The following is a 144,179-nucleotide window of genomic DNA, read 5'->3' as shown; positions in this document are numbered from 1 at the left end:
TTTGACACTCTCAAAGTCCTCAAGCAGAAAGTGGGGAGACCACCTCTGGCCTCGCCTCGAGTAGCAGAGAGCCCTGGAGGATTCAGGATGCCCCCCAGAGGTAGCCCTGCAGTCTTGCAGCAAGGGTAGGTGTGGGGGTGCACTGCAGGGGCGGGTAGAGGCAGGGGCAATGCCAACCACAGGCCTCCACAGAGTTAGCTGCTCTTCCTCTCCATAGCTAGACCTCTGGCTACGTCTGCACAGACACAGGACTCCAGAGAGGGCACCCCAACAATACTGACTCCCCCACACTTCCAAGTACAGGATCACATAAAGGTCACTGATGCCTCTACCATTCCCCAAGTTGGAGCACCCCCAAGCTACCACTTGAGCTGGCCTCCATTCAAGCTGGGGGCTCAAGTTCCCCCTCAGATTTGATTTTGGAAACTGCATCCCTGGACACAACCTATGGAAGCCCAGCTGCTGGCACTCAGGTCACTCCCTCTCCCCCAAATTCTCCCAGTGCAAACACCTACGACGTGGGCTTCAGGAAGGGTTTGTTCAGGGAGAGTCGCCCGTGTGGAGCAGCCCGCAGGCACAGACAAACTCAGCTTTCCAGAGAGGCAGGAACCCAAATTCCAACCGAGGCAAGCTTCTCCCCGTGACAGACCTCACACATCCCTGCGCCCACAGACCCACCACACGCATCTCGCCACAGTTACCTTCGAAAGGTGCCGGGGCCGGGTCCCAGAGCTCTGCGGCTTTGCAGGAACCCCACAGACAGCAGTGACCAGCAGCAGCGTGAGCAGCATCAGGCCTGGGGGGACCGGAAGCCTCATCTCCGTCAGTGCTCCGTGAGGGGCTCAGCGCCTCTGCAGTGCTCTCTGGGCCGTCAGAGTCCACATCTGGCCAGGAAATTGGCAGGTTCGTGCCAGGACCGGCAGGGTGGGGGCGCCAAGGCTCTCCACCCCCTCAGGCCACCACCTGACCCTGACACTTGACCCTACTGCTTGGGTCAAGTGCCCCAATCCCCCAGTATGCCCTCGGTCACCTCCAGTGCTGCAGACAGGTCCCGGCCTTGCGGCAGGCAGTTCCCTGGGAGCTGGGCGTCTGCCTCTGTCCCAGCACGTATCCACCGCACCTCAGCAAGTTCCTGGTCAGGGCCAGTGGCTGCCACCGCTCTGGGCTTCCAGCTGCCCTGCAGGCCCCAAGTGGCCAGGCCATCCCTCCAGCAAGACATTCCTGCTGGGTGCTCACGTGGCCACCACGCGGTCAGCAATGCGACTCTCAGTGTGGGGCCAGGGCCAGGCTCTGGGGCAGAGACCATCTAGGTGACCTGGGAGAGGTTGAGGGAAATAGGAGCTCAGGGACCAGGAAGGTCCATGCAGGCAGTGGAAGGCATCAGGGCGGGGCCCACCCTGGCCCAAACAAGCAGCCTGGGGCCGCTGGGCTTCCAGGCAGGGAAGCAGATCCCAGAGGTGCTGGGAGGCTGGTCGGAACATGGGCAGGGCCACCGTGAGATGTGGGCGACTGGGCATAGGTGGAAGCACAGGAGGGGCGCAGGCCTGAACCCCTCCCCATGGCCATAGCACAACCGGACATGCGGTTTTGCAGTGGTGCAGACCCAGTGGCCTCGGGACAGGGCTTCTGCCTCCGGGACACACTGAGGAGCTATGACTTGGAGCGTTCCTGGGCTCTGTTTGTCATCTGGAGGAGCGTGTGTGAGCTTATGAGTGAGTATGTGTGTGTGTGTGAGTGTGTGTGTGCACGTCCGTGTGTGAGGGTGTGTGTGCATGTGTGTGAGTGTATTATGTGAGTGTGTGCATTGTGTGCAAATGTGTCTCTGTGTGTCAGTGTGTTTCAATGTGTGTCAGTGTGTAAACGTGTGTGTGTCAATGTGCAAGTGTATATATGCCAGTTTGTATATGTCAGAGCGTTTGTGTGTGTGCATGTCTGTGTATATGCAAGTGTGTGTGTATTTGTGCCAGTGTTTGTCTGTGCATGTGAGTGTGTGTGCAGTAGCTTGTGTGTGCATGTGCGTGCAGGTGTGTGTCTGTGCAAGTGTGTGTGCTTGTGTGTGTGCATGTTCTTGCTCTCAGTGAGAGGAGCAACAAGAATCCGGTTTGAAGGACGAATATATATTAGGATGAACAGTGTTAGATCTACTTTATCTTAGTCTAAAGGGTCCATTACTGGGGTCAGAGAGAGAGCATGGTGGTAGCAAACTTGCCTTGCATGCAACTAACCTGGGTTCAACCCTCAGCATCCCATGCCCAACCCCCAAGACCTGGCAGCAGTGATTCCTGAATGTAGAACCAGAAGTAGTCTCTGAGTGCTGCTGGGAGTGACCCTCAAAGAATAAATAAAGGACTGGTCCTGCCTGGCATCGGAGAGGGGCCCAGAGGAGCCCCTGGCCTTGCCTGTGTGAGACTCTGGTTCCATCGCCAAAGCCACGAGCACAGAAGAACATCCCTCTCCCCGCCGGGCATATCTATGTGGCTCGATGTATTCAGGGGCCTGGTCCTGGTAAACCCTCCAGTGTTCACCAAAGGACCTGGGAAGGAGCACCTGGGACCCTGGGGGCTTTGACGAGACGTGACGAGTGCCATGGTAGCACTTTGCCTTGTGCTTATTGCTTTATTTGGTGAGATGTCTACAAATATTTTTTCTTGAAACACCATGGTTTATTATCTCATTCTTACTTTGGACAAACTGGCAGGCTACTGAATGTAGCCTGCCCACATGGTAGAGTCTGGCAAACTCCCTGTGGCGTACCCAATATGCCAAATACCAGTAACAATGATGGGTCTCAGTCTCCTAATCCTGAAAGAGCCTTGAATATGGCACTTTAAAAAAAAAATTTATTAGTGAAACACCATGAGGTACAGTTGTAGATTTACAAAGTTTTGTGCTTGGGTTTCGATTATACAATGATCAAATACCCATCCCTCCACCAGTGCCCATTTTCCACCACCATGGATCCCAGTATCCCTCCCACACCCATCCCCCCCATCCCACCCTGCCTCTGTGGCAGGGCACTCTCTTATGTTCTCTCTCTCCTTTTGGGTGTTGTGGTCTGCAAAAGAGGCATTGAGTGGCGATCATGTTCAGTCCCTAGTCTACTTTCAACATGCATCTCCCCTCCTGGGAGGATCCTCCAAACACCCTTTATTTGGAGCTCCCTTCTCTATCTGAGCTGCCCTTTCCCCTAGAATGCCCGGCTGGCCTCTAAGCTATGGAGTAATCCTCCTGGTACTGATCTCGGCTATTCTTGGGTATTAATCTCCTATTTTGTTACTTTAAGAATATGGCATTTTTTAAAAAATCTCAGGGCTAGGACAAAGGAGACGTTACTGGGGCCTGCTCAAGGCAATCGACGAACAACAGGATGGTCGTGATCGTGATCGTGATCGTGACCGTGGTTTACCAAGTTGTTCATCCTACAGTTGTTCCAGGCATTCAAAGTTCCAATGTCAATCCCACCTCCCCCATTGTCCTCATTTTCCTACCCACCCATTCCCCAGCTTACCCCCTAAGCAAGCACAAAATAATTTATTTTAGATTCCTTGTTATAACAAAACAGCTACTGGAATCATCAAAAAATACTTCAGTTGAAAGGAAATTTGTGAAAATTATCTCCCCATGGGGTCATTAAAATCATTGAGAGTTTACTGAGCTGTCTGCTGCCCATGGAGCCTTCTGTGCTGTTGTTTCTGTTTATTGCGCTGACTAGGCTTCTATGCCACTTTCCATCTCATTGGCTGTCCTCCTACTGGGCTGTCAGTACTGTGGGATTCAGAGGTCACAGGGGGCCTGAGCACAGGAAGTCAAGACCTCGACTTGCATCGCTTCCAAGATTAGCCCTGAAGCTGTGAGGCTGGCTCATTGCTTCCCTGGCAGAGGCTATGGGGTGTTGGTATGGCTGCAAGGGGGAGGGGGCTTTCAGCTGCATGTGGGTGGGAGAGGGCTGCCCACCCCTGTTATGAGGAGGTCCCAGAGTTTTTAGCCCCAAAACCAGTGTACCTGGAATTTTTCTTCTGGTGTCTCTGCAGAGATTAGCCATTAAATTGGGCCATTTGCATGGCTTGCATGATGATGTGGGGCATGGGAACAGCTGCCAGGACTTCTGCAGAGTGGGGGGATTTGGCCCACTCTTTCCCCAAGGACACCCCTGAGTTTTTTACCTCTGTACCCATGAGTCTTCTGGAAGGCTGGGTGGCAGCCATGAAATTGATTTACAAACATTTTCATGTCAACCTAATACCTTTTCTTTTTTTTTTTTCTTTTCTTTTTGGGCTACTCCTGGCTCTGTACTCAGGAATTACCCATGGCGGTGCTCAGGGGACCATATAGAATCGAACCTGGGTCTGCCGCGTGCAAGGCAAACGCCCTACCTGCTGTGCTATCACTCCAGCCCCAACACTTTGTCTTTTCATCAGACTCATTTGCATGGCGGATTTGCATGGAGGACAGAGGGCCTCCTCTTGTCCTCCCTTTGTTGCTGTAGTTGTTAATAGAAAACTATTAATTTTGTTCCTTTATTGAACTGAGAGAACGCCAAAGCTAAATCGAGCAGTACTCAGGGAACTCCATGAGTAATGGGATTGAATTCAGAGTGCCAGACATGCTGGCCATGTGCTCTGCCTGTCCCCCTGGCCCTGACAGTATTTTCTTTTCTGTTTATTTTTTGTGGGTGGGGAGTGAGCTGGATAGTAGGGGCTGGGGCTGGGGCTGGGGCTTCCTGTGGTGCGTGTCCGGTCTGGGACTCCAGCAGGCAAGCCCTGTGCCCTGCATGTGCAGCCGTCTCCAAGGATCTGCCCTGTTCCTCAGCAACAGCTTTGACATGAGGCCGTTTATGGAGTGGAGCAATAGCACAGGCAGACAGGGCACTTGCCTTGCATGCCGCCAACCAGGGTTTGATCCCCAGTACTACATATGGTCCCCAAGCCCTGCTAGGAATGATTCCTGAGCACAGAGTCTGGAGTAAGCCCTGAGCACCACTGGGTGTGTCCCCCACAGCCAAGATATACAAATAGGCAATTTTAGAGTGACACTTCAAATTGAAAGTCAAATTCCTCAGAAATCTCTGATTTCATATTTGGAAGTGAAGCATTGCTTTTCTCCTTCCCTGATGTCCTTTTGCATAATTTACTTTAGAGCAATGTCCTTTTGGTATAGGCACAGGTAGACAACTTTTGTAACTTGGGAGTTCATTGACTCTGAATAATATTTACTCCTGGGTATCTGTTTTCTCAACTTAAACCTCAGTTGCCCTTACGTCCTTAACACCCCAAAACCAGGGTCCCCACAAGAGATTGGATGGACCCAGGGCAAGCTGTGAGCTACCCTGGCATCAAAACAGGGCAGGTTCAGCACCATAATACTTAGCTATAAGCTAAGAGCATGGTCATGGACTAATTCTGTCATGATCCAAAGAGTAACAACAAGATTAGGACCCTGCTAGGGTTAGGAAAGATTAATCTGGCCTGGGTACTGTGGTCTGATTCTGTGGCGAGATGTCCCCAGGAGAGCCACCCTACAAGCTTAATGTATCTCTTACTGTGTTCACACAAATGACTAATATTAAGAAGTAGCATTAAGATGACTGTTTAAATGATTGTTGGACTAAGGGAAGGAGGAACACACCCCTTGGTGGTATTTAGATCTTTGTCTTATCTTAGAAGAGCCTCCCTCGCAAAGAAGGGCTCTCATACGTTGATTGTGCTACCTGACCTGGGTGTGGTTGCTACCACCAATGCTTGGAGGTTGGGGGCAAGGCCAAGGCTGTGAGACTGAGCTTGGAGAGACTAGCATGGGGGACAGGAGGAGACAGGAACGAGGGGCAGTGTGAGACTGAAATGGGGAGCTCAGTGAGAACTGGAACAGGTGCGCAGGGAGAATGGAATAAACAGTAACTGATCACCAACCAGCCTGGCTCCTGTTTTATCCTCCTTATACCCATCGATAGCACAACGGGTAGAGGGTTTGCCTTGCACGCGGCTGACCCAGGTTCGATTCCTCTGTCCCTCTCAGAGAGCCCAGCAAGCTATTGAGAGTATCCCGCCCGCACGGTAGAGCCTGGCAAGCTCCCCATGGCGTATTTAATATGCCAAAAACAGTAACAAGTCTCACAATGGAAATGTTACTGGTGCCTGCTCGAGCAAATCGATGAACAACGGGGCAACAGTCCTACAGTGCTACACCCATTGCTGTCAGCCATCCCGGGTAGAAAAATGGCCTAACCACTGAATACACGTGGAGAGAGAGTATGCCCCCTTTTTAAGGAAAGAAGAAAAGGAAGGAAGGAAGGAAGGAAGGAAGGAAGGAAGGAAGGAAGGAAGGAAGAGAAAGAAGAAAAGAAAAAAGAGGTTTAGGTGAGAGAGGGCCATTTGGTAGATTAAACTTAGTGTATTTCTGTGGTAAGGGGGTTTATATGAGAAATGGGGGAATTAGCAGTTTTCTGGTCAAACACTGAACTCTCGATCCTGTTACATCAGAGTTTCGGCCAGGCCAGGTGACAGCGCTCAAGGGGCAGACTCAGGCCATGCACTGGACAGGCCCTGAGGTCTGTCCTGGCCCATATACCCACAGCCCCACTGGGAGTGGCTGCTATGGAGAGTCTCCATAAAACCCTCCACAGTTTCCTCTGGATGAGGAGCCTGGCATGAGCCTCTGGGCAGCAGCGACTCCTCCTGCCCCCTTGCCCCAGTTCCCAACTCCTGACAAACATGAGGTCCTGCCTGACCCCTCCTGCCCGGCTGAGTGGGGGGGTCACGGGTCTTGGGCACCAAGCAGAGCTCTTGCGCCCCCTCCCTGGACCCACAGACTCCGTCAGACACAAGGTGAAGGAATAAGCTTTATTGGGGGGGTGTCAGAGGTTCAGCACCAGGGGCCTAGGGTTGATGCCTGACTGTGGGACTCTGTGACCGAGGATGGGGGGCACCTGAGCACTGCAGCCTTTAGCAGGCAGGGATGTGGGAGTAAGGAACACAAGGACGAGACAGGGAGGTTCTGGGAGAGGCAGGAACCTACTCTGAGGTTACCAGTTCCTGGTGCCTGTGGACCCCAGGGACCCCGCAGGCCAGGCTGGGCTCTAGCACTGAGCAATCTGGGCCCTTGCATGTCCACAACCCAGCCCTGGTACCCCGCACTCCCCCGGCAGCCTGTGAGGGATCTGGGGTAGGGGGTGGCATTCACACCACAGCAGGGCCCACAGACTCCTGGAAGCGGAGTGATCCCATCTCCCAGGGCTGGGTCAACACCTCCCAGCAGACAGGAGAGGGAGGACCCCACAGACATCTCCCCAGTGGCATGGGAACGGAGCTTCCCTCCTCACCCTGCATCCCCGTCACCCTGTCCCCAGCCCCACACGGACACCGAGGCTGCAGGGCTGAGTGGGGCTCAGAGGCAGTGTGCACAGGGGCCAGCCGGGCACACCCAGGCCAGTAAGGGGTGAGAGGACCTAGCATGTGGTTAGGTCCATGTTCCCCAGCCCTCCAGGCCATGCCCCTCGGGGGGGTGCTCCGGGCAGGACAGGCCATTGTCAGGGGGCAGCATGCCCTGGTAGCGGCTCCAGTCCCCCTTACACAGGATCCATGGCAGCCGGTCTATGGGGACATCCTGGTCAGGAGAGAAGCTGGGGCTGAAGAGTTCGGGGTAGCCGGCCTCCCGGCCCCGGGTGAACAGGACGCCCTTGGCGTCGTAGCAGCATTGCTGGGCGGCCAGGGTGGGGCTGTCCGCCGTCAGCACCGAGCGCAGGCAGAAGCGCGCCGCCGGCCGGTACACAGCCAGGAAGTCCTGGGGGCCACTGGCATCCTGCCACTCGAACTTGCGGCCCAGGCGCCAGTCATACAGATTCACCACCCCGTGCCGGGCATCCTCCGGGTAATCACACGGGCAGCTAGGCAGGCTCTGCAGCATCTGGTCCAGGTACTGGAGGAGGAGGTCGCTCCTGCAGCTCAGCAACTTGTCACAGAAGTCTGTATCTGGGGGAACAGACCGCCGGGTGGGTGGGGGCCAGTGAGGCAGGGAAGGCCCAGGCCCAGGGAGGAACCCGCCTACCAGGGAGCACCTGACGGATAAAGGTGCCTGAACCCCAGGACACTTGAACAGGACACCCTGGCAAGGCTGGGTGCAGGTGCCGCAGAGATGGTAGGTGGGCACCATCTACCCAGCTGGCAGCCTCCTTTTGGGGGGCAGCAGAGACTCAGAGACACAGATGCAGTATGCTGTGGGCGGGACAAAGTGCCCGTGGTCTCCAAGCGTGGGACCCCAGCAAGAGTCTTCCCAGCAGAAACAGCACTGAGCAAAATGGGAGAGGTCCTCGGGGCTCAGCTGCGGGTCCCCCCCCCCCCCGCGCTGGGAAGTCGGCCTTCCCCCCGAGTGCACTCCTGACCCCCAGGTGGAGGTGAGCTTCCAGCCCACACCCCCAACCCGAGGGAGGTGCTGTGGCCCCAGGGGCCCCCTGACCTGGTGGAGGAATGTTCAGAGCACTAGTGGATGTGAGTTGCCTTGAGTCCATGGCCTGGTCGTCGGAGTTCTTCGGGTTCTTGTCCTTAGTGCCTGTGGGGGACAAAATTAGAGTTGTCCCAGGCCACTCTGAGCTCTGAGGGGGCGATCTTCCTTTCTCTCAGGGCCCCAACGTCTGGGATCCCCCAGGTCAGGGTGCGACCCCCCCCACACTGGGGGTCCCGACCCTCACCACCCAGTCCAGCCCAGCCCAACACCAGTCCCACCCCCTGTGCCGGGACAGAGCCATCTTTCCTCACCGGGACAGGGCTTCAGCCTGCAGTCCTGGGTCTCACTGGTGACACAGGCATAGCCGCAGCTGCGAGTCCGGGACTGGGTTCCATTGCCGCAGCTCCCACTGCATGGAGACCAGGGCGTCCACACCATCAGGAAGTCCCAGTCTGGGCCAGAGAGAATCAGGGGTCAGCATGGGCCGGCACGCTGCCAACCCCGGCTCCAAACCGCCAGTAACCCCGAGACTGAGCACGATGGGGTGTAGTCCAAACTCCTTCCCTCCAAAGGGAATGAGAAATCAGAGGGGTGGAGGGCACCCTGCGCCTGGGGCAATGCACCCGAGACTCTCACCACCACATAGGAGGCCTCCAGGCTTGGCCCAGTCCCTCTGCGCTCCAATGGGAGTCCCCTTGCCCTGGAGAGCCCTGTGAGAGCCCAGGGTACTGAGCATAGAAGCACCACCTACAACCCTTGGACTTCAAAGCCATAGCGGGGTTACTGGTCAGAGGGTGACCCAGCTCACTGTCAGCCCTGAGTCTGTGCGTGATTCAAGACCAAGGGGGCATTAAAGACTGTCCAGTGCCACCTGCTGGTGAGGGACACCTGGGTGCCCAGCAGGGTGCAGGGACAGGTGGGGCTCACCACTGCTGACTGAGTGCCCGAGGGCTGGTCCTCGCTGCTCTCCTGACTCACTGACCTGCATGAGACAGATGACAAGAGACAGTGACAGGCTGGCAGCAGGCTGTGTACAGAGGCGGAGCCCAGAAAGGGAGCCCATTTTTCTTTTTCTTTTAAAATGTATTTTCTTTTTTATTGAATTACTATGCATTACACAAGTTTGTTCATGAGTGGGTTTCAGTCACACAATGTCCCGAGACCCATCTCTGCACTAGTGTACATTTCCCACCACCAATGTCCCCAGTTTCCCTCCCCAGCGCCCACCATCACAGTCTGCCTCCATGGTAGACACCCCATGCTTCTCTCTCTCTCTCTCTCTCTCTCTCTCTCTCTCTCTCTCTCTCTCTCTCTCTTTCTCTCTCTCTCTCTCGGGGCATTATGGTTTGCAATACAGGTACTGAAAGTTTATCTTGTATAGCCCTTTACTTACTTTCAGCACACATTTCTTATCCAGAGTGGTCATCTCCAACTATCATTGCCATAGTTATCCCCTCTCTATCCTGACGGCCTTCCCTCCTATTTCTTGTGGCAAGCGTTTAATCATGGACAAGTCCTCCTGACCCTTGTTTCTACTGTCCTTGGGTATTAGTCTCATACTATGTTTTTTTGTTTTGTTTTTGTTTTCTATTTTTTGCTTTTTTGTTTGTTTGTTTGTTTGTTTTGCTTTTTGGGTCACACCGGCGATGCACAGGGGTTACTCCTGGCTTTGCACTCAGGAATTATTCCTGGCAGTGCTCAGGGGACCATATAGGATGCTGGGAATCGAACCCAGGTCGGCCGCGTGCAAGGCAAACGCCCTACCCACTATACTATCGCTCCAGCTCCTCATACTATGTTTTTTATATCCCACAAATGATTGAGGGCTGGAGCGATAGCACAGAGGGTAGGGCGTTTGCCTTGCAAGCGGCCAACATGGCCGACCCGAGTTCGAGTCCTCCACCCCTCTCGGAGAGCCCGGCAAGCCACCAAGAGTATCTCGCCCTCATGACAAAGCCTGGCAAGCTACCCGTGATGTATTTGATATGCCAAACACAGTAACAACTGTCACAATGGAGACGTTACTGGGCCCGTTCGAGCAAATCGATGAACAACGAGAGGACAGTGACAGTGACAGTGACAGTGACAAATGACTGAGAGCATTCTGCCTGTCCCTCTCCCTCTAACTCATTTCACTCAGCACGGAAGTCTCCTTGTCCATCGTTTTATAAGCAACTTTCATGATTTCATCTTCCATCCATTGTGTAACTGTACCATAGTTTCTTTATCCAGTCCATACCACCTTTTCATTCAAATTAGCTCATTCTCTTCCCAGGAGACCTAGGGTCTCCATTTGGGATGTTTTGGAGTTCCCTGGAGGTTTGAGGCTCCCTTGCATATGCCAACATACACCTCACTACTCTGTGTGTGAAAACAGACAATCTCCAGTCTGATGTCCTAACGTCCCTCACACCTCTCCATTTTGTGCTCAAGCCAGAGCTAAAGTGGGGACCCTCTCCCTAACACCACCAGCCCATGCGTCACCCCTGATATGCCGACACCACCCAGGAAAGGGAAGGAGAAACTGATACCCAAATCCACTTAAATCCTGTGTGGCCAGGAAGAAGTGACTTCTCAAGCTGAGCACATTTGTCTCTGGCAGGAATTCAGGCCTGGGACCCCAACACAGCGCGTCCCGGCAGCTCCTGAGAACCACGAGGTGTTCCCAAGACCCACACTAAAGAAAAAAATGTCAAGGAAAAGCAATGGTTCACAAGACATGCTCCATGCATGAACTGTGGGCTGGGGACGGGCGTCTTAGCCCTGTGGCCTCTGCAGATGTCAGAGACCATGGGCCAAAGGTTCCCACTGTTCCCCTCCCAGCACACTCAGGACCTCTCCATGTCCTCATCCAGAAAATGGGGGGAACCAGCTCTGGCCCCGCCTGTCAAGCCCTGGGGGAGGCAGGACCCCATGCCTGCAGCGAGTAGGGGTGTCCCAAGGCATGCGGGGGGAGCAGGGGGTGCAAAGACACAGGGTTCAAAATTGAGCTCCCATTTGACCCAGCAATACCACTCCTGGGAATATATCCCAGAGAGGCAAAAATGTATAGTCGAAGTGACATCTGCACTTGTTTGTTCATTGCAGCCCTCTTTACAATAGCCAGAAACTGGAAGAAACCTGAATGCCCAAGAACAGATGACTGGTTAAAGAAACTTTGGTACATCTACACAATGGAGTACTATGTAGCTCTTAGAAAAGATGAAGTCATGAAATTTACATACAAGTGGTACAATATGGAAAGTATCATGCTAAGCGAAATGAGTCAGAAAGAGAGGGATAGACATAGAAAGATTGCATTCATCTGGGGGATATAAAGTAACAAAGTATGAGATTAATACCCAAGAATAGCTGAGATCAGCACCAGGAGGATTACTCCATAACTTAGAGGCCAGCCGGGTATCCTAGAGGAAAGGGCTATTCAGATAGAGAAGGGAGCACCAAATAAAGGATGTTTGGAGGATCCTCCCAGGAGGGGAGATGCATGTCGAAAGTAGACTATGGACTGAACATGTTTGCCACTCAATGCCTCTTTTGCAGACCACAACACCCAAAAGGAGAGAGAGAACACAGGGGATTGCCCTGCCACAGAGACGGGGGGATGGGGGGATGGGGGTGGGAGGGATATTATCCATGGTGGTGGAAAATGGGCACTGGTGGAGGGATGGGTATCTGATCATTGTATAATTGAAACCAAAGCACAAAAAATTGTAAATCTACAACTTTAAAAAAAATAAAATAAAATAAAGGGGGAAAAAAAAAAAGACACAGGGTTCAACTGTTCAATCACAGGGACCCCGGAGAGGGCGTCTACATGTCTGACTCTCCCCCTTCCTTAGTACAGGGTCATCTCCCCGTCCCTGCCCGACTCTCCTGCTCTCTGGGTTAGAGTTAACATTGCCCTGGTCTTTCCTCCACCCATCCTGGGGCTCCAGTCCCCTGCACCGTTGCTTGTAAATGGATGGACATGGAGAGTACCACACCGAGTGAAATGAGTGAGAGGGAGAGGGACAGACAGAATGCTCTCAATCATTTGTCAGATTAAAAAAACACAGTATGAGGGGCTGGAGAGATAGTACGGCAGGTAGGGCGTTTGCCTTGCATGCGGCTGACCCAGGTTCGATTCCCAGCATCCAATATGGTCCCCTGAGCACCGCCAGGAGTAATTCCTAAGTGCAAAGCCAGGAGTAACCCCTGTGCATCGCTAGTTTGGCCCAAAAGGCAAAACCTGGCTGACACTCAGGACAGCGTCCCCTGTTCCTGACTTCTGCAGCGTGAACCAGGCAACATGGGACCTAGGAAGTGTGCGTTCAAGGGCGAGCCTCCATTGCAGGAGCAGCTCACTGTCCCACACACAGAGCTGTGGCTGTCAACACCCGGAGCTATCTCCCTGGGGAGCTGCTTCTCCCGTCAACCCTCATGTATCCCCTTGTGTACCAGCCCTGAGCCCAGCTACTCACCTCGGCCTGCTTCAAAAGGTTCAAGGTCTGGATCCCGGGGTTCTGAGGCTTTGCGGGGACCCCGCAGACAGCAGTGACCAGCAGCAGCGTGAGCAGCATCACACCCAGGGGGACCGGAAGCCTCATCTCTGTCAGTGCTCCGCAGGGGGTGCTCAGTGCCTCTGCAGTGCTCTCTGGGTCATCAGAGTCCACGTCTGACCAAGAAATTGTCAGGTTCGTGCCAGGGCCGGGCAGGATGGGGGCGCCAAGGCTCTTCGCCCCCTCGGGCCACCACCTGACCCTGACACTTGACCCCACTGCTCGGGTCAAGTGCCCCGATCCCCCAGCATGCCCGCGGTCACCTCCAGTGCTGCAGACAGGTCCCGGCCTTACAGCGGTGGCTCCCTGGGAGCTGGACATCTGCCTCTGTCCCAGCACGTATCCACCGCACCTCAGCAAGTTCCTGGTCAGGGCCAGTGGCCGTCACTGCCCTGGGCTTCCAGCTGCCCTGCAGGCCCCAAGTGGCCAGGCCATCCCTCCAGCAAGACATTCCTGCTGGGTGCTCACGTGGCCACCACGTGGTCAGCAATGCGACTCTCAGTATGGGGCCAGGGCCAGGCTCTGGGGCAGAGACCATCTAGGTGGCCTGGGAGAGGCTGAGGGAAACAGGAGCTCAGTGACCCTGGAAGGTCAGTGCAGGCAGTGGAAGGCATCAGGGCAGGGCCCACCCTGGCCCAAACAAGGAGCCTGGGGCTGCTGGGCTTCAGGGCAGGGAAGCAGATCCCAGAGGTACTGGGAGGCTGGTCGGGACATGGGCAGGGCCACTGTGACATGTGGGGAACTGGAAATGCCTGCAAGTGTGTACAAGTGTGTGTGCAAAAGTGTGTATATGGCGCATATGCTGCCCAAGCCCATGTGCTGCTTGTGCACACGTGGCCGAGCCCGAGCACATGTGTCGCCCGCATCTCCTCTCTTGAGATGTGTACTTTCATGCTTTCATGTTTAATGCTAGGACGTGTGTAGGGGTTCTCCCCACCCGTGGAGAAGCCCGTGTTCTCTCTTGAGTACGTTACTCTCTCTCTCACTCTATCCCCCTCCACACTTTAAAAACACTCCAAATAAAGTAAAATCTTTATTCAAAAAAAAGTGTATGTGTGAGTGTGTGTGAGTGTGTGCATGTGTGCATTTGAGTGTGTGCATGTGTATGCAAGTGTGTGTGTGTGTGTGTGTGTGTGTGTGTGTGTGAGGAATTGTAAGAATCCGTGTTGAGGGTTCAAATTAAGGTGGACTGCGTTAGGGGACTTGATCGTGGTCAGGTGTCCATTCCCAGGCCCAGGAAGAGGGTCCGCCTGCTGGAACACACTTGCCTGGCACACGTGAGACCTGGAGTCTGTGGGTAAAACAAAGTGAGGTCACTGGCCACTCCCCCGAGCCTCTGGGTGGCAGCTGGCACTGGACTTGGGAGATTGCCCGGCTGGACCGCTCCCAGGGTTGAAACCAAATCCTGTCTGTTGGGCCTGGGATACCCTCCTCGTGCCCCTGTCGGTTCTCACACTGTGGCTGCTGGCTCTGCCTTCACCCTGTCTGCTAGAAGCCCCACCTTGAAGTCCTGCAGTCGCTGTGTTTGAACAGACTGGCTTGACTTGCTCATCTGATTGCACTGACTTGTGAGTCCCGCCAGCCACTAAGTGCACAGCGTCCGGCTGCTGACTGAGCGCTCTCCCAGGGCTGCTCAGTCTCTCAAGGCTCTGGGCACGTGCTGCCCCAGATCCCTGGCACCTCCACCCAAAGTAGGTGGTAATATTGTCAGTCCTGGACAGTCACCTGATTGCACTTGTGAAGGTACCTGGTCCCCGGTAAACCCTCAATGTTCACCTGCAGACCTGGGGCTGAGCACCCGCGGCCCCTAATGGCTCTGATGGCAAAGTCACTGCAGCTATTTGGGTTTCATTTGTTCTCTCTGATGATGGATAGAAAACAAAATTTTTTCTTTACAACCTAACACTTGGTCTTTTCATCAACTTCCCCCCCCCCCACCCCACCCTCTGGCGGTTGTTGGAATGACTGACGGACCCACAAGGGGTTGCCGGGAGCTGCATGTTTCTTTCTGATGCTCCTGACCCTTCTCCTGTATTCTTGCTGTGGTCACTAAGGAGCCAGCACCCAGATAGCACAGGTGCTAGGGCCAGGCTGGACACGTGGAGGATGCCAGGAATCACATTTATGACCTCCTGCTGGCAGAGCAGGTGCTTTAACCCTTGAGCCATCCCCGGGGGGCCGTCATCCTATTCGGCACCTTCCAGTGTATTCAGAGTCCAGACCTCATTGCACGCATCCCTGTCTGCGTGCTCTGGCTCTCTGGTGATCCAGAGATTCGGACTAGGTTGGACTGCATGTGTATGTGTGATCTCTGGATAGCTGAACTGCGCCCTGCCACATCCTCTCTTACTCTCTTTCCTCCCCAGTACCACTGGAGGCCTTTTCTTTTTCAAAGCAATCTCATGGGTGTGAGTTCCTGGAATAGATATCATTCCTCTTCCTTTCCTCTGTCCACACACAGATGTGGCACTAGCTGGTCCATGCTCCTGGAGTTGTAGGATTTCCTGCCCATGCTCTTGCCCGGCTGGTTGGTCATCCTCATCCATGGGGACCACACACCCATGGGTGCTCCCACATTGCAGTCTCTGAGACTTGCCCTCCTCAGGTTTACAGCACGTGCACATCTTTGTCAGTGCTTTGTGGGGGTCACACCTAGTCGCGGTGTGGCTGAAATTGCTTGAGTCCCAGTGATCAGGGTCAGCAGAGCTGTCAAGGTCCTGCTCCCTGCAGGGAGAGTACAGTGTTGTACTCACTGCTTCACATGGCCAGGGAAGCACTCCAGCCACTGAGTCATCTCCTGTCGCCCCCCCCTACACACATACACACACACACACCACACACCACACACAACTCATACACACAACACACAACTCACACACACCACACACATAACTCACACACACAATACGCACACAACTCACACACACAACACACACAATACACACACAACTCACACACACAACACACACAATACACACACAACTCACACACACATAACACACACACCAAATATTTTCATTGGACCATTCAATGCACATTAACAAACTTGTTTCGTTTTGTTTTGTGGTATTTTGGGTTTTGTTTTGGGGCTACCCCCAGCCAGTGCTCAGGGCTTGCTTGCTCCTGACTACACTTAGGGATCACTCCTGGTGGGACACGGAGTTGCTATACAAGGTGCTGGGGGTCAAACCCGGGTGGGCCACATGCAAGTTGCGACCTACTGTATTATCGCTTCAGCCCACAAATGTTTACATCTAGGTATCACCGGGGTGAGATCCAGGCAACCAGAACATCCATGATATAGAACCTTCCCATCACCCCTTCTGTGCTCTGCAGGGGAAGTCTGTTCTCTGCAGAAACCAATGTTTCTTTGGAGCCAAGAACTTCAGTTCTTCTTTGCCTTTGAATTAAGTAACAATTCTCAGGATTGGGCAGAATTAATGGGCTGGAGCCATAGCACTGCAGATAGGCCATTTGCCTTGCAAGTGGCCAACATGGCTGGCCCGAGTTCGATTCCTCCACCCCTCTCGAAGAGCCTGGCAAGCTACTGAGACAGTATCTCGCCCACACGGCAAAGCCTGGCAAGCTACCCGTGACATATTCGATATGCCAAACACAGTAACAAGAAGTCTCACGATGGAGATATTACTGGGCCTGCTCGAGCAAATCAATGAACAAGGGGAGGGCAATGACAATGACAGTGCAGAATTAATAGCAAGGCAGAGCAATTTTACCCCTAGAAATAGAAGTTTTGCCCTGTTTTGTTGAAATTCAACTGACCTTCCTCCCCCGAGTCTACAAGAAATCTATTTGCCTTTATTTGCGCATTCTTTTCAATTCTCCTGATCTAGAAATATAGCACTGTAGCACTCTCCTCCCATTGTTCATCGATTTGCTCGAGTGGGCACCAGTAACATCACACAACAAATTGTGAGATTTGTTGTTACTGTTTTTGGCATATCAAATATGTCACGGGTAGCTTGCCAGGCTTTGCCGTGTGGGCGAGATACTGTCTCAGTAGCTTGCCAGGCTCTTCGAGAGGGGTGGAGGAATCAAACCTGGGTCAGCTACATACAAGGCAAATGCCCTACCCACAGTGCTATCACTCCAGCCCAACTAGAAATGCAAATTTTAATATATCTTTTGAACTGGTGCGGCAGCCTCTCCAATTCCCTCATGCTACAAGGAGCCTTTATCTTTAGCTCTGGTTAACTTCTGTATCATCATGTCTGGGCTGGAGCAATAGGATAAGCGGGTAGGGCGTTTGCTTTATATGCGGCTGACCCAGGTTCAATCCACGGCATCCCGTATGGTCCTCCAAGCACTGCCAGGAGTAATTCCCGAGTGCAGAGCCAGGAGTAACTAATACCTGAGTATCATTGGGTGTGACCCAAAAAGAAAAAAAAATCATCATTTTTTAGGCCAGAGAGATAGTACGAGGGTAAATTATTTGCTTTGCATGCGACCAACTCAAGTTCAGTCCTTGGTACCCCATACGATCCCCCAAGCACTGCCAAGAATGGTTCCTGAGTGCAGAGCCAGGTTAAGTCCTGAGCATCGCCAAGTGTAAGCCAGGAGTAAGTCCTGAGCATCGACAAAACCAAAACCAAAACCAAATCATTATTTCCTGGGGATGCAGCTCAGTATCAGTATCAGAAGCCCCTCGCATGCCTGAGGCCTGGCTTCAATCCCGGAACTTGTTCCCAGTAATAATAAGACATAAAATAAATGTTGATAGATAATCATGATTTTGTCAAATAATCTTTCGTTGCTTAATTTTTGGTTTGGTTTTGGGGCCATACCCAGCAGTTAGCGGGGCCAACTCCCTGCATGGTGCTGTGGGACTGTGGGGTGCTTGGAAATGTGGGTTACTGTGGAAATTAAGGTGCTCGGAGAAATCTATGGGACTGTGGATCCATCATCAAAAAGAAGCAGGGGGAACCCTGCCAATGAATATCTTGGAACAGATTAAAACCATGATATGACGTAAGGATCACCAGCCTCAAACCCGCCCCATAGCATGAAGGCTGAACCCCTTTCACAGATACAGGGAACGGAGGCCCCGTAAGATCCAATTGGCACCAGTCCAGAGAAAGTTGGACCCTGCCTCAGGACAGGAGAAACTTCAGCAGAAACAGAAAGTCCTAAAAATAGGAATTTGAAAGACCTTCCACTAAGATTCAAAGTCCTTTCCCTAGATAACACCTTAGCAATAAGACTCTTAACCCCACAGACAGCCTCAAGAGGGTCAGTTTGGGAAAAATTCCTATAGAACCATCTTTGCGAAACCAACTTCCCCATTCTGGGGTCACCGACGTCTCAACTTAGGAAGCTGTAAACCTGAGGTAGGAAAATGACCAGTGTGAGTAGGATGCGAAATGACCTGAGTTACAAACGTCTATTTAGAAAACTTTCTGTTCAAGCAGGACCCTAGAGAAAGCCTTTCTAGGGTCTGTTGGCCATCTCCGCGTCCACAGTGCGATGGTCAATTCATTAGAAAGGAACACCTGGGCGGGGGGGGGGGGAGCTTTCGGGTCTGGGCGAGGCCTGGTGCTTGTGCGCGGACACAGGTGACCGTGGCGCGTGTGTCCCAGGCTGTGGTCAAAAGCCAACTTTGCAGGCTACAAGCGTGGTCTACGGAACCAGAGGGAGCACACGGCGCTGCTGAAAATCGAAGAAGTTTATGCTCTGGGATGAGACCGAGTTCTACCTGGGCAAGAGGTGTGCTTACATCTACAAGGTGAAGAACACCACAGTGACTCCTGGTGGCAAACCTAACAAAACCAGAGTGATCTGGGGAAAGGTGACCCGTGCCCATGGAAACAGTGGCATGGTTCGAGCTAAGTTCCGAAGTAACCTTCCTGCTAAGGCAATTGGTCACAGAATCCATGTGATGCTGTACCCCTCAAGGATATAAACTTACTGAAAAGTAAATAAATAAAGTCTAGATATTTTAAAAAAAAACTGTTTCTGGGCTGGAGTGATAGCACAGCGGGTAGGGCGTTTGCCTTGCACGCGGCCAACCTGGGTTTGATTCCCAGCATCCCATATGGTCCTCCGAGCACCACCAGGAATAATTCCTGAGTGAAGAGCCAGGAGTAACCCTTGTGCATCACCGGGTGTGACCCAAAAAGAAAAATAATAATAAATAAATAAATAAATAAATAACTGTTTCTTGGTAAATGAATGTTCTGGGTTTGAGAGACAGTAGAGAGTAAGGTCCTTGCCTTGCATGCAGCTGACCTGGGTTCAATCTCCAGCACCACATATGGTTCCCTGAATCCTGCCAGGAGCAATCCCTGAGCCTAGAGCTAGGAGCAAACCCTGAGCAGAGTCAGGTGTGGCCCAAAAACAAATGTTCTGATGCGAAGATAATCACTTCTTTGAAATGACACTTATTCTGTATATGAATCACATGATGTTTTTGTCGTGAGTATATTATTGATGTTAAATTACTCAAGAAGTGAGGACAATAAAGACCCAGCCTTGTGGTATACTGGTTGGAGCCGGTGGTGTCCAGGATGAAGAACCAGGTGACCAAAGAATGAATTCCAGTTTCTCTTAACATACATTTGCATAAGAAACATCGCACCCACCTGCTCCATGACCAAGTGTAGTCACAATCTGAAAATCCCCCCCCAGAGTTCTCCCCCTTCCCTGAAAAATCACAACTATTCCACTCCTATTCCTAAACTAATTGTGTATAAATCATGCTCCTCTCTCTCTCTCTCTCTCTCTCTCTCTCTCTCTCTCTCTCTCTCTCTGGAATATGCCCACTTTGACTCTTTGAGTATATACTATTTCAGTAAACTATTTTTCAGTAAATAATTGAGTAAGGTAAAGGTAAAGGTAAAGGCCCTCCCGTTGATCATCGATTTGCTCGAGCGGGCCCAGTAACGTCTCCATTGGAGACTTTGTTGTTACTGTGTTTGGCACATCGAATACTCTCGGTAGCTTGCCGGGCTCTAATTGAGTAACTGATTGATAAACAACTTTTCATATAAGTTTATAACTGGGGTCTTACTTAGCAATGGCTGCTCACTCTTCGGATACACCCCTGCTCTGGCTCGTTGAGTGTATAACAAAACAAAAACTGTCACTGTCCTCCCGTTGTTCATCGATTTTGCTCTAGCGGGCCCAGTAATGTCTCCATTTTGAGACTTGTTGTTACTGTGTTTGGCATATTGAATACATCACGGGTAGCTTGCCAGGCTTTGCCGTGTGGGCAAGATACTCCCGGGCTCTCCGAGAGGGGCAGAGGAATTGACCCCGGCTCAGCCCGGCTGGATGCGCGCAAGGCAAACGCCCTACCACTGTGCTATCACATTCCTGAGTAAATCCTTACTATTCTTTATTTCTCTGCTTCATGCTTGAATTTCTTCCTAGGCCTGGATTAGGACCAAACAGTCACTGTCCTGACTGCACACTTCTGCATCAGTTGCTTTCTTTTACTTTCTGCTCTCTCCCCTTTGAAGAAGCACATTCTCCCTTGAATGTATTGCATCCTTTCTCCCTCCCTCCTCCAATTTCCTAAATAAGACAATTTTACCTCATTATTCATCTTCTCCTGAAATGTTTGAATGCAAAGGTTGCTGGCAAAGCTGGGAAACCTGGGTCAAGGTCAGGACTGACTTTCCTTTTGATGCCAAGAGAATCACTTGCTGAGAGCCTGGGGCCATGGGTTCCTGCAAACTATGGTACCAGGAATCCGGACCACCCTGATGATCAAGTGAACCTCAGCGGCAGTTTGACTGGAGGTTCGTGGGGGTGGTGGGACCCTAGTGTCCATGCCATCAGGTGCCCCTGGCTGACTTCATGAGGCTGAACCATCCCAGGAACTTGCCCTGGAGACTTGGGGGGGAGGGGGCGGTAAGCCTTTGAGCAGTTAACAATCTAGTCCCTCCACATTTCCACGTCAGGCTTCAACAGCCTTTCAGGAGTGGCTCAGGGTACGTGCAAAGCATATGCTCCTGTCCTTTGAGCCATTTCCACAGCCTTTAAGTTATCATTTAACACCCTCACTGTACCGTTAATCCATACACCACCCCTCTGCCTCTCCGTCTCTGCTCCTGGGACCGCTGACAAACTGCCTTCATCGGTTAATTTTTTAAAAACATTTTTAATTGAATAACTGTGAGATAGACCCTTACAGAGCTGTTCATGATTAGGTTTCAGTCATACAGTGTTCCAACACCCATCCCGCCACCAGTGTTCATTTCCCACCACCAATGTCCCCATTTCACCCCTGAATTTTGGTCTCTTTGGATGCTGGATCAGAGATTCGTGCTTATGTGGTTTTCATTAGTGTGTCATCACATGGACACACCGCAACTCACTTGCCTGCCTCTGTGGTGGCCCTGGGGTGATTTCAAGTTTGGAGCTCTCATGAACAAAGCAACTATACATATTCAAGTGCAAGTCCATGTGTGGACCTTTTTAACTTCTCCTGGGTGAAATTGTTGCCTCCCAATTGCTATGTTGTGGGTGTGTATTGTGTGTGTGTGCGTGTGTATGCACACACATGTGCCCTGGGATAGAAGCCAGAGTGCATTACACATACAAGTGCATGACAAGCTTAGTAAACTGATGCTTCCCCCTCTCCGCTATCTGCGCACACATATTTACCTTTGATGCCCATCAGGGTTGGCTTCTCAGGTTGTTGCATTTACACACTTTGCCTCCCAGCTCGCTGCGTCTAGCCCTCCTTTTGTTTGGGGGCTTGCACTCTTGGATCAAGGCACACTTGTAGATTGGTGGAGCTCACACACAACTCAACAGAGCTGACACTGGCTGGCCCTGGTCACGGGGGCTGCTCCCCTTGGAGGCACTTACACATGCCTGGCTAGGGTGAGGCTGCAAAGTACTTCCAGTGCCAGGGATGAGGGGCTCATGCTTGGAATGTGTGGCACACCAGGGACGGGACCCCAAGACCATCGCTCACACGGCAAGTATTCTGACCCAGTGCTTTTTGATGTTGTGGGCATTCTCTGGGCCCCAGGGTACCCCAAAAGAGCTGCAGGTGGAAAAAAAAAAAGCACGTCTCAGTGGGGGGCCATGGCACCAAGAGGTGGAAAAATTGGGTCGGGGTGGGAAACAAGGTCCAAAGGAGGCCATGATCCAGGTAAGTTGGGAAACAATGTTCTAACCCTCTGTGCTACTCCTCCGAACCTTTTATTCCAGAATCTTAAACATTCTTTGTATGCTTTGGAATAGAGTATTGGTCACTGTTTAACCCCAGTTAGGAGGTTTTATATATTTTTTAATTGGTTTTTGAGCTACACTTAGATGTGCACAGGGATCATTCGAGGGACTATGTGATACTGTGGGTTCCTGCCTGCAAATGCCCAACCCCAAACTATAATTTCTCTAGCCCTACTGGGAGCTGCTTTTCAAGTCTTTTTTTTTTCAAGTCTTTTCTTCTATTATATATATTTTATTTTAATGAATCACTGTGAGATGGTCTTTTTAAGTTGTTTTTGTTGTTATTGTTCCTGTTATTGTTTTTTAATGAGACCTAGTTTATCAATTTGATTTGAGTCAGTCCCTTCGCATCTTAAGAAATCAATGCCTGGGTCTGAAGAGATAGTACAGCAGGTAGGGCGCTTGCCTTGAACATGCCTGAAGTTGTCCCCAGCATCCCATATTGGTCCTCCAGGTGTGTCAGGAGAGATCTCGGATACAGGCAGAAGCCCTGAGCACAGCATGGTGTGACCCAAAAACAAACAAACAAACAAAAAACATGGCTTAACCCAAAGTCACAGATTTTCATCTTTTTTTCTGTAAGTTGTGATGTGTAGATTTTTGTGCACTATATGAGCTTGGGGTTAGAGTTAATTTCCCTAGATTTTTCATGTGTTTCATCAATAACAGTAGTTGAAGTAACTCAACTTTCCCTATTAAATATACATGGTATTTTTGTTAAAAAATAAAACAATTAGGGATTTTATTTCTAGACCTTCATTTTATTGATTCCTACAAGTATCCCAATGCTAAGTGTAGTTTAATGACTACAGCTTTACAGGAAGTTTTGAAATCAGATGTGAGTTCTTCAAAGTGGTGTTGGCTGTTGGTCTAGGTAATTTATATTTTCATATAGACCCTGGCAGCTTGTTGGGGCCCGAGCAATAGACACTTGCCTATTGTTGCCAACCAGGCTCCGATCACTGGCACCCAGTCTCCTGAGCACCGCCAGGAGAGATCCCTAAGCTCAGACCCAGGAGTAAGCCTTGAGCACCACCAGGTGTGGCTCCAAACCAAAAACTAATGAATAAACTTCTTAAAATCCTATCAGTTTGTCAACATCTACAAAAGTGTGCTTGTGATTATTACCTTTTAATCCTCCAAAATTTTTCACTAGTTTTTACCAGTGACTAAGATGAACTAGTCACCACAAGGTTAGGGTTTGGGTTTGAGTCCATGACAGCCCCTCTTCCATCTCCTGCTACCACCCCTCCACCCCAAGACACACTTGGCTCACAAAACATCAACCATATTCCTTATTCCTACTACGAGTTTGTTTGTTTTAGTCACTCCCCTATGCTGCCTGGGGGGACCATGTGGTAGCAGGAATCAAGCCCAGTGCTCCTGTATGCCAAGGATGTGCTACAACGCTCTGAATCATCTCCCTGGTCACAATGTTCTTTAAAAAGAAGCCATGCACCCAGTGGCCATAGGGACAGTACAACAGTTCAGAGGCTTGCCTTGTATCCTAATCCTGATTCAAATTCCCAACGCCACATTTGGTCTCCTCTGCGCTACCTAGGATCAACATCTAGGGAATGTTCGAGGAAATATACCAGGTATGTGTTCAACCACTTATCTCCTCAAACCTTGGATTTTTCTGGTGATGCTAATGACCAAATGCGTAACTACTGAGCCACATTCCCTACTCCATAATACTAGCTTTATCAGGACCATCTACATCAGATGTTAGTTATAATCTTTCATCATGTATTTTTGCATTTTGTTATTTAGCCATTTGTAAAATAACAGACAGGGTCATGTGCTATTCTGCTTGCTAACAAGTTGGAACCACACTGCAGTTAACAGACATGTTCCATGGAGTGTGGGATGTAGACATGGCACTCGGCATTTATTGGTGGAATAAAAAACAAAAGGGAGACATAGCATTCTCAATATCTGATTGGGACAAAACAATTTATTTGTACGGGGGGATTCTTAAGACATCAAGTTCACGTTCTTGACATGTGCTCTCAAATCGGGTCCCATCTCTCCCCCCCCACGACTTGCGACGTCAGTCATCCAACAGAGTCAAAGTGACAAATCATTGTCTGGCAAAATTTTTTTTAAAAAAGAAAGAAAAGGACATATGAGGTAAGGAAGAAAGAGTGACATCTTAACACATTACTACAATTTTACAATTTTATTTACATGCCCCCTCTCTCTGACTTGGATTATGTGAGCATTACAGCAATGGAGAGGGGTTCTCACAGCACCTCTTGCAAATGAATTCTAGTTTACAGGTAAATTGGTCATTAGAGAATTACAGATCAACACAGGAAGAGCTCAGCTCCCCACACACAGTGACCCTATTTTGGTGCATCTCTTCCCCCTTCTCTTAGTATCGGCTACTTTTCACTGAGAGGGATCATCAAGAGCGTGTGGGAACAAGGCGATCTCACCCGTACCTGTGACGAACCATCCAGAATGGCTTTTATCATTCCAACCATTGGTCTCACATCACAGAGTGTCACGGTCTAATGTGAAGGATGAGGACGACTTAGCACTCGGCAGAGCCAGTGGCGTGTGCCACGTTCCCTCAGGAGGCAACCACGCTTCTCCCAAGATTCTTAGGAATTACAGGCAGCAGGGGTCGGGGGTGGGGGTGGGGGCTGCAGGCAGGCTGAGTTGGTGCAAGGCTCCTCATGCAAGCAAAACTCCACTCATCCAGGCAGATGGCAAAAAAAAGGGGGAGATGCTTAGCACAAAGCTAGACTCTGGCTATCCTTAAACCTTTCCTTAAACCCCTACCCCCTGCTACTCTAAATCAACAAAGTTTTGGGTATCCCGTCACTCAAAACAGTAACCGCAGGCTGAGTCGTAGCAGTCCCTGGGGTCAGTGAACTACAATTCATCACCCCCCCCACACACAAAAAATCACAATAGAGGTCAGTTACTCCTCCCAAATGCTCCACACTCAGGGGAGACCAAATGAAACACTCCAAACAAGGCACCGACACCTGCTTCCTCCCGAGAAACACTCCACTGAGAGCAAAGAAAATGCTTGGAAAACAATAGTTACTAGAAATGACGAAAGGGCCATGACTGTTTTTATACAACAAAAAGCAGAGGGGATAGCTCTGGGTAGATGTGTAAGGCCGAGCATGCGTGAGGCCCTGGGTTCCATTCCTGGCACTGCCAATTTCTTTTTAAAAAGGATGGGGTGGTGTCACTGGCTAGTCCTAGGATTTCTTCTGTGGAAAGATGCCAGTCTTCTAACCTGATACAGGGTAACATGACTCTCTGAGCGTAACAGGTTAAGAGAAAAGGGACATGCATTTCTCCACGGGAACATATCTTGACTTATGGGCCTACTGAGAGAAATTCTGCTGGGCCCACGCTCCCTCTTCCAGCCAGCAGCAGAGCTAGCGGTTCCGGGGTTTCACGGAAGTGAAGAGCAGCAGAATCTTCTCGGCTTACCTAATGCCCGCTTTACCACCCTTCTGGACCTCGCTCACTCTATGAGAAACGCTCATGCAAAAAACACACGGCTCTCTCCTTTTCTCTAGCCACATAGGTCAAAGCAAGCAGGGACTAAAACACGTTTTGTTCCTGGGGGACACTCCCACTGGCAGAGCATAGGTCAGCCCCTGGAGCTGAATCTATCTGGGCATACCCAAAACACCAGGAGAGGAGGACACCTGGGAAGGAGGTCACAGCAACTCTTCAGACAGGAGTGAGGACACAGTCAATGCACTTGACCTTCTGGAGGTGGCCTTGCAGCCTATAAATTCGTGCATGGTAAGGATTACCCAAATTCCTTCACTGCCTATGGGATACCTTGGGGCTAGAGATGCCCGGAAACCCTGGAAAGAGGGTGGCAAGTGAAATGAGGCAGTGATGGTGTTCTCGTTCCCCTTCTCTCCTCCCTGAAAAGCCAGATTTTGGCTCCACATAAGTTATTCCTCCCTCCTCTTGGTTTTCACGAACCAGCAGAGGGTAAGAGTGGATCCTAAGAACTGAGATGCAGCTACGCTCAAGCAAGGATGTCCCCTACCTCCTCCTGACACGTGAGACTGAGTGAAGGCAGAGAAGGAGTCTGCTCTTGCAGACAGCCCCGCACCAGATTCCACTAGAACCGGAGTTCTAAACATCAAGAGCTGAGACAGGAAGAAAGGCCAGACACAGCAGAGGCTGGGGACCTAAGAAAGAAGGGTCTGGAAGTGTCGGATGCACTCCTTGGCCACTACAACGCTAACTCTTGGGGGTTACAGGGATGTTTCCACTCACCACAGTGGCTGGTGAGCAAGAAGCTTGCTTTCACCACCTGAAACCCTTCACCTATCGTGGGAGTTTAAGGGAGCCACTCCAAGGCCACCGTTCTATGATGCTCTTTTTCAAACAAGCAAGCTGGAATCGGATTGGGGCAGTAGAAGAATCTTCTTTAAAGAGGAGAAATTTTTCAAAGCAGCAGACACAAATTTACTTAAAGTGTCTCACAGACCCTCCTCCAAACACTCCCTCTCAATGAAAACTTTCCAAGCAAAGCTGAGAGAAAAGATGGCCACTTTTCCTGGGCTGTTCTTGGTGGGATTTTGGGGTCTCCTGGCTATACTGGCTTCAGTTTCTGGTGTGGTCCGCCAGAACGGGGCATGGCTCGAGCAAAACTCAGTGAAAAAGGGAAGAGGAATGGGGGTGAGTCCCAGCATCAACTTTCAAGGTAATGGTCAGTTGACACCCCTGGGGAACCCAGTAGATTCTGGGGACAGGCCGTGTACAAAACTGCAGGAAGAGCACTTCTATGTCCAGGGCTTTTGCTCACTCCCAGGGGCTGTTATTTATCTGCACTTGTTTTTCACCACTTGCCTGGTTAAACAATGATCTATGGAACCCTGGGTCTTAGAACAGAGTTTCAGGAACACACACTGTGCACAGTGTTTTGTCCTCAAAAAGTAGAGTTCTTAAACAGATCAGAGAAGTTTTGGTTCTTCAAAATAAACTTAACTGGATTTATCCTGAAATAATTTTGCACCAGGAAAGTTTTATATATGTGTATATACATGTAAAAGTTTGTGACTTTGGCAAACCCACCAAAACAATAACTGCAGAGCAAAAGCTTCGGGAGTTCTGTGTCAAGAAGCGAGAGGTGCAAGAAGAGTTGGCAAAGCCTTTGTATTTTCTTATTAACTCGTTCCTTCTTATCACAATCTCTTTTTCACTTCAACTTGCGTGTGCTAAATACAGACGCTGCATCTTTATTTGGTTCTTTTATTAACTATTCTCTGGTCCTTAAAAGAAAAATATGATAAAATTTTGGAAAATCTCAAGGGCTTAAAGCTCTCAGGTGACCGAAGATAGCTTATTCTTGAGACCGTTTTTTAAAGAGTCACAAACAGAGACACAGCTTGCATCTTTAGTTGAAGACATTGCACAGACATACCAGCTGGTGACCACAGGCCAGGAAGAAGTTGGACTGGGAATCTTCACCAGCAAAAGAAGCCATTAAAAAGCAGAGACATGACAAACTCTCAGCACTCCTTTCTCCCATTCTGTTCCCAAACCCCCCCACCCCCATCACCCCAACAGCTACTAAAGGGTAAGCTGATCACAAACACGAGGGAATCAGCAGCTCTGTCTACCTACACTTTGGTCATCAGAGTGAAGTGAGAACTCCCACCTGGTCATGTCCGCATTTGCTCTTTGGTTAGGCAGTGAGTAGATAAAGCTTTCCGACAGAGATCCTCCTACCTGCTATCAAACAGACTCAAAGCAGAGGACCCCAGTTTAGCAAAGGGTTTACATGTGCAGAACTTGTCAAGGAAAAAAACAGAATGTCACAGATGGGCAGGGAGACCTAAGTTCCAGAGCCACGTCACCATGACCTCAGGACGTCAAGAACCAAGGGAACCAGTATTCCCAAGAGGGAGCATTTCAGCGGGGCCGGATTTTGCAAGGGAGAGTGACACCTTCGGTCCTTCAGAGAGACATGACAAAGCGGCTACCTGAGCAGAGCAGTCACCAGCCTTTCCAGTTCACTCCGAATGGGGACCCAGACTGGGCCGAGGCTGTCTGAACTGGAGGAGGACGTGCTGGACACCACCCTTTGGTCCCCCACCTGGCAGGGCGCCTGCCACTCTTCCGAGCCGGGGGAGGTCCCCCATCCCCACCCCACAGGGCGGCTGCCAGACAGGGCGTTTTCACCAGCCCCAGGGGAGGAGTGACCGTGAGCGGGGAAGAACCCAGAAGCGGGACGTCCCCTCGGAGGGTAGAAAGGACAGGTCGTGTGGAGGGGGCGGAGCGGGGACAAGACCCCGGCTCAGGAGGCGCCTGGCCAGGGAGAGCTATGGGGAGCCGCGCACTGCTGCTCCAAAAAGGCGAAACTGAAGAACACACAGCCCGTGACTACCTGGCGGGTGGGTAATGATCCCACGGCCGCCACCTCTGAGCGCCAGGGTGGCGGCCGGCGGAAGGCACTTGCTCCCGAGAGGCGGCCATGCCGGGGCCAGCAGGAGCTGTCCAGGGCCAAGTCTGCAAGGCGGCCGGGGGAGGGCGACAGCCTGGTGGCCCGAGCCAGAGGCAGGCCAGGGGCCGTGTGATTTCACAAGGGGAATAGTTATAAAATAAAACTTTTTAATGGACCAAAAAAAAAAAAATGCCAGTGAATTCACCTTTTTTTTTTTAAAAAAAAAAGGTGAAATGTAGCAAAGGAAGGAGGTGAAGTCATTTTCACTATTTACAAAATGCCACTGAGAGGGGAGGTGGCCACCGTCGGTAGCTGAGGAAGTGTCTTTCAGTGGAGACGGCCACGGAAGGGTGGCTCCTGGCACTGGCTCAGAAAGGCCACGCAGTGTCCGGAGTGAGGGCGAGTTCCTCTAGGGAGCACCAAAAAGGCTCAGTCTTCCGTCTCTTCATACGTTGTCTCGTCAAAGGGTCTGTCCAGGAGAGGAACCAACCGGTGCCGGGAATACTTGATCTGCAACAGGTCCCCAACTTCATCGATCTCCTTGAGCGCCTGAAAGGCAGAGGCAGGCAGGGTGACGTGGGGGGCGGACGCAGGCACGGCCGACGCTTCATTTTTCGACAGTCACGGTGAGGAGCTGCTGGGGTCTGGGGCGTGTCCATACCGACTAGCTGATCCCCGGGGAACAGCTGAGGCCAAAGCTGCCTTCCGAACCCACCGGGGAACAGCGCATGTGAACAGCAGGGATGCAGGATAAAGGGTGACAGGCCGGGAGGGAAAGGTGGCCACCACTCGGAACTGCCGCTGCCAGCGACAGTCCTTGCTCTCTCCTTCACCTTCCAACCCACACCAGAGAACAGGGGAGACTTGGGGGAGGGCCAAGGGGATGTAAGGCCAGGGAGGGGGCAAGGAAAGGGGAGAGGTGGGATCTGAATGCAGATCTGAGCCGAAACACCCAAACTAAGAGTGGAAGGATAATCTTGTCATCTACCCAGAACTCTACTCAACGTTCACCCTCCCTTCCCTTGGCTGCTGAAAGATGGAGACAGCGCGTTGGCTGGGTGCAGCCCCGGGCATGGGGTTCATGCACTCTATCTGTGGTGTTTCTGCATCCTGACGTGTGCCTGGGCTGTCATATCCTGCCATGGGGGTCCCAAGCAGCAGAACCCAGACCATGCTCACCACTTGTGGGCAGCTATGCACACTGAATGCTTGCAAGGCAGGCGCTTTCAGTCACTCAGCCAGCCTGGCCCCCAATGTAATGTTTTTTGTTTGTTTAGAGGCCATGTCCAGTGGTGCTCAGGGGTTACTCCCAGCTTGGTGCTCAGTGGTCACAGCAGGTACTGGTGCCAGGAATTGAACCCCAGCCAGCCTCCTGCACGCAAAGCGCATGCTTCAGTTGGGTGAGTGATCTCTCTGACCCTCAATATAACTTTGTTTCTGTAAAGCTTGCTCTTTTATCTTTCCAAAACAATAAGTTTTTGAAAAACAAACTTTATTAAATTAAATCAAATAAAAAAAATCAAAAAGTCGAGCAATAATCTCTTCTTCATGATCACGATCATCCTGTTGTTTCGTCGACTGCCTCGAGCAGGCACCAGTAACGTCTCCTTCGTCCTATCCCTGAGATTCTAAAAAGTGCCACATTCAAGGCTCTTTCAGGGTTAGGAGAATGAGACCCGTCATTGTTACTGGTATTTGGCATATTGGGTACGCCACGGGGAGTTTGCCAGACTTTGCCGTGTGGGCAGGTTACATTCAGTAGCCTGCCAGGTTGTCCAAAGCAAGAATGAGATAATAAGATCTCAATCTCTTCTTAAAAAAAAAAAAAAGTGGGTGGGGCACACCCAGCCACGCTCAGCATTTATCCTTCTCTTTGCACTCAGGAATGGGGTACCAGGAAGCTGAACCTGGTTCAGAAGTGTCCAACACAAGTGCCCTGCTCGTTGTACTACCACTCCAGCCACACGAAGCCTCTTCTAGACTGCGACTCTAGTCCTACCTGTAGGAACTAACCCGTGTACAACTACAGGATCTGGTTGATGTGTTACATTCATAGAGAAAAGAACGGACGTCACAGTTCAGAGATAACCTTTCCCCAAAATACCGAGCAAAAACAGAAAATTACAACCGAGAAAGGATTCATGTGTTCAGACATTCTCCGGGGGAAGAAAAAAATGGAAAGACCGAAAACTCTAAGCCCCCCAACAGCTTTCAGAGAAAGCCAAGGAAGAGAACAAGCACCAAACACACTGACTAACCCCTCCCCTAGTTTACGCCGTCCGAGGTGCATGAAGATCACCAGAGGCTCATACTGTCAAGCAGGAGGCATGCTTCTGCCGAGGTGAAAGGGCGACTTACTGTATCGAGCATTTCTTTGGTATGAGACGCTGACAGGCAAAACCTGGCTCTGGACTCAATGATGGGGGTCGCCGGGAATCCCACCACCACAACGCCAATGTTGCGCTTCAGCAACTCCCGTCCAAAGGCGCTGCAGAGGGAGACAGAGGAGGCCAAGAAGCCGGAGGTGAGTAAGCACACACTGCGAGGTCCCCCCGCCATGTGGGGTCTTGTGGCTGGGTGAGAGAGGCACTGAGCACTTCCACTCAGAGCTTCCTACGGGCTTCTTTCCCAGAGGGGAAAGGATCTGGGTCACGGAGCAGTTTTAAGGTTTGACTACGCTGGGTTTGGCTACTGTCATTTGCAACTGTTGTCTCAATACTGTCCCTGACATGGATCAGTAGGTCAGAGGCTTGAAAATACACTTGGCGGAGTCCTGCCAGAAATAAGCACTAAGCACTGTCGAGTGAAGCCCAAACACTGGCCCCCCTCAAAAAAGTTTTTTTTTTACCCGAGTGCCTGAGAACAGATGATTGGTTAAAGAAACTTTGGTACATCTACACAATGGACTACTATGCAGCTGTTAGAGAGGGGAAGTCATGAAATTTACATACAAGTGGTTCTACATGGAAAGTATCGTGCTAAGTGAAATAAGTCAGAAAGGAGGGACAGACATAGAAAGACTGCATTCATCTGGGGAATATAAAGTAACAGAATGGGTGAAGAACATCCAAGAATAGTTGAGATAAGTACCAGGAGGTCTGCTCCATGGCTTGGAAGCCGGCAGCACATGCTATGGAAAAAAGCAGCTCAGATAGAGAAGGGAACACCAAGTAAAGGGTGTTTGAAGGATTCGCTCGGGATTTGAAATGTGTGCTGAAAGTAGACTATAGACCAAACACAAAGGCCACTCAATACCTCTATTGCAAACCACAACACTGTAAAGGAAAGAGAGAGCAAAAGGGAATGCCACAGAGGCGGGGCAGGGTGGGGGGAATAGGTGGGGTGGTGGGAGGGCTACTGGGATCATTGGTGGTAGAGAATGGGCACTGGTGGAGGGATGGGTACTTGATCATTGTATAACTGAAACCCAAGCACAAAAGTTTGTAAGTCTACAACTGTACCTCACGGTGTTTCACTAATAAAAAATAAATTTTTTTTTAAAAAAAGTTGTTTTTGTATAAACTCTTTGAGGGCGGCCAGGGGGAGGCCCCAACGGCTCTTCCCCTAGCCACCCACATTCGCCCAGCTGGGGCAGCCTGGGACATGGGGAAGACAGTGGAGGAAATGAGGGCCAAGCCAGTTGATTGATCAGATGCCATTTATTCCATCCTTCCCATGCACCTGACCAGGTCTCCCTGAGCCTCCCATTCTAGTCTCTCACTGCCTCTCAGTCCTGTCTCCTCCTGTCTCTCCCGCTTATCTCTCCATGCTCCATCTAGAAGCCTGGGCTCGCTCTCTCTCTCTCTCTCTCTCCACGTGCCTGCTCCTGTATTCTTCTTCTACATCCTTCTCTCTCTGTGCCTCTTGCGAGTCCCTCTGCACTCCATCATGCTGCCCTGCTCTTTCTCTCACTCTCCAACTCTCTCGTCTCTCCAACTCCCCAGCACTCTGGGCTGACATGGCACCCAGTCAGGTAGCCAAATCAACATAAGACAGCCCTTCCTGAGGGTCCAGCAAGTTCAAAGGGAACACCACCTAAAAGGTATTCCAAAGTCTTTCCTGACTGCCTAAGGGCAAAATACCTAAGATGTTTTTCTCCTTTCCTCAGTCCAATAACTCTATCAACCTCTCAATACTAGTTATTTTTGTATGGAAACAGTAAGAGATAACACTGAGGCTTGTAGGACAGCTCTCCTGGGAACATCTTGCCACAGGCTCAGACTACAGCCCTCAGACCAGATTAATCATTCCTAACCCTAGAAGGGTCCAACTCTAGTTACTACTTTTTGGATCCTGACAGCATTTGTCCATGCCCAAGCTCTTATAGTTAAGCATTATGGCTCTTTGGCCAGGTCCATCTCGATGCCGGGGTAGCACATAGCTTACCGCTTGCCCTGGTTCCATTCAGTCCCTCATCGGGGACCCTGTTTTGGGGGATGCTAGGAAGTAAAGGCATCTGAGGCTTAGGTCAGAGAACAGATGCCCAGGAGGGAAATACCACTGAGAGTCACATTACAAAAGCATAGCATATACTGTCTTCTTGTGTCCATAGGAAAAGGACACTGCTCTGAATAAACTATGCAAAGGACATAGGGAGAAGAGAAAAACAGTATTTACAAGCCAACAGAGCACAAAGAAAGCAGCTACAAATAAACACAGAGAAATGGGAGCACTGTGATAGAAGCCACCCAATAGACCTAAACTACCTGAGGCTTTGCAGGAAGGACAAAACAGTGTTATCCTACAGTTTTTTTTTTAATGGAAGAGACGAATATGTAATAGGTAAGATAATTTACCCAATTTTTGCTGGCATGTACAGCATCAAAGGCACCACTGGGGAATCTTCATTGCCATAGATGATGAAGCCCATCTGTTTCAGACGTCGCCGGAAATACCTGGTGTTCTCCGCTAGCTGCTGCACACACTCTTTGCCTGGAAGATGACGAGGGAAACAAAAGAGCACTGAGAGGAACGTAATAGGGAAAAGATGCTGATCTCTTCTACCTACATCCCCTATATCCCAGCTCATCAGCCCAATGTCATTTTTCCCTCTCCAATACAACTATTTTTGCCTAGCGAATGCTACAGAATATAAATAAGTGCTTCTTGGAATGAAGCAACGATATAGCAGGTAGGGCACTTGCCTTGGATGTGGCTGACCCAGGTTTGATCCCTAGCACCCTATGTGGTCCCCGGTGCCCCGTCTGGAGTGATCCTTGGTCACAGAGCCAGAAGTAAGACCTGAGCACTGCCAGGTATGGCTTAAAAACCAAAATTACAAAAAACTGAAAATAATCGTCTCTTGCTTATAATAAACTAGGCATTGACAACAGATTTTTTTTTAAATCTTTTTGTTTTATTTTTGGGCCACACACACCCAGCAGTGCTCAGAGCTTACTCCTGGACCTGTGCCCAGATATTATTCCTGGCGATACTCGGGGACCAGAGTATATGTGGTGATAGGGATCAAATCTGGGTCGACAGTGTGCAAGGCATGTGCTTCACCAGCTTACTATTCGTCTGGCCTTTCCAATCCTTTAACAGAGGCCAATTTCATCTGTGAGAGGCGCTTTATAATTTTTATTTTCACTTCCCTAATAATGAGTGATAATTCCCTAACACACAGTCCCTAGACTATGGGTAGGATCTCTGATCACTCTATCAGTTAAGAGACTTTTACAAAGGTGGTGAGTAGCCTAACAGAGCTGGTAGTGGTGACAAAGCAGAGATTAGAATCCAGTTTTCTCAACTTAAATATTCATTCCAACTGAGCACAATCAATTACACAAGAAAAAGACCGGACACTGAGCTATTCAGAGCCCAAAGGCATCCTCATAAGAGTTTGACTTTTGAGTGACAGAGAGGATAGGATGGAGTTGAGGTGGTGCTGATGGCGCAGATCCCTGATACCCGGGGAATGGGTGCTCATGGGTCAAGCACTGAAATACATGCTAGCTGCCTGATCCTTGAAGAGAGACCAACTGCATTAGCAAGGGATGTAAAGTGGCCTTTCAGAGATGAGCATTATGCTGTGCGTACACACGCTGATTCACGATGCAGGGTGCCTGACACCACACGCTGCTGTCAGTCAATGTTTACTCCAATGAAAGGTTTTCAAATGTCACTTTAATATTCTACCACCGTGACTCAAAGACTATGCTGTTTCATGCTCATTTAAATTAACAGCATTCTCTTGCATTGAATTTAGGCAGTACAACAAAATCTAGTTAGGACAACTGATGAATCTCTTCTCAGCAGGAGGAATCTTGGGCTTATGCTGAGGAGAGGGTAGGTGTGCCTTAACGGTTGCTATTGCAACAGTTCCAAGAATTGTTAATAGTTTGCATTGGCAGAAAATCTTAGATGTAATCAAAATGGCACTTTCGTAAGAAACCACTGCACCTGGGCAAAGAAAAATTCAGATTCCTTTCATGCTAAATACTTAAACCATAACATTCACTGGTAACTTCTAAAATGAAGAACAGACTTAGTAAGCTTTGCTACCTCCTCCTTGTAGAAAAAGAGGTGACTTTAAAAGTAATTTCACCTGAGAGGATTCATTTCATTTCCATAACCAGGTGACAACACGAAGTGGAAGAAGCAGGATTTGAACTCCCTGGCTTCAAAGACTGTATTCTTCATCCCTATATACTAAGCCACTCTAGTTTGATTCAAGTCACAAGAACCAAAGGGAATGTCATGTTACATGAATGCACAAGGGGAGCAAAGGAGTTTTTTTTTTTTTAACTTACTGACACTTAAAACATTACACTCCGGGGTTTATAAAGGTTAGCTTTCCTACTGAAGGCCAGTTCTTGGTTTTCGTCGCCCTTGGGTGTCTGTTATTCCCCTGTTTCTTTTTTCTTTTTTAATTTTATTGAATCACCACGAGATAGTTATAAGCTTTCATGTTTGGGTTACAATCACACAATGATCAAATTCCCTTGTTTCTTAACAACACTCCTGCGAGAGACCATTCCGTCCTCTCCTTCTGGATAACTTTAACTGCCTGTCCAGCTCCTGAGAATTTCTGCTTCACACTACCTGCATGGCCCCCTGCAGAGCCCCCTCTCCCTCCGCCACACCTCCCTGCCTCTTCAGCTCTGCACATGTGCTCCCAGGGGCAGAAGGGGACCCCAGAAATCTGGTTTCACCCTGCACTCCCCTCTCCTATCTCCACCACAGGTTTCTGTACCCCTCCTGTCTTCTGAAGGAGGTACCCTGAAAAACTTCCCTGTATTCTAAGGACTGTCTTCATATTCTTCATAGTGTAGTTCAAAGAACCAAAGCTTTTCATTTAGGGGTCCAATTTATCTATTTTTTCCTTTGGTTTGCTTGTTTTCTGGAGTGTCATAACCAAGAAACCAATGACCTGAAGATTCATATCTATGCTTTCCTTTTTCCTGGTGGAGGAGGACATCCCAGTGTCTGGGAGTCTTTGGTGGCCCCTGCTGGTAATTCTCGACTTTGCCTGCAGTTCAATGTGAGGATCCAATGATGCAGAGTTGCTCAGGCCCTGTGGTGCCTGAGATCACCCAGGTCACCTGGCAGAGCTCAGAGACACACCTATATTGTCTGAAAGTTTAGATTTGGCTCTTTCTTTGGGGCATTTTATTTACTGTACTCTTCCTGGATATAATGTGAGGTAGGATTCAAATGTAGTTACAGAAGTGAGCAAATAATTTACAATTACTGAGTTGTAAAAGCTGTTTATTCATTCTGTTTGCCAGAAATCAAAATAGTGAATAGAAATCAAAATAGCAGAGAGAAATGAACTGGCAAGAGGCCCCAAATCGTCTATATCAAGACTCAGGTGGCTGTTATTGCTGTGTATTTTTTTTTTCAAATAAATTTATTTATGGAATCACCGTGAGAGCAGTTACAAAACTTTCGGGTTTAAGACTCGGTCGTACAATGATGAAATACCCGTCCCTTCACCAGTGCACATTTTCCACCACCAAAACCCCCAGTATATCCCAATCCCATGCCCTCTCCCTACCTGTGTGGCAGATGATTTCCACATTATTCTCTCTCTACTTTGATTACACTCAGTATTTCGACACCAGACCCACCATCACTATTTGGGATTTTACCCCAACACTCAGATCTGCCGAAAAGGCAGCATTAGACAATTTGCTTTCTATTCTTTTTTTTCTTTTTGGGTCACCCCCGGCAATGTTCAGGGCTTACTCCTGGCTCTTGCACTCAGGAATCACTCCTGGCGGTGCTCGGGGGACCATATGGGATGCTGGGAATCGAACCTGTGTCGGCCATATTTGCTGCGTGCAAGGCAAACGCCCTACCCGCTGTTCTATCGCTCCAGCCCCTTGTTTTCTATTCTTGATTGTAATTCTGAAGTTTTAATAATTAAATCTGGAGGGATTTCTGCCAAAAGCCACTAGGTTCCGAGATTTGTTTCTGAGTCTCTGGGATCATGGCCGTTAAGCAGCTTGATCGGTCTTATTGCTATGTATTTATTTGTTGAACTGCATGCCTAAGATTTGGGTACTTTACTGTATGAATGTCATTTACAATAAAAAAAAAAATCTAAAAAGAAATTTTAAATCAACCAGAGTTTAAAAAAAAATAATTAGGTTAAAATTCTGATTCCAGGTCTAGAGCCATAGCACAACAGGTAAGGCGTTTGCCTTGCATGCGGCCGACCCAGGTTCGATTCCCAGCATCCTATATGGTCCCCTGAGCACTGCCAGGAGTAATTCCTGAGTGCAAGAGCCAGGAGTAAGCCCTGTGCAATGCTGGGTCTGACCCCAAACACAAAACAAATAAGTAAAATTCTGATTCCTACATTTATAATCAAGTATGTCCAATTAGTATTTGATAACCACCCTTTATCTTTTGGGCAAGGTAATGGGGGGGCACACCTGGTGATGCTCAGGGGTTATTCCTGACTCTGCACTCAGGATTTACTCCTGGTGGTGCACATGGGACCATATGGGAAGCCGAGAATCAAATATGAGTTGGCAATGTGCAAGGCAAGCGCCCTCCCCACTGTACTATCTCTCCGCTCCTCATTTTCTTAAAACAAAGAAAAATAACAGCCACTTAGATATCATGGGGTGGGTCAAGCATTTTCCTCTTAGCTTTGCTGTTTAAGACAAGGTTGGAGAGTATGGTGCCACCCAGCAGGTTAACCTGTACCTGCAGGGTGAGTGCATCAGCAGCCTGATGGTGCCTTCAGGCTTCCTGATACCCCAAAATTGCCGCTGTGCCTCTGGCCATGCCCCAACAACGTGGGACCAAGTTTCCCGAGAAATTAAACAGCCAAAAGTTAGATATATGGGAGTCACACAAACAAATCACCTCCAGCTCCACTATACAAGCTCATTTATCGGCCTCATTTCAGAAACCCCTGGATAAATCTCAAAAGATATCAAACTCAGGCCATTTAAGCACATTAATGGCCATGATTCAGAGACTCGCAAATGAATCTCGGAAGAGAGCAGCACACCACAGAGATGCCTCCGGACACCAAATATTTTAAAAATTTTAGAATTCCAGGAGTGCTTGGCCACTTTCATGGCTGTATGACATCTCATACTATTCATAACAAGCAATACAAAACAAATTATTTAGCATCTGCCTATGGGGCAGGTTTGGGTGGTGGTGGGAAAATTTGAAATAATTGTGGTGGGAAGATGTAATGTGGTGGGATTGGTGTTGAAATGCTTAATGTAAATAATTACTGTGAACAACTTTATGAAAATAAAATTTTAAAACTTTTTAAAAAGTAATGTGGAGTTCACGCCTGCTTCAGTGGCTGAATAAATAGCAGTACTCCTACATTTAAAAAATAAAAAAAAAAAACTTGGAAGACTACTTCATTCTGATGCTAGGTGAGGAATTCCAAGCAGAGAGTGTTATCAGAACGGCATTCAGAGCCTGGAAAAAAACCAGTAGGGAGCAAGAGCTTCTCCTTGCAAGCCTGAGGCCCTCAGTCCCCAGTGTCTCCCACATGCTGAGGGCGACCCTTGCAGCTCTGCAAGTGCCAGCACAAGTGCACAAGAGACTTCCAGTGGCATCCCAGCTAGCCGTCAGCAAACTCCTAAAGGAGTATGATGTCCAGTGAGGGCCACAGGTTAAAAATAAATGTGCAGGCTCCACAGCGACCCCTGGTGGGTATAGCCAGAAACTTCTCTCTCAATGAAGTATGCACAAGCACGTCAGCCAGACATAAGAGCAGGAGGAGGAGGCGGAGGAGGATAGTGAAGATGATGAAGATGATGATGAAGATAAGGAAGAGTGGAAGAGGAAAAAAAAATTGCACTCGATCCTTAAAGGCCTTGTCCAATGGCAAGTATAAAAGGGCTCACATATCCTTTCCTCTGTTTTTCTTTTATAGGAGCAAAGTAAATTATTTTATTTGCGAAGACAAAGAGGAAGAGAAAAAAAGAAAGACAGTCTCACATGGAACAAAGGGGAATGGACCCACAATGGGGTCCACCTGCTCATTTCCCCTGTGAAATAGTTTTCTGAATGAACGCCCCCAATTCTCTAAGAGACATACCCAGAATCATGCGGGTTTTTTTTTTTTTTTGGCTTTTTAGGTCACACCCAGTGATGTTCAGGGGTTACTCATGGCTCTGCATTCAGGAATCACTCCTGGTGGTGCTCAGGGGACCATATGGGATGCCGAGAATTGAACCCAGGTCGGCCCCATGCAGGGCTAATTAGTACCCAGTGTACTATCGCTCCAGCCCCCCTGAATCATGTTTACCCAAATATCTGGCCACTGTGGGCCAGGCAAGTTGGCACATCAAGTTCATGACTATAGCACTTTTTTTATTCCCCAGTTGATTAAGCAGCTTCTTTCCCATACCTAAATCTGCATTCAAAGTTTTATAGCTTCCTGCCGCTTTCCTGAGCTGACAGTCTTAGAATCCTGCCACTTGCCTGAGATTGCACTCAAACCCTAATCGTAAAGCAGGACACCACAGGAGCCAAATGAGCAGGAAAGGAAGGCCTGACGAGCCTGGTGAAGGAGGAGATAGATGAGTTCAGTTCCCTGAGCAGCACCAGGTTTAGCACTGAGGCCCCTGGGAGCACTGTAGGCTGGAGCAGCACTCAACTGCCACTGGCTGGCCAAGAATCACCAGGTAGGACCTCAGGACCCCTGAGCACTTTTCGGGAGGCCCCAAGTAATAACAATAATAATAATTATTATAATAATAATAATTGTACATTTAATCATTTCGGTTGCTGCTTATTGGTATGAGGGTCAGAGCTGGCAGTGAACACCAGGGCCCTGCGGTGCTGGGGGTCAAACCTGGGGCCTCCAGGATGTGCTTGAGCACTAAGCCACAACCCCAGCTCCTTAATTCTTGAACCCCAAAAGTGAACAAGATGCGTCTAGTCCCTCTAATGCAGATGGTGCACTGACCAAGTTTCCAACAGGAGCTTAAGAGTTGACCTGGTCAGGTCTCCTGAATCTCACACCCCACCAACCAGTGAGGGTGATGAGATGCAAGTCACACTCAGGCACACCTCTGAGATGTCACAGGCTGGGCTCCAGGCCGCAGTAATAAAGCAAATGATGCAATACAGCCAGAGCTGTCATAAAGTGAGTAACACAAATATGGTTTCTCGGTGCATATAAAAATTATATATGAATTATACAAAGTCCACTGAGTCTGCAATCATGTTTGATCTACAAAAGAATTTATGCAACTTGGGGCGTCAGTGATAATACCGCAGGTAAGGGCACTGTGTGCCTTACACACCACCGACCTGAGCTCAATCCCCAGCACCCCATATGGCTCCCCGACCCCCACAGGAGTGATCCCTGAGTGTAGTCAGAACTCGGGGATCTGAGCACCACGGGGTACAGCCCCCAAAGAAAACCAAACAAAATAATTTCTATAACTCAATGAAAACATACCTGATTGCTAAAAATGCTAACCAACATCAGAAGCTCTGTGTTCAAAGTTCACTCCTGAAGATGCTGGGCGATCATACTGGGTGCCAGGGATCAAACCCGGGTCAGTTTTATGCAAGGCAAATGGCTTACCCATGGTACTATTACTCCAGCCCCCTGGACTCAAAAATTGAAAGAAGCAAATTCTTCCAGTAATGGCCTGCTGAGAAAGTAAAGAAAATTCTCTCCTATCTTGTCCTTCCCCTAGAAGCCTGCATAAGAAAGACAACAAAAGAAAGGCAGAACCCCTCACTAGAGTCTGTCTGTACGTATGTACGTATTCAGCTCTACCACACTCAGCTTTCGTAAGGCACATACTTTTATACATTACACAAGGAAATTCCTAAGCTAAGGGCCAGGCATGGGTCATAGCAGTAAAGGGTAACTTTGCATGCAGGAGACCTGGCTTCAATCCCCAGCACTAGGAGGAAAAAAAAAAAAAAAAAAACACTCCTAAGCCACCAACCTATGTCACCTGACCAACAAGTTTGGTGCTGCTACCCAGTAAGTCATAGTGCTAACTTGCTAACCCATTAACTGAAACTTCATTTTTGTGAGAAGTCTCCATTTCTTTGTAACACCGTTTTAATGATTTTTTTACATTTCATCCTTATCACAAAAAATCTTTGCTTAAGAAAAAGGGTCCCTTATTAAGGGCCAAGAAGAAAAACTATTAGAGGTAATATATGAATTCATGAGGAACCTAATCAGTCTCACAAGTGAATTCCAAATAAAACCTCCAAATTGATGGTCACCTATAGAATGCTAAAACTCCAGCCTAGTAATTTAGATAACCAGATTTAAGTTCATAATCTTTAACCCTTGGGTAATATGTGAAGCCATGTGACTGAAACACATATATGGTAGTATACAAACAAAACAAACAACATTCTAACTGCAATTTATTTAAAGCTGCTAGTCCTATGACTAATCCTTTGGATTAAAACTGCCCCTAGGGCTGGAGCAATTGCACAGTGGATAGGGAGTTTACCTTGCATGTGGCCAACCCAGGTTTGATTCCTCCATCCCTCTCAGAGAGCCCGGCAAGCTACCAAGAGTATCCCACCCTCACGGCACACCCTGGCAAGTTCCCTGTGGCGTATTCGATATGCCAAAAACAGTAACAAGAAGTCTCACAATGGAGACGTTACTGGTGCCCGCTGGAGCAAATCAATGAACAACGGGAGGACAGTGCTACAGATGCAAAAAATACCAAAAATTAAAATAAATTAACAAAGTAGAAAACAAAAATTACTTGTAGAAGAGCTGCTGACACTGAATTAATGCTTAAATTATACATAAAATTCTGTATTTTGATATGTAGTTTATTTTGTATATCATATATCTTTTAAATTTTTCATATATAATAATCTACTTCTCGTTCACCTAAATTACCACTTCTCTCTCCCCATACCAGACTCAAAATTACCCTTAAAAACTATGCTGTGGGGCTGGAGTGATAGCACAGCAGGTAGGGCATTTGCCTTGCATGCAGCCGACCCGGGTTTGATTACCAGCATCCGATATGGCCCCCTGAGCACCGCCAGGGGTAATTTCTGAATGCAGAGCCAGGAGTAACCCCTGTGCATCGCCAGGTGTGACCCAAAAAGAAAAAAAAAAACACCACAACTATGCAGTAACCCACCAACAACTTGTGTAAAGCATAAAGTGTGTATAGTTCTGGTTCCTAATCTTAAAGCCCTTGGGTGTGTATGAGAGCAGCACTCAGTGTAAACGACAGTTCTCATTGGTGCACTTATTTTCCTCAAGTGTCAGGGCTCCTACGTTTTCTTCAAACAGGAACTTTCTGCAGCCTCTCAGGCTCACCTGTTCTCTTCACAGTCTTTTCTGCCTGTCACGGGACATTTCCATTAGCAATGCAGGGAAGGTAAGAACCCAATTTACGCAATTTAAGTAGACGACAGACCTGGCTGTACTGGGAAGTTGCTGAAATAGGACTGAAGTACTCGCTGCAAATGTTGCCAGGTTCATACCCAAGTGAAAACATGTTTGGTGGTGTGCAAATGAGGGTTTACTATAGTAGGCTTTGATCTGAACAGTTTAGATCATAAGCCTTTTTATGAGACTCTATTATAGCATATGGACAGCGAGACTCCACACTGTGGATACAGATGCAGTAAAAGCATTTTCAGAACAATGGTTTTCCCAGAAAGGAGGACCAAAAAATGGAATCATTACAGGATATACCAAAGGGGCTACTAAGAGGGAGGGAGGGACTTTTGGGGTCCACTCAGCCATGCTTAGGGGTTGCTCCTGGCTCAGGAATTAGTCCTAGTGATGATCAGGGGACCATAAGGATGCCAGGGACCGAATCCGGGTCAGTATGCAAGGCAAATGCCCTTCCCACTGTACCATTACTTCTGTCCCCCAAAGGGGTCTTAAACATTTGGTTCTTGTTTGTTTTGTTTGGGGGCCACGCTCTGGGGGCTGCTGTAGAATTGGGAAGGGCTTGCGGCGAAAGACACGCACTCCAGCCCCCTAATTGGTCTCCCCACCCATCCTTTTAAAGACATGTTTAAAAGAGTAAAGTATTAACTTGCACGTTCTCTCTTGAATGTGTTCTCTTTCTCACCCCTTCTCTCTTCCCTCATAATTTCTAAATAAAAGCTGTTTTACTTCACTCTTTGTCTGCTCCAGGAATTATTTCCTGTGAGGGCATGGCAACAGACCTGGAAAAGCCTGGAGAGTCTAGGACTGACTTTCCTTTCCTGCAAAGAGGAATTCCTCCCTCCATTCCGAGCCCACAACTTCTCGAGAAACCAGGTGGGAGGGGTCACCTCCCACGCCACGCAGAACGAGTGCACTCCAGGGCAGCTTGACGGCTGCCTCGTGGGGCTGGTGAGGTGCGAGGTCTGTGCCCGTGCAGGGGCTCGCCACTGGCTTTATCAGGCCTAGATTTCCGCAGGCACTTCCCGGGTGACCTAGGCGGAGAGTCGGGAGTAGCAGTCTTCCTCCTCAAGGCTGTCACTCTCCCTTCTCCCCACTTCACACTAAGTCACCTGCAACAGGACCGTGCATGGTGCCAGAGATTCAACCCAGGCTCAGCCATGTGGAAGGCAAGTGCTTCTCCTGGGTCCAGGGAAGCAATTCTTCAAATATATTATTTAGATCCTGGTAGTTGACGGTTTTACAAACGGTCACAGATTCAGTGACCTACCTCCCATTTGAGATGGAGTCTCGTTTCCCCATGACCAATGATCTAAGACAGTCTTGGAAATCTGCCCATTAACAACTGATCAGAAAAGTTTATGAGTATCAGCAGAGTTGCCAGGCAGGACGATGATCTAGCAACAGCCTCAGCTGCAATTCCAAGCCAGTCCAGCCCAGGTGTACCCAGTCCCAAGTGTTTGGACCTTCTAAGACATGCCCAGCTACCTGAATCTTCCAAACACCTGCCTGGATGCCCAGCAAAGACAAACTCTCCCTGCTGTGCCCGGACTGATCCTCCGAGTCTGCCAGCACAGGGGCAACGTTTGATTCCACAGAGATCAGCAGGTGGGCAAAGATGGAAGGAGTGCTGACCTCAGTCTAATGGCCACATTGCATGTCCTCACCCTAACAGAGCCTGGACTTCATCCTGGGGCTCAGTGAGCCCTTCCCCGAGGTCATGCATTACACAAGTCCAAGCTGCAGGGCAAAGTCTTTACCCAAAATCTGCTTCACCACCGTGAGGTATTTTAGTCACCTAACCGTATGTTGGCTCAAAGTACACCTTTTCCAGTACCAGCACACGAGAAGAAGAGAAGCTTCTTTGTAACAGGAAGCAAGACCTCACGCTGTCACAGCAGTATTCTCCTTCCCAAGGAATTCACTCAGGAAACTGAAACTACTCACAGTTCACCGATGCCAAAAATCTCTCATTTAAGGTAAAAAGGAAGTGTCATGGATCCCGACTTAATTTTAAAGAAAAAGAAAGAAAAAAAAGTGGGGGAGGGAATTTAAATCAAACAGAGTGCTTCTTCATATTTTTCAAGGTAGACAAAAAAAAAAAATCAATAAAAAAAGTATGAAATGGGGCCAGAGAGACAGAGCAATAGGTAAGGCACTTGCCATGCATGCAGGTGTGTCGGCCGTGACCCTGGCTGGAATGCACGGCACCTTACTCATCTACCCCCCCTCCCAGCACCTCAGGCCTGTGCACCACTGGTGTGGCCCAAATTTATTTAACTGCTGAGTGGAAATCTCAGAGGGGGGCAGGGGAGACTTGAACGTTTTGGATGAGGAAAACTAATCTTAGAGGCACTGAAAATATAACATGTAAAATCAATGTATGTTTCATATTCATGACATAAATCCTTTTAAAGGGAAAAAGAAAATTTTTTTATTTTTTTAATTAAATTACAGTGACTGGCTGTCCCTCCCCGGCTCCCCACCCACTTATTGGCCTGAGTGTCACCCCCACAATGTACCACCTTAGTGCACCAACAGTCCTGGTCCAGAGACACAGCAATGAGTCCCAGGAGACACCACAGAGCCAGAGGTCTCTCCGGGCCCACTCAGAGCCAATTTCACCAGGGTACCCCAGATGGAGCTGGTGCAGTCTCCCTGCCTACTCCAAATAGAATCCCGGCGACCAAGAGCTTCCACACGTAAGGCCCAGGTATGCGGGTTCCAGGACTAAATCTCCATGCCGCATGGTGGCAGAGGTGCCGGGCTGTCCAGCTTTCTGCCCGCCAGTTCGTCGGCCTGGCTGTTACACCCACAATGTGCCTTCGCGTGCTATCTTAGTGCACCAACAGCCCTGGTCCAGAGATGCCCAACTGAAACCCAAAATGGATTAGTGCTCTATAGAAATGTCTCTGGAAGCCAACCATTTACAATCTAGGATTCCAGAAGTGTGCAGGCGCGGCACTCAAGATATTCAAAATGATCAATGGACAATAAATGATCTAGCGTCTGCCCCAGGCAGGCAGGCTTGAATGGTGGTGTGAAAATTTTAGCGAAACATAATGCCCAAAAGTAGAGAGAGAGTATTGGGGAAATTGCCGGCCATGGAGGCAGGGTGACGACTGGGATGGCGGGTGGGGGAGGCGGGGGAAACTGGTGGTGTGGAAAGTGTGCATTGGTAGAGGGATGGGTGTTTGATCATTGTACGGCTGAATCTCGAACATGAAAGCTTTGTAATTGCATCTCACAGTAATTCAATAAAAAAAAAAGTAATGTGGAGTTATTGCTCAAATCAATCAACTGAATCAATGGCTGAATAAATAGCAGTACTCCTACAGTGAAAAAAAAAAATAAAGAATTACAGTGAGACACACAGTTAACAAAGTTGATCATGATTGGGAAAAAGAAAATGTTTATCCCAACCTCCGCCGACTAACTCAACCACACCCCTTCCATTCTAACTTTTTTGCAGTCTTCACTGCCCCCTGGTGACGCAGAATAAAAGTAGGAGAAAATAAAACACACTTTAATAATGTTCGTTTTAGAATAAAAGACTCAGAATAACCTCTATTATCTACTGTATATTCAGGTAGGAATTCTGAAAAGGCATTACGTCCTGGACACTAATTCACGGAAATAGCAGCTTTAAAACACAATGGGAACAAAACCTAACTACGTGGTCACCTGTAATTTCACATGCATACCCTCTACCCCTCCAGCACCCCCCAAACTAACCCTGTATAATTCAATAAAGATTCAGCAGCCTATTACCTAGAGCTTAGGAGGCCACAGGATAGTGCGAAAAAATCACCAGGAACCGCGCTGGGCTACTTCTCCCGACATGCGTACCCTATACACTGAGAAGTGTCCACAGAAACCAAGACCTCGCACCCCTGGCCAGCTCACCCCTCACACAGAAAACTAACAGAGAGAGAGCTAACAAAAGAAGATGCCTGGTTGCTCAGCACTCCGTGGGCCCAGGGGCTCTTCCAAGGAGACGGTCACTTACCCAGGGTGGTGCCGTCCTCCCCCATGACGCACTTCATGGAGGTGATGATCTGCTCTACCACCGGCGGAGACAGGGCTGTGGCGTACACGGCGCTGTGAGAGTGGGTTCGGAGGTAGTCGATCAGCTCCTAGGGAGGGTACGAAAGTGAGTGAGCAGCAGCAGCGCAGGAGTGCAGTGGACACGCGAGTGCAGTGGACACGCGTCCTCCCAGGAGGAAGCAGACTGGCCCTCCCTTCCACAGTATGGGAACAAACGGGCGCCCGGTCAACCAGCGCGGCCAGATGCTGGAGGTCACTGTGACACGGCAGCATCCCAAGGCATGGGAACGTGACACAGCGTGGAGGAGGGGAATCTAGCTTCCCTCTATAGAGAAAATATTCATTAGGACAAAAAGATTGACACTCCTCAATTACCAGGTGGAACTGCTTTTCAGAGACGAAGACTTTACTTCTGAGTGTTTCAGAAAATGACAGGGCACTATACCTGGCAATGTCTGCAAAAACCCACCCGTACATTACTGCATAAGCGGGGGAAAGAAACAAACACCACTTCCCAACGCCAACTTAAAAGGCATCACATACTCTCCAGGCACACAGGTTTATATAAGTGTGCAGAAAGTAAACAGAAATTCACCAGGTCTTTCCTTAGACAGTAAAGGCATCTGACAGAATCAAGAAGCACCTCATCAGTGACAAAAGTTTCAACATGATGAGCTGTGTAGCCCTATTGTCTGGCAAGTTCTCATCTGCTGAAACCTAAAGCATGCACTCGCAGGAGCCAGGAAGTGGTGGAGTGACAGACGCTACCCTGGGTTCAACCTACAACACAGAGCCAGGAGGGAGTCCTGAGCACTGCTGGGTATGGCTCAAACACCAAAAAGGAAAGGAAAAGGAAACTCTGGGGTTGCTCTTTCTTGGCCCTATTCTCCTGTTGAACACACTGTTTTCCCATTCTGCTTTTCCACTCTGAAGAATCCATGCTCTCTCTTAAACACCTTTTCCTCTCTCCCTTCATGCCTAAGTAAATTCTATTCAATAAAAACTATCTTGCCTTGGGGCTGCAGCAGTGGTAGAGCATTTGCCTTGCACATGGCTGACCCGGGTTCGGTCCCTGGCATCCCATATGGTCCCCTGAGCACCGCCAGGAGTAATTCCTGAGTGCAGAGCTAGGAGTAACTCCTAAGCATTGCCAGGTATAACCCAAAACGCAAAAATAAACTGTAGCACTGTAGCACTGTCCTCCCGTTTTCATCGATTTGCTCGAGCGTCTCCATTGTGAGACACGTTGTTACTGTGTTTGGCATATCAAATACGTCATGGGTAGCAAAAAAAAAAAAACTATATTGCCTCACTTAACAAAGTTTTTTAAAAGATATCAGAACTAAATAAAGAGAAATCTGACCATAGAACATATATTCTTCAAATAAATTCTTCAAAAAAAAAAGAATAGAACATATTCTTCAAATATACTGAAAATCACATACAATGACAAAAGCATACATGTGCTTTTATATGCAAATATATCTCCCAGAATATCAATTTTCTATCATTTGGTATAGCAGCCAGTCTTAACAATCAACTCTAGCTGATAGACGCTTAGCCCCATGAACAAAAATCTGAGGAATAAAGGACATTTATCAGCATCTATGATGTGCCACAAAGACTAGACAAGGCTATTTTCCCCTACTGCTGTAGACTTCTTTCAATGATTGATGGAGATAGAATTCACATGCCCTAGTGGCCTAAAGTGTACAACTCAATGGCTTTCCATGTAAGCACAGAGCTGTGTAACTTTCAGCACTGATTTTAGACTGTTCTTTACCCAAAAAGAAACCTCACCCTCATCAGTAGCCACTTCCTAACTTCCCACACACCCTCAGCCCCCAACCACCACTAATCTCCTTTCTGTCTTTGATTGCCAACTCTGCATCGATCATTTAAAAAAAAAAAAAACAACTCTTTGGTTGTTGATGGTGGGTTTGGGGTAAGGTTTTTTATTATTTTTGACAGGGGGGGGGCACAGGAGTTGTGGGTTGGGGATCACACCAGCCTTAATTAGAAATCATGCAGTGCTGGAGTTCAAACTCAGTGTTCCCACATAGGTGCTCTTGTCCTCCGAGTCCTCTCCCCAGCCTAAGGGACAGCCAGTGCTGTAACTTCATAATCCTTTCAAGGTTGCTGCAGGGACACACATTCCTTTTCTAAACCCTACAGCCATCTTGTAAGCCGGGCAAACTTCTCTGTCCTACAGATGAGGAAACTGAAAACTTTTTCCAAAGGCGCTGAGCGAGTTGGGGCAGATATACAAACCTAGAACTGCCCGGGACCGAGCCGCTTCCATCCCCACAGGGATTCTGAAGCCCCTGAAGTTCACTATTTCGTAAATTGAAAGATCCAGTGCCTGGAGCATGAGAGCCAGAGCCAGCCAACGATCTCCTTTCTGCCTGTCTCCGTGCTCAGCCGAGACACATTTAAGTCCGAGGGCAGGGAAAGTGGTCTTCTGTTCCCCGGGACTCCCACCACAGCCCCCCATTGTTCCCCCCGCCACCCCGCTTCTAAAGCTGAGAGCACAATGCAGAGCCAACAAAAAACCGTGGCGAACAGGCAGCACCACTGTGCGTGCACTCGTCCACACAAGAGGGTGTTCTGTGCCTCAGAGCGTGTCGCTCAGAATGAATAAGGAAACAACGAACAATGGACAGAACTGCCCTTCAGATCCTCAGGGTCACTTGGCAAACAGCTGGGGTGTGAAGCCCGTGGGCGAGGAGCTTCGGCCACAAGCACCCGCAGGAGGGCCCCACGCCGGCTCAGGATCCGAGCTGCTGAGCAAGCTGAGAACCTCTGACCAGAACCGCCCAACTCGCACGGCCCGCGTACCTTCTTGCCGCCAATGTAACCTCCGGAAGCACCGAAGCTCTTGGTGAATGTGCCCATCATGACGTCCACATCCTTGGGGTCCAGGCCGAAGTACTCAACCACGCCGCGGCCAGTCGGGCCCAGCGCCCCGATGCTGTGCGCTTCATCCAAGTATAAGTACGCCTTGTACTTCTTCTTCAGGGCAATCACTTCTGGGAGACGGACAATTGATCCTTCCATGCTGGCAAGACAGGATGAAATTAGGAACTTGCCCCTTTATTTATTACTGTGAATTTTTTAAGTATATAACTTTTTCTTTTATTTTGGCTTGGGGGAATTACATCCAACAGTGCCTGAGGGCCCCATGCCAGCAGTGCATGGGGAACCATGAGGGGAGGGGAGGGGAGGGAAGGGAAGGGAAGGGAAAAGAACGGAACGGAACTCCGGGAATGGAACCAGAAATAAAAAATCTCCACCCTTTTGAACTACCTCCCTGATCCAGAGTACTGCATGGTCTGTGGTTTTAAATTGGCAATGCAAGATGAGGCCATGGCGAGGCAGATATCCAGGAGAAAGGAGACTGGATCTTTTTTGTTTGGGGGGGCTTACAGACGGGACTGCACACCCAGATGTGCTCAGGTATTATTCCTGGCTCTGTGCCCCGAGGTCTCTTGGGGGAACATACACAGTGTGGGGTGCTGGGGATAGAACGTGGGTCAGCTGCATGCAAGGCAAGTGTCTTACACACTCTACTACCTATCCACCCAGGAGAACTCGATAGTTTAAAACTGCACCGGAATAAAATGGATCTTAATTCAGGTGAGAAGAATAAAGGTCACAACAGGTTCTGCTACAGACTGTCTAGGCAACAGACTTTGGTACCGGCAGAGGAACAAATGTATGCGGGTCCCGGGACTGAGATCTCAAAGCCTGCTCGGATCGGGGGCCGAGCATCCTCCACCCAGATCCTCCATCTTCCAGTAGGCAGGGGTCACACCCACCAACTGGCCCTCTGGCGCCGTGTAATCCCATTAATGGCTAAGACCCAGAGACTATAAAACCCAGCTCCCGGAAGCGTGTGGCCGCCATCTGCGGCCACGCAACATCTTATCTCATTCTTACTTTGGAAAACCTGGCAGGCTACCGAATGTAACCTGCCCACACGGCAGAGTCTGGCAAACTCCCCGTGGCGTACCCAATATGCCAAATACCAGTAACAATGACGGGTCTCATTCTCCTAACCCTGAAAGAGCCTTGAATATGGCACTTTTTAAAATCTCAGGGCTAGGATGAAGGAAACATTACTGGGGCCTGTTGGAGGCAATCGACGAACAACAGGATGATCGTGATCGTGATCACAGTGGGTGAGAAGAGATCATATAGGGGTGAAAGCACTTGCCTTGCACACGACTGACCTAGTACAATCCCCAGCACTACATCTGGTCCCCGAGCACTGCCAGCAGTGACCTCTGAGCACAGAGCCAGGAGTAAGCCCTAAGCATCGCTGGGTGTGGCCCAAGAGCCCATCCCAAGAGGGAAAAAAAAAAAAGAGTTGAAAAATAATGAAACAGAATTACCTATAGATTCCCTCCACAAGGATGAGAATTTTCTTCCAGGGTCTTCGTGTTCGAGGTTGACCATAAACGATGGCATCTTTCAATAACTTCTCTAGGCTTTGCATATCTAAAGCACAAAAGAAGGAATTTCAGAACATTTTTCTCTCTGATCTTAACTGCAGAAATGCGAGTCTATATTTCTTCTTCAGGAAGGATGTATAAGGGAAGGACATTAGTATGCATAACTAGAACTGATAATGCATCCAATTATAGTAACTGTATATGAATTAGAAAAATGGCACAGGGACCGGAGCGATAGTACAGCGGGTAGGGTGTTTGCCTTGCACGTGGCCAACCCGGGTTCAATTCCCAGCATCCCATATGGTCCCCTGAGCACCGCCAGGAGTAATTCCTGAGCGCAGAGCCAGGAGTAACCCCTGTGCATTGCCGGGTGTGACCCAAATAGCAAAAAAAAAAAAAAAAAAAAAAAAGGCACAATGAGTAAGTTTCTGCTATTTGGGGGAGTGGGGGGTACACCCTACGGTGCTGGGGGTTCGCTCCCTGTGGTGTTCAGGGCCCATGCAATGCTGAGGACTGAATCCCAGGTTCCAGCCTTGTGACCCATCTCTCTGGAACTGTTTTCTTGAGATCTGATTTTAACTGCAGGGTTGAAAAGACAGATCCATGGGCCAAGCACAAGCTATGCATCTGGGAGACGCAGGCTGAATCCTTGGCACTGTGTGGTTCTCTGAGTACCACAAGGAGTAATCACCACGTCCAGGATCAGGAATAGCTTACCAGATAGGGCCCCTAAACCCCAATCTCTTCATTCCACCCCCACCCGCCCCCGCCCCGCCAAAATATAGAGGAAAAAAATACAAAAAAAAAATGTTCAAAATCAGAGAAAACTGATTCAATGACTGTGGCTGATTCCACTGATGAGGAAGCTTATGCAATGGCCAGTGTTTCTGGACAATGCCTTGTCTTTCTTCTACCTGTTTCCGTATTCACAGAATCAACTTTATCCCTAATCCTAGGACACCATTCAAAAATTAAGTGCATAGAGAAGACTGAGCCAAGAGAGTGAGCAAACTCTACGAATACACAAACTCATAGAAAGCCCGCAGAGAGGGAGGGGCTGACTTCAAATGACCTCCAAGCACAGGGTCCCTATTTCCTTGCAAAGCGAAAAGGGCTCATGAAACAGCTTTATCTTGGTGACAGGCTAAAATTACACCAGTCTGAGCACGCAGAAAACTGTTGTGTAAGTCTGGCAATCAGCCGCGATTGTTCCGAGTTTGACTGATCAGCTGTCTGTATGCAACCAAACCCTACAGCCCCAAGGGTGGCACCCCCCTCCCCCCCAGGAAAGAGGCTGGCTGGCTGCCACTAACGAAGAGCACAACCGTAGTAATTGTTAAAAATGATGTTGGGAGGGGCCATGGTTTGGGCTATACCCAAAATCCGCCCCCTAAAATAAAAAAATAATAAACTAAAATAACATTTTGAAGACTACTGCCACCACCACTCTGGGTGTCGTACTACAAATATCTGCCCTGGGGCCAGAGAGGCCATGTAGGAGGGAAGGCTCTGGCTTGGCACATGAGCCATGCGCTCTCTACCGCAGCTCTGGTTCGAACCCCAGCACCAGCAGGGGTCACACCTGAGCACACCCAGAGACACTTCCTGAACACTGCCAGGTGGGCCATACCCCCTGAGGAAGGGGGATATACATATATATGAATATGTATGTATGTATGTATGTATATATAAAATACTATTTTCCCTGAATAATACCCTTAGGTTTGACACCTGGTACCACAAAAAGAAGCACAACGCACCCCAGCCCCACCCCACCGGTCTATGCAACATTCAATCAGGTGTAAAATTAACATGGGTGGGAAACATCCCGTCATAAAATCTGATTTTAGTGTGTGTGTGTGTGTGTGTGTGTGTGTGTGTGTGTGTGTAGCAGGGATCAAACCCAGGTCCCTCTCTGATGCAAGACCAGTGCTCACCCCTGCCTACGAGCTGGGCCTCCCATTCTTTCTTACTCGCTCTACAGGAAGAGAGTTACAAAGGGATGTGGTGTTGATCTGTTTGTGAAAGACAGTAAAGACAAACAAGAAAAGAGAACTGCATCACAGACATAATGAGAGAAAAGTTGAGGCTGTGTTTCTACCTTCAATTTTTCTAAATACCCAGCCCAGGCATAGGTGCCCCCACAGATGTGATTGTGTCCTTGAAGACTCCAGCTCTGCTGCAGAGGGGAAGGGTGGCAATCAGCAGGACACAAGGAAACATGCCCTCACTGTCTCAGTTTCCTCTCCTTATAGACAGGAAGAGAAAAGGAAACGCTTTTTCAAATGCCAGATGAAAGGAAATACCTATCGTAGAATGCCCAAGCATATTATCTACTAAAGGGAAAAAAAAATCCAGTTATTTTCCATATTATACTCCCCACGCTAAAAGTGCAAATTAAAAATATGCTACAGAAGGAGCTGGATGGAGAGATAGTACAGTGGGTAGGACACTTGCCTTGCTCACGGGCAACCCAGGTTCAATCCCCGCATCCCGGATGGTCCCCCGAGACTACCAAGAGTAATTCCTAGCGCAGAGCTAGGAGATACCCCTAAGCATCACCAGTTGTGACCCCAAAACAACAAAATAATTAAAAATAAAAATATGCGACCGGGGAAGGAATGACGGAAGAAAGGGTACGGAGCTTGCCTTGCATGCATCTGACCAGGGTTCAATCCCTGGCATCCCATATTGGTCCCTAGCAGTGCTAGGAGTGATCCCTGAGCAGAGTCAGGATTAAGTCCTGCACACCGCCAGCTGTGGCCCAAAACAAACTACAATATATATGTAGAATATATATCATACATATACCATTATATGTAAAAATATGTTGTATATATACTGTGTATATATATGTTGTATACATTGCATATATACAACATGTATGTATATATTTTATACATATACAAGCAATATATATACACAATAATATACACATATTACATAAAACTGCCAAAATTACATAACAATCTTAGAATAGGGAACACATTATGCAAAAATCAGTCATAAGATAGCAACTGCAAAAATAATTTGAACAAGTCTGTTTAGCAAGACATTACAAAGTTAAAAACAAAAAGTTTAACAACATAAAATAATAATTAATATAAAATATTCTTATAATCAGTTACAAAAGAAGCTGCATGCAAAACATGTGCTCCAATCCTTGGCACTATCTCCCAGCCCTTTATTTTCCATTCTAACTGCAACTAACATGACCACTGCCACTGATACAAAAACTACGCAGGACCAAGCCCTTCCGGGCATTCTACCACCAACTCACTGTTGTGTTTGAAGATTCGAATGGTTGCTCCCGAGAGCCTGGCTCCTAGAACCAGGGAGGCGTGGTTCAGTTCATCACTCAGAATCAGACAACCCTGCAAAACCACAAGCAGAGGGAAATGAGAAGTGGGAGGCAGACTTAGTTAAGCAAATGACAAAACGCTAAAAATCTTATGTCGTAAGGAAAGCCTGCACAACTGTAAAGCAACTGAAGAACAAGAGAACTTTTTTTTTCTTTCTGCAAAATTAGAAATAGGTGCAAAATTCCACTCTTTGAACTTAATTGGTTTGGCGTTTTGTTTTGTTTTGTTTTGGTGATGCCAAGGAAGAAGCCAGGGTCCCTGACACACACGAAGCATGTGCTTTATTGCCAAACTGCATCTCCAGCCCTTAATTCATATCCTCAACCCGTAATTGCCTGAAACACCTACAGAGCAACTGATTAGTATCTGAAACCTGATACGCTGGCATTCATAATTTCCATTCATTGTTTTGGTAGAATGTCATGGTTCTGGTACAACTCTGAATTTTATTAATGGAAAGCACGTTGGGAGAGATGGCAGCTGAGAGGATCAAGTCTGTGGAGATAATACAGTCTTCCTCCCATCCCTACCCTAAATCAAAGAATTCAAGCACATCCTACTTATCAATTTCCCCCCCAGGTACTATGAAGGGCAATCCTCAGTTTCCCCTTAAATCCATAACCAAGCTTCACGTTACTGTGTACATCTGGCTTTCTGCCAAGGCAGCAAGACCGACGCTCAGAGGCTGTCATTTCTTCCCCAGTTCTCACTCTCTAGTATCTCCCGAGTCTGTTCAGCTGTAAGATCTGAGCATCTTACATCTGAGCATGCTTTTCTCTCTCAACAACGTCATCAAAATATCCAGTTGGATAGGAGAAAAGGGACAGAAAGTAAATAACAGCTCTTAAAGAGAAGATGAGAATACGAATATGAGTAAAGAAGCAAACAGCACCCGGCCCAGACAAGGTCAGACCTGAACACCTGAAGAACCTGCCGTCAGTACTCATCAATACACTGGCTCGGCTCTTCACTCGCTACCTGTCTGAATGCAAGGTCCCATATCAATGGAAAACCAGCAGGACCGTACTACTGTTCAAGAAGGGAGACATCCATGACATTGGCAACTATCGCCCGATCTGCCTATTGTCTGTCATCTACAAGTTGTTCACTCGAGTCATCCTGAATAGGATTGGCAGAACATTAGATGAAGGACAACCATGCGAGCAAGCAGGGTTCCGCAAAGGATTCAGCACCATCGACCATATCCACACGATAACCAAGCTCATTGAGGTTTCTCGGGAGTTCAAGATGCCGCTCTGCTTAACGTTCATTGATTTAAAGAAGGCCTTTGATTCTGTTGAGACGGAAGCGGTCATTGAAGCCCTAGCCAATCAGGGCATTCAAGCCCAATACATCAGGATCCTCCGTGAGCTGTATTGCGGATTCACTACCAGGATCTCACCATTCTACAAAGAAGTGATCGTTGATGTCAAGAGAGGGGTGAGGCAGGGTGATACCATTTCACCAAAACTCTTCAGTGCCACCCTCGAGAACATCATGCGACGACTGGAATGGGAAGGAATGGGAGTGAAGATAGATGGTCGGCAACTACACCACCTCCGCTTTGCTGATGACATTGTTTTAATAACACCAAACATCAGCCAAGCGGCACAAATGCTGGCCGACTTTGACCGTGAGTGTGGAAAGGTAGGACTACAGCTGAATCTTACGAAGACAATGTTTATGAGAAACAGCCTTGTTCCTGACGCCCCATTCGCTCTCAATGGAACGACCATCTCCGAATGCAACAGCTATGTGTACCTAGGTCGAGAGGTCAACATGACAAATGACCTGGCACCCGAGCTGCGCAGGAGGAAGAGAGCGGCTTGGAACGCCTTCAAGAATGTCGAAGAAATAGCTAAGAGGACGAAGAACCTCCGGCTCCGGGCACATCTCTTTGATTCCACTGTTCTTCCTGCATTAACATATGCCTCAGAGACCTGGGCCCTACGCAAACAAGATGAGAACGCCATTCAGGTCTCCCAAAGAAGAATAGAAAGAGCTATGCTTGGAATATCACGTTTCACTCAAATGAGAGAACGAATCCGGAGTTCTGACATCCGTCGACGATCAAGGATCAGGGACGCTGTCTCATTTGCCAAGGTGTCGAAAATCAGATGGGCTGGTCACGTAATGAGATTTAAAGACGACCGTTGGACTAGAGCTGTTACTGATTGGATTCCACGGGATGTCAAGAGACCGCGTGGCCGCCCACCTACCAGATGGTCAGACTTCTTTGTCAAGGTCATGAACGATCGGTTTGAGGCCCTCCATGTTCCCGGAGCGAAGAGATGCCATTGGGCTACACTAGCACGCGACAGGGACAAATGGAGACGTTACTGGCGCCCGCTCGAGCAAATCGACGACTAACGGGAAGTTAAGTGATTAAGTGATTAAGTAAAGAGAAGATAAAGAGAAATATATTTGACTATTTATTGCAGAATATTCTCAGAGGAATACTTTAGAGGCTTACAACTACAGTTAGCTATTTGTAATTCTTATTGTGTGTAAATTTTCACAAGCAACATTAAAAAGCAACTCATGGGGCTGGAGTGATAGCACAGCGGGTAGGGTGTTTGCCTTGCACACAGCCGACCTGGGTTCGATTCCCAGCATCCCATATGGTCCCACGAGCACCGCCAGGAGTAATTCCTGAGTGCATGAGCCAGGAATAACCCCTGTGCATTGCCGGGTGTGATCCAAAAAGCAAAAAATAAATAAATAAATAAAATAAAAAGCAACTCAGAGGGCTGGAGCAATGATACCGTGGATAAAGTGCTTCCCTTTCATACAGCCAACCTGGGTTTGATCCCAGGCAAACTATATAAGTCACTAAGGACTGATCCCTGAGCATCGATCCAAGAGTAAGCACTACTGGTGTGGCCCAAAAACAACAAAAGCAACCCAGTTAAAATAAAAATGAGGGACTGGAGCGATAGCACAGTGGGTAGGGCGTTCACCTTGCATGCGGCCAACCCGGGTTCAATTCCAGCATCCCATATGGTCCCCCTGAGCACCACCAGGAGTAATTCCTGAGTGCAGAGCCAGGAGCAACCCCTGAGCATCGCCAGGTGTGGCTCAAAAGAAACTTTTTAATTTAAAAAAAAAAAAAGGAATGGCACCTTTAGAATGTGAATCTTAGTCTTAGTGACACCTTAGTTGGGTGAGTGCCACTAGGAACAAACAAAAACCAAGGGTTCCCAGATGTGCCTGAGAAAGGCACGTGACCTCTGGACTATCCTCAGACACACACGGGTTTAACTGAATTGTGACAGAACAGCAGGCAAAATAAATGGCCCGTGCCCAGCTCAATGGTCAAGTTCGTGAGGGACAGAGACAGGCAAACAGACTACAGGGAACTGGTGAAACATAACTAAATGTAATGCAGATGCTTAACTAGATCTTGGGATCTTGGGGCGGGGGGGGGGGGGGGCGAGGGGCACGGAGAAAAGGCATCAGCGGAAACACTGGTGAAACCAAAATAAGCCTCGTCCTTGACAGCACTCTGAAAATTCGTTTTTCTAAATTTGAGACATGTTCCGTTGTGACGTAAACTGCGGGCCTAAAGGGAAGCTTGGTGAGGGCTACACGGGCACTGGGTGCTCCTCTGCACCTCCTCCCCGGGTCAAAATCTGTCTCTGTAAAGTACTGAGGGGGCTGATGTGACGCGAGTGGCAGCCTGGCATGTGTGCGGCCCCGACCCCGGCCCTCAGATCTGCCAACATGAGGCGCCAGCACTGCAGCGTGGCGGCAGCGGCAGCGGTGACAATAATCTGTCAAAGCTGAAGGGAGACTGGGGGAAAAAAAAAAGAGAGAGAGATGTGAACTCCATCTTCTGCAAGGCTTCAGGGCCTTTGCTCAGCACTCCCGGAACTCCACTGCACCCTGAGAGGAAGTCTACCCCTCCTCTCCTTCCATACTCGATCCGTCTCTCCCATATATCCATACACAATTTGTTTTTCCTCCTTCCAGCTAGGTGTTTTTTTCCCACCTAACATCAATGCAATTGCTATTTTTCTCATAACTTTCTTAGCGTTGTTCATCATTTCTATTTTGCTATCTTTTTCCCCTCTTCAAATCTATGATGAGTCTCTATTATACCCTTGGTTCAAAATAGAAATAAAAAATGTCAGCATGGCAAGGAATTCCCCAGGGTTGGGTGGGGATGCGGGGACACGCTTTGCATGCAGAAGACCAAGATTCAATCCTTGGCAGTGCATGGTCCTCAGGGCACCACTAGGAGTCACCCCCGAGCACTGAGCTGGAAGCAGCCCAAGCACTGGCGGGGTATGGCCCAAAACAAACAGATGAAGAGCAGAAGGTACTTTTGGGCTAAAGAAATAGCTCAAGGAGTTGGAGGACATGCTTTTTCTGCAGGAAGTCAGGGTTCAACACAGGGACCATGTATGGTCCCCAGAACACAGTCAAGAGTGACACCTGAACACAAACCCCAGACTGCTCAAAATAAACCAAAAGCAGCAATTTAAACATCAATGTCAATATCTAAGTGCTTATCTAAGTGCTTAATATCTTCAGTTACTAAAGGTATTTTTGTTTAGTATCTATTATATCTTCAGATACTAAAGGTATCTGAAGATATAAAAACAGATGTTGGGGCTGGAGCGATAGCAAAGCGGGTTGGGCATTTGCCTTGCACGTGGCTAACCCGGGTTCAATTCCCAGCATCCCATATGGTCCCCCGAGCACCGCCAGGAGTAATTCCTGAGTGCAGAGCCAGGAGTAACCCCTGAGCATTTCTGGGTGTGACCCAAAAACAAAAACAGATGTAAAAGTTTTTTAATGCATTACTATTTTTGATTCTCACAGCAACTCTTTGACATGGGCACCATTATTCTATTTTACATAGGGAGAAAACTTGCTGGGGAATTACCCAGCTGTTTCCCTAAGGTTACAACCAGAGTAAAGGACACAATACAAGAGCTTTTAGGACAGAAGCTCTTAAATCAATATACATCCTTCCTCTAGTCTTTAAACTAGAGAACTGAATAAGCAATCCCCTCATAAATTATTATCAGATTTTAAAAATATTAAAATGAAATTTCCTGTTGCCTTTTATGACTTAAGCATTTAATAACATTCAATTATCAAATTTGACTTGGAAGAAACCTCTAAGTTAAGAAATTTTCATATCTGTTCGCAAACTGAATTCTAGGTAATATTAATAGTTTTTAATCAATTGGAAAAATCAGAATGAGATTATTTAACCCCAAAGCTGAGAAATTTTAAAGAAATTCCAATGCAAGTCATCAATGTATGATATTTTAGGTTAAGTCAAAGCCTATTCACTTATCTTTTAAAAAAATCTGTCCAGTGCATATCGAGTGAATTTACTGATATCAAATTGTTCTTATAATTCTTCTATTCTCCTTTCATGTCTATAGAACCCTCTTTCACTCTTGCCACTTGTGATGTGTTTTATGTTTGTTTTGGGTTTTTTTTAGATGCAAAATATACATAAACACATTCGTACCAAGATTTTTTTTTTAAAGCATCAAACGAGTCAAAAACTGGGATGTTAGGAAAAGTACAAAAGTGAACCTAGAGAACCACACATATGTAAAACATAAGAAAAGCTGAAAGGAATTTACTTAATAGATGCAAAAACTACTGGTCCTTTGTTTCTTCCCTCTCTTTTCATCCTGACTAGTCTGGCTAGAATTTTCACCCTTTTTCCATCTTTTTTTGTTTGCAGGTCATAGCCCCTGGTGTTCAGGAGTCACTCCTGGCCATGCCTGAGGGGACATGCGGTACCTTGGTACAAGGGATGGACTCCAGGGCTTCTGCATGCAAAGAACACAATAGCCCTTCAACGAGCTGGGAACAGTCCAGGGATTTAATCGTTTTTTCCATTCTTCTCTAAGAACCAACTTTTGGCTTCACTGCTTTCTCCTATGTATTTTCAAATTCACTGATTTCTTCATTTACCTTTATTGCACTATCTGGCCTGCATTTATCAATATATCTTCCTCTATTTGAAATCTTTGGGTTTAATTTGCTCTTCTTTTCTAATTTCTTTAGGTGAAAATTTAAATGACCCGATTCAAAGCATTCCTTTTTCTGAATATATTAGTCCCACCTAGGCAATGAATTGTGATAGAATACATCCCCACTTAGTTCATAATATCTGCACCTAGTGTATCTTGGTAAATGTTTTGCTACTGCAAGTGAAGGGTTTCATAAATATCAATCAGATCAAACTGGTTGGTAATGTTTTCAAGAGTTCTATACCCTTGCCTTGCATGGGATCAACCCAGTTCAATCCTTGGCATCACATAAAGGTTCCCAGAGTCCTAGTAGGAGTAATCCCTGAGCGCAGAACCAGGTGTGGCCCCCGAACAAAAAATAAATGATATTAAATGAAGAAGGTAAGAGTCACTGAGTGGAAAAGGAAAGAATCCTGGATTTAGCAAGAAAGCTTAGTCACCACAGGACATAGCCAAAATGTATCTAGGAAAACCACATTAGTCATGGCTTGCTCTGTATGCTTGAGGAAACAAATGATAGATGCTCAGAAAGGAGTTCTCGTGATTCACGAAGTCTTACTTTGCCAACAAGAGCAGGAATGTTCATTGAATTTGTTGCAAATCCCATGCCATACGCCATAGTAGCTTCTACACCCAAGAACCTTGCCACAAGCTTCTCTAGTTCTTCATGCTTGTCAAGGTTTCCTGTGGAGATTAAGAAGGTCACGATGATCAAACTCCAAGTTTAAGAATTGTTATTTTATAAATATAAAACCGTAATCTACGTATTATAACCTTTCCAGACTAAGGTTTATGAAGGACAGTATTACAATGAGTAATGACTCATAAAGAACATAAATGCTGGGCCAAAGAGATAGTAAAGTTTAAGGTGCCTGCTTCACACACAGCCAGCTCTGGTTCAATTCCTGTCACTACATAAGGCACCTCAGTATCCCCAGCCTTGATCCCTGAGCACAGAGTCAGAAGTAAACTCTGAACACTGCCAGATACGGCTCAAAAAAATTTTAATAACATTATAATAATGTTAAAAACAAAAACTAAGCAACCTGCTGTGAGAGAAAGCTCATGTAGAGATAGTATAGCAGGGAGGCCATTTGCCTAGTACATGGCAAACCCGGGTTCAATCTCCGGCATCCTTATGATCCCCTGAGCAACACCAGGAGTAAGCCCTGAGCATCACTGAGTGTGACCTGAAACCCCAGAAAGAAGATCATGCAGAGAGCTAAAGCACTGAAGGACTCTAAATGGTGGAGGAGGTAGGAAGGGGCCACCTCAGTGGGGATCTCCCCACTTGTGGCTGAGGGGTCAGGAAGGTGCACAAACTCATCTCGCATCCTCGCCCCTGACTGTGATGCCCCAGCACCTCACGGAACTATGATAGACGTCAACCTCCCCAAAGTGCAGAATCACAAGCATATAACTTCTACCAGGACACCTGGGGACGGTCTATCAGACAGCAAAAGACAGGCTACCAAGCACCGTCCCTTGCTGACTCTGACTGGCAAACTTCCCATGTGAGTTCCTGCCAATACTCAGACCTTCAGGGGCTGAACACTACTCATCCATGATACTGGCTACGTAACGAGAAAATATAATGAAAGAAGATTCCGAGTTTTAATGCCATGTGCCTTTAAAGCTCCAGCAACTCATTCAGCCTTTCTGGGTCCCAGTTTCTTATCTGGCAAATACATATAATAATATTTGCGCTACCCACTCCGTGGTAGAGCTGCTAAGGGAGTATATACTCAAGCACTTTATATAGCAAAAGAGGTCATAAAGATAAATGATATGATTACTATTTGTCTTCATTGCACAACGCACCTCTAACCGGGCCCCTGAGTCTGAACAACCCAGCAGCATGTGAAAATTTCTTGTTCCATCAATAAATGAATTACCGTTTTAGTTGTTTTGTTTTATTGGGGCTGGTTTCAAAGCCAGGGTTTTGCACCCATAAGGACATGCTCTACCTCTGAGCCATATCTCAGAATTTATTATTCATTAAATAAATATTGATTTACTATCTTAATTCACTAAGCTTTAGGGTGATCACAGGAAGACTATCCAGAAAGCTGCCTTATAACTTCTATAGTATTCCCTGGGGCAAAATGGAAGAATTCTGAATCCTCCTTGGAACTAAAATAAATCTCCTCACATAAATATGTTAAACTTTATACTTTATAGGTATGTAATAATAATGAGTTAACATTCATACAAGTTTATTACATGCACTAACTTATTTAATTCTTGAAACAGTCCTGTAAAGTCAGAATAATTATTAGCCCCAAATTACCAGTATGGAAACAGATTAACCCTTGTATGCCCACAGGCTCAGTAAGTGGCACTCATAATCACCTTAATTGCTAAAGCCAATAAAATCAACATCAAAGTCACAAATAAAATACAGAACTTTATGGAGATATCCTGGATATAATGAAAAATATAATAAGAAAGATAAATACATTTCAAGATGTGTTGAAAGCATCAGCCATCGACCAGTTCCAAAAAACAAAGCATTTTACCTGACCTGAAACTGCATGGTTAAAATAAATAATAAACAAACTCCATGGCTAAATATATACAATATATACCTGGGTTCTTAATATTCTTGCTCTGGATCAGTAATATTCCCCCCTGAGCACAAAGTCAAGAAGAAAACCTGGGCAGCCCAAACACATGGTCACTCACCAATTTCCTGCCGTGTGCTGCAAACGCCAACTCCATAGTCCTCTAGGACTTGGGCAGCTGCTTCTTGACAGGGCCCAGTATTTCGTGCAAATCCAAGGTAGTTGTAGGAACCCATGTTTATGACACCTTTAATTATATTCCCTGTATACCTGTATTGCAATGCATAAAAGTCTATGAGACTCATAAGTAAATACAATACTTATGTGGAATAAAAAAATGCACCAATCTACAAGTACCATATATAGGAGAGAAACTGTTCTAGAGCAGTGTCTTAACCTTGTCCAGAGTGTGGCCTCTCCCCAACCCTGCTTCCTGGCGAGCCCTCCTCCTATTCCTGTGTCATCCATCCCCCTCCACTAGGGTGATTTTGTGATTTTCCCCGGGGGGGGGGGGGGGGGGGGGGGGGGAGGGAATGGCACACAGCCCCTGGCTAAGAAACTCACTACCAATTAGTGAAGTGGAACTTAAAACAAAACCCCAATTTTCACCTGTCAATAAAGATTAAAAACTGAGCATGTTATCAGTTGGTCATGATAGTCTCATATACAAGATAAGAATAATCAGGGGAACAAAGAGATAGTACAAAGGTAAAGGGGTTAAGAGGTAAACACACGTGAAGCAGACCACAGTTCAATCACATGGTCCCTGAACTCTGGGTCCGGAGGTTAACGCACCTGAAGCAGACCACAGTTCAATCACGTGGTCCCTGAACTCCAAGCTGGGAAGAGCCCCGAGCCCAACCACCAGATGTGGCCCTAAATCATTCCACATGCACCGTGCATTGAAAAAAATAATAATCATGAGTGTTTTTGTGGAGAGGAGAGCGATCTGGTAGTGCTTATCCACTGAGAGACAGACATACTCTTCGACTTCAAAATTCCCACACTAATGGAAGGAGATATGCTTAGAAGTCCATGGCACCACTAAAAAAGTTATCCTGACTCTTCCCAGCCACATGGAGCAGGGGCACTGCATGCTCTCAGCCCAGGCCTCCAAGTGAGAACAATGTGGTTTAGGACCCTTCTGACCTAAGACAAATATGTGGAAGATTTTAACTGTATGGTCTGGGCTATCTTTGGGGGACAAGATGACACAATTCAACCCACTATTCCTAAAATACAGCCAGTTGTTTAAAAAAAAAAAGACACTATAGGAAGATAGTTCAAAGGAACGGACTGTATGATTTGCATACAGGCGCCCTAGGTTCAATAACCAGCACCACAAATTCCTTCACCACCCCTCACAGCCCATGTAAGCCCTCCACCCCCAAATAAAGACAATTCCATCACACACTACTTAGGTAACCTAATAATAACATATGATGATAAAAGTGTTCTATCCACTTAAGTAAAAACATTCCCTGTATATCCCTGAAATATCTGAAAAATCAAAATACCCAGAAATAAATTCAGATACTTGATTCTGGTAAGTGGCCTAATAGAAAGGATAGGGATTGTGTTTTGTTTTGTTTTTCATTTAATATTTTATTTGTTTTAATATTAATCACATTTTGTTGTAAACTGTACGTCAAATGTAATAGAATAATGCATTTTACAATCTCAAGAAAAACTGAGAAATATACAAGGGAAATAATCAGAGTGCACTGTACTTGTATAGGATGCTGGAGACCAAACTCATGCTGTATGCAAAGCAAACACTCCACCGGCTGCAGATCACTCCAGCCCCCAAGTGCAATCTTGGAAACTTGCTAAGGAGCCAGAGCAATTGAAGAATGGGGCAGGATGTTTGCGGCAGAACTAGGTGTGAAACCCAGCATCCCCTATGGTTCCCTGCATCTGTCAGGAGTGATCCCTGAGTGCAGATCCAGGAGTAAGCCCTGACCACCACTAGGTGAAGCATAAAAGCCAAACAACAACAAAACTAAAAAGACAGAAAAGTTGCTGAAGAACAGGCAGGACATAAGCTTACCATAGAGGGTATTTCACATTGTATACAAACATCAGATCATGTGATGCACCCAAAACTAACATAGTGTTGCACGTCAATGATGGGCCAAGTGAAAAAAAAAAAAAAACTCACTTGAATGACCAGTTGTAGTCATGAGACTGTCTCTCCAAAATGTCCACCGTGGCTCCAGGCACGCTACAGATGGGCCGATTCCAATTGTCTCTGATCCTCATGTAGAGGTTCCTTGTATAGAAGTTTTCAAAATCCTGATACAATGACACAAAGTCCTGCCAACAAACAGTGAAATGATATAAATTTAAGTGGGTGACTCTAAAATTATTTACAGCTGTTCTTTTCATATGCAAAAGCATGATAATAGTGACTTAATTGGTAAGCAAAAAATTTGGAAAGGCAATAATTCTTACCTTAAAAGCAACTAATTACAGATAAGAGTCAATTAATTCTGATGGCTGACCTAAATAAAATGTTTGCAAATAACTATCTTGCCACAGGAGAAAATGAATTTAACTTAACAAAAGAGACAAACATAAACAAAAATTTAGTTATGGAATTTTGTCACTAAATGATTTTCCTTTCAAAACACTTTTTCTCCTGGGGATGGAAAGATAATAGCGCAGGTAGGGCAAGTGCCTTGCAGGTGGCCGACCAGGGTTCAATCCCTAGAGCGCAACCAGGAGTGATCCCCAAGCACAGAGATAGGAGTAAGCTCTGAACACTATCAGGTATGACCCAAAAACAAACACACAAACAAAAACAAAACTGTTCTTCCCACTGGTCCAGTAACATACCAGAGAAATAACTTTAAAAAAAAGGGGGGGTGGGCTGGAACGATAGCACAGCAGGTAGGGCGTTTGCTTTGCATAAAGCTGACCCGGGTTTGATTCTCAGCATCTCATATGGTCCCCTGAGCACTGCAAGGAGTAATTCCTGAGTGAAGAGCCAGGAGTAACCCCTGTGCATCACCGGGTGTGACCCAAAAAGCAAAAAAAAAAAAAACCCAAAAAACAAACAAACAAAAAACCCTCTATAATTCCAATTTGAAACAAGAAAAATAGTTCTTAAATAATGTTCTGTACATTTTAAACAATCAAGATGGAACAAATTTTAAAAAGAATAAATAAAAAAACTTTAAAGGGTAGCTTACATAGGATAATTATAACAGATTTCTTTCCTCATGTTGGAGCGTCAAAAGAAAAAAAAAAGAAGAAGAAGAATCTGGGAGGCAAGAGAGATGCCAGGGGCGAGTAAGGCACATGGGTGACCCGGAGAATGATCATTCTACTTGGTCAAGCAATGCCCAGAATCCCATATGGTCCCCCGAGCCCTGCCAGGAATGATCCCTGAGCCAGGACTAAGCCCTGAGCACCACCAGATGTGAACCAAAAAAACAAGTTATTTTGAAAAAAAAAATTAAAACAAAACCAAAAAACGGGCTGGAGAGACAGTACAGCTGATAAGGCATTTGTCTTGCAAGTGGCCAATACAGTTAGAACCCTGGTACCCCACATGGTGCCCTCAGCCCAACAGGACTCCTTCCGTACTAAGGGCAGGGGAGAGTGAAGCAACTTCAATCCCTGCAGTGCAACGGTCCCCAGGCACTACTGAGAATGATCCCCAAGTGCAGACAAAGCAGGGAGCCCCTGAGCATTGCTGGGTGTGGCCCCAAAAGGACCACTGTGAGTATATATATATATGCTTAAATATCTTAAATACTCCATCACAAATTTATATTGTAATAACAAAGAATAGTTTAAATATATAGATAACAGTAATGATTCATAGCACCTCGTCCTATTTACCAGGATTGCTAAATCCCCAGAAAGAAATGGAGCTTCAGGCTAGAAAGAGATGGGGCTTTGACTATTGAGACTTGCAAAATGATAGAAGTTGTCATCAAATACCCAAGAGTACAGGCCCATGTTGATGGACATTTAATTCTCGATAAAGAAGCTAAAAACAAGAAATGGAATAAAGATAGCCTCTTCAACAAATGGTACTAGGAAGACTGGATAACCACCTGTAAAAACTTAAAGCTGGATTTATATCTCATACCTTACACAAAAGTCAATTCAAAGCAAATCAAATACCTTGAGATCTAACTGGAAACTATAAAGTACACTGAGGAAAAAAATGCTCCAAGATTTGGACCTCAAAGGCATCTTTAATGATCTGACACAACTGGCAAAAGCAACAAAATAAAAAATAAACAAATGGGACTACATCAAATTAAAGAGTCTCTGTCAAGAGAAACATGGGTTAATACTAAAAGACAGTTTAGTGGGAAAAAATATTCTCATTCAATACTTGAGATAAAGGGTTGATATCCAGGATATATCAAAGGTCAATAACAACAACAAAATCAAAAAATGGGAAAAGGAAATGAACAAACACTTCTCAGAGGAAGACAGGAAGACGGCCAACAGATACATGAAAAGTACTCAGTATTACTTATCATTAGGAAGATCCAAATCAAGACGACAAAGGGGTACAATCTCACACCAGTGAGAACAGCACATATCAAAAATAGTGAAAACAATTTATGTTGGCAGGGGTGTGATTAAAAAAAAATCTTTCATTTCTGGTTGGAATGTTATCTGGTTCAATCCTTATAGAAAGTAGCATAAAGAGTTCTCAGTAAACTTATGAATGAAAAATTATGACCCAGCAATTCCACTTTTGGCTATCTACCCTCAAGACCAAAAAAAAAAAAACCCCACAACTACGCATTCTAAAGGATGGGTGCACACCATTATTCATTGCTGCGTTAAGTGCTATATTACAGCAAAATAAAGAATCAATCTAGGTGCCTGATCACAGATGGTTTATGAAGACGTGGCATGTACACACAATAGGACGTTATGTGGCTGCAAGGAACAATGAAATCACGCAGTTTGCTGTGACCTGGTTGGAACGGGAAGGTATCAGGCTGAGAGAAGTAAACCAGAAGAAGGACAAACACGGCATGATTTCACCGATCTGTGGCATATAGAATAAATGGACGATGAAATGTAAAGTAGTAAAGGGGGAATGCTTAAATCAGCCTTGACCCTAGAGTCATAAGGGACAGAGAGGATAAGGACAGAGAAGGAGAGAAATCAAAGGGTGAAGGAAGATGAGAGGGGAAGTAATGGGGAAACAGGACAGGGTCCTCGGGTATACTGTGAGATGGAAGAGCAATATAGCTATATGCACATGTGCACACACACACACACACACACACCCTCAACAACACTGAAAACATGATATCTAAACTACAACCACAGAGCTTTATGATCTGCCTGTCAAGACGGCAGAGGTGAGGGGTGGCAGGAGGGGGCATGTGTCACTGGTGGAGGGAAGTAGATGGGTAAGATGGGTGTCAAAGTACTGTATGCCTAAAACCCAACTACATAACTTTGAAATCACAAGGTTAATTACATTTTTTTATTGTTTTAAAAAGAAAGTTTCATAGAAAGATGTGAAGATGAGCTAAGCAAGTTCCTAGCAGTTCAGCAAAAAAAGAGGTAGACAAATACACATCCGACAAGGGGTTGATATCAAGGATATACAAGGTACTGGTTGAACTCCACAAGAAGAAAACATCCAACCCCATCAAAAAATGGGGCGAGGAAATGAACAGAAACTTTCGCAAAGAAGAAATCTGAATGGCAAAAAGGCACATGAGAATATGCTCTACATCACTAATCATCAGAGAGATGCAGATCAAAACAACAATGAGATATCATTTCACACCACAGAGACTGGCCCACATCCACAAGAACAAAAGCAACTGGTGCTGGCGTGGATGTGGCGAGAAAGGAACCCTCCTTCACTGCTGGTGGGAATGCCGGCTGGTCCAACCCTTTTGGAAAACAGTATGGACGATTCTCAAAAAATTAGAATTTGATCTCCCATTTGACCCAGCTATAGCACTCCAGAGAGGCAAAAAGGTATAGTCGAAGTGACATCTGCAATTGTTTGTTCATTGCAGCACTCTTTACAATAACCAGAATCTGGAAAAAACCTGAGTGCCCGAGAACAGATGACTGGTTAAAGAAACTTTGGTACATTTACACAATGGAGTACTATGTAGCTATTAGAAAAGATGAAGTTATGAAATTTACATACAAGTGGTACTACATGGAAAGTATCATGTTAAGCAAAATGGGTCAGAAAGAGTGGGATAGAAACAGAAAGATTGCATTCATCTGGGGAACATAAAGCAACAAAACGGGAGACTAACACCCAGGAATGGCTGAGATTAGTACCAGGAATTTTGCTCCATGACTTGAAGGCCAGCCACACGTGCTAGGTGAAAAGGAAGCTCAGATAGAGAAGAGAGCACCAAATGGAGGGTGTTGTGAGGACCCTCCCAGGGTGGGAGAAGCATGCGAAAAGTAGTCTATAGACCAAACATGATTGCCACTCAATGCCTCTCTTGCAAAACACAGTACCCAAAAGAAGAGAGAGAGAACAAGGGGGAATGCCCTGCCACAGAGGCAGGGTGGGATGGGGGGAATGGGGGGTGGGAGGGATGCTGGGACCTGTGGTGGTGGAGGATGGGCACTGGTGGAGGGATGGGTACTTGATCACTGTATAACTGAAACCCAAGTACAAAAATTTATAAGTCTATAACTGTACCTCATGGTGTTTCACTAATAAAAAAATTAAAACTTAAAAAAATAAAATAAAATAAAAAGAAGTAGAAAGCATTGATTTAGCAGGATTTCAGTTCTGGGCAATGAGAGCACTGATTTCCGCAAACAGTTTACACATCTATCTCACGCACACTTCATACTAAGACTCAAGTTAGTAAGGTTTCACTACAGCTTATCTCTTGGAAGAGGAAGCGAGGGGGATAAGCAAATTATTTGGAAGACTGGTACAAATGAAAGATCGAGGTAGATACTTTGGTAAACTTTCAGAAAAGGTAAAGGTAAGCCCAACATGCATGTACTGCTTTGGAGACCCACAAGTCACCCCTTTTCATTCATTCATTCAAATATCTTTCACTGAATTTTCAATATATGGTAGATTGTCTACTAGAGTGACTATGTATGTATTCAAGAATAACAGAGGCGCTGGATGGGGGGGGAAGAGAGAGAGAGAGAGAGAGAGAGAGAGAGAGAGAGAGGCCTTGCACACGGCTGACCTGGGAACAATCCCCAGTATCCCATAAGAATCACCCCCACCCCCAGCACGGCCAAGAGTGATTTCTGGTATAGAGAGAGCCAGGAGTAAATTTCCCCTGGGAGTTGCTGAGTGTGGCCCAAAAACAAATAAACAAACAAACAAACAAAAAGCCAAAAAAAGAACAAGAGTTCTTTCTGCAATGACACATACTGTACTATTCTCACCCTCACCCTCTCCCCTCTCTCCCCAGTTTAGTCACTGTGAAATGACTTTGGTCAGAGCCAACCTCATACTCATTTGCTCAGTCACTGAATAAACATTTACCGAACAGTTCTCTCCAGGCACTAAAGGAGGCACTGGGGAGAAAAATGAGTAAGACAACCTTTAGACTCCTCAGGCTCTCTTAACAGAGTACAAATACACACCAATAAAGTCAGGATCCAACATAACAAGTACTGTGAAGGGATGTTTGCCCGCTGAGAATATGGGACAAAGTGGGAATTGAGCGGCAAGTCAAGTTCAAACAGTTCATTTCCTGAGGACCTTTCACCAGCCCACACACTGGAGTTAAGTTCAGGGAAACTTGAGAACATTCACGCCGAGTTGAGATCAGCACTATACTGCTGGGTCTGAAATACTGACCAGTAAAACAACTTCTACCAGGAGCCTCGGAAAGAAACTTCAGGCCCAGGGGTGTGGTTCAGTAGCAGACCTTGCATGAGTGACACTGGATCCTGGGTTCAATCCCTGGCCCCACAAAAAGGAAAAAATAAATAAAAATTTGGCGCATATGCTACCCGAGCCCATGTGCTGCTTGTGCCCACGTGGCTGAGCACATGTGGTGCCTGAGCACATGGTGTTGCCCGCATCTCCCCTCTTGAGATGTGGCCTTTCATGCTTTCGTGTCTAATGCTAGGATGTGTGTAGGGGCTCTCTCCACTCTTGGAGAAGCCCGGTTCTCTCAAGTGCATCTCTCTCTCTCTCTCTCTCTCTCTCTCTCTCTCTCTCTCTCTCTCTCTCTCTCTCTCACTCTCCTCCTCCATACCTTAAAAATCCTCCAAATAAAATCTATTTATTTCACTGCTAAAAAAAAACTTCAAGAGAAGATTCAAATTTATAGGTTTGAATCTATAAATCTGAAGATTTATTTAGAGATTGTTGGAAGAACTTACCAAAAGTAATCTGGAATCATCCAGTAATCCTTTACCATGTATGCCTATTAGGATCCCTAAAAAACATCTATGATATGTGCCACCTATCATAAAGGCCTTACAAGTACAGGGGGAAAGCCTGGATGTGCGTGTGTGTGTGTGTGTGTGTGTGTGTGTGTGTGTGTGTGTGTGTGTGTGTGTGTGTGAGAGAAATGCCAGTGCTCAAACCCTGCCTTGAAAGCCTGGATATGTGTGTGTGTGTGTGTGTGTGTGTGTGTGTGTGTGTGTGTGAGAGAGAGAGAGAGAGAGAGAGAGAAATGCCAGTGCTCAAACCCTGCCTTGTTAAGCCATATCCCCAGCCAGACCTCTCACTTTCAGGCTCAATTTGGTCTTTGTTAAGAGTAATTCCAGTCCCAATATTTTTATAAATAAAGTGAATAGTCATAGGAATAGCAACAAAACCCCCGCTTACCAAGGACTTGATGAACCTGGTAAGCAGTTTACGTGCATTTTCTCTTAAATACAACTGAAGTCTTTGTGATACAGTTCAGTGGGAGACCATGTGCTTTGCAACAGTGAGATGCTGGGTTTGACACCCAGCCCACAAAATGTAGTATTCTTCCCAGTACTCTAAGGCCACTGAATTATGAGCTGTCCGCTCTTTGACGCTCTTCACAGAGGCCTGCACACACACTATCAGCTCTCCACACCTCAGAGTCCTGAGGGCTAAGCTACCTTTCTAAAGCCCCGTCCCAATAGGGCTGTGGATGTGCTGTGGAGTCGAGCAGTGAGGGGCAGACAACGGCAGGAAGCCAGCCGTGGTTTCTGCACCAGATTCAAAAGCGAGTTCCAACACACCTTCACCCTGGCAGCTGGAATCCACGTGCCACTGTCCATTTGCCAGCCTCATGGCTGCGGAGCAGTTGTACAGCCACACCTGCAGTGCTCCTGCAAGAGACCCATTTCCCGGCTAGAGCGGGGAGGCCCTAACACCACCGGCCCGGCAACCTCCAAGGCGATGCCTTCATCCCATGTGCACAAATAACCCACAGTGGAGTTTTGCTCAACTCCACTGAAATTTGACCATTTCAACAGCATAGTCACTCATTATCTTTGAAAAGGGCTGGAGCGATAGCACAGCGGTAGGGCGTTTGCCTTGCACACAGCCAGCCCAGCTGAGTCGGGTTCGATTCCTCCGTCCCTCTCGAAGAGCCTGGCAAGCTACCGAGAGTATCTCGCCCACATGGCAAAGCGTGGCAAGCTACCTGTGACGTGTTCAATATGCCAAACACAGTAACAAGTCTCAAAATGGAGATGTTACTGGGCCCACTCAAGCAAATCGATGAACAACGGGAGGACAGTGACAGTGACCTTTGAGAAATAAGTATTCAATCAATGACTATGTTTTGTATATTGAATGAATAAAAGTCAAATTATCCTAGGCACCTAAAGAATTTACTTATATAATTGAAAGATTCTACCACTAGTCCCAACTAGAAACTTCAGTGCCAGTTCTAACTTAATTGCTTTTTACATATTTTAGACCACGGCACAAATCTCAACATGTCAAAAGAAAAAGTCACCTCAAAAATAAACAATTGAGGCTGTGTCTATGAAAGAAAAGCTTAGAAAACCTCCTCAGAAATGTTTCAGTGCCTTTTCAACATCAAAATGATTGTAAGATTCTACTGTGCCTCCTACAGAGAAGAAAAAAAAAAAAAAACCCGAGATAAGCAAACTAACTCTAGCAGTAATGCCAGGATGCAGTCCTTCAACAACAACCAGAATCATGATAGCTGTTTCTGTCTAAAATTTGGTTACAGTAGGATAAAACCAGTTTCTATAAAGTGAAAATGCAATTACAATCTTTAGACCTCAAAGACTCCTTTTAAAAATAAGATTCTCAGGGCTGGACCAACAGTACAGTGGGTAGTGGGTAGCGGGGGTTTTGTTGCTATTCCTTGCACTCAGCTGACCCAGGCTTGATCCCCGGCAACTCATGTTGTCCCCCAGCACCGCCAGGAGTAATTCCTGAGTGCAGAGCCAGGAGTAACTCCTGAGCATCACTGGGGGTGACCCAAAAATCAAAATAAAAAAATATCATATTCTCGGGGCCAGAGAGATAGTACAGAGGGTAGGGCACTTGTCTTGCATGTAGTCAGCCAGGGTTGTATCCCCATATGGTCCACCAAGTACAGCTAGGCGTGATCCCTGAGCACAGAACCAGGAGTAAGCCCTGAGCACAGTCAGGTGTGATCGAAACAGCCTCTCTCCAAATAAATAAAATAAAAATTTAACAAAAATGGCATCCTCTGGGTCAGAGAGACACTACAGGATTAAGACGTTTATCTTGTACGTGGCTGATCCTAGTCTGATTCCCCCAGGAGTGAGCACCCAACACTTAGCCAGAAGTAGCACCCAAGCAGCACCTCAGAGTGTGGCCCAGACCCCTCCCCAAATAACAACAGCAAAAATGACAGATCAAAAACAAAACTAGATTCTTACTGAGGCGATGGAATACCACTAGCACCTCCCTCTTCATCAATTTTTTAAAGTAATTTTGATCTTATACAAAAAAAAAAAACATGAAATATATGATAGAACTGAGAGGTGGTGGTGGCTCAAAGATCTGAAACACATGCTTTGCATGTGGAAACCCCAGGCCTGATGCCTGGAATCACATGATCCCACGGCACCACTGGGACCAACCCCCAAACACTGAATCAGGAGTAGTTTCCAAGCACTGCTGGGTGTGATCTCAAAACTGAAAGTGAAAAATGGGGGAGGGTTCAAATCTTAAAATGTAGAAAATCAAACTATAAGACACGGGGGAAAAAAATGGTGTGCACTGCTAGTGGCAATGTAAAATGGTGCCAGCTCAGCAGGAAACAATTCAGCTGTTTCTCAACAGGGTAATAAGCAAAGAACTTTCACGTGACCTAACAGTTTTATTTCTAGATGTAGCACGGTAGCACTGTCCTCCCGTTGTTCATCAATTTGCTCGAGCAGGCACCAGTAACGTCTCCATTGTGAGACTTGTTGTTACTGTTTTTGGCATATGGAATATGCCACGGGGAGCTTGCCAGGCTCTGCCGCACCAGCGGGATACTCTCCGTAGCTTGCCGGGCTCTCTGAGAGGGACGGAGGAATCGAACCCGGGTCAGCCGCGTACAAGGACAACGCCATACCTGCTGTGCTATCGCTCCAGTCTGTTATTTCTAGATATGGACGTAAATTCAAAGAACTGGAGATGCCTTTAACGAGTGCTTGTACACAAATGGAGCAGCACCACTAAACCGAAGGGGATGGTAGTCAAATACTGAAGATCACCACTATATAAATTCACTTATCAGAGTCACCGAGAATAGTATCCTATGCAGCTGCAAGGAAGACGGAATCATGCAATTTACCGTGACTTGAACAAAGCTGGAGGCTGTCATGTTACCTGGAGTGATGACCTGACTCACCTGTGGTGTAGAGGCACCGGAGGAGGGAACACATGGCGTCAAAGGGATACCCAGGTTCACCTTGACCCCAGGTCACAGAAACACTGACAGGGAAGGAAAGAAGGCAGGGAAAGAAAGAAACCCAGAGGATGAAAGAAGAGACGAACGGGAGAGAAGAGAGGTAAGGGGCAGTGGCCCTGCGCACACGGGCGTGGAAGGGAGAGGTTTGAGTATACGTCTCAGTCAACAACACTGTTGGCCTAACAAAACTTAAAATTGTGCCTGTCAGGGAGGCTTGTGGGGACAGTGACCTGGGGACAGTGGTGGAGTTCCGTGACACCAGTGGCAGGACTGGTGCTGCAACATTTTACATTGAGACTCAATTATGAATGACTATGTAAACACTGGTGGCTTAATAGTTAATTTTTTAGTAACAAAAAGCAAAAAAGAGAATAGTGCCACCCTGAGACAGAGCAGATTGGTGACTGGCAGGGGATAAAGAGAGAGGCTAGTGGACAGTAACTGCTAACTGGAAACCATCGGGTCTCCTTTAGAGGAGAGATTCACAGTACTGTAACAAATGGGGACTGGTGAGATGGGACGGCAGTAAGGCACTTTTGCCCTGTACGTGGCTGACCCAGGTTTAATCTCTGATAACCCCAATGGTCCTCCAAGCCGATCAGGAGTGATCCCTGAGTGCAGAGCCAGGAAAAAGCCCTGAGCACCACCGGGTGTGGCCCCCAAAAAAAAAAAAATTAAATAAATGCCAGTGAATTATACATTTGAAATGGCTAATTCTGGGTGAATTTTACTTCAATAAAAACAACAGCAAAAAATAAATAGGGCCATAGAGAAAACATGAGAGCATGCTTTGCATGCAGGAAGCTCAGAGGCCAATCCTGGCACCATATGAACCCCACCCCACCCCTACCCCTACTGGGAATGACCCCCGAGCACAGAGCCAGGAGTCATTCCTGATCACCGCTGAAAAGAGAAAAAAATCCTCAGGCCAAAGGGACAGTGCAGTGGGTAGGGCGTTTGCCTTGCATGGCCCGACCTGGGTTCTATCCCCAGCATCCCATCTGGTCTCCTAAGTACCGTGAGGCATGATTCCTGAGTGCAGAGCCAGGAGTAACCCCCTGCACCTTGCCAGGTGTGACCCCAAAACAAAATAACAACAAAATTCTCTAGTTCTCTGAGAAGACTTTGTTCTGGGTCAGAGATAGCACAGCTATAGGTAGGGTAAGGTAGGGTATCTGCCTTGCAGGTGGTCGACCAGAGTTGATTCTGGAGCCCACCAGCTGTGATCGCTGAGCACAGAGCCAGGAGTAAGCCATGTGTGGCCCCTCCCCCTCCCCCCCCAAAAAAAGTTTCTTTTTTCTCTTTGGGGCCATACCCAGCAGTGCTCAGGGAATCACTCTTGGTGGAGCTTTGGGGAACACAAGATGGCCCACAGGTGGCAGACAAGTGCCCTGCTGGCTCTTCTACTCTCAAGCCCTCCAATTAGAAGTTTCTTAATGGACTGAGAATTCAGTCCATACAGTTCAGTCTATCCACACCTTTCCATAGTTACTCAGAAATTAAATGTGGTTCTGTTACTTTTGGTTGGAGTGATAGCACAGCGGTAGGGCATTTGCCTTGCATGCAACCAGCCCGGCCGACCCAGGTTGGATTCCTCTGCCTCTCTCGGAGAGCCTGGCAAGCTTCCGAGAGTATCTCACCCGCACGGCAAAAGCCTGGCGAGCTCCCCGTGACATATTCGATATCCCAAACACAGTAACAACAAGTCTCACAATGGAGACATTACTGGGCCCGCTCAAGCGCAAGCAAATCAATGGACAACAGGAGGACAGTGCTACAGTGCTATTACTTTTTTTGAGTCTGCTCCTCCCTCCCCATGAAAGGAGCCCCCAGGATCCTCTTTTTCATCTCCTGGCAATTTCAGGCCAGCCCATGACCTACATCATGTGACGCCAAGGAGCTGACAAAGAGGAACCTCAAGCATGGAGCACGGGGGAAATGAACTGGAGCACGAGTGTGGCCACCACGAGAACCAATTCAACCCCATTTGAGATTTCCTCGTCACTGTCAAGAGAACACTAAGGGACAAAAATTAGCCTTTGCAACATGCCCCTCGTGCTCTTAACATCTCTGATGAGGCTGCCGGTACCTATGAAAGAAAGAGTCTCCGAATATACAACTTCCGGATGAATAAATTATGGACCACCTTTTGTTTTTAATCCTTTCCCCCACTGTTGTTGATGCCACTATGGTGATGACCAAGGGTTGCACAGTCCTGTTACATGTTTTTACCTGCTGGAGCTTGCGAGGAGTTGCACAGCAAACCTGGCCAGGGTGCTCACGACCTCTGGACTCCTTTAGTGGTAGGACTTGAGTGCCAGCTCACCTTAGGTTCCCAGTTCTCTTCCGTGGAGGCCCATAGGCTATGGCTGCACGCAGGGGAGTGGGGTGGGGAGAAGGCTTCAGGCCACCAGGGGTCACTGCGGTGCTCACACCCATGCGAGCCAGTGGGCACACTCCTTGGCATGTACTCCTACACTATTTAAGCTGCCGGTGCGTGTCAGGGCTCCGGATGATTGCTTTTAACAATGAAAATCCAGTAGAGACAAGGACAAATCCTGCATTCATTGATCTTTCTAACAAGAAAAGGCAGCTGTGAAAAGCTTGCATTAAACGCTTCATCCAGTTTAAAAACCCAAAACAAAATGAAAAGCCCTGCCGGCCCATCAGAAAAGGATGAGGCGGGAGCTCATCACTGTAACGGGACTAGAGGAATAAAAGTGGAGCATGCGGTATATTTGCAGTGGGTAAAACGGGCTACCGTGAGCAAGGATTACAAGTCGAGAGTTCTCCCAAATACCTCAAAATAAAATTTCTGGGTCTGTGCATGTAAGGACAACAGCCCTGAGAAGTCTTCTCAATATCTGAGCAATGAGGGAGACGCGGGTGGGAGCAAGCATCAGATTAGGAAAGGAATACACCTCTGCTTACACTGAATCTCAACGTCTTTTCATGAAGGCCATATGCATTACAAGCTTTCTGACTGAGAATGAGGCACTTTTCCTGGAAAAATCAAGACTGGAAGCCAAAAGTCTCAAAGAACTGAATATATACTCTTCATGCAGAAGTTCCAGGTGTGATTCCAGCACCATGTGGTCCCCTGAGCACTCTAGGAGTTACCCCTGGGCACTGAGTCAGGAGGAGTCCCTGAGCATTACCTGGCGTGGCCCAAATCCCCTTCCCACATACGGTTTTGAGGCACTGAAGAAACCGATCAGCAGTGCCACAGGGATCGTGCTCAGTATGTGGGCAGTGCCAGAGGTCAAACTTGCGGCCCCACGCTGATAAGTCAAGTGCTTTGCCAACAGAGTTACCCCTGCATCCTGGAAAAAATTTCAAAGGACAAAGAGTACAATTCATAAAGAAAGGCTGGCAAATTTGCTTACTTCAAATTAACTTCATTTAAAAAAAAAAAAACCTGTGTTCATCACAAGATGCCATTCAAAGAGTGAAAAAACAAGCCACAAGATGGGTCAAAACAGTGCAGTCTCATAGAATGCATGGACACTTCCTATAAGGCATCAAGGAAAAAACAGTTAGAGCATTTGAATAGGCACTTCAGGTGATAGTCAAACACAGGAGAAGGTGTTCCTGCTTTGTTGGGCAAGAGGAAAATGCAAATTAAAACCACAAAAGATCATCTATAATTTTTATCTACAAATGGGGGTACAATTGAAGAGTCTAACCATCAATACTTAATGTTAGGAAGGATGTGTGTGGAAGGAGAACTCTCCAACACAACTGGGAGATGTATAAAATGTTAAAATGACTTTGGTTCAGTGCTAGTGTATCACCCAAAATCCTCATCCTGGAGAAATCCACATATCACAGCAAGGAAGCACCTCAGAATATCTATGTCACCTTTTTTAGTCACTAACAGAGTGGAAAACAATTCAATGCAATAAATATTGACTGTAGATAAATTGTGGTTAGGTCCTGAAATGAAATACTATACAGCAGTGACTTAGACATATACTCCAGGGCTTAAGAGTATATTGCAAAAAGAAAGTGAAGAACAAAGGCACACACACAAAGAATATCTATTTGCACAACTTCAAAAACACAAGCTTAAATTATATGGTTGGCTAATTGTTTTGGGGGGGCACACCCGGCTGTATTCAAGGCTTACTCCAGGCTCTGTACTCAAGGATCACACCCCTGGGAACCATATATGATATTGGGAATCAAACCCAGGTCCACCAAGCACAAAAACAAGCACCTTAATCCTTCTGCTATCTCCCCAAGCCAAATTTTCAAACCATGAGGAAAAAGGGTAAAAGGAGACGGTATGGCTGAGGAGGGGCTAAGGGGAGTTGCTTCTGAGGTAACAGAAATGTATTACAACTATTTTTTTTTTGGGGGGGGTACGTAGCCACACCTAGCTATACAGGTGTGCTATACAGGTATGTAGCCACACAGGGCCAGTAGTAAGCCCTGTGCGCAAGGATCTCTCCTGAGCAGTGCCTGAGTGTCAGGGCGAGAGTACAGCAGGTAGAGAACTTGCCTTACATGCAGCTGGCAGGGATTTGATCCCCAGCACCCCAACCGATCCGTCAAGCCTGCCAGGAGTGGTCCTGAGCCCAGAACCAGGAATAAGCCCTGACCTGGGCAGGTATGCCCCACACTCAAAAAAAAAAAAAAATTTTTTTTAGTGTATTTCAGCAGACTCAAACTCCTGAAATTATAAATTCCCAAGCCATTACTATTGTCTTTTTCTTTACTACTGCAGGAAATGCGAAGACATGAATAGCAGTGAGTAGTGGCGATGGTGACCCACGGTTTGAACTGAAGTGGTTCGTGTGTGAGTACGTGCACGGGAAGCTGGGGGCTGGGGGAGTGTACACACACACACACACACACACACATACACACACACACACACACAGAGTGAGGACTCAGCTCTAGGTCTAGGAAAAACAAGGGCTTTAATCTTGAAATCTTCATGCCTTCAAGGACAGCACACAAACAGCAGGGAAGTGGCTTCCTATCTAAAGGAACAGGAAAAGGGGGCCAGGAAATCACTCCAAAGGCAAGTTCAAACCCCCCAGTGTCCCCAGCACTGCTAGAGGGACCCCCTCCCCCACCCAGGGCCACACCCCAAGTAGCCCTGAGCACTTCCAGGTGTGGCTCAAAAACAAACAAATAAAAAAGTAAATAACAAATAAAATTAAAGGAAAAATAGAAGTAGGACTCAGACGGAAAGCTCTGACACAACCATGGTTCCAAGATTTTTAAGGTCGTCACTAAAAGCCGTTCCCAGGTTACTGTGTCCCATTTTCATCAAGTAGAGGTCGAGGCAACATTGCTGGTATAGAAAATAAATACTCCAAGCTGTGAACAGATTATTAACCATAGGGTGAGTCCGCTGCCAACACTTCTAAGGTCAGGAATGACCTCTGGGTCTGGAGCGATAATACAGCGGGCAGGGCATTTGCCTTGCACGCGGCCAACCTGGGTTCAATTCCCGGCATCCCGTATGGTCCCCCAAGCACTGCCAGGAGTAATTCCTAAGTGCAGAGCCAGGAGTAACCCCTGTGCATCGCTGAGTGTGAGTGACCCAAAACGCGAAAAAAGAATGACATCTGATTCTGAAATTCTGCTTTCAGTTTTGAGAAATTCTATCATGCTTCAGCTCTTTCTAGCAGTATCTTCCAACCCTCCCATACCAGGGACCCTGAACTATGGGGTGGTTGGGCACATCTGGACATATGTGGTATATCAAGGATTCAGCTCAGGACTGACACTGCCTTGGGCGCTTCCTAAGCCATGGAGCCATCCCCAGGCCCCTTGTCACTGAGGACCCAGGATCTCATGGAGGGGTAATGGGGCTGCCAACTCTAGGCCACACTCGCAGGGAAAACACTTAAGCCAAGGAGCCACTTTACTGCCCGTCGGCAGGTACCTTAGGAGGTAGCTGCCTTCTCTATGAAGGACATTACGAAAATAAGGACCTGGGAGTCTAGGAATTTTTTTTTCCTTAGCCTATACACAGTATTAGCACTGGCCAATGTCATAAAGTTTATCAGCAATACTAAACCACAGACTATCTGAGAATAATACCCCTCTGCCAGTGGGAATAATCTAGTAGTGAAGGGCAAACTAGAAATATGACTTAGCAAAAGCCTGATGGTCCAAACTAGATATGTAGTGCACTGCCAATCAGTTACTGTGTGCTATCTCTAACACGCTCTGCTGGATGGCCAGACTAGAGCACATCATTTTTCACACTGCCATAAACTCTATCATCACATTTTTACTATATTTTTTTTCAAGTTAATAAACATTTTTTTAAAAAATCAGTTTGCCATTTAATATCCCAAAAGTCTTCAATTCGGGTTTGGGATTCCTTAGGATACCTTAAAATACCCTGGTTCCTTTTCACTGGGGGGCACCTGGTGATGCACAGGGCTTACTTCTGGCTCGTCACTTCAGGGATCACTCCTGGCAGGGCTTGGAGTGACCACAGTGGCATGCTAGGATCGAATCCAGGCTAGTCACTGACAAGGCAAACACCCTCCTTACAGCACTCTCTCCCCAGCCCCTATGCTGGGCCTTTAAACATCTCGATTCTTGGCCCTGAGAGTCTGGCGTGCATGCCAGGCAGCCTTGCTGCACTGCTCAACACTGAACCTGCCGGCCTAGGGGTCAAAGTATCACCAGGCACGGCTTCCTGGGTCCTCTGAGCATGACTTGGTAGGTCTTAAAATAAAAAAATTCTTTTTCAGATCTTACATTAATTCTAGGAAAGAAAGTTACAAACTGCTGAATGCAAAGGAAGTTTAATCAGAAACTGCCCCCAGGGCCGAAGTGCAGGAGTGCACTTCCTGCATGGGGGAGTCCTGGGCTCCTTCCCAGCAGGATGCAGGATGCGGTGCCCTGAGTCCTGCTGGGAATGGCTCCTGAGCACCAGCGGGTGTGCTCCCTCTCAGAAAGAAGAGATGGATGCTGAAGGGGCAGAAATACAGTTGAGTGATAGGTTACTTAAGTGTCTTGCATGTGTGGGTTCAATTGCAGGCACAGGATAAATAAATAAGTAAACAAAAACAAATGGGCTGGGAGAAAATAGTGGGGATGGATCCCCATCACCACACGGCCTCCCGAGCACCGTTGGGTGCTCCCAAGGAGAGCCTGGTGGCCCCTGGCAATGCAGGGGCCACGCAGCACATGGTGGGGGGGGACTTTAGAATCACTGGGAATAGCCCCTCAGGCTTCTTGAGAGGCCAAAAACAACAGGGAAACAAAATAAAGACAACAAAGGAATGAAGCAGCCAAAAGACACAACAAAACAAAACAAAACAAAAAAATCTTGGTACAATAAAGCTGCACAGTTGCTCCAAAGGAAGAGACAAACAGTCCTCAGGAAACGTCTTACAATCTGAAAATGTCACCGTTGCCCAAGGATCAAGAGGTGAGGTGCCATAAAATTCTCCTCGATGACTCACTCTGCATAGTTACTTACCAGCGAGAAGTCCCTTGAGAAAATAAAAACTCTATGAGTGAACAAGAATGAATTACTGAAACGCACCGCATCATGGATCTAAAAACAAATCACACAAAAGATCCTCCAGAGGGGGCAGAGAGAATGCAGAAGGCGGGGTGCTTGCCTTGCATGCCTCTCCGGCACCCCAGGTGGTCTCCGGAACCTGCCAGGAGTGATTCCTGGGTGCAAAGGCAGGATAACCTCTGAGCACCATCAGATATGGCCCCAAAACAAAAAAATCGAGGATTCTACACAAGAAGACATTTCATGAAACGTTTCAGACAGAAAGGAGAGAGGTAGGTTTTGAGGGTGGGGAAGCAGGAGAAATGACCATTAGTGACTTCAGAGTTTCTTCTTCAGATGATATGAAACAGGCAGTTACACAACCATCAAAATGCGCCTTTTTTGGTGGGGAAGGGTTGGAGGGCTGCGCCTTACGCAGCTGGCCTACTCCTAGCTCTGGGTTCAAGGATCACTCTGCAGGACCATATGTAGTACAGGGGACCCCAAGGATCAGTGCAGGGCAAGCACCGCGATCCTTGTACTAACTCTCCGATTACAAAGTGCACATTTTTTTAATGGTGACCTTTAAAATATGAAAACCTTACATCTCCAAAGTCTCTCACAAAATAAAACAGATGACTGTTGTCCATCCCAGATTCCACACATGCCAGAAAACAGGGGAAAAGCACTGCTCCTTTAAATCTATGGGAACTCTGAAAGACAAATCACTCATAATGCTGTAGGTTAATATACCAAGCAACTATGCTACAGTAATTGTTTCTAAGTATACCAAATGGCAATTTTCACAAAATTCTTAATGAGTGACTTTTTAAAATCGGTTAAGAAGACAATCCTTCCAAAAGAGAGAAGAAAAGCAACCTGCCATAGAGGCAGACTTGGGGGTGGGGGGTGATGGGAGGGAACCTGAGGACACTGGTGCTGGGAAATGGACACTGATGGAGGGATGGGTGTTGGAGGTATACAACTGTATGACTGAAACCTAATCATAAACAGCTTTGTAAGGGTCTATCTTACAGTGATTAAGTAAAAAAAAAAAAAAAACCTAAATTATAAAAAAAAAAATCAGAATTTAAGTCAGAAAAAAAAAAAAGACAACCCTTTCAGGTCTGGGGAATTGCTCAATGTGCTGAGCATAGGCTGGGAGTAACCCCTGGGCCCCAGGAGGTTGGCATCCAATTCTACCAGTCACCAAAAAGAAATCAGCTAGGGCTGGAGCTATAGTATAGCGGGTAGGGCGTTTGCCTTGCACGTGGCCTACCCTGGGTTCGATTCCCAGCATCCCATATGGTCCCCCAAGCACTGCCAGGAATAATTCCTGAGTGCATGAGTCGGGAGTAACCTCTGAGCATTGCTGGGTGTGACCCAAAAAGAAAAAAAAAAAATCAGATAAACCCCAGATGGGGAAGACAAGATTCTCATCTAAAATGCCACTAAGAATGAAGAATTGAGCTGGAAAGAATTCCAAGAATTCCAAGCAACCTATATTAAAATAGAACAAACTCATGCAAATTCATTTTAGTAAATAGAATGATATGATGCAGAGCTGCAGAACTAAAGTAACAAAGTCAAAATGAACTCTCTCCTGCCACAGAATGAGGAAGAAGACAGGGTTCTAGCTTCGAGCACCACCAACTCAGCGAAATGAGGAAGCAGCCACACTGTGGCTGCAGTTGAAGATTCCCCAGAAAGCACTTTCCCTCACCTCTTTCCAGACGGACTCCTAAAAATTGCAAAGCCAGGGACCCGAGAAGAGAACAGCACGTAGGGTACTTGCCTGGCACGCGGCCAACAGGGGTTCTACCTCCCAGTTCCCTGAGCCCCCCAGGAGTGATCCCTGACCCAAGGGCCAGGAGTAAACCCCTCATGGCCTGGTGTGGCCAAAAATAAATAAAATAAAGCCTGCCTATCCTGTAGCAATAGCACAGGAGTTAAGTTTGCCTTGAGCAAGGCCAACCCAGGTTCAATTCCTGGCATTCCATATAGTCCCCCACAAGCACCGCCAGGAGTAATTTCTGAATGCAGAGGCAGAAGTAAGCTGAGCACCAGCAGGTACAAAAATTGTTTTAAAAAAGAAAAAAAAAGACGCTTTGCATTTGTCTGACCTAGGTTTGATTCTATGCACTGCATGGTCCCTTGAGCACTGCCTGGAGTGATCCCCCAAGTACTGCCAGGTGTGGAACCAACCCCACCTCCCCCCAAAATAATAATAAATAAATAAAATTTGCCTATCCCCTTCATTGTTATTTATCTAATGTAATATCAGAAAGCAAATATGAGGGGCCGGAGCAATAATATGGTGGGTATGGTACTTTTCTTGCATTCAGTCAACCAGGGTTTAATATCTAGCACTTCATATGGTCATTCAAGTCCCTCCAAGGAGTGATCCCTGAGCAGCGAGCTAAGAGTAAACTCGAGGCACTGCCAGGTGGCCCCAAAACAAAACAAACAAAAAAGCAAGCATCCATGAGGTCCTTGGAGCCCCACCAGGAGGGATTCTTCAGCACAGAGCTAGGAGTAAGCGCTGAACACCAATGGGTGTGGTCCAAGAAGAGGGAAAAAAAGTAAATATGATTTACCAGAAGACCAAATGACCCTTCTTTTTGCTTTGAAGGTTTATTTTTCACAAGAAATTAGCAGAAGTTAGCTCTTTTAATTACCAATGTTGTCTACTGTGAACATTCTTTTGAAATAATTTGAATAAATTCTACTCTAAACAAACTGCAGACGCAAAATACCCCCCATGTATTTCCTCCCATTACTTCCGCCAAGAATTATTTCCTGATTAACTCTAAATTACTCAGTTAATTTTTATGTTTGACATCTACATATAATCCAAGCACTGTTTACCTGTACAGTGCTTTGCAAAGACCCTGGGGCCTGAAGAGTTTATTTCTTAAACAAAATTATAAATTACTTAAGAATGAAATCTGTGCGCTCTTCTACAACAAACCTGAATTCTTTTACACAAAGTTAAGTATACATGCGAAGCCGCAATACTTAAAGAGTAAATTTACCCTCCGGAAACATTAAACAAGTTCCAGAGATAATGAACTCATTCACAGAGTCAATCAGACGCGGGTGGGGGGGGGGGGGGGGGGGGGGGGGGGGGGGAGGCAAGGGCACAGTTCCTCCAGACCCTCGCCACCGCCCTAACTTCACAGCGAAGCTTTCAGAACAGCGTCACATACCCACATTCCAGGTTCTCCCATGCATGCCCCATGCCTTTGTCCGCGCCATGCCCCTAGCCACAAATGTTCCTTCCACCAGCTGGTTACTAACCACCAGACCTCAGATGAGTACACAAGACTGGCAGGTGCTCCAGGTGAAAAAAAGGTGAAGGTCACCGGGTGAAAAGAGCTGAAAATCACTCTCTGTACCACAGTCACCACCCCCCACCTCTCCTCTGACATAGGCTGACACCCGAAGAGGGTCCTGTGAGATGAAGATTCCCTAGTTTGAACACGTGAGTACAAGTTAAAGCCCCCAGTGCTGGTGAGAGTACAGAGGTTAAGACTTGCATGAGGGGCCGGAGCAATATTACAGCAGGTAGGGTGGTTGCCTTGCATAACGTGGTCGAGCCGGGTCCAATCTTCGGCATCCCATATGGTCTCCCAAGCACTGCCAGGAGTAATTCCTGAGCGTAGAGCTAAGAGTAACCCCTGAGCATCACTGGGTGTGACCCAAAAAGTAAAAATTTAAAGAAAAAAAAAAAAAAAAGGACTTGCATGAAACCAACCCATTAGATCCGGGGCACTGCATATGGTTCCCCCAGATACCACCCAGGAGTGACCCCTGAGCACAGAGCAAGGAAATAACCGCTGCAAACCAGTGGTGTGGCCCAGCCTTCCCCCCCCCGCCCCCCCCCCCCACACACACCCCTCACTTCTGAATCCTTTCTCTAATCCAGCACATTCCCCAGACTGGAGGACAACCTCTCCATACGCCACATGCCAAGAACAACTTTGATTTTTTTTTAAATGTAAGGCATTTTCCAGCCTGCTTCTGTTTATTTTGAAAACAGATACTATATACAGGTGGCACAAAACTCTAGAGGAGCTAACCCAAAGAGTTCACAGTGAGCAATGAAGTGAACAAGGTCCTTCTCCCCAGAGACAAACATGAGTAGCTCTGAGTGCCTTTTCTAAACAGCAGTGTTTTCCAGCTGAAGACGTAGCTCCGTGGCTGAGCATCACCTTTCATGTGTGAGGTCCCAGGGTTCTTTTGTTTTTTTTCCAAAGCTTCACCACCCGCCCCGCCCCAAAAAATTGATTTGTGCTATAAACAGAACCACACAGCCACATTCTGATTTAAAGCTGGAGAGCCCAGCAAGCTACTGAGAGTATCTCACCCACATGGCAAAGCCTGGCAAGCTCCCTGTGACATATTCGATGTGCCAAACACAGTAACAAGTCTCACAATGGAGACATTACTGGGCCCGCTCAAGCAAATCGATGAACAACAGGAGGACAGTGCAGTGCTACAGTGCTTCCTGTGAAAGGATCTGTGCATCATTTTGGTGTGATAAGTCTATGAGCTTTGGGCTGGAGCGATAGCACAGCAGTAGGGTGTTTGCCTTGCGCACAGCCAGCCCGGCCGAGCTGGGTTCAATTCCTCCACCCCTCTCAGAGAGCCCGGCAAGCTACCAAGAGTATCTTGCCTATGTGGTAATGCCAAACACAATAACAACAAGTCTCAAAATGGAGACGTTACTGGGCCCGCTCGAGCAAATCGATGAACAGGAGTACAGTGACAGTAACAGTGTCTATGAGAAGGGGCACCATGAGTTAGGTGTGGGGGTCGCACCCATGGCTGTGCTGGGGGCTAGGGTCACCTCAGCACAGCACCAGGCCTGTGCCCTATCAGAGTCAGGCTCTCTAATCAGGCCCAAATGCTGAACTGTCAAGGACCCAATCTCCTCGGGAGACTAGACAAATGCGGGATCGCAGGATGCACACACTGGGGCATCTTGAACAGAGATGCACACACTGGGGCATCTTGATCACATTGGGCACCAGCACCTCAAACTCCAGTGCCAGCATCTTCAGACAGTGGTTTTAACCCTTGGCTATCCATGAACCTGCAACAGGCTGTGAACTGGCAACTGAAACCCACTGTTCTCAGGGGACCTGACGCAACTTGTGAAATGTAGCTTTCTCGTTCAGGAAACAAGCCAAGGTTCTCATGACATTAAATTTAAATACGTTCACAGCTCTTAACTTCTCCGTGATTTCAATCTCGTTTTCCATTTTCTTTGCAAAACGTTTTTGTGGAAGTACATCTGGGATGTTTTTTATTTTAATATAAACTCAAAGTCCTATAGAAAGCATTGAGTGTAAATATACCAAGATTTCTATAAAAGGCTTCCATTTATAAGCTCAAAAGCTCCGGAACAATTACCTTTTGCTCTTCTCTTTCTGTTGCATGGTGACATTTTTCAATTCTCCAATGCCTCAAGAAATCGCGGAGATACCCAAAGAGGGTGAGCACACCATATCCCACGTACGTGAGCACGGCGACCAGCATCGGAGTCTCTTCAAAGGCTTCATTAAATGGTCTTTTGTACAGTCCTCCGTTTTGCATAACATGATGGATCTAAAATGGAAGTTTAAAATATTCATTTTAATCATGGGAATAAAAAAAAGAAAAGTTCTACTTGGGGCTAGAGAGACAGCCCAAGAGGCTAAGTGCTTGGAAAGCAGGAGCCCTGAGTTTGATGCCCTGCCAGTGTGAGAGCCCCAAGCACAGAGCCAGCAGGAGTCCCCACATACCACCAGGTGTAGTCTGAAAACTAATAATAATGACATGGCGGGGGGGAAAGGGCTCAAAGACCTACGCTCATGGCTTCAAGTTGGAAGCCCCCTGTTGGATTCCCTGCAGCAGGTGTCCTGAGCAATGCAGTGACCCGTAAACCACAGGTGAAGTGTGTACTGTCCGCCCCCGTCCCCCTCCCCCAATATCACAGCCTGTGGCCCCCAAACGACACAAATCTGTATCCTCAGATATCTGCAGAGGTATGCCTTCAGGATTCTGTAAGAATTCTCTTTTAAAGTCCACCAAGAGTGAGACAAGAGTAGGGCGTTTGCCCTGCACAGAGCCAACCAGGATTCAATCCCTGGTATCCTATATGTCCCCCCAAGCACCACCAGGAAAAATCCCCGAGAGCAGAGCTAGGAGCACGATCCAAGAACGAAACAAAACTTTTGGTTTGGGGTGTGATCCAAAAACGAAACAAAACAAAAATAAAGTCCACTAAGATTTAAGCAGGAAACTTTTCTCAAGAGAAAAAATGTGTGTGTTCACAAGGGATCGCCCTGCCACAGAGGCGGGGTGGGATGAGAGGGATGGGGGTGGGAGGGATATTATCCATGGTGGTGGAAAATGGGCACTGGTGGAGGGATGGGTATTTGATCATTGTGTAATCTAAACCCAGGCACAAAAAATTGTAAATCTACAACTGTACCTCATGGTGTTTCACTAATAATAATAATTAAAAAAAAATTTTTTTAATGCTAATAAAAGATTAAGAAAGAAAAAAAAAAAGAGAAAAAATGTGGGAGTTCACATCCAAAAGAACAAAAGCAACCAGAGCTGGCATGGATGTGGGAAGAAAGGGATGCTCCTTCATTGTTGGTGGGAATGCCCACTGGTCCAGCCTTTTTGGAAAACAATGTGAACGTTTCTCAAAAACCTAGAAATTGAGCTCCCATTTGACCCAGCAATATCACTCCGGGGAATATGCCTTGGGGGCCCAAAAACACAACACAGAAACATCATCTGCACTCCTATGCTGATTGCAGCACTCTTCACCATAGGCAGAATCTGGAAACAACCGGAGTGCCAGAGAACAAATGAATGGAAAAAGAAACCATGGCACACCTACACAGTGGAACACGACATAGCTGTTAGGAAAAATGAAGTCATGAAATTGGATGGACATGGAGAACATGCTGAATGAAATGAGTCAGAAGGAGAGGGACAGATGTAGAACGACTACATCCACTTGTGGGATATAAAAATATATATACTAGAAGACTAATATCTATAGCAAGGAAAAATAGGGGCCAGAAGAATTGGTGAGTGGTTGGAACTAACCCCAAGTGTGTGAGGGGCTGAGGGTAGGTAAGATAGAGAAGAAACCAGTATGACAATAATAGCTGGGAATGATCACGCTGGACAAGATCTAAGGGTTAAAAGGAGGTAAAGGGAGAAGGAAAGGGAGAGGGAGGGGGAGTGGGAGAGGGAGATGGGTGGGGAGAGAGAGAGAGAGAGATAAAAAGCACCTGCCACAGAGGGAGGCTGGGGGGGGGGGGGTGCGGTGGAGGGCGATTGAAGGGAACCTGGGGACACTGGTGGTGGGAAATGTACACTGGTAGAGGAATAGATGTTGAAATACTGTGTGACTGAAATCCAATCATGAACAGTTTTGTAAGGGTCTATCTCACAGCGATTCAATAAAAAAAAAAGTTAAAAAAAAGAAAAAACGTGCAAGTTAGACATACACCAATAAACAGCAAACATAGAGAGAAAAGAGACTGCCTAAGAACACTGCCCCACACCAATTTCCACCATTATTTGAGTTTATTAAATAGATCGTGAAAGGTTTGGGTTGGGGAATGTATAATTCCCATGTTCTAAGAGAGAAAACAACAAATATAAATCAACAAAGGGAAAATATTCTAAAATATAAAAAAAAAAACCAAAACAGCTGAAATGATCAAAGACAAAAAAATGGGGGGGGGGCAAGAGCGATAATAAGTGGTTAGGGCATTTCCCATGCACACACTGGTTCTATCCCCAGCAGCACCCTTCGGGTCCCCTGAGCATGTCAGGAGTGACAGGTGTAGAGCCAAGAGTATTCTCTGAGAACTGCCGAGTGTGGCCCCCAAATAAAACAAAAAATAATAATAATAATAATTTTCAAATAAGGCCCACTGCTTAAAACCAGTATTCGATTTCTTTTTTTTTTTTTTTTTTTTAATGACCTGCTGGCACTGAGACACAACCTGTGAGAAGACTGCTTTTAGCACTCCCGAGTTTCTACCTAAGGAGTCAGGAATGCTGTAGGTGGATCTCTGGAGATAACTGCCGAGAAGTGAGCGTACCCAAGCCAGCAGGCCACGTGGCTCACTCTCTAGGAAGGAGGAAATGAAGCTGATTCTATCATAGTCTCCCTTAAAATTAAGTGCATTTGGGGGCCTTTAGAGTCAACTAAGAGATGGCTTTCTGAATGTGGTCTCCATTTAGAACCCAGGTCTCTCGGATCACACAAGGTCAGAATAAATTCTGTACATGTTTACTTAACCCCCCCCCCCCCGTTTTTTTTACAGTGCCAGTAACTGAAGCCAGGATCTCACACATGTAAGGCAGATGCTCTATCACTGAGATAGCCCATAAGAAAATTGTGCTTCAAGGGCTGGAGCGAGAGCACAGAGAGTAGGGTGTTTGCCTTGCACGCGGCCGACCCAGGTTTAATTCCCAGCACCCCATATAATCCCCTGAGCAACGCCAGGGGTAATTCCTGAGTGCAAAGCCAGGAGTAACCCCTGTGCATCGCCGGGTGGGACCCAAAAAGATTAAAAAAAAAAAAAGAAAGAAAGAAAAAAAATTGAGCTTCAAGTAATGGTAATAAAACTGCATCTTTCATGCAATTAAAACAGCATTGTCATCAGATACATATTCCACAGAAGAAATAGGTTTGGTGTTTTGTTTGGAGGCCACACCTGGTGGTGCTCAGACCAGGCCTTTGAGCACAGGGATCACTCCTGGAGGCCTCAGGGGATCGTTCAGGAGGCTGCGTGTGTGCAAGGCAAGTGTCCAGTGGCTGCACTCTCACTCGGGTCCGAGTACCAGGTATGCTTTGCTCATCAGTACACATCCAGCCTGGGAGAGTAGCCAGTGACTGACCGAGTCCTCGGCACTCAGCAGTGTCTTCTCTTACTGTTATTACAACAGAAAATAGAGCCTTGGCTTGCTCTTCAAGCCCAAGTTCTCCCTGGAACACTGCTCTCCCTTGCTTGTCTCCGTTTCTTCACTTGCAGATTTCTGATCTGGAGAAGCCTGTGTTCTCTTGCAAACAGGTACTTCTCCCTCTCTGCCCCAACACCTTTCTAAAGAAGTTTCAATATAAATTTCCTTGTGTCATGAAAGGAAGGGAGGAAGGAGCATGCCTATAGGAACTCAACAAGTATTTGTAGAATGAATGAAAATACACAATATACTCTTTGCTCTTACAAAAACAAGTACTCTGGCATGGAGACGGTTAAGTTAATTACAAAATTAAAGAAGTTATTAGGACATTTCTAAAACTCCTATCTAATACCTTTTTATCCAAAGTACACTGTTACAGCTGACACTAAAGCATGGATATTTATATATACACTTCACTCAAATTTTGGATCTGACAGGAAAGAGAGATCTTAAGAGATCTTTCAATCATTCTAACATGTGAATCATACTATCACCAAGACAATTAAAAAATATATATATACATATATTAGAGGGGTCAGATGATAATACAGAGGGTAGGGCATTTATTTGCCTTGAACGTGGCTGATTCAGGTTCAAAATCTGGTATCCCATATGGTCCCCCAGGACGTACAAGAGTAATTTTCAGAGGCAGGAGTAACTCCTGAGCATCACTGGGTGTGGCCCCAAAACAAAACAAAGAGTATCAGTCCCTCCAAGTTAAAGAAAAAAGGACTTCAGTCTGTCTACCTTAGGCAGGTAAGAGCATGACATTATTAGTCAAGGGAAGATTTAAGAACTCTGATAAGGGGATGGAGTGATAATTCAGGGCACTTGCCTTGCAAATGGTCCATCCAGGTTTGATCCCTGGCATCCCATATGGTCCCTGGAGCACAGCCAGGAGTGACACCTAAGCATCCCATCCCCGGGTGTAGCCCAAAAACAAACAAACAAACAAACAAACAAAAAGAATTCTAAGGTATGCTTAAACTTCCTCCACCTGTTTTTTAATCAGGTCTGAAACAAATCATTATAAAAAAAATATACAGGGTCTGAAGCGATAATACAAGAGATTAGACTTGCCCTGCATGCACCTAAACCCAGTTTAAATCTCTGGCACCACACACTGTCCCAGCACAGAGCCAGGAATAGACTCTGAGTATCGTGGACCAAACCCTTCTCATTTCTAACAACGCACATCACAGTGGTCGACCCGGGTTCAATTCCCAACATCCCATATGGTCCCCTGAGCACCACCAGGAGTAATTCCTGAGCGCAGAGCCAGAAGTAACCCCTGTGCATTGCCGGGTGTGACAAAAAAAATTCTTAAAGGTTTTAATATTTTGACTGAAACATTTAAGCTAGTGGGCGGGGGGGGGGGGGGGGGGGGCGGCAACAAATCTTTCACCGCGACCTCAGGTCATCTCCCTTCTACCTGATTCTACAACTCTCTGGCAAAGTCTGTCCACCAACAGTATAGCTGATGAAAGGCGCAGAGGAGTGCGTCCGGATTTGCATTTCAATCCCGTTTGCTTGTTTGTTTTCTCAGAACTCCAGATTTGCATTTCCAACTGCCCTTACCTATGCCAAACTCAGCAATCTAAGGCTGAACTTATCTCTCCATCCTGACTCCTCCCTCTATTAAAGACTATTAAAGACTGATAATAGCTTCTCCATCCAGTTGACCCAGTTGTCCAAGTTGGGAGTCATTTTTAGCTCCACCTTAGTGCTTGTATTTTCTGGCTACCATCAAGAACTAGTTGGGTATTTACTTATTTCTTTGATTATGGAGTCACGCCCTCTCACCCAGTGGGATATACCTGGCTCAGAGGACTATGTGACGTCAGGGATTGGACCCAGGTCTCCTACATGCAAAGAACCTACGCCAGCACTTTGAGCATCCTGCCCTGGCCCTGTAGCACCATAGCATTGCCCTCCCAGTGTTCATCGATTTGCTCGAGTGGGCACCAGTAACGTCTCCATTGTGAAACTTGTTACTGTTTTTGGCATATCGAATACGCCACAGGGAGTTTGCCAGGCTCTGCCGTGCGGGCGGGATACTCTCAGTAGCTTGCCGGGCTCTTCCAGAGGTATGGAGGAATCAACCTGGGTCGGCCACGTGCAAGGCAAACGCCCTACCCGCTGTGCTATTGCTCTAGCCCTGGTCCTAGCAGTGATTTTTTTTTTGGGGGGGGGGGGTGGAGGTGAGGGGAGAGATGAGAAGGATTCGCACCAGGGCTACTCCATGCTCTGCTTGAGGTCACTCCCAGAACTGCTCAGGAGACCAAGACTTGCTAGGGATTGATCTTCCTACACACAGAGCCGGCCTCCAATCCACTGAGCTGTCTCTCTGGTTATAACTGTGAATTCTTGTCTTAATCCAAGGCCTTCTTGTGAGGTACCAGGAAGCTAGAAATCTTAAATATCTTGACAAGGATATCTGACACAAATATTGAAAAATTATGGAGTGAACAAGAAAAGAATACAGCAGACGAGGCACTTGCCTTGAATGCAACCAACAGAGATTCAATCCCTAGCCCCACATATAGTTCCCTGAGCACAGCCAAGAATGTTCCTGAGCACGGAGCCAGGAGTAAAACAATCCTGAGCACAGCCAGGGCCGGGTATAACCTAAAAATCAAATAAACAAAAACACCATGGAAAGCTGAAGGAGAGAGTACAGCAGTACAGGGCAAAGCACAGCCCCAATGGAATCCCAGCCCCAAGCACGATCCCCAGCCTCAGCACCAGGAATGCATGGAGCAGGGGCAGAGATCGCTCAATGGGGTAGAACATAAGTGCTGCTTCCAGGAGGCCCAAATCTGAGCCCCAGCATTTCATGGTTCCCCAAGCACTGTTCCGGAACACAGAGCCAGGAGTTCCTAAACAATTCCAGAATATGACCAAAAATTTTTAAAAGGGGGGGGCGGGGGGGTGCTGAAGAGATAGCACAGGGGGTAGGGCGTTTGCCTTGCATGCGGCCGACCCGGGTTCTTTCCCAGCATCCCATATGGCCCCCTGAGCACCGCCAGGAGTAACTCCTGAGTGCAGAGCCAGGAGTAAGCCCTGTGCATCACTAGGTGTGACAAATAAATAAATAAATAAAAACACATGGAGCTGTACCTTTAGCTTACTTTATGCACGTAACTGGATATATGCAAACACCAGGAGTAATTCCTGAGTTCAGCGCCAGGAGTAAGCCCAGAACATTGCCGGGTGTGACACCCAAAAACCAAAATTTAAAAAAAAAAAACTGGATAAATATGCAACACCTGACGGTCACGGTCACGGTCCTTCCGTTGTTCATCGATTTGCTCGAGTGGGCCCAGTAACGTCTCCATTGGAGACTTTGTTGTTACTGTGTTTGGCATATCGAATACATCACAGGTAGCTTGCCAGGCTCTGCCGTGCGGGCGAGATACTCTCGGTAGCTTGCCGGGCTCTTCGAGAGGGGTGGAGGAATCGAACTCGGGTTGGCCATGTTGGCTGCATGCAAGGCAAATGCCCTACCCTCTGTGCTATCCCTCCAGCCCCTAAACTATAAAATTAACTATCAGCAGCCAGAGTGACAAAATAGCACATAAGGCACTCGGCCAGCCCAGGCTCAGTGACTGGCATGCATATGGCCCCCCAGGCTTCCAGGAGTGAGCCGAGAATGCAGAGCCAAGAGTTAGACCTGAACATCTAGTATGGCCCAAAAACAAACAGAGTATCAAAGCCCTTTTCTTTAGTGGTTGCAACATTCTCCTCCACATTTGTTCAGCTGCCATGAAGACACTTCCCTGTCACCAATTATCCTAACAGCCACACCACACTAAATGTCACAATCTTTCACCAAAATAAAAAAAATCAGGTCCGCAGAGATAGTACAGCAAGTAGAGCGTTCACCTTACACACGGCCAACTCGGATTCAATCCCAGGTGCCACTTATGGTCCCCTGAGCCCCGCCAGGAGTGACCGCTGAGTAAGCCCTGAGCACTCTTCATGGCCCAGATGAAGAGTTCACAGAAGCAGCCTAGAGCAGCCTGGGGTGACACCACTCTTATCCCAATGGGTCGAGAGGGTAGAATATCAGGCCAGGGAGAATTATTCTTGAAAGGCCAGGGGAAAGTCCAACAATTAAGCACCACATGGCTCCCGGATACAGTCCTGGAGGCCCCCAACACTGCCAGAGTGACCCTGGTGTTCCCCAGCACCACAGACGCTGAGTAACACCACCTCCTCCAGTGTGAGCACAAAAAGGTTCTTGACTAAACACCTGTTTAGTCAAGGGTCACCAGGAGTGGCCCCAGGACCCCCGAGCACCAACTGGGAGGGCTTCTCCCAAAAAGTTTCATGAAATTTTGCCTTGCTGAACAAGGGCTTGGTTAGGCCTGTCAGCCCATCATTCCTTCCTGGGCTGAATCACGTGATTCAGTCCTCTGAGAACTCTCCAAAGGCCTTTATAATTGAGGTAGGGGTAAGGGGGTTCAGGGGTGTGTACTCCTGGGACACATTCAGGGAGCCTGGAGACTATTCCCAGTAAGAGTCAGCAAAGTATTCAGGCTCAACAGAATACTGGAGGCCCCCAGGGCAGCCCTGGTGGAGCTCAGGGGACCACACAGCTCCAGAACCCAACCCAGGGCTTCTGCAGGACAAACAGGGGCTCCAGCCCTTTTGATTTATCTTTCTGACCTCGATGATTTTTAAGATGAGGCTTTTGATTTTAGAACCGATGCTGGAATGAATAAGGCTTTGGGGGAGACTGAGATGGAACAAGTATATTTTGCATGTGTGAAGGCTTTGAATTGGGCTGGGGGAAGTGTCAGAAATGGTCCTTCCCAGTGCCCCCACTGTGGTGGTCGTTGGAGGGGGGGGCTTTGGAGGTAACTAGGAGTAGAAGCAGGGAGGAGGGAGGAGGGCGGAGGGTGGTCCCTCCTGTGATTTAGAGTCCTTCTAAAAAGAGAAAGCAGGGATCTCTGGTGGCGGACGGCCAGCTGAGCTCAGGAGGAGCACCGCTGTCTATGAACCTGGAGAAGAGCTGCACCAAGAACCAGACTTGCCAGAACCTAGAACTCATGCTTCCCAACCTCACATGAGAGACTAAGAGTATCTGTGCTGGTTTACAGTTTGGTCACAGCCGTCTGAATACACTAAGACATAGGCAAAGGGACAAAATGCAGACAACATACTCTCAGATAATGCATGCAACATACTCTCAGTTGGTACAGAAAAATATGTGTGTGTGTGTTGTGTGCGTGTGCGTGTGCGCACAGGCACACACATAGAAAGAATGATAGGGGCATTACTTCAACAATTTGTGTATCACATGCAGTCTGACCTTTAGACAACTTGGTGTATGCATTTCTTAACAACAAAGACATTCTTAAGCCAGAGAGAGATAGCTCAAGTGCTAGGCCCAAGTTCTTCTCCAGTACCCAGGCCCCTCCCCTGTCCCATCACACACTGCCAGGTACAGCCTAGGTTGTGCCCTAGCACCAATGGTTTGAGCCAGCAGAGTTCTGGCAGGATTTAGTTTGGTCATGGTCACGGTCCTCCCGTTGTTCATCGATTTGCTTGAGCGGGCCCAGTAGCATCTCCATCCTGAGACTTGTTGTTACTGTGTCTGGCATATCGAATACATCACGGGTAGCTTGCCAGGCTCTGCCGAGCGGGCGAGATACTCTCGGTAGCTTGCCGGGCACTCCGAGAGGGGCGGAGGAAGCAAACCTGGCTCAGCTGGGCCAGCTGTGCGCAAGGCAAATGCCCTACCACTGTGCTATCGCTCCAGACTCAAGGTAGAAAATATTCAAACACAATTGTAAAGTTTAGTATATGAGACAGATACACATTACTGTGTATAGTGAAAGGCAGACAAACCTTCTCTGCAGCTGGAGTTCTGGCAGCTGAGGACAGCAAAATTTTCTCCAAAAGACAGCAATGAAAACTGGCCGATCCTGTTCTTCTTTCTAACATCCTGGATAATATTTACTATTTCATTTTATATATATTAAGATATCCAGGCAGAATACATACACACACACACACACACACACACACACACACACACGTATACGTATACATATGTATTCTGCCCTGGTATCTTAATGTAGTCTGGGTGATTTTTAGAACCTTTTTACTGTTCAGATAAGTACAACGATTAAATTTCAGTAAGAAAGTCCCTTTCTTTTATATAGGATAAACTGCCCTGACTTTAATCACATTTAAGTTGCTTGAAGAAAAGCTGGACAGGCAGGCAAGCAGGTATCTAAGTTGAAATGGTTCAAGGTAAAGTTTCAGTTGCTCTTTTACCTCTCTATACTTAGAAAATTAACAAATTAACACTCTGTGACTATTATTTTAAAAGGACAGCAATGGGAACTGGAGCACAAGTACAGTGGATAGGGCATTTGCCTTCCACGTGGCCAACCCGAGTTTGATCCCCTTCAATTATCAGCATCCCATATGGTCCCCCAAGAACTGCCAAGAGTAATTACTGAGCACCGAGGCAGTAGTATTGCTGGGTATGTGGCCCCAAAACAAAAATAAAAACAAAGAAAAAAGTAAGTTTACTAAAAGAAAAAAGAAACTACTAAAATCAGAAAATGGATACAAGAGTCCTCATATCTAGATTCTACCAGTTTCAATAAGCAATACTGTAGCACTGTCCTCCCGTTGTTCATCGATTTGGAGGCAGTAACGTCTCCATTGTGAGACTTGTTGTTACTGTGTTTGGTATATCGAATATGCCACGGGGAGCTTGCCAGGCTCTGCCATGCAGGCGGGATACTCTCGACAGCTGACAGGCTCTCCGGGAGGGGCGGAATAATTGAACCTGGGTCCGTCAGGCCATGTGCAAGGCAAACGCCCTACCCATTGTGCCATCGCTCCAGTCCCTTATTTTTAAATAGAACAAGCAATACTGAAAACAAAATAAATCTGTTATATGTCCAAGGGGGCAGGATGGGATTAGGAGGGAAACTGGGAATATTGGAGAAGGGAAGGTCATACTGGTAGCGTTGAAACACTATATGTTTGAAACAACTGCAATAATGAACAACCTTGTAAATCACCATCTTTGTAATAAAAAAAAAATTTTTTTTTTTGCTTTTTTTGGCTCACACCCGGCAATGTACAGGGGTTTTTCCTGGCTTTGCACTCAGAAATTACTCCTGCCAGTGCTCAGGGGACCATATGGGATGCTGGGAATCGAACCCGGGTCGGCCGCGTGCAAGGCAAACGCCCTACCTGCTGTGCTATTGCTCCAGCCTCTTATTTTTTTGATTTTTGATTTTTATTTTTTTTTGCTTTTTGGGTCACACCCGGCGATGCACAGGAGTTATTCCTGGCTCATGCACTCAGGAATTACTCCTGGCGGTGCTCAGGGGACCATATGGGATGCTGGGAATCGAACCCGGGTCGCCTGCATGCAAGGCAAACACCCTACCCGCTGTGCTATCGCTCCAGCCCCAGCCCCTTATTTTTTAAAAAGTATTTTACCAATTGCAGGAGCTGGACAGAGAGGATAGTGGGTAAAGCATTTGCCTTGCATGCGGCTGATCTGGTTTCGATCCCCAACATCCCATATGATCCCCAGAGCCTGTCAGGAGTGATTCCTGAGTGCAGAGCTGGGAGTAACCTTTTAGCACTGCCGGGTGTGGCCCCAAAACAAAAGATTTTACCAGTTGCCTAATGATCTGCTTTATAGCAGAAGGTAGTCCTGGATCAATGTATGGCATTCTACTTCCTTAGTCCAAGAGGGGAAAAAAGGAAGTTCTAATTATACATAATGACTTAGAATGATACTGAACAAAGGTTTCGAGAATCCAATGAAAGGATACAAAACAATTACATAATATTGGGAATTTATGCAACACCAGGTAAAGAATTATTGGGAAATAGAAACAGACACTTCTGATGAAAACAGAATCACATAATCACGATTCTTCCAACAAATTAACAGCAGGATGTCACTACCTGTCCTGTCACCACAGAACCTGTCCACCTACTGGATATTTTGAAACAGTGTCCGAAAAACTTCAGTCCAATATGAATCACCCCTTATTATTTAGTAATCAAAGAACTGTTAACATGCCTTTTCCATTAAATGAACCCTAGTGATTTCCAGCGGTATATCCCTTGGCCCCTCAATCAGTTACCAAAATGATCTTCCCTTGAAATTTTATTGAAATGTACCACGCACAGCGGGTAGGACATCTGCCTTGCATGCGGCGACCCGGCTGACCCAGGTTCAAATCCAGGTTCGATTCCTTCGCCCTTCTCAGAGAGCCCAGCAAGATACCAAGAGTATTCGCCCGCACGGCAAAGCCTGGCAAGCTACCCGTGACGAATTCGATATGCCAAACACAGTAACGAGTGTTGACAATGGAGACATCACTGGGCCCGCTTGATGAACAATGGGAGAACAGTGACAGTGACCACACATACCACAAAAAAAGTTTCTAGCTTTGTACCCGCCACAAGGTATTCCATACGCTAAATGTGCATTTCCAGCAGTGTTTTCTTTTTCAGCAGGCAAAGTTTGGGAAGTAGGGAGTCCCTGTACTTAACAATCAGGATAATTTCCCAACCCTTGTCAATAAGTTGCTGATTCAGAAGAGTCTGAGTAAACCCCCACCCCCACCTAGCTGTAGAACAAGTTCTTGTTTGTTTAGGGTTTGGGACCACACCCAGCAGTGCTCAGGGGTTATTCCTGGCTCACACTCAGGAATCTCTCCGGGCCATGCTTGGGGGACTATATGTGGGGACTAGATGTAAAGTCAGGATTAGAACCCCAATTGGCTGCATGCAAAGCCAGCACCCTCCCCACTGTACTATCTCTCCAGCCCCAGCTTCTGTTTAGTTTAGCTGGTTCGTTTCTATTGCTCTTAACAGGAAGAATTTAACAAGTAACACTTTCACCTTAAAATATCCAAAATGTCTTGTCTACATGTGCTACATGTGCTAGGAATTTATGTGATGCCTACGCACTTTGAAGCTCTCATAATTCTTTTTTTAACGGCTCCCAACTTTATCAATTTTATGCATTTGGAATGCTGTCTACTGTCTTATCTGGAATAACACAGCAAAAAAATTACAAATATTTTCCTATATATTGAGACATAAGATACACTTTTTCTGATCACCTAACTTTTTTCCAAGTTCTCATTAAGTGACATGAATTAAATGACACATAAAAATAGATTTTTTAAAAATATGCACTAGCATTTTCAGGCTGGGGATATAACTCAGTGGTAAAACGCAGGTCTCTAATGCATGAGACCTGGGTTCAATCCCTGACAATCCCTCAGACACACGAATCACAATAAGCATTTTAATTAAAAGGTCACTGAAAACCAGAGTCAAAACTCAGTAATGTATGCGCTTTAGTTCTTCTAACTACAGAAACATGCTCCTAACAGTTAAAAAGACTTTTCATAGAGAGATTACAAACCAAAGGGGAAGTAAAATGTGATTTTAGGAAAACTGACTACTTAAAAAAATATATTTTTGAGCTTTACATCCCGTAACTATGGCAGAGATCCTAACTGTCCCCCTAAAATATTCTCCCTACCTCCAGAATAGGTTGCCCAGTTACAGCTAAGCCTACTTTTCCCAATCACTCCAGAGCTGGGGGAGGCCTTGGAATGCAAATCTGGCTCAAAGGATTGAAGGGAAGGGACAGGTCCCAGGGCCAGGTTACACACATCCTTTAAAATAGCAGTTGCCTTCCCTCCAGTTTTCCTCTTCTGGTGGCCTGGAATAAAGGTGGGAGAAGATTCCGTTGCTAATGAAGGCAATGTCTTAAAGACACAGAACCACTAGGATGCCTGATAACCTACCCACAGCGGCTACCTGATCACCTCCTGACTACACAGAAAACAAAGTTCTTTGACACAGTTGCGGGGTGGGAGGGCAGGGGAGAGAAGTGGGTCATACTCTCTGTGCTCAAGGCTCTGTGCTCAGGAATCTCTGTTAGGTACTCAGGGGACCACATATGGTAACGAGGATCTAATCTGGGCTACACATAAGATACTTGGGGGACCACATGTGGTGACCAGGATCTGATCTGGGTTACATGTAAGGCAAGTGCCTTCACTAAACCCAGTACTATCTCACTAGCTTATGTTTTAATGTCAACAATGCAACAGAAACAAAAAGCAAAGTTGAAACTTCTATTTCCAAGTTGGAGTCAAGTAGAAACAAAGTATCACATAGAACTAGATAAATCAATATGCATTACTCAAAAAAAAAAAAGTTTGAATGACATTGGGATTGGGGCTGGATGATATGTGTGTGTGTTTGGAAGATTGGGGGCTTCACCCAGAGGCGCTCAGTAGCTCTGTGTTTGGCCTGGCTCTGGTGCTGGGGTGGGGGTGGAGGATAGGGTGGAGCAGGATATCTCTGGCCCCAGTCTGAAAGATACTGAAAAGTGATCGCCAACTATGCAAAGCGTGGAGAACAAAAAATTCCAGAGAGGGAAGAGTGTTTCCCGGATGAGCTGGAAGTACTAGTAATGTTTTTGCTCCTCGTAGTATTTGTCAAGTTTGAGCATGACTTCATTACAATGAGACTTTCCACAAACATAAGAGTTCTACCAAAAGGGTAAAAACAAAGAGCAAAACTTTTGATGGTTGTCTAAGTCACTATGAGCTGTAAGAAGTGTCGCCCCCCACCCCACCATGGGCCCCGCCCCCCACCTCCTCCCCCCTCCCCCCCCCCCAGGCTCACCTAAGGCCCAGTTTTCTCTACAAGACATTCACTGAGGGCTGGGAAGCTGGAGGTCTATTAGACCAGCAGGGACGCCTGTCATGAGCTCCAACAGTGCAGTGAGAGGGTCCTAGAGTTGTCTCTGCTCACTCAAAGGCAATGGATTCACTTAAAGCTTCAGCCCAGACCCGCCATGGCTCAACCCCAGGTTAGATTTAAAAAAAAAAAAAAAACGCTCACTTTTCCTAATATGGCAAGCAAGAGGCAGCAAGGGCACTGACTTTTCTCAGGTCTTTTATACATAACGACATAATGTCCAGCAGTCAATCAAAAACTACTTTTCCCAGCGGCAAGGAAGAAGTCTGACTCAAAGCGGAGGAAATACCCCACCGCCTACGTGGTCAGCTCTCATCATTTCAGCACTACCAGCCCAGGGAAACCTCACAAGTTGGTCTTTTCTCCCTTTAATTGGAAGTGTCCAGAGCAAATATTCCTTTTTAATTTTTTAACGCTTACAAAAGTGTGAAAATAATCTTCAAACATCAAAGTGTCTCAGGAACCCACAGCCTCCTTCTGCCAACAATCATAATTATCTCATTTCTTTCCCCATTCATTCAACAAATATTTCATTTCCGTCTGTCAAGAAATGTACTCAAGAAATGAACCGTAGAGCTCAGAGGTTTGGCACTTGTTTTGCACGCAGCTACAGCTATAAATGGCAGATCCCAGCAATATGGTCCTTTAGCACTGCTTGGTATGGCACCTGTGCAGAGTCAGGGAGCCATGAGGTATGGCCCCTAAATACTGCCAAGAGGAGCCAAAAGGGAAAAAAAGAAAAAATGCACTCTGGGGGCCTGGGAGATAGCTCAAAGTTCCCCAGCACTGCACAGTCCCCAAGCACGTGGCTGGGAGTAGTTCTCCAAGCTTTTGCCAGGGGTACACTTTGAGAAATGGTGCTTTCGATCTTAGTTTTTTCATTAAATGACACATAAAAGCTAACATTCATTCTTTTATTCATTCATTTACTCAAGTAGTATTTATCGAGCCTTTGCTTTAAGCATGATCTGGTCACTAAAATAGCACACTAAGAGAGATATGCCAAAATAGATACAGTCAGACAGATATAAGTGCTATAACAAAAAAGGGGAGGGGGGAATCATGGAACATGTTGCAGAGACAAGACAGGCAGGAAGAACCTCTCTGCAAAAGATACAGGGCAGGCAGAGTCCTACGCGGAATGGGGAAGAGACGAAAGGCAATGTCTTCCAGGCCGAGGTAAGTCCTGTCCGGGTAGAGCCCTGAGGCAGGTGCGCCCTGTGGTTCAGGGAAGAGCAGAAAGGCCAGTTTGATGGAGTGCGGCAGCCAGGCTGGATTTAACGTTCGATGTGTGGGAAAGCCAGATGACAGGGCCCTGCGTGTCAACAGAAACTTGATCTTTTGTTCTGAGTCAAAGCCACCGGGAGTGGCCCCAGAGATAGTACTGTGGGCAGGGCTCGTGTCTTGTACGTGGTCTACCAGGGTTTAAGCCCAGCACCCTACACGGTCCTGTGAGCCCTGCCAGGAGTGATTCCTGAGCTTGAAGCCACTGAGAACATCATTCTCTGGTGTAATGCTTAAGAAGTCCATTCCCCCGCCCATGGGTTGAGGAGTTCGCTCAGGGTCAGGAGCACAAGTCTTGCATGTGCAGCAACCCCACTGGATGGACGCCTCGCACTCCATAATCCTCCAAGCTGGAAAGCTCTGGAGTACCCCCAGGCACAACCCCAACCCCAGTCCAGAGCACTGAGCCATCCACCATATCACAGGAGTGGCCTCTGGGCCCCTGAGCACCGCCTGCGAGCCTCCCCACCTGGCAAAACAGTGAAGGGGGTTGGGAAGGAAGCCGAGGATGTTGGCGCAGACAAGTCATGACACCAGAATTGGGAATACTGCATGTCTGAAACGCAGCTAAGAATAACAGTAAAGCACCTGGGCCAGTCCCCTAATATCAAATTGGTTGTTTTTATTGTTTGTTTGTTTGTTTGTTTGGGGGTCCAGTGCACAGAGGTTACTCCTGGCTCTTCACTCTGGAATCACTTCTAACCAAGCTCTCTGTATCACTGTCATCCCACTGTTCATCGATTTACTCAAGCAGCTGCCAGTAACATTTCCATTTGTCCCAGCCCTGAGACTTTAGCAGCCTCTCCTTACTCCTCTTTCCCAATGCTGCCATATTGGAGGCTCTTTCAGGGTCAGGGGAATGAAACCTGTTTTTGTTACTATTTTCGGCATATCAAATATGCCATGGGTAGCTTGCCAGGCTCTGCCATGTGGACAGAATACTCACGGTAGCTTGCTGGGCTCTCCGAGAGGCATATATGTATATATATACATATATATATATATTTCCCTCTATGATTTGTTGCCTATTGTCTGAACCCCATCAAATATAGTGTGGTAATTATGGAAATACAGCAGAGCCTGAAAAGCTACCCGTGGCGTATTCTATATGCCAAAAACAGTAACAATAACGGGTCTCATTCCCCTAACCCTGAAAGAGCCTCCAATACACCATTGGGCTACACTATCACGTGACAGGGATGAATAGAGACGTTACTGGCCCGCTCAAGCAAATCGATGAACAGGACAACGAGCGACAAAGTGACAATTATGGAAAATGAATAGGGAGTGTCTTACAATGCTTTCGCGGCCATGCGGTGCAAGAATATGTTCACTCATATGTGAGGCTCGGCCCGAATGTGTGGAAAGCAGCCTGGAACATGGCGGCTAACTGTGCTCAGGGATATGAAATGCTGGGGACTAAACCCAATCAGGCACATGCAAGGCAAGTGCCCTACCACAGTATCTCCCCTACTATCTCGCCAGCCCCTCCAATCATTTTGAAAATGAGTGGAGCTGGGGCTGGAGTGATAGCACAGCAGGTAATGTGTTTGCCTTGCATGCGGCTGACCCGGGTTCATTTCCCAGCATCCCATATGGTCCCCCGAGCACTGCCAGGAGTATTTCCTGAGTGCAGAGCCAGGAATAAACCCTGTGTATCGCCGGGTATGACCCAAAAAGAAAAAAAAATAATAATGAATGGAGCTGGAGAGATAGGTTGAACCCCAGCATCCAAGGCTGAATCTGCAGCATCCCATATGGTCCCCCCAGCTCCCACCAGGAGTGATTCCCAAGTGCAGAGCCAGGAACAACTCAGTGTGGTCCAAAATTAAAACCAAAAAAGTGAATAAGTCCCCTATTTAAAGACGTTTGCCCCCAGGGAACTGCTATATTCATTTTTTCCCAACCAGTTCAGTAGTTTCAGAACAGCTACCCTCGCATGGGGTTATCACTCCCATGCATTTACGTAACTATCTTTACTATATCAATAGAGAGCACCTGCCAAAATTGACCTGGATGTTCTCATCCTAATCAACTAATGCTGTTATCTATCTTTCTGCTACTTCAGTTTCACAATGTTTCTGAAATGTACCCATGTTGATGAGATAAAAATTTTTTCCATTGCTCTGTATATTCCACTGTATAAAAATGTCATATTACTTTTTTTTTTTGGGGGGGAGGCATTCTCCTGTTAAAGGACTACTAGGTTATTTTCAATTTCTTTTTATTTTTTAAATTTTGGGGTCTCATCCAGCAATGCTCAGGACTCCTGGCACTGAGCTCGGGGATCACTCCTGGCAGAGCTTGAGACCATATGTGGGGCCAGGGACAGAACTCGGGTTGGCTGCTTGAAAGACAAGCACCTCACCTACTATCTCTCCAGCCCTTCATAAACACACACACACACACACACACACACACACACACACACACATGTTTTGGGGGTAACAGCCAACAAAGTACAGGGTTTATTCCTGACTCTGCTCACAAATGATTCCTGGCAAGTTCAGGGGAAACCATATAGGGTGCCAGGGATTAAACCTGGTTAGGCTACATACAAAGCAAGAAATCTACCCTCTGTACTACCCCTCCAGTCCCCATGTATAGAACTTCCAGGGAAAACAATTCTAGAGAATTTTAGGGAAAACAAGAGACCGAGTTGAATTGAGTCTCAAAAAAAAAAAAAAAAACCAAGAAAATTGTGTTAGAAACCTAAACCCCAATCCTTCAAAATTGTGACAAGGTCTTTAAAGTGATAATCAAGCTAAAAGGTCACTGGGTGGGCCCTAACCTATTATGACTGGTGTTCTGATAAGAAAAAATTGGACATCTACAAGTCAAGAAGAAACTAACACTGCCCGTGCCTTGCTCTCAGGGGCCTCCAGAACTATGACAAATACACTTTTGTTGCTTACGCCACATAGTCTGAGGGGCTGTCTTATGGCAGCCCTGCCAATAGCAGGGTTCAACACCTACTTTACAGTTTATCAAAGAGTCCTGATAACCAATTCACAGTTTTGTGACCAGCATTTTTCATTTGAAAACTGATGACTGTGTATTCCAAAATATAAAGCATCATACTGAGTTGTATGTTTCAAAGGTATGCATTAACTGGAGCTGGGCTCGGTGCATGCCAGCATCCTCAGCACCCCATGCTCTTCCACACACTGCTGGGCATAGCCCTGGTAGCCCTGGTCCCCTTGCCAAAAAGGAATCAATGGCCTAAACTCAATGGGCTAAAGTACATGCTTTGCATGCAGGAGTTAATTCCCAGTAATGTATAGTGCCCTGAGCACCGCCAGGAGCCAATTGGTGCATCAATGGGTGTGACCCCAAAACAACAACAAATAGTTCCACAAAACATCCAAAACCTTGTTTTGGGGCCAGCACTGATTTATAATATGTTGTATTATACACATGAACATATACAACATGTAAATCACATTAAACATTCCCACATTCATTGCACATGTGGTTATTGTGATGTAAAAAGGCTATTCTTCACAAGCTTCAATAAAGTCACATGGAAGAAAACTTCAGAAATGAATGACTGCCTACTGAGCAAGTAACCAGGAGAGCTGGAGAGTGAAATTTCCCCTGAGCATGCTGGGTGTGGCCCCAACACCAAAAAAAAAAAAAAAAAAAAAAAGACAAAAGAAAAGGTAAGAGAAAAGAAAGAAAAGAAAAAGAAAAGAAGAAACAAAATGAAAAGAAAAGAAAATAGGCAGGCTAGGGAATGGTAGGGAAACTAGGGACACTGGTGGAAGAAAGTGAACTCTGGTGAAGGGATTGGTGTTGGAACATTGTATGCCAAGAATTCAATCATGAATAACTTTGTAATTTACAGAGATTCAATTAAAAAAGATTTTTTTAAGATGAACATGAGGGGTGGAGAGAATACAATAGGGAAGGCCCTTGCCTTGCATACAGCTGACCCCAGGAATGATTCCTGAATGCAGAGCCAGGAGAAACCCCTGAATATTGCCAGGAATGGCCCAAAACAAACAAACCAAAAAAAAAAAAAAAAAAGGAGAAGAAGAAGAAGAACCTAAGGGGCTGGGGCAACAGAACAGCAGGTAGAACAGGGAGGATGACCAAAGTAATGGTTCCCTGAACCTATCCAAAGTGCACTGAGTAGAGCCAAAAGTAAGCCCTGAGCATAGCCGAATGTGGCCCAAAAACAAAAGCAACAAAAAATAAGATGAATATGAGCCTACAAACTGCACTGCAAAAACAGGGACGTCCATGCTAATGCCCCAGCCTAGATGGGGCTCTAGGACTGCCATGGTCTCCACCTTGCCTTGGGATATCACAGGAAAGTTCTCTGTAGGACGGAAGCTGTTTACATCTAGTAGGACAATAGCTTGAATACGTCGATTTCTCTAAAAACTCCTGAATTTCAGATACAGGATGTTCTCCCTCACCTCTAGGACATAAAAAAAAACACGTAAGGAAATGACAATGGTCAAAGGCAACAGAACCGAGAGCTGGTCTCCGGCAGGAAGTCCATCCCTGCAAGGGGGTGCAAGGGAGAACACTGGGGCACCCTTTGTGGGTGTGGTGTTGGGATATCCCTGCCCTCATCGATATTGGAGATCTCGGTGCTTGAAATCAAATAAAAGCTGCCCAATTGCACTAAGAAGCAATTGTACCAATTTATGTAAGCTCCCACCCACAGATCTAAAGACTGCCAATATCTAGAGTTGTAGCTTTGTCTGTTTGTTTAGGGGAGTGTACCTCAGCCCTGGCGCTCAGAGGGTATGACCCTGTGAGCCCGGTGGTGCACCAGGTGGTGCTGGGAGGATGGTGCCTGGTGTAAGGAGCCTGCAGCTGTAAGGCAAGTGCCATAATCTTTACATCTCTCTGGCCCAGATGAGTACTTTATATATTTATAAATGCATAAACTGATTTTCCAATGTTTTTTCAGCAGGGCTGGAGCAACAGTACAGAGGGTAGGGTGTCTGTCTTGTATGTGGCTGACCCGGGTTCAATTCCCAGCATCCCCAAGCACCACCAGGAGTAATTCCTGAGCACAGAACCAGGAGTAACCCCTGTGCATCGCCAGATGTGACCCAAAAAGAAAAAAAATCAGTTTTCAGTAAGTGCTGTTCAGTTCCGATTTTCTACTGTAAGGTATGTTTTATTTCTCACTAACTTGTTAGGGTGTCACAGACTGTGTATTAACCTTTTCTCAGTGATATTTCTAAATGCACACTCCCAGTCCCTGCCTCTTTTTTTTCCAGTTTTGGTGTTGCTTTTTCTGTTGTGTCATATTGTATAGAAGGCTTCTGCTTTTTAAATAACAGGTTTTAATAAGCTATCATTAACAACATACTATTAAATCACCCTTTCTGAGAGTCAGTGTACTGGTTTTTATTAGTCAGTGTGGTGCAACCACCAACCAACCATAAGTTAATTTTAAAGCATTTTCATTACTCTCCAAAGAAACTCCATACCTATCAGAAGCCATTCCACATGCTCATCTCCCAGCCCCTGGCAATGTCCTAGTCTACTTTCTGCTGCTATGAATTTACCTCTCTTGGATTATCTCACATTAAAAAAATTCACAATGTTGGTTCTTAACACTCTGCATGGTTTATAATGATGGTGGCATTTCAAATTAGCGGGGAATAGTGGAGCATTTATCTGTACATCATTTCTTTTTATTGTTGACATAATATGCAACTGTATGAATATATTCCATTTTGATTACTCATCAGTTGATGAACATTTCAATTATTTCCACCTGGGACCAGAAAGATCGTCCAGGGGCTAAGGTTGTACAAGCTGACTCTGGTTTGATACCTGGCACCACTTACAGTTCCCACAGAAAAGACCCCTGAGCACTCTTGGTGTGGCCCAAAAAACAAACAAAACAAAGTTTATTTCCACGTTTTTGGCTCCTAGAAGCAGTGCTGTTACCAACATGAAGGTACTAGTTTTTCAATCTACATAAATTTAACTTCTCTAGAGTCAACTTGCTGGGGCATCTGGTAACTCTATGTCAAACTTTGTCGGACCTGTTTTCCATCCAAAGTGTTTGCATCATTTTATGGTTCCCACTGCACTGTATGAGACTCCAACTGCTCGACATTCTCACCGACACCTACTATTGTCTGCATTGCTGGGTGGCGTCCACCACAGGTACACCCAGAGGGGCTAGAGAGGACACGGGGTGGCAGGGATCTCACCCCGGGCTCTGCAAGTCAGTGTGGGTTCTGGCTCTTGCCCCCACCCTTCTTCTCTGAGCTTCCCGACTGGGTGTGGAGTGTGCTCTCACTGAGGCTCTGCTTTGCATTCATTCCTCCACGATGGGTGATGTGAAGTCTCCTCTCATGCATCATGTGGGAGGATTGGACTTTTTTTTGCGTTCTTTTAGTTCAGGCACCAGCATTTACAACAGCACTAATATTGTGTAAGGGGTACAAAGTCACTGCACCACACCTGCCAGCCACAGGCCGACATCACCACTACAGGCCAGCTAGAATTTAAGGTTTCTCCACTTGGGGCTACAGAAACAGAACAAGGGTTAGGACACCTGTCTTTCATGTGGCCAACCACAGTTCAATCCTCAGCATGGGATACAGCCCTCCTGGCACTGACCGAACTGACCCTAGAGCACAGAGCCAGTAGTAAGCGGAAGCACTGCTGGGAGTGGCCCCTAAGCAAAAATTGCCATAATTAACCCATTGAATTAAACTCGTTGTAGGGGGCTGGGGAACATGGTTCAATCTCTAGCACCACACATGGCCCCCAAACTTCCCCGGGAGTGAGTTACCCCTAAGCACCAAGGTGTCCAGGAATAAGGTCTGACTACTGCTAGGTGTGCCCCCCCAACCCCAAACGAAATAAAAATGGCTTGTTGTTTTACACAATTCAGCAAAACAATCACTTCAGCCACATCTCTTTTTCATAAGTTAGTACAAGATACCACACTAGAGGTAAACGTCTTCCCACTGAAAATGTGAGAAGGTGTAGCCGCACCCAGCAGCGCTAAGGGGCTATTCCCATGTCAGTGCCTGGGACCAGGCAGAGCTGGGGGTGGCCCCGGCTGCCTGCTGAGATGTCTCTTCAAGCCCTCACTAATGCAATGTCAACGCTTCTCAAGAAAGGTGTGCTGGGCTCGGGTCACCATAGGCAACTAAGCCTGTGCCAGTGAACTGAGAGCCAGTAAACACAGCCAGCACAGGCATAATCACCAGGGGTCCAGCCTGGAGTCCTGGGAGCATTCCCCAGAGCAGGGAGATAAAGAGAATCAGCCCAAGGTGCCATTGGGCTGTCCACCACCAGAATGGAGAAAATGGAGCTTGGACCAGGGCACAATTCTGGTGGGGAACCATAGGGCGGTGAGGGCTGGGGGACAGACTCTTCTACTCTCTGTGTTCCAGACTGCCCTGTCTGCTGCTCTGCTGGGCTGCTGCAGAGCAGATCAGATAGGGGGGGAAACAGTCACACACACCCCCCCCCCCAGCGCAGACCCCCTGCCACTGACCTGAGGCAGGGAAAGCCCCTTCCTGAGTCCTATTCCCAGGTCAGAGCAAACACACAGCAGGTAGAGTACTTGCCTTGTGTGCAGCTGATACAAATTCAATCCCCAGCAAACCACATGGTTCCCCAAATACTGCCAGAAGTACTTTCTGAGTGCAGAGCCAGCAGAAACTCCTAAGCATTGTAGGGAGTGCCTTCACCCCCACCAAAAATAAATAAATAACAAGAAATGAAGTTGTTAGAGGTCCCAGAGCCAAGTCATAAGTGATCCCTGCACACAGGGCAGGAAGTAACCCCTGAGCACTGCTGTGTGGCCCCAAATCCTAAACAAACAAAAAGAACTTGTTCCACAGTTAGCTCTGGAGGTTCTGCTAGGTGTCTTCCAACTCAGTAACTTTTCCTTTTTTTTTTTTTTTTTTTTTTTTTTTTACTTTTGTCTTTGGTTGCTTATTTTTGAGTCACACCCAGTGATGCTCAGGGCTTACTCCTGGCTCTTCACTTAGAAATTACTCCTGGCAGAGCTTGGGGGACAATAAGAGGTGCCAGGGATCGAATCCAGATCAACCATGTGCAAGGCAAGTACCCTACCTGCTTTACTATGTCTCTGGGCCTCACGAATGAGTTACCTATTAACAGAGTGGGGAAATTATCCTGAATATACAAAACAAAGGGGAGGGGACTCCCTGATTCCCAAAGCTTGCCTGCTGAAAAAGAGTCACTGCTGGAAATACACGTTTAAAGTGTGGAATCGCTTGTGGCAGGCACAAAGCTAGAAGCTATTTTCTCTGGTATGTATGGTATGCGGTAGGGAAAGACTCTACATTTCGGTAAAATTCCAAGGAAAGATCAGCCTCTATAATTAACTCTCATGAGATAAAATCGGTTGTGTACACACACTCAAACACACACACACACACACACACACACACACACACACACAAACTCACGCACCCCACATGTACCAGGAATCAAACCCAGGACCTAACACATGCAAGGTAAATGCTCTACTATTGAGCCACATTTCCATTCCCTCTAATACCTAATTTGCACTACTTAAGAGCTTTGGGGACAGGCCAAAGGGATAGTAGAGTGGGTAGGGTGTTTGCCTAGCACACAGCCCAGCCGAACCCAGTTCAATCCCCAGCATCTCATACTTGAGGACTGCCAAAAGTAATTTCTGAGTGCAGAGCCAAGAGTAACTCCTGAGCATCGTCAGGTGTGACACAGAAAGAAAGAAAGAAAGAAAGAAAGAAAGAAAGAAAGAAAGAAAGAAAGAAAGAAGGAAGGAAGGAAAGTAAGTAAGTTTGGGGGCCACAGGGATAGTACAGAGGGTATGGCATTAACCCTTCATACAGCCAACCCCAGTTCATTCCCTAGTCCCACATGCTCCTCCAGCAGAGTCTGAAGAAGCCCCAGGGCACAGCATGGGTGACCCAAACCTATGTCCCCCACTCCCTACCCCCACAAAAACAGTGAGTTCTGAACCACCAAAATTATATTCATATAAGTTGACATAACATACCAAACATATAAATATACACCAACAACTGAGCTACTGATTTCAACTGCCTAGAAATCAGTCTTCTTTTATTTGTAAGGTGAGGAGACCTTAGTCCTGTGCAAGCCCTTGAGAAGATTAGTTAGGCACAGACACCGAGAGGGCAAGCACAGGACTCAAAGGGATGGAGCGCCTTCGATCCCCAGCTCCACATTATCCCTGGAGGCTTTGTTAGGGAGTGACCTTTGAGCACCAAGCCAGAGGGGTCTTAAAGTGGCTGGTATGAGAAAGAAGAGAAAGGAAGGGGAGGGGAGGGGGAAGGGAAAGGGGAAGGATATGAGGAAGCGAAGTTGTGTGAGGTCCTGGTCAAAAGTCAATGGTATTTATTAGCACTATCATCCTTGGTTGCTTGCCACTAAGATCTTGCTTCTCTCTCTCTTCAAACTTCCTAATGCCATTCTTTCAGCTGTGTGTGTGTGCGCGCGCACGCGTGCGCGCACGTGAGTGTGTGTGTGTTCCTTCTCCCCATTTTTACATCATTAGTGCCCCCTCTTCTTGCTTAAGGCTCTCTTTATTTTCCCAATTCTCATGGTGCCAACCCTTTATTCCTTCAAACAAGATTTCTCTGGGCCAGAGAGATAGTACGGCAGGGAGGGTGTTTGCCCTGCACATGGCCAGCCTGGGTTGGATCGCCAGGCAGTGCTCCTTAGCCTGCCAGGAGTGATCCCTGAGCGCATAGCCAGGAGTAAGTCCTGAGCACAGCCAGGTACGGCCCAAAAACAAAAACAAGAAAAAAAAAATTTTTTTCAGAATTCCTGTTACATATCAAGCACAATACAAAGAAATAAAATTTCAGACATGTGCTGAAATTTTTTACAACTTAGGCAGAGTTTACGGTTATGCTTAGAATTTAGGCAGCAAGAAGTCTGTTTAGACTAATTCAAAACTATCTCATTTGACAGGTCAGTACCTCATATGGAAAGCAGTTTCTAAATCTTTCCAGATCACAAAAATCATGAAATACTTTCCCCAACCTCCAATATGGTATCAGAGGCCAGGGGTTTAGCTCAAAGAGAGTAGGCCTTGCAAGTATGAGGCCTTTGCACCACTGAGAAATCAAGGTGAATGGCATCCACATTCTCTTACACTGGCATACAGCCTTTTTTAAATTATCAAAAAGCATCAGACTAATTTACAACAGACCACATTTTTAAAAATTAGCTTCGGAGCTGGAACAATAGCAAAGTGAATACAGTGTTTGCCTTGCACACAGCGGACCCAGGTTCAATCCCCGGCATCCTATATGGCACCCCCACACTGCCACGAGTGACTCCTGAGTGCAGAGCCAAGAGTAACCCCTGAGCATTGCTGGGTGTGACCCAAAAAGAAAAAAAAATGAAGCTGGAGGCTCGAGAGATAGATAGGGTGCAAGCCTTGCATGAGGCCAAACTGGATTCAATCTGCAGTATCCCATATGGTCCCCTGAGCACTGCCTGGTATAGCCCAAAAGCAAAATCAAAAAAAAAAAAAAAACGGAAGATGAACTCAGGGGTTATTCCAATTCTTTAGGTTTCTACAGTAAACATGCACAATTTCTACAATTAGAAGAAACACTTTGTTTTGGTTTGGCTTTTTGGGGCTACATTCAGTGGAACTCTAGGACTCACAGTTAAGTGCTGGGGGCAGGAGTTGGGGGGGGGTTCGGGCCAATCCCAGTGGTGTTCAGGGACTGTGTCATGACAAGAGATCGAATCTGGGGTTTCCATATGTGAAGCAAGAGCTCCAGCTCTTTGAACCATTTCCCCAGCCCACGAAACTTATTTGATAAGAGAAAACAGCTACTTTCACCTTCATAATGAAGCTTGAATGAAGATTGGCATGCAACAAACATGAAATAAATTTACTGAGATTAATTGGGTCAAGAGTAAAAGTGCTTTCTTGTTGAATCGGCCACAAATTATAAATGATGTCACAGAAGTCTTCTTAGAAGCGACTGAGAAGGTAACGGCCTTCTGAGGCCACAAACCACGTATGTGATCGAGTGTGGCACACCCACCCCAACTGCAAACTCAGCCTTAACCCAACCCTCTCAACCGCCTGTTCTGCCAATAAACACTGCTTCTTTCTTTCTGAAATGGAATCCAAGTGAACCTCAACCATTCAGTATCTTCCTCAGAGAAGAATGGAATTTCCAGGGCAGCAACACAAACTTTAAAAAGAGAGTTAAAGGGAAAAAAAAAAAAAAAAAAAACCTCCTCCTGAAAGCTTGGGGCGGGGGGAGGAGAGAGAGATAGTATAGCGGGCAGTGTGCTTATCTTGTATGCAGCCCACCCAGGTTTGATCCCCAGCATCCCATATAGTGCCCTGACTCCTGCCAGGAGTGATCTCTGAGTGCAGAGCTAGGAGTAGGCCCTGAGCACTGCTAGGTGTGCCCCCACCCCACACACATACACACAAACAGTAATACAAAGGTGAGGCCCAGGCAATAGCATAGCAGGCAGGGCACTTGCCTTGCATGCATGCAGCCAATCCAGGTTTTTCATCTCTGGCACCACCAGGAGTGACTCCCAAGCACAGAGTCAGAGTCAGGAATAAAGTCTTGAGCACAGCTGGGTGTGGCCAAAACAAATCCACTGATAGATCTTTTATTACGAAGACAGAAATCTTGAGTTGTGTTAAACTGGGGGAACGAATGGGCTTTGGGGCAGGAAATTCAGTAATGTTATGAATAAAGTTCCCCCAGGAGAAAATTTGCTTGGGGGGGTTAAAAAAAAGAATACAATGGTTTTTGTCTTATTTCATAAAAATTTTTATTTAAGGGAATTCTTGAGTACCTTAAATGACAGAAATCTTTCATATCCAGGTAGTAACAGTGAATGGTTCTTTGCCTGAGAACAAATAACATTTGAAACAAAAGTGTACTTTCGTGAATTGTAAATAGTTACATTGTTTTTCTTTTCTGCTCTCTTAGGGAAAATTTTTTCCACTGGGAATTACAAAGATACAAAGTTACTGGAGATAAAGTTTCAGTATACCATGTTCAACAATGTATACCAACCCCTTTACTAATGTTTACTTCCCTCCACCAATGTCCCTAGTCCTGTGATCCCCCTCCCTGACCCCACCTGCCGCACGGTCAGCCTCTCTGTCAGGGACATTTTCCCTCCACCATCATCTCAGTGCTCCTACCCAAACTGATCCCCACACCCAGGCCCACTTCTAAGCCCACCCCCAGTAGCAAGCTTCCCACAGAAGACCAGTTGTCTAGCTCTTCATCTCCACTGCCTTTGGGCAATTGGTTTTGGGATTATTGGTTTGTTTAGCCTTTTCTTGTCTTCTTTTAAAAAAAAAAAAAATTAGGGTTTTTGTTGTTTTGTTGGGAGCTACACCTAGCTCTGCACTCAGGCATCACTCCTGGCAGTGTTCAGGGTACCATACAGGATGCCGGGGATGGAGCCCAGGTCAGCCGCAGGCCCACGTGCAAGGCAAGCCCCCTACCCACTTCACAATTATTCTGGCCCCTGCCTTTGGGCATTTGTTATTCCTCTACTAATTTTTTTTCTATCCCACATATGAGAGAGATCATTCTCTGTCAATCCCTCTCCCTCTTTTGTTTTGTTTTGTTTATCCCTCTCCCTCTGACTAGCTTCCACTCATCACAATACTCTCCAGATCCAACAAACTGCCCGACTTCATCTTACAGCAAGTATCACTTTTGAAAAGCTGTGATGTCTTGAGTTATCTCATCAGGGCAATGACACCTGAGCAGGTAAACTGGCCTTTCTAGCTCCTCCTCTAGTTTGCTCAGAAAAAAACTTCTCTCAGGTCCAAAGAGATAGTAGAGCAGGCAGGGCGTTGGCCTTGCATGCAGCTAACGTGGGTTCGATCCTTGGCATCCCATATGGTCCGCTCAGCACCTCTAGGAGTAATTTCTGAGTGCAGAGACATGAGTAAATCCCACGGATCACCAGCTGTGGCCCAAGAATAAAAAAGAAGGGAAGGAAGGAAGAGAGGGAGGGAGGGAGTCTCAACAGTTCCCAGTTCCTCTCCATGCCGTTGTAGACTGCCCCTACAGTATCAGCTACTCATTTACTTACTTCAAAATATTAGCAGCAGGACCAACATGTTATTCTCTCTAGTTCGTCTTGTCTGTTATTTAAGTGAGAACATAACTTGTGTCTCAACTCCTCCTTTGATAAAATCTCATCCTGGCGGTCAGATGGTTCATATTCCGTTAAAACTACTCCTGGGATGCAAGAGCGCAGGTGGTAAGGTCCTTGGCAAGCAGCCAACCATGTTCCCCTCAGTTCCACCCATGGTTCCCCCCCAGCACTGCTGTGAGTGACCCCTGAGCACAGACATGGAGTAGCCCTCATGTACGGCCACTGTGGCCCAAAAACTAAAACGCAGGAGAGAGGGAACTCCTCCTAAAGAAAAGCTCCGAACCCTCTCAAAGGCAGGTTGTCCCCCTCCCATATTAATTCAGGGAAACTATGCATAGTTTCAGATCTCAAAAAGAGGAGCCAGACAAGACTGAAGAGACAGCATATTGGGTAAGGCATTTGCTTGGCACCGAGCAGACCCAGGTTCGATCCCCAGCATCCCATATTATGGTCCCCTGAGCATTGCCAGGAGTAATTCCTGAGTACAGAGCCAGGAGTATGGCCCGAAACCAAAAATAAATAAATAAATAAAACAAAATAATAAAAATAAAACAGGAGCAGGGAGAAAACTCGGGCTGGAGCACAAGTTTGTGTGCAGAAAGCCTGGGTTTGCTTCCAGGCACTGCATAGTCCTCTAAGAAATGCTGGGAGTGATCCAAAACCAAAAAAATAAAATAAAACAAAAAGACTCTAGACGCAACAAAGATATGGCACTTATTTAATCAAACGTTAAATCCACAGTAAGAAACTCTTGGTAATTAAAATCACGGATTACCAGAACATGCTGAGAAAATTCCCCACCAATTCTCTAGAGGTTTTTAAAAAACAGAATAGAACCATCTATCAAGATTCATTTTAATAAAGTCCTACAAAGCGATAAGCGGACTGAATTACATAAACCCCAAAGGTTCCTGCCAGCTCTGATGCTAGCCAACTCTTTCCAAGTTTCCCTGACCCTAACTGCCACCTTTTCTTTCCTGCGAATACAGGCTGATGGTCCTCTGCCTGGCAGGAAGGAGAGATGCTACCTGACCACTACCATTCCCTGAGAAAATTCTGGGTGTACTGTCATCATTAAAAAAAAACAGAAAATGGGGCCAGAGAGACAACACTGTAGGGTAACACTCTTGCCTTGCACGTGGTCAACTCTTAACACTGCCTACGGTGTCCCAGCACCAGTCAGAGTGACCCCTGAGCACAGAGTTAGGAAAAGTCTCTAAGTACACCCGCCCCCCACCCCCAAACACCCACCCCAAAAGAAAAGGAATGGGCTATGGAGATAGCTTCATGGTCTCGAGAGCATGTTTCCCACACTGAAGGCTGGATCTGCCCCACGGCACCTTGTGGTTCCGCTGTCGGTCAGGGAATGGAAGCAAGCACCATGCCAGGGACAGGCCCCGGGACCCTGGGTGTGGCCAAAGGAACAATCCCAAGAATGTCTATGTCCGTGAGGACACGGCCACCTCCAGCGCTGTTCTCCCGGACTCACTAATGCCACAGTCGTGCCACTTTGCAAACCAGTGGGTTTTTTTCCACTCTACCTATCCACCTGGCAGCACGGGGGGGGGGGGGGGGCGCACGGGGAAGGGAGAGACACCCCCAGCAGTGCTCAGGGACTACTGCTGGCTGTGCTGGGGGGTGTCTCCTGACAGTGCTTGGGGACACCATGCGGTGCGGTAGATCAAACTTGGGTCAGCTGCATGCCAGGCAAGTGTCTTCACCCCAGTACTCTCTCTCCAGCCCCACCCAGCAATTCTACCACACCACCGGGGTGTTCTACAATTCAACTCAATTCTAACACTGCTTGATGGGAATATAAACAGGCCAGTTGCTGGGGAGACAGTATGGGGGGTCATCAAAAAAATTAAAGAACTGCCGTAAGATCCAGAAACTTCAGTTTTAGGAGAGTCTCAAAAAGATATCTGAACCCAAGGTCACCACAGCTACGACCATGGAAGCCCCCTGAGGGGCTGCTGATGAAACTGCTTAAGCAGAATGTGGTGAAACTGCTTTAGCAGAATGTGCTATCACTTAGCAATGGGGACACACTGGGGGGAGATCTTAGGTAATTTCATCATTACAGAGAGGTCACTGAGTAATCATAAAATCCTGACAGATAACCCATTAAACAACTAGGTTATGTAACAGAATTTAGCGGGACCACTGATATATAAATGGGCCACTGGTCAATGAAACAAACTGATCAACTCATGACCTCACATACAATGGACTATTGTTAACAGGGAAGGAAAGGCTAATACATGCCAATACACTGTTAAGTCATGAGGACACTGTGTTAAATAAATAATCCAGTCTCTCTCTCTTTCTCTCTCTCTCTCTCTCTCACATACACACACACACACGCACACACACACACACATATACAAATTCTGTATAATTACTTATAGACACCACAAATTTATGGAGACAGAAAATAGAATGTAGAACCCAGGGATAGAGTGAGGAGTTACTGTTTAATCAATACAGAGTTTCAAAACCAAAAAGCTAGTTCAATGGGCAGAGCACATGCTTTCTTGCAGGAGGACCAGGTTCGATTCCCAGCACTGCATACCCCCTGAGCACTGAGCTCAGAGGAGCCCCCAACACCACTGGATATGGCTCCCCAAAAAATTGAAGTTATGGAAATGAGTGCTGGTGTTGGTTGCAGAATGTTTTGAATAGACTTAAGATCACTGAACTATACGCTTACTATCACTATCAGGGAAAGAAGACAGCAACACCCAGCTGGTTCCTCCAGAGAGCTGTATGTGGCACAGGCAGCACTATCTCTATCCTCCCGTTGTTCATCAATTTGCTCGAGCGGGCCCAGTAACGTCTCCATTGTAAGACTTGTTGTTACTGTGTTTGGCATATTGAATACGTCACAGGTAGCTTGCCAGGCTCTGCCGTGCGGACGAGATGCTCTTACTAGCTTGCCGGGCTCTCCAAGAGGGGCAGAGGAATCGAATCCGGCTCTGCCGGGCTGGCTGCGCACAAGGCAAACGCCCTACTGCTGTGCTATCACTCCAGCCCCTGTGCTATCGCTCCAGCCCTTACATTTACAAATGGTAAAAATGTATAGTTCATGTCCTATATTTTACCTCAACTTTTGCTTTACAAGGGGAAAAATAAACAAAAACTAAGTAATGTCTGGTTGCTTTGTATGCTGTTTCTACCATAGGAAGGACACAATGACTATAATTCCAAACCCAAATCCAATAAAGGGGCATACATACACATCCACCTTTTCAAACAAAAATTCTTCAGAGTATAAGGGATTAGGACAGAAAGCTAGCTCAAACGGTAAAAGCACAGGCTTTCCTTGCTGGAGCCCAGGCACCAGCCTTGAATTCACCCAAAAAAAAAAAAGAAAGGTGTAAGGGATCTTTGAAGTCTCTAGCTTTACTACAGTTCTCCAAAAGACAAATGGGAGAAAATAAACTTGAATTTTGATCCAAAGGACTAGAGAGAGAGAGAGAGAGAGAGAGAGTACAGAAAGTAAGGTGCTTGTCTCACACGTGGCCAGCCCTGGTGCCCTGGTTTGAATCCCAGCATCACATAATTACCTCCAAGCATTGCCAGGAGTGACCCTGAGCACAGATTCAAGAGTAAGTCCTAAGCATTAGCAGGTATAACCCCTGAGCACAGATTCAGAAGTAAGTTCCAAGAACTGTAAACCAAAACTCCCTTCCCTGCCCCCCAAAAGAAAGCATCAAATAAAGGGGGGGGACTTTTAGGGGGCTGTGGCTATAGCTCAGCACTTGCTTTATACAGTGCAAACCTGGTTTCACTCCTGCACACCCTACACACACACACACACACACACAGACGCGCGCGCGCGCGCGCGCGAGAGGCAGGAGAGAGAAGGAAACAAGAAAGGAAAAGAGAAGGAAAACTGAAGAATTCGGTTTTTGGCATTTTAGAAAAGCTTTTCTAAAAATGAATAGAGAAAAGAGAAAGAGATGGAGAGGAGAAAAATGTTTTAAAGGAACTGGCAAAAAGATCATTTTCTAGCAGGGATACTGTACTTCTAATATTCTTTAGGGCTTTCCAGAGACCTTTCTTCCAAACATCACCAGAGTGACTCACATGTAATTTTCACCAAAATGTATTTTAAATTGAAAAAAAAAATCAACCAAGTAATAGAGTCATATAATCTTTAAGTTTCACTTTAGCAACCTGATATTAGTCAGCAATCTCTGAAGAAATAATATGCCTACAAATGCTAAGTTTTTAGGGATTGTGAGGTAGAGGAATTTGATTTACTGCTAAATCAAAACTACTATGCTACATGAGGGGAAGCACTTATACACAATTCCTTTGTCTGGATACCTCTAATCTCTTCAAAATCGCAACCTACTTACCTTATTCTTAAATATATAAATGTATATATATATGTGTGTATATATGTATATATATATACACACACACACACATATATATACACATATGGACTAGAGAGCTAGTAGAGCAAGTAGGACACTTGTCCTGCACGTAGCCAACCTGGGTTCTATCCTGGTACCCCAAAGGTCCTCCAATACCACCAGGAGTGATTCCTGATCCAGGAGTAACCCCTGAGCATCACCAGAGGTGGCCCCAAAACCGAAACAAATAAAAATAAAATCAGGACCTACTCATTCCTCTGCAGTGGGACTTCTAAGTCCTACCCTGTTATCTGAAACCTCAACTTCATCTCATCAATGCTAATGGCAGCATTACTCAGAAAATAACCATTCCTACCACCACTTAGGAATTCTGACACTCTTACAAATATTTCTTTAAAGCAGAAAGCAACAAACAAACAAAAAAACAGCAAGTCAAATAAAGGGGAAAGCAACCCCCCTTGAAGCTGTGTATTATGTTGCTTTCCACCTTCCAACCCCACTTCCTTTAGAGTCCCCTTTCCCCACAGCTTCCCTGTCATTAACCTGGAACAGAGCAGTAGTTTCTATTTCACAGACACACAGTAACAGTAACCACAGAGAGGGGAAGAGGATGCCAGAGAGTTACGTCCAAGCCAAAGTAAATCACGAGTCATGCTTAAGACTCGTTTAAGTCACTACTAAGACAAAGAAGCTACTTTTTTAAATAATAATAATAATAATAATAAGTTTGCCTTAATAAGTAAAGGAGAGATGATTGCAAATAACTAACTGCAAATAACATTTGCCCAACAGCACTGATCATGCATCTTTTTTTTTGAGCGTCTTTTTTTTTTTGCTTTTGCTTTGGGGGGGGGGGGGGGGTTGCACGAAACCCAGGGTCTGACACACCGCCTATCAGAACTTTCCCAAATTATTTCGAGATTGCCTGGCTTTGGTGATTCAGCCCTCGTTAGCTTGGCCCTGAAGACTCATTCACTGGTCACCACCAGGTTAGACAAGCCCCTGGGGTGATAGCGCCCTGGCTCGCCAGGGCCAAGTGTCCCCAGGGCCGGAGGAAGAGGAGAAGCGGGCTCTGCGGACACCGGCCCGGCCCCGGGGGGGGAAGGGACGCGACTGTTTCCGCCTGGTACCACCCCCAACTCTCTCTCTCTCTGGCCGCCGAGGGCGGCTCGGGGACGCTCCGGGCAGCCGCAAGCCCTCGAGGGCAGGAGGGAGGCGCCCCGGGCAGGACCCGCGGGGCGCGTCCCGCACGGGTGGCCGGAGAGCGAGCTCCGAGCAGGAGCTGGGCAGGCCCCGGTCAGCGCCGGGGCAGCGCCACGGCCACCCGAGCCCGGTGCCGCGTCCTACCTGGCCGGCGCTGGCGGCCGCGGCATCGGCGCTGCTCCGCACGTAGCCGTTCCGCACTTCTCCGTTGGCCACGCAGCCGTTCGGCCGCAGCGGGCGGCGGCAGCAGCAGCCTCCGGGCCCCGGACGCATCGTGCCGGCAGCACCCAGCGCGACTCAGGCTCTGTAGGCGGCGGCCGCGGCGGTAGCGACTCCCGGGCCCGCTCCGCACCCCACCCACCTCCCCGAAACCGGAAACGGCTGCGCGCGGCAGCCAATGCCCGGCCGGGCCGTCACGCGGGGGCGGGGCCCACGCCCGGAGGGCGCGCGGGCCGGGTGTGAAGCTGGCGGGCCCGCGGCCAATCCGGAGGCGGCGGAGGCGGGCCCTCCCCGCCTGCCAACCAACCACCGGCGAGAGCGAGGAGGGGGGTTTGCGTACCGAGTTGGGAGGGGGGGAAATCTCGTGGGCCTGACACCCGATTGGAAGCCCCAGCTGGGCTCTTTAATGGTCCACGCTGAGGAGGAGGCGGGGTCCACATGGGGGAGAGCCAATTAGAGTGTAAGAAACGAGAAGAGGCTGCGTCCGAGTCCCTAAAGCGGGTCCCCGGCTTCTCCTGCACAGGTGGCGCCCTCTCTGCCCTTGCCTGCGGGGAAGTTCTAAACTTCGACTCGCAGTCCCAGATAGAAGGGCTTTACTGAATTAGCTCTGCCAGTATTTAGAGAATAACATTTTTCACTTTCACTATTTTTTAATATGCGACGTGCATTCGAATATTGGTGCAGCATGACTTTTTTTTTTAATTCAGGGCATGATAGTGCAGGGGTTAAGGTCCTTGCTTTGCTCTGGGCTGACCTCTGTTAGATTCCATGTACCGCATGTGGTTCCCCTCACCCCACACACACACCACACCCTGCACCACCAGAAATGATCACCGAGTACGGAGTCAGGAGTAAGTCCTAAGCATCACCGGTGTGCTCCCCCACCACCCCTCCAAAAGAGTTCAAATTCAGAGCAGTAGTACAGCGGGTAGAGCGCTTGCTTTGCACGTGGCAGACCCAGGTTTGATCTTCGGCATCCCATAAGGTCCCCCAAGTGCTCAAGGAGTGATCTCCAGCCAGGTGTAAGTCCTGAGCAGCACCGGATATGGCCCTAAAACCAAATTTTAAAAGGTATGGTTGGAGAGATAGTACAGCGGGTAAGGGCACTTGTGAGTTCCATTCCCAGCACTGTATGTGTGTAGTGCCCAGAACCCGGTTAGGAGTGATTCCTGAGCACAGCTGGGTGTGGCCCCAAAACAGAAACAATTAAGATGTTTGACTCCTTCCTATCAGTTTCAAGTTAAGAGCCCTTCCTTGAAATCCAGAAACCTAGTCTCAGTCCTACTTGTACTGGAAACACAACCTTTACTATGTAACCACTTCTGGAACCTAATTTTTGCTTGGGTTGTCTTCCAGGAGGGACATCCCCTATGGTGCTCCCAATGCAGAGCTGGGGTTTCTCCACACTGTCGTGGGGTGACTCAGTGTTGGAGATTGAACCAGACCTCCCACACATAAAGAGGGTGCTCAACCATTGGAGTTATCACCTTGGTCTTGGAGCCTAAATCTTTATTTGGGGGGTGGGGGGGTGGGAGGGGGCATACCCGGCAGTACTCCCAGGGTTTACAACCTGGCTCAGGGGAACATATGGGATGCCAGGGATAGAGCCCAAGTGTACAAGGCAAACACCTACCACCTATACATCTCTCTGGCTCCCTGGGAGCTTAATTCTTTAAAATGGCCTTGATGCTTCATATATCAAAACTCACTGAAAAACAGGAGGGAGAGACCTGTCACAATAGCACGCCCTACAGAGGAGCATAAGTATTATTTTCCACTTCTTTAGTTTAATCTCCCACAAAGTCTAGAAAGGGAATATTCTACATGTAGTAATCTGCATATCCATCACCTATAAAGTATTGTCTGGGTAGGTAGATAGCTCAAAGAACTGGAGATCTTGCTTTCCTTTTGGGGGGTCATGAGTCAATCATCCCCAGCACCCCTGTAGCATCCCCCAGAACCTCTAAGGGTTGTCCCCAGGCACCACAAAGCCAGGCCCAAAAACCAGGGGGAGGAGAATTAAATGTCATAGTTCAGAGTATCTCTGTAGTCGATTTGGGTTTTAATAGTCGATTTGGGTTTTAATCATCATTGTGCCACTTACTAGCTAAGAATTTTACATGTCTCTATCTGTTCGCTGGGGGGATAATAATAGATGTCTACAGGATTTAATGAGTTAATACGTGTAGTGCATTTTTTCACAACCTGGCTATTAGAGCCATTTATTAAGTGTTGATTATTATTAATTATTGTATGTGCCTATGAGAGTCCTTGCATACTTTCCCAACCTGGTATCCAAGATACTTTAGAGAAAAGTTGATAAGGTAGTTATTTCACATGATTTAGGAGCTGAGCAATCTAACAGCAGGTGGGCAGAGCAGATAGTCAGAGTTAATAAAAGACTAAGAAAGTAAGTCTGGGATAAATGTATGAAGTTTAAAATAGTGTATAGTTTGCACCCCAGGTACCTGACCTAGAGATTGACAAGGCTACACCAAATAACAATAAAAGGCAAACTAAAGGCAGGAGAGATGAGGTGACAGGAATTCTGATGAGAACTAGATGACAGTGACATGAATAAAACACTTCATATTTGAATATTATATAGGTCTGAAGGAAGGAGGGAGGAAGGAAGGAAAGAAAGAAGAGAAGGGAAGAAAAAAAGAAAGAAAGGAAGAAAGGAGAGAGAAAGGAAGAAAGAAAGGAAGAAAGGAAGGAAGGAAGGAAGGAAGGAAGGAAGGAAGGAAGGAAGGAAGGAGAAAGGAAGAAGAAAGGGGGAGGGAAGGAGGGAGGGACGAAAGAAGGAAGGAAAAAAGGAAGGAAGGAAAGAAGGAAGAAACTAATTGGATTTCACTAAATTTTAATACTGGGATGAATGAATTTGGAGACATGAGGGAGGAAGATATTGGACAAATTCGATCTTGAAAAATAAGCCCAGGAGCTGGAGTGATAACAGAGCAGGTAGGGCATTTGCCTTGCATGTGTCCAACCCAGATTCGATTCCCAGCATCCCATATGGTCCCCCAAGCACCGCCAGGAGTAATACCTGAGTGCATGAACTAGGAGTAACCCCTGTGCATCGCCAGGTGTGACCCATAAAGAAACAAAATGAAAAATAAGCTGAATTTGGAGAATTGGAAATTAGAAGGAGGGGTGAGTTCAGGTAGAGGGAACATGATGTAGGAAGGTGAAAAGAACAAAGCCTTGCGTCGAAGCCTGGGTGGATGAGAGGAACCCTGTTATCCGGTCCCTCCCTCCCAAAGGCAGGCCACCAGGTCCAACTCGCACTCTGCTTCTTACTCATCATGTATGGTTTTGGACGAGTCATGCAACATCAGCCTAGGTTTCCTCACCTGTCTTTCGAAGTTAATACCTGTACTGCTTACCTCACAAGGCCTTTGTCACCATCAATGATATAATGCACAGATGATCTGCTGACCTTGCAGGCCCTTGCAAAATCACAGAAGGGATGCCTCTGAAGGTGGGGGAAACACCCCAGGCTCCATGTAAATAGGAAAACGGCTCCTCCCAGATGTATGGGCATTATGTATTGTGCACTGCTGCCTCACTCTTTCACTGAGTTCATATGCAAAGATCAGTGCTAGGTGCCAGAGTATAATGCTCTTCTTTAAACATTGCTCAAACCTCAGCATCTGTGAAACCTTTATTGCATTCCAGCCTTGCCACAACAGGAGTCTTCTTCTCTGGGAACTAAGACATTCCTGTGTTGGCCTGTCGCATCACTTTGGAATAATTCACATTGACAGGGAGGTTCCACAATGGTTACAGACAAGAACTCTCCAGTCAGACAGGATTGGAGACCGACAGCCAGCACTTAGGAACCTGGGACTAGGGCAACACCTAAGTTCTCTGATTCAACTCCTTTGTGTCCAAACTGATTGGGATAGAGAGTGGAATGGGCTTGGCTTGTTTTGCATCAAAGAGGCCTGGACTCCATCCTTGGAAGCACATGGTCCCGGGAGCACCAGCAGGACCACTGACCCGGAAGGGCCCCCAAGTGCTGCTGTATGTGACCCCAAAATCATTATTAGAAAAATTAAATCCTATCATTAGCAGTACTATAAATCACAGTGCTGTATGTGAAATTAAAAAGTGAAATATCGGGGCTGGAGCACAGTGGATAGGGCATTTGTCTTGCATGTGACTGATCCGGGTTCGATTCCCAGCATCCCATATGGTCCCCTGAGCACCACCAGGAGTAATTCCTGAGTGCAGAACCAGGAGTAACTCCTGTACATTGCCAGGTGTGACCCAAACAGTGAAAAAAAAAAGTGAAATATCAAAAAATATTTAAGGTTAATATAAACAGTATTCTGTACCAGAGCAACTCACGTAATACTCAATGAGCACTGATAATCAATTATTAGTTAAATAAAGGAATATTTATTAAATGATGAATGATTGATCAGAAACATTTATATACCCAATTAAGACAATAAAGAACAAGCCTTGAGTTCAGGAAGTCGTCTAAATGATCTTTGGATTTCCAGAACTTTGCACACTTTCCGTCATCTAGCAAGTGTGCAATAAACATTCAGTGGATGAATGAATGAAAACGCGGCCTGGGTTCCAGAGAGCCATCTCTTGCACAGTGCCACTCTGAGGCTACTCCTCGTGGGGAGGGGACTGGGCAGTTCTGAGGATTAAACCCAAACATCAGGGCTGAAAAAATAGTACAGCAGGTAAGGCTCTCGCCTTGGACACAGTTGACCTGGACTTGATCCCAAACATTGCATAAGGTCCGCAGAGACCTTCCTGGAGGGATACCTGAGCACAGAGCCAGGAGTAGCCCCAAGCATCATTGGTTATGGCCCCCAAACCAAATAAATAAACCCAAGGCTACTTAGGGCTGGGGAGTTAGTTAGACTTTTGAAGTTATTCTTTCTTCTTTTGAGGGGTGGGGTTGTCACACTCAGTGATGCTCACAGGTTACTCTTGGCTCTGCACTCAGAAATTACCCCTGGTGATGTTTGAGGGACAATATGGGATGCTGGGGACCAAACCAGGGTTGGTCACATGCAAGAGAAACATCTTACGTGCTGTACTATCTCCCCAGTTCCAGATAGTAGCCTTTTAAGCTAGCTCCTGGTCCTAATTTACTATTCTTCTGCATGTAGACAGCATAAGCCAATAATATAGGGGGGGAAAACAAACCCTTAAGAGAAAATGCCAGACTTTGGATCAAAGAGATAGCTTAACCATCTGAACACAGACTTTGGCCTGGGTTTGATTCCCAACACGACATGGTTCCCTGAGTCATGAGCCATGATCCCTGAACACTGCCAGAAGTAACATTAGCTGCCCCTGCACCCTCCACGGTCTTGGGCCACCAAGCACTGAGCCAGGAGAAGTCCCTGAGCATCACTGGTATTCCCCAAAATCCCCAAAGAAAAAAAGAAAAAAAGAGAGGAAGGAAGGAGGAAGGAAGGAAGGAAGGAAGGAAAGAAAGAAAGAAAGAAAGAAAGAAAGAAAGAAAGAAAGAAAGAAAGGAAAAGAAAAATCTGATAGGCTTGACATTAGTAATGGCCAAAGCAAAGGTCAAGCTGCTGAGGTGAGAAATCATTTACAGAGGAGGAATTACAGAGGAGAACAGATAAACAACCCTGTCATTGTCCTCCAGAGGAGATAGAACCAGGCAGTGAAAGGATAAATAACAATTGCTTACGATGAGTGAAAGGAACTTCAGCCTCTCTCTCTCTCTCCCTTCCTTCCTTCCTTCCTTCCTTCCTTCCTTCCTTCCTTCCTTCCTTCCTTCCTTCCTTCCTTCCGCATACCTGACCAACTGTGCTCAGGGCATTCTCCTGGCTCTGCACTCAGGAATTCCTCCAAGGATGACTCAGGGGAGGGGAAGGAACGGATGCCCGGGATTGAACCCCAGTCAGACAATTTCTTTTCTAAAAAAGCCTTGCAGGGGGCAGAGAGATAATACAGTGGGTAGGGCTCTTGCCTTGCATGTAGCTAATGTAGTTCAATCCCTGACACCCCATATGGTCCCCTGACTCTGCGAGGAGTGACTCCTGAGTGCAAAGCCAGGAGTAACTGCTGGACACCCTGAGTGTGGCCCCAAAACAAAACAAAAAGCTTTGCAGGGGTCAGAGATAGTACAGGAGTTAAGGCATTTGAAAAGCGTATGGTTCTCCAAGCAGCACCAGGAGTGACTTCTGAGCACAGAGCCAGGAGTAGCCTCTGAACACCACTGGGAATAGCTGCAAACCTGAAAAGTGAATCAATTAAAATTAAATAAATTAGCAGCCAGAGAGTACAGTGGATGTGGCACTTGCCTTGCATGCAACTGACCCAAGTTCAATCCCTGGCACCTCATACAATCCCCCAATGCACACCAGGAGTAACCTCTGAGCACAGAGTCAGGAGTAATTTATATGCACCACCAGTGTGGCCCTTCCAAAAAAAAATTTAAATTGAGGGTCAGAGCAATAGTAGAAGAGCAGGTAAGATACTTGCCCTGCATTTGACCAACCCAGGTTTGATTCCCAGCACCCCATAGGGTTTCCCTAGCCCAGGAGTGATCTCTGAGCACAGAGTTAAGGTTAATCCCTGAGTACCACTGCATGTGGCCCCCCAAATAAAATATATATATATTTAAATTAAAAGATCCATGAAGAGGCCAGAGCAGTGGCTCAACAGATAGGGTCCAGGCTTTGCATGTGGGATGGCTGGGTTTGAGGTTTCCTAGGCACCACTGGGAGTAGCCACCAAGCACCACCAGGTGTGACCAAAAGAACAAAAAATAACAACAATTAACTAACTAAAAGAACCATGCATGATTGCTGCCCAGACAGAAGAATGAAGGTGGAGAGAAGGTCACTGAGTTGGAGCTACCTCTAGGCAACAGTGCCAGCAGGTTCTAGAATGTCATGCAGAAAAACATGGGCCCAACAGAAGGGGATTCATTGGAAGGTTATTAATAGATCAGAGGTCTGGCTGAAATGTGTGAAGAGTCAGGATCAGAAATTCAGTCGTCAGCTTCCGAGGGCTTGGCCACGCAGTCCTCAGCAAGAACTTGTGGCAAAACTTAAACTACCAGGGCAAATGACCTCCAAGTAGCCCTTCTAGCCTGAGTGAGTCACTGGATCAAGCGTCAAAGTCTTAGGAACTTCAAGTCATGCTGACCTAGTAGAAGCAAACCAACGAAGGAGACGCTTCCTCCACCGGATGCAGTGGGAGGCACTTGCCGAGATTCACCCTACTGAGAGAAGGAGCGGTCATTTCCCCGAAGAAAATCATGCACCTCAGTTAAAGGGTTGCAAAAATGGCTAACCTCCACAGCCCGAGTGGCTAGTGCAAAGGACTCATAATGGCAAGACAATGTGCCTCAGAAGAGAAGTCAGGGCTGGAACACTCAGAAAGATGACCTGATCGTGATTCGGAGGGTCAGTCTTTCCTTCCCCAACTTGCCACGCTCCAGCCTTTGTTTTCCTATGTGTGCTCTCATTCTGCTTGCATTTCCTATTCAGACATCTTGTTAGGTATTGTACAAGTACAATGAAAGGCAGGCTGAAAGGCAGTTTCTGCCCTTGAGTAACTTAGAAGTGTTTTTTGAGGTTTTGTTGTTTTGGTTGTTTTTTGTTTGCTTGTTTTTCTTTTTGTTGTTTTTAGTTTTGGGCCACTCCCAGTGATGCTCAGGGGTTATTCCTGGCTCTGTGCTCAAGGATCAGTCCTGGTGGGCTCAGGGGACCATACAGGATGCTGGGAGTGAACCCAGGTCAGCTGTGTGCAAAGCAAGAACCCTATTAGCTGTGCTATCACCCCAGAACCAGAGCTGAGAGTTTTGATTTACAACAGAAGTGGGGTGACTAGTTCCCTTTTTGTTACTTTTTTTTTTGGCTAATTTTGGGTCACATCCGGCTATGTACAGGGGTTACTCCTGGCTCTGCACTTAGGAATTACTCCTGGCGGTGCTCAGGGGACCATATGGGATGCTGGGAATCGAACCCAGGTCGACTGCGTGCAAGGCAAACGCATATCCGCTGTGCTATTGCTCCAGCCCCACCTTTTTATTACTCTTGATGAAATACAATGAACAAAGGAGTTTGTTTCTCTCAAAATTTCTGACCCTGCTTTGGAGATTTGGGGGGTTTGTTATTTTTGTCGATTAGGTTTTGGTTTGGGGGCCACACCTAGCAGTGCTCAGGATTTACTCCTGGCTCTGCACTTACTCCTGAAGTATTCAAGAGACCATATGGGATGCCAGAGATCAAACCTCTGGTCAACTAGATGCAAGACAAACTCCCTTCCCGCTGTACTATGACTCCAGCCCACGTGGGAGATTTTGATTGATATGTTTGAACCACCTTCAGCAGCAGTAGGATCTGCATCCACAAAACTGAGCAATCCCCAAGTCATCAGTAGAGAGGTGTGTCACTGTAACAAAGCCTGAACTCTAGAAAGAAATGATTGGAAACACAGATGAAACTTAAAGAGTACAGAGGGTTTCCGATGGCGTCAGTATCAGGCAGTGGTTTTAATCTGTGTCTAACCAGGCATTTGCAATGGAGCTCTGACACAGACCAGAAGCACACGCCAAAGACAGGCAACCAAGCCTGGATCGCCATGGGAGTCTCTGGCCTTCAAAGCACCTCAGGGACTCTGACTCACTTGCCACACCCCGAACTGCCACCCTGGACTTCCTGTGGGTACACACTCCACTGATTGTCGCAACTGGCCTGAGTCTGCTGCAGGAAGTGGCTTCAGGAAGGAGGAAGGAGGAGAGTGTAGCAGATAACGATTATCATCTTGATGTGAATATGGGTCCAGACTCTGAACTATGAGTTTTGAAACTTAATTAAAATTGGATCAAGCACAGTAGGATGTACTGACTCAAAGCCAAAGAAGACCAGGGATAGGGGACTGGAGCGATAGCACAGAGGGTAGGGTGTTTACCTTGCATGCAGTTGACCTGGGTTCGATTCCCAGCATCCCATATGGTCCCCTGAGCACCGCCAGGAGTAATTCCTGAGTGCATGAGCCAGGAGTAAGCCCTGTGCATTGCTGGGTGTGACCCAAAAACCAAAAAAAAAAAAAAAAAAAAAAAAGACTAGGGATAGATTTGCCTTGATCTCGGGTCAGATGGATTCCTGATTGGATTAAGTGGCATTGCCTCCTTCTGAGTTTAATTCAATCTGACACAAGCTGTAACCACGTGATGGTTAGGATGGTGCCTGGCTGGCCCCTTATTTATCACCAGCTCTTCAACATCCGTGGAGAGAGAGTGTTCCTTTCCAGATCTGGGAGGGAGTCCGGGTGAGGATCACGTGGGTCCAGCCTGGTTCACATATCCTAGTGGATGTTGAATTGACTGGTCCAACCTAACTCTGCCTTGTTCTGAGACCAAAGGTTTTCCAAGTGGAAAAGAGGGGTGCGGTTACCAGAGAATGAGGTGCAGGGGAGACCTAAACAACAGATGTGCATTGTTCTGATCATGACATAATCACTAAGAGCAGAGGAGGGATTGGCAGGACAGTCTGACACGAGAGATGTTCAGTAAACAAGAGGCTTGGGTTCAATTCCCCGGTCCTGCACTGTCTCCCATGCATTGGCAGGAGTAATCCCTGGGCATAGAGCCAGAAGCAGACCCGTAGCATCACTGGGTATGTCCTCTCCCAAAAAGAAATACTGTTTTGGGGTAGCCAGAGATGTAGCTTGTCTTGCCTGTATGAGGCCCTAGATTTCATCTTGATACTGTAAAAATAAAGAAAAAACAAATGTAAAAAATTGGGGGAGGGGGCACACCCAGTGATGCTTAGGAGTTACTCCTGGCTCTGCACACAGCCAACCTGGGTTTGTTCCCCGGCATCCCATACAGTCCCCCGAGCACCACCAAGACTAATTCTTGAGTGCCGAGCCAGGAGTTACCCCTGAACATCACCAGGTGTGCCCACGCTCAACAATTTACCCATGTTTATTTGACTACAGGAAACATTATCAAACTCTCTTCCCAAAACCAGCATCTTTTTGGGTTTTGTCTTCTTCCGTTCTTCACTGTGAAACTAAACTTCATTTAAGATTGGGTTTCAGGCTACAGTGTTTCAACACCAGACTCTTTACCACCGTCCACTTCCGTCCACCAATGTGCCTCCACCAACCCCATCTGTCTCCCACCCACCAGTCTCCTGCTTCAAGAGGCATTTGTTGTTGTTTTTTTTTTCACCAAATTTTGCACTGTGGTTTCCAGTGCTGTTGCCAGTAGGGTTTCACACACATCACTTTACCACCTTTTAGCACCACCTCCTCTTCCTGGTTGAACGTTTCCCTCCCTCCACCATAGATGTTTCTCCCTCACTGTCCTATCTCCCAGCCCCCACAGTGGCAAGCTTCCTGCTGACCATCATTTCTTATGTTCTTTGTTTCCATTATGACCCCATTGTGTTTCCTTGTACTCCACATATGAGAGTCATTCTGTGTCAGTCTCTCTCCTTCTGACTAACTTCCTTCAGCATGAGCTCCCCAGGTCCCTAAATGCAACAGCAAATTGCATAACTTTATTTTTCCTTATGGCTGAGTAATATCCCATCGTTTATATATACCATAGTTTCTTTACCGAGTCATCTATTCTTGAACACTTTTGGGTGTCCAAGAAGAAATGATTTTAGCTGTTGTGGATAATGTTGCAAGGAACATAAGAGTGTAAATGTCTTTGCTCCATTTTGTTTCAGGGTCCTTGGGGTATATTCCAAGAAGTGGCATAGTTGGAAAGGAAGGTCAGTTCCTAGATTTTGTAGGAATGTCCATGTTGTATTCCAGAAAGGCTGGACTAGTCTGCATCCCCACCAGCAGTGAATGAAAGCTCCTTTGTCTCTGCATCCCTGCCAGCACTGGTTGTTCTTGTTCTCCTTGATGTGTGCCGGTCTCTGTAGTGTGGGATGGTATCTCATTGATATTTTGATTTGCATCTCCCTGATGATTAGTGATGCAGGGAATTTTTTTCATTTGCCTTTTGGCCATTGTATTTCTTCTTTGAGGAAGTTTCTGTTCATCTCTTCTCCACATTTTTTTATTAGTGAAACACCATGAGGTACAGTTATAGACTTACAAATTTTTGTGCTTGGGTTTCAGTTATACAATGATCAAGTACCATACCTCCACCAGTGCCCATTTTCCACCACCACGGGTCCCAGTATCCCTCCCACCCCCCCTTCCCCTCCATCCCACCCTGCCTCTGTGGCACAGCATTCCCTTTTGTTCTCTCTCTCCTTTTGGGTGCTGTGGTTTGCAAGACAGGCATTGAGTGGCAATCATGTTTGGTCTATAGTCTACTTTCAGCATGCTTCTCCCATTCTGGGAGGATCCTCCCAACACCCTTTATTTGGTGTTCCCTTCTCTATCTGAGCTCCCTTTTCCCCTAGCACATTTTTTAACACAAGATTTTTGGATCTTTTATTGGTAAAGTTCTACAGTGCCTTAAAGATCTTTGATATTAACCACTTATCAGATGAATATTGGATAAGTAATTTCTCCCATTCCATGGGTTGTCTTTGTATCCTGGTCATCATTTCCTTTGAAGTGCAGAAGCTTCTTAATTTAATACAGTCCCATGTCTTTGCTTCTACTTCCTTGGTCAGTGGAAATGAAACCATCATCTCAAAGTAATTAATAAATATACCCACTCAGAAACTAGAAACAGTATAGGGATAAGGCACCTTGTCTACAGCCAATCCTCGTTCAATCTCTGGCGCTGTATATGATCCCCAGAGTTCTGTTAGAAATGGAGTGACCCCTCAGCTCAGAGAAAGTAAAACTTTCTGAGCACCTCCAAGAGTGGCCTAAAACTCTCTCTCTCTCTCTCTATCTCTGTGTGTGTTTGTGTGTGTGTGTATTTACTCTGATATAGTTATGTAGTTGTATAAGGAAACAAAAAAATCCTTCCTAAAAGAACATTAATGAGACAAAGTGCTTGTAGGCAATCATACCTATTCTGAATGTTTATGCCAATCTGATTGATTGATTGACTATTGGGGCCACACTTAGCAGTGCTGGGGAATTTTTCCAGCTCTGTGCTTGTGAGGGTCCCTCCTGGTGGTGCTCGGGGAATGATGCGGTGCTTTCTCCTGCCTCTGTGCTCAGTGATCACTCCTGATGAGGAAAATAGACCCCAGCCCATATTTCAAACATGTTAACACCAGAGAGCAGGAGCACTGAGTGTGGGTGACATGACCTAACCTGGGGGTATACTCCATGTGGGTGTAACCAATGTGCTCACGTCCTTGAGCTGGAGAGATACTATCTCTCTAGCTCCTAGGTCACTGTCACTGTCTTCCCGTTGTTCATCGATTTGCTTGAGTGGGCACCCAGTAACATTGTGAGACTTGTTACTGTGTTTGGCATATTGAATATATCACGGGTAGCTTACTAGGCTTTGCCGTGCGGGCGAGATATTCTCGGTAGCTTGCTGGGCTCTCTGAGAGGGGCAGAGGAATCAAACTTGGGTCGGCGGTGTCGGCCGCGTGCAAGGCAAACCCGCTGTGCTATTGCTCCGGCAACTAGGTATAAGATTTATTACTGTTGTTGACCTTGTATTTGGGGCCAAACCCAGCTGTGCAAAGGGCATGCTCCTAGCTCTGTGCTCAGAGATATCTTCTGATAGAACTCGGGTAACCATATGGGTTTTGGGAAATTGAACCTGGGTCAGCTGCAAACGAGGCAAGTGCCTTGCTCCAAACCCAGTGAAGAAAGACGCCATCTGGGTATCACACTCACCTCCTGGGAGCAGCGGATGGTACAGAAGGCAAAGTGTGATTAGGTAAATCCAAGAACCGGGAAAGAGATTCTAGCTTAACAGGCAGCTGGATCAAGAAGCTCATGATTGGGGCTGGAGCAATAGCACAACAGGTAGGGTGTTTGCCTTGCACACGGCCGACCTGGGTTCGATTCCCTGTATCCCTTATGGTTCCCTGAGCACCACCAGGGGTAATTCCTGAGTGCAGAGCCAGGAGTAACCCTGATGCACAGGTGTGACCCAAAAAGCCAAAAAAAAAAAAGAAGCTCATGATTATAATAACATAAAGTTAAATTAGCTTCAACGGAAGAGGAAGGTTCAGGAAGGTGTGGCCGACACTGCTTTTTTGTACCCGTATTCTTGCTTCATCCCTGCCGTTGTTGTTCAGGTACAGGGAGGAAATTCTGTGGTCCCAGAGAAGCAGATGTTCTGCCAGCCCGTGAGTCATTGCTGATCCCAACTCATCGCGGGAAGCCCGTTCCCCTGCGTCAGGAACAGTTTCCCGCCTCCCTTGCAGGTACAGCGTACATCTGACACACTTCCAGACCATCAAACACAAGAAGCCATAAAAAGAGATTTTTCTTTCTGGTGGCGGGGTGGAAGACTCGAATCAAACCCAGGGGTGCTTAGGGCTTACTCCTGGCACTGTGCTCAGAGGACACACCTGGTATTCAGTGCTGGGGATTCAAACTGGTGTCAGCCACATGCAAAACAAATGCCTTAATCCTTGTATTAAATGTCCAGCCCAATTTAAAAAATTAACAAAAATAAGCTTCTTTTGAGCCGTTTTCTTGGACATAAAGATGTGAGGATGTGATGTCTGGAGTGAAGGCTGCCACATGGAACCCTGAGGCAGCACATCCAAAAAGGAAGCATGCGCGTGCTGGGTTTCAGCGGCCAAAGGCTGAAGGGCCTTTGATGCTAGACTCCAGTGAAGCCCACCCTGGTTTTTCTGCCAACATGCCTCCCTCCCTCCTCCTCTCCTTCCATCCTTCCTCCCTCCTTCCCTTCCTCCCTCATCCCCTCCTTCCATCCTCCCCTTCTTCCATTCTCCCTCCCTCCCTCTCTCCCCCCTTCCTTCCTTCCTTCCTTCCTTCCTTCCTTCCTTCCTTCCTCCCTCCTCCCCTTCTTCCATCCTTCCTTCCATTCTTCCTCCCTCCCTCCTCCCCTCCTTCCATCCTTCCTTCTTCCCTTCCTCCTTCCTTCCTCCCTCTCTCCCTCCTCCCCTCTTTCCATCCTTCCTCTCTCCCTCCTCCCCTTCTTCCATCCTTCCTTCCATTCTTCCTCCCTCCCTTCTCCCCTCCTTCCATCTTTCCTTCCTCCCCTCCCTCCCTCCCCCCTCCCTCCCTCCCTTCCTCCTTCTTTCCTTCTTCTTTTGTGTTTTTTGTTTTGGAACATACCTGCTGTGCTCAGGGATCACTCTGTGGAGGAGTTGGGGAGACGCTATGGGGTGCCAGGAACAACCCTGAAAGTAGGAGCCCCATCCTCTCTACTATCTCTCTGGAGTCACATCTTTCTTCCTTTTTAAAAAAATATTTTGTAGGTTGTTTTTTTTTTTTTAAATTTTGTGTGTGTGTGTGTGTGTGTGGTGGGGTGTCATACCCAGCAATGCACAGGGGTTACTCCTGGCTCTGCACTCAGGAATTACTCCTGGTGGTGCATGGGGGGCCATACGGAGTGCTAGGGGTCAAACCTGGGTCACCTGCATGCAAGGCAAACACCCTATCTGTTGTACTTTTGCTCTGGCCCTTATTTCTATTTTTTAATTTTTTTTATTAAAAAAATTTTTTTTTGGTTTTTGGGCCACAGCTGGCAGTGCTCAGGGCTTATTTCTGGCTCTGCATTCAGGAGCTCAGGGGAACATATGGGATGCCAGGGATAGAACTCGGGCCTGCTGCTTGCAAGGCAAATGTACTGCCTGCTGTGGCCCCTGTATTTTAATTTTTTTTTTTTTTGCTTTTTCTTGGGTCACACCCAGCAATGCTCAGGGCTTACTCCTGACTTTGCACCCAGTAATTACTCCTGGCTGTGCTCAGGGGACTATATGGGATGCTGGGAATTGAACCTGGGTTGGCCGTGTGCAAGGCAAACACCCTCCCCTCTGTGCTATCGCTCCAGCTCCTCTATTTTAATATTTTTATGGGTAACAGGTTTTTTTCTTGTTTTGTAATTAAGACAAAATTTAAACAAGTTCTCTACAATCCTGTGCCTATTTAACCACCATAGTAAGCTGAAGGCATATTTTTTTTTTTAGTTGAATCGCCATGAGATACACTGTTGGGTTTCAGTCATACAATGTTCCAACATGTCCCATACAATGTCCCATCCCTTCACCAGTGTACATTTCTTGCCACTAATGTCCCCAGTTTCCCTTCTGCCAACCCCCTAGCCTGCCTCTATGCCAAACACTTTTTTTCTCTCTAGTTCTCTCTTTTCTTTTTTGTATTGTGGCCTTGAAGACTTACTGTGTTATCTTTGCTTTTTCCTGAATTGAAAGCTAATGAGAATATATATATATATATATTAGTTTAAAATTTTTATTCAAATTATGTTTACAACGGTGTTGACTGGGGCACAAATGAACCCAAGACTTGCTGCTGCCTATCTTTATTTATTTAGGTTTCTGGGTCACACCTGGTTATGCTCAGGACTTACTCCTGGCTCTGCACTCAAGGATCACTCCAGGTGGGCTCGGGGAACCAGATGCACGGTTGGGCATCAAACTTGGCTTGACCATGTGCAAGGCAAACGCCCTACCCGCTGTACTGTGTCTTTGGCTCCACACATCCTCATTTTTAAATGCCCATGAGTTTCGTTTCTCCTTCTCTTCCCTCTGTGGCCGTTGTCATACAGGCTGGCCTGTGGGGCTTGCTGGGGCTCCTAGGTCTGGCTGCAAGGACGACACACTCAGCCATGGGGTTTGCTGGGCACACATGCGGTGCCTGCATACATGCTGGGGGCAGGGCAGTGGCCACATTTAGTGGCCGTGTGCTCACCCATTATGGTTAAGTAGGGCTCATTGGTGTCACACTCCTGGCTGTGGTAGTACTTGTAGCACCTGTCCTCCCATTGTTCATCGATTTGCTCGAGTGGGCCCAGTAACGCCTCCATTGTGAGACTTGTTGTTATTGTGTTTGGCATATCGAATACGTCACGGGGAGCCTGCCAAGCTTTGCTGTGCAGGCAAGATACTCTCAGTAGCTTGCTGGGCTCTCTGAGAGGGGTGGAGGAATTGAACTTGGGTCAGCCTGGTCGGCCACACGCAAGGCAAACGCCCTACCCTCTGTGCTATCGCTCCAGCCCTTGCTATGCCCGGCTGTGGTACTTACAGCAAATTTTCCTTTTTGGTTAGGGATTTGAGGGTGCGGTCACACCTAGCTGGTGCTCAGGGGCTACTCCTGGCTCTGTGCTCAAAGGATTATGTGTGTGGTGCTGGGGATCTAACTGGGGTGGACCAGCAGTGGCCACTTGCAAGGTCAGTGCCTTACCTCCTATCTTCCCTCTAATCTGGTTTTGGGGCCACACCTGGCAGTGCTCAGATCTGACTCCTGGCTCTGTGCTCAGGCATCACACCTGGAGGGGCTTAGGGGACCATATGGGATGCCTGAGACTCAAACTAGGGTTATTGGATGCACCTCCTGTATAAGCTCTTGGGACTCCCCACCAGTTTATGGAATTGTGGTCCCCACGGCCTTGCATTTCTTGTGCTCATACACAGCTCACAAACACACACGGTTCTGGCATAGGGTATCCTGGACAGCAGGACTGCACTGAGCACCTGTGGGTAGCAGTGGGGACTGAATTTCTGGTTTCCTGCTTGCTCCAGGCCTATGCTGCAATGCAGATGTGTTAGCCACTAAGCCATTTCCTGGCCCTGGCTGCCAAGCTTCTTAAAGGAACAGTGTCCTAATGTTTAAGCCATTGTCACTTTAGTTATCTCTTACAGTACATCTTTAATTTAAGCAGATTCCAGAGCTGGAGAGATAGCATGGAGTTAAGGCCCTTGCCTTGCATGTGGCCAGTGCTGGTTAGACCCTGAGCACCACTGGGTCCCCCGGTGCAGGGGCCCCAGAGCTCTTGTTCTCAAAGGTCAGGAAGTGACAATTACTCTCCCACTAGATTCCCTACTCTGCTGCTTCCTGAGACTTTTCAACCTTCATTCTTATCTGAAAAATGGTTTTCACAGAGCAGATAGTGGCATGACAAGGGCCTTCTAAGACATTAGTTCCAGGGCCAGAGAGAGTACCGCTGGGAGGGCATTTGCTTTGCATGTGGCTGAACTGGATTGGGTCCCAGAGGACCCATAAGCCTGGAGCACTGCCAGGAATAATTCCCGAGGGCAGAGCCAGAAGGTGGGACCCAAAATTAAAAGAAAAAAAAAGAAAAGGAAAAAAAGACATCAGTTGGGATGCAAGCGGCATCTCAAGGTCACTTTCTAGAAAGCTGTGTATGTTTCCCGGACCTGTTTGGGCTCTCCTGGCCCCATTCCTGACTGAACTGCACCATGGCGGAAACAAGGAAACAAGGTCATCTGTCCAAATGGGGTTTACCCGGTGTGTGTGTGTGTGTGTGTGTGTGTGTGTGTGTGTGTGTGTACTTACCCAGGGTGTGTTTGTGTAAGGACTTACCCAGGGTGTGTGTGTGTGTGTGTGTGTGTGTGTACTTACCCAGGGTGTGTGTGTGTAAGGACTTACCCAGGGTGTGTGTCTGTGTGTGTGTGTGTGTCTAAGAATTTACTCAGAGTGTTTAAGGACTTGCCCAGGGTGTGTGTCTGTGTGTGTGTGTGTGTGTACTTACCCAGGGTGTGTTTGTGTAAGGACTTACCCAGGGTGTGTGTGTGTGTGTGTATGTGTGTGTGTGTACTTACCCAGGGTGTGTGTGTGTAAGGACTTACCCAGGGTGTGTGTGTGTGTGTGTGTGTATGTGTGTGTGTGTACTTACCCAGGGTGTGTGTGTGTGTAAGAACTTACCCAGGGTGTGTGTCTGTGTGTGTGTCTAAGAATTTACTCAGAGTGTTTAAGGACTAACCAGGGTGTGTGTCTGTGTGTGTGTGTGTGGACTTACCCAGGGTGTGTGTATGTGTGTGTGTGTGTGTAAGAATTTACTCAGTAGTGTGTAAGGACTTACCCAGGCTGTGTGTGTGTGTGTGTGTGAGGACTTACCCAGGCTGTGTGTGTGTGTGTGTAAGGACTTACCTATGGTGTGTGGGTGCGTGTGTGTGTAAGAATTTACTCAGAGTACATGTGTGTGTGTGTGTGTGTGTGTGTGTGTGTGTGTGTACATGCGTGCATCTGAGGATTCCTCCCAGAAAGGAGAGGCATGAACTCCCAGAAAGGAGAGAACCCCTCAACGCCTTCCCATTGGGTGAGGAGGAAAGGAGGGTGCTGAAAGTCAGGCAGGTTTGCCGGTAGGTGAGGAGCCCCCTACCACCTGATGGGCAGACCCTAACGCAGAGGGAAACACTGGAAGATATAAAAACTTGTCTGTGGTGGGGGCTAGCCTCAAAATTCCTCAGGAAAAAAAGAAAAGAAAAGAAAAAAGAAAATTCAGCCTCCCCTTAAGACTTCCTTTAAATAGGGACCAGAGTAATAGTACAGTGGGGAGGGCATTTGCCTTGTCTGTGGCCTACATGGGTTCTATTCCGGGCAGCTCATATGCTCCCCCGAGCACTGCCAGGAGTAATTCCTCGGTGCAGAACCAGGAGTAACCCCTGAGCATCACGACTGTGCCCCCAAAACCAAAAAATAAAAAATAAAAGATTTCCCTTGAATAAAGGGTAAGGAAATAGGGCAGTTAGAGAATGAAGAAAGGGACCCTGGAGAGATGGGACAGCGTCGTTGGCTGGTGTCATTGGCTCCTGTTTGAATCCCAGCACCATAGGTGTCCCTGAGCTTGACATGAGCCAGGAATAACCCTTGGGCACAAAAATAAAAATAATAAAGAAGGAGAAGAATAAAGGAAAGGAGTGATCCAAAACGCCATCCTTGGGGGATGGAGAGAGAGAGAGAGAGAGTACAGTGGGTAGGGCGCTTGCTTTGCATGCTACTGCCTGGGTTCAATCCCCAGCACCCCATATGGTCCCCCAGAACCACTCAGGAGGGATTCCTGAGTGCAGAGCCAGGAGCACCGCAGGGTGTGCCCTCCACGCTAACCTTACACACACAGCCCCAAAAAATAGGAAGGGAGGGAGGATGAGAGAGAGAGAGAGAGAGAGAGAGAGAGAGAGAGAGAGAAAGGAAAGAGGAGAAAGAAAGAAGAGAGAAAGAGAGGAAGAGAGAGAAAAAGAAAGAAAACCAAGCAAGCAAGCCAGTAAGCCAGCCACCCCTGAGTATCTACTAAACGCTGAGCTCAGGACCATTCGGGCCAACTCCCCAACCCCAGGACCCAGCCGAGAGCAGGCGCTGGACACTTTGTGGGCCCCAAACAAGATGAAAACAAAGCAGCCAAGCCGGACTGGGCCGAGCGAGGCAGGCGGCGTCCACGCTGCGGCCCGGGCCGGTCACTGCCCCGGGGGGGGGCGCCGGGCCCCCACGCGCTGGGCCCGATAACGGGCGGGTGTTCCGAGAAACGGCGTGGGCTGGCCCGGGAGGAGGAAGGAGGCACCGCCGGAAGGAAGGGAGGACAGCCGGGCGGGGGGGGGGGGGGGCGCCTTGGCCACCAGTGGGACAATTCTGGGAACCCAGGAACTGGGGAGGGCCTTTGGAACAGCTCTCCCTGCCCCCTTATCTCCGCGCGCCCCCCAAGAGCTCCCGGACGCCGCCGTCTGCGCTCCCCGCGGGCTGATCTGCGCGCAGCCACGCGCCACGTTCCTGGGTTCCTTGCTCCGGGCAGAAGGGCCTGGGGGCAGAGGATGCCCAGGAAATAAGGATTCTTGGAACCGGAGAACGGGCTCCACGCAGACACAAACGCAAATGCAAATGCAAATGCAAACGCACCGAGGAGCGGGGCAGGGCCCAGGGAGGGAAAAAACCTTGGCACCTTGGCTTCCTACCCTTTGAAATGTTCCTGATGGATTTGCTTTGTGCTATGAAGCAGGTAGGTAGCAGGGGAAAAAAAAAAAAGGTTAGTAAGGTTAAGGTTAGAACCACTGGACCTACTGGTAATTTTCCAAGGATGTAGGAGAGGACATTTTAGTTCAATGAAATTTTACCTGGAAACGTAAACCAAAGACACTTCAAAATCAAAACCAAACAAAAAACAAACCCCAACAGCAAACAAGGGCTTAAGCAGAGAAGCAGAGGCCTTGCATGACTAAGAACAGGGTTCATTCAGTTTCCCAGCCTTGCCCCAACCCAAACAATCCTTTGGAGCCCAGGGATGGTACAGTGGGCAGGGCATTACCCAAGTTGTTTGATCCCTGAATCCCATAGGGCCCGATGAGCACTGCCAGGTGTGACCCAAAGCCAAAAACAAACAAACAACATGAAATTTTAAACTAAAAAAAAAATTGGGGGGGGGGCCACCCTTCGCAGTGCTCAGGGGCTCCTGGCTTGGTGCTCAGGAGAATTCCCCCCCCTCCCCCCAATACTCAGAAAACCATGTGGTGCTGGGAATTCAACTGGTCCTCCCACTCCCATTTTCTTGCTTCCAAAAAAAATTTATAGTCAGGCGTGATGTCAAGCAGGCAAGGGAATACAACCCTACCCAAGGCGGTGAACAGAGTAAACAGTAAGACAGCCCGAGACAGCAAAACGCTGCAGAGCTGTGAAATAATAGAAAAACCCTCAGCATGAAACAAGCTCTCCTGGCAAGCGCAGAGACGCGAATGAAATGAACCCCTGAGCCTGAAATAAAAGCGAGTTTGCGTCAGTTGGATCACTAAGCTCTGAGCTTATTAGATGTCATAAATATAAAGGTCAGACGCCTTGCAGCTCCCAGGTGGAAGCGAGCACCGAGTTGTGGACAGTCGATGTTCTCACGGCGCGGGAAGCAATCCCTTCTGACTGCCCCATGGATTCTTCCCCGCGAGAAAGAAGCTTCCTGCCCTTTGTGCCACTTGCAACCCTCAGAGTGCCTGCCCTCAGGGCACACCTGCCTGGATAATCTCACCTGGGCACTCAGGGCCAGGGCTGGGCTTTGCTGGGAGATCCAGGGCAGAACTGCCATCTTAGGGATCAGGGTCTCCTGCGTACAGCGTCTGTGCCCCAAGGCCTCCGTGACTAGCCGGGCAGGGTGGGTGTCTGCAACGGCTCCCGAGGCTGAGCCTTTGAGAGAACAGAGAGCCTGGAATAACCTGGAGGGCTCAGGGTGGGAACTTATGGGCACCAGGTATGGCAAAGAGTAGCTGATGTTCAGTGTAAGGCCAGCAGAGTACACGAAAGAGGGGGATAATAAGCTGAAGAATCTGCTGCTCTTTTGGGGGCTGGAGCTATGGCATAGCAGGTAGGGCGTTTGCCTTGCACGTTGCCAACCCAGGTTCGATTCCCAGCATTCCATATGGTCCCCTGAGCACCGCCAGGAGTAATTCCTGAGTACAGAGCCAGGAGTAACCCCTGTGCATCGCCTAGTGTGACCCAAAAAAAGCAAAGAATCTTCTCTCCTCTTCGTTTTTTTTTTGGGGGGAGGGGTGGTTGTTTTGGGGTCAAACCTGGCTATGCTCAAGGCTGACTCCTGGCTCTTTGACCAAAGATCATTTTTGGTGGGACTCCGGGGACCCATGTGGGTGCTGGGGATCGAACACAGGTTGGCCGCATGCAAGGTGAGCACCCTCCCCGCTGTACTATTGCCCCAGCCCCTCTGCTGAACTTTTATTTTTAAAATTTTTTAAATGTTTGCTTTTTTGGGTCACACCCAGGGATGCACAGGGGTTACTCCTGGCTCTGCACTCAGGAACTACTCCTGGCGGTGCTCAGGGGACCATATGGGATGCTGGGAATCGAACCCGGGTCGGCCACATGCAAGGCAAATGCCCTACCCGCTGTGCTATTGCTCCAGGCCCTCTGCTGCACTTTTTAAAGAAGCAGCTGCTGTGTAGGAAAAAAACCCTCAACCCCCTACCCTTATTGAGGAAGGCCTGGAGGAACAGCAAAGGGTCACAGAGCTCCTGCCTTATGAGTATAAGTGTAGAATAACACTGCCACAGGGAGCTCAGGTTTATCGGGTTACACCCATCACAGTGCTCCTGAGTCACTCCCATTCCTCTGTTTATCTATAAACTCTTCTCTGTGCTCTCCTCCCCGGCCAGTTAATCACCTTTTCTCCCT

General features: G+C 47.1%; 1 protein-coding gene and 1 pseudogene across 1 annotated transcript; one reads left to right on the top strand and one right to left on the bottom strand.

The window, feature by feature from the left end:
- The first annotated feature begins 18,560 nt into the window (after positions 1-18,560).
- LOC130041265 (60S ribosomal protein L35a-like) lies at positions 18,561-18,938 on the top strand (annotated as a pseudogene).
- A 9,846-nt stretch (positions 18,939-28,784) lies between these two features.
- On the bottom strand, positions 28,785-122,345 carry SPTLC2 (serine palmitoyltransferase long chain base subunit 2). Its single transcript, XM_056134177.1, has 12 exons — positions 122,148-122,345; positions 87,631-87,825; positions 65,051-65,205; positions 63,011-63,159; positions 60,885-61,009; positions 54,239-54,332; positions 50,899-51,004; positions 49,343-49,562; positions 46,467-46,593; positions 33,414-33,549; positions 30,976-31,105; positions 28,785-29,166 (listed from the first exon to the last, which is right to left on the bottom strand). The coding sequence occupies exons 1-12, from the start codon at positions 122,274-122,276 to the stop codon at positions 29,047-29,049; spliced, it is 1,686 nt and encodes a 561-aa protein (XP_055990152.1). The 5' UTR covers positions 122,277-122,345; the 3' UTR covers positions 28,785-29,046.
- Between the last annotated feature and the right edge of the window lie 21,834 nt (positions 122,346-144,179).

The sequence above is a fragment of the Sorex fumeus genome, unplaced genomic scaffold (genome assembly GCF_029834395.1).
Source record: "Sorex fumeus unplaced genomic scaffold, SorFum_2.1 ptg000098l, whole genome shotgun sequence".
Taxonomy (NCBI): Eukaryota; Metazoa; Chordata; class Mammalia; order Eulipotyphla; family Soricidae; genus Sorex; species Sorex fumeus.
This window is presented reverse-complemented; position numbering and strand designations above follow the sequence as displayed.

Excerpts from the sequence above, each read along its gene's own strand:
- SPTLC2 (XM_056134177.1), bottom strand. The coding sequence starts at position 122,276 with ATGCGTCCGGGGCCCGGAGGCTGCTGCTGCCGCCGCCCGCTGCGGCCG. Across the intron at positions 65,206-87,630 it reads CAGAAAGAGAAGAGCAAAAG|GACTTTGTGTCATTGTATCA; the intron begins GTAATTGTTCCG and ends GTTTGTTGGCAG. Across the intron at positions 49,563-50,898 it reads CTTGTGGAGGGAATCTATAG|CATGGAAGGATCAATTGTCC; the intron begins GTAATTCTGTTT and ends CTGTCTTGCCAG.